This window comes from Mytilus galloprovincialis, chromosome 9 (assembly GCF_965363235.1).
Source record: "Mytilus galloprovincialis chromosome 9, xbMytGall1.hap1.1, whole genome shotgun sequence".
Lineage (NCBI taxonomy): Eukaryota > Metazoa > Mollusca > Bivalvia > Mytilida > Mytilidae > Mytilus > Mytilus galloprovincialis.
In genome coordinates this window covers 34279531-34417517 of record NC_134846.1, presented here as the reverse complement: position 1 = coordinate 34417517, position 137987 = coordinate 34279531, and the positions used below count along the sequence as shown (strand labels likewise).

The window sequence follows — 137987 nt, the reverse complement described above, 5'->3', positions numbered from 1 at the left end:
TGAATATTTCATAACTTTTTTAATATTTTAAGTTGTTCTACTACATTATAAATGTATACAAATAAGATTTGACATAAAATAATTAATATTTGAACAATTCATTGTTTTATTTCTCTACATGTATGTTAAACCCATGTATAAATGGGTCGTCTTTTTTATTAAGTGTCGTAGAAACTACATACATTTTACCTTGACACTGTATAATAGTAAAATACATTAACATCCTTACGGGAAGCTATTTTATTCCGTATTTTCATATTTTGAGTTATAAGATGATGTATACAGTACAAGGAAGATTGATAAATATAAAACTTAAATTTCTCTGTGTTACACACTTCTATAAGATTTTACGCTGATATGAAAAACAATTGACATTTCTACTTTTATGGATAAAATAAAGTGTGAGGCTAGCGACCAACCAGGCAGTAAACCTACGACACGTAAAAGACACATAAAAAGTTCAACAACATGATTTGTATACGCCTGTCAAAAATTTTACGGGAAGTATTATGGTATACAAATGTCCGGCGTCCGTCCGTCCGTCTGTCCGGCGTCCACATGTCTCACCGTAACTTGATAACCGCTTATCCAAATTTCATGAAACTTTACATAGTTGTTTCTTATGATGTTCAAACGATCTGTATATTTTTTGGTGAAAATAAGATTTAAACTTTTTGAGTTGCGGGATATTATAACTAAAACAGGGATGTGTTTTTTTACATGTCGCGCCGTATCTCAAATTATTGCTTAAAACTTTACACAATTCTTAGTTATATTAATCTTATTCGACTTTATACTTTTTGGTGATTATTCAAAATTTTATTTTCGAGTTATTGAGGTTTTTGCTCCTCTTATTGGAGTCATTTGGGACCCTCTTTATGAACATGTCTGGATCCGCCACTGAAACTATAAATACATATCTTTTTATTTTCAGCTACTTTTCGAGTGTGTGAATGCTAATTCTATAAGACAACGACTGACCCGTTTCTTTAACGTTTCACCTGCACATGGACATGCGTAGATCTAAAACATTTACCATACAAACATGACAAACAATAGGAAATAAATGATTAGATCGATTTTGTTTTATGGTATTCAGTTTGAATTTGATATTTTTAGAGTTAATTATGTAAAAATATACTGTTGTCTTATTACTATTAAAGTTCTTATTTCTTAAATAGTTTTAATATAATCAAATTCAAAGCAAATATTGATATTTCAAACTTAAATGCCAGTTAATAAGTACTAATATTTAACGATTTAAGATGGAATCTATTCAAAAATTGATAAGACAGTTTAATAGTATAGCGAATAAACTGTTTGAAATAGATTACAGAATTAAAATACGTGTATTTATTTGACTGGATTAAAAAGTATACATACTATTACATAGAAATACTTCTTTCTTGGTCGATTTGCTTCGCTACCCGTAAGTAAATACATCAAAAATAGTTTCTATACGTGTACTTTGTTTACTAAAGCAACGAACCGATACATTTTTTAAACGAAGCTGTGATTTAAACTAGGGCGTAGTTTCCCGACTGATCAATGGTTTCATGGATTTTTTTCTTTCAGGATAGATCTGACGAATCCAATGATTTAAATCGATAACACCCTTTCCTGATGGAACTTTGGAAGTGTAAAAATACTTATAAAGATGCGACTGTATATGATAAAGCGATATGTTTTCTTCACGTGTCTGATGACGACCATAATTTTAATATCAGTATCTCTACATGGAAACATGGTAACACAGAATAACTCTGGGACAGAAACAGGTTTGTAAAAAAGAAATTTATAAATAATATTTTTTTAATTTTGAAAATAGGTGAAATGTGTAATTGAGCTACATGTATAATGTTGTGATGAGTAAAAAAGTAGTTGTTGAAATCATTTTTCTTTTTGTTACATTGTACTCCCATACTTTTCATGTAGATATAAAAAGATGTGGTATAAGTGTCAATGAGACAACTCTTCATCCAAGTCACTATTTGTAAACTATTATAGATCAAAGAAGGGCATTCAACACGGAGCCTTAGCTCACCCCGAACAAGTTCATGTGTACATGTATTTACACTTTATGGTCTCACTGCTGTTTATAGTGATCGTGGCTGTTTGTGGTGGTTTAGACATATCAAATCAAATCAAATCAAATCAAATCATTTTATTGGTGTAAAATCCAAATATTGGATTGTTACCAAGACAAACATGACAATCATTACAAACATATAATATCTAAATTTAAACAACATTCATATTCTTATAAGACTATATATTCAAATGTTTTGGAGGAGGTGATACCTTTGCAAATTTGAAAGTACAAGTACAAACAATCATATTAATGCAATTGTTATAAAATATATCATTACAAGTACTATAAGAAAATATAAAATAGTCACATAATTTTTTTACAACCACTAGTTTTTCTTATCAGCTAGGCTGTTCCTTAATACATATAAGTCATTAACTCCCTTGACAACAATTTTAGTTACGTCATACTCATTAAAAGTAAACAAAAATACAAATTTTTCCTCATCAGACATTTTGGTGAAATCTGGAACTATATTCTCTACTTCTTGAAAAAGATTTTGCCTACATTTTTCTAAAATTTGACATTTTAAAGTAAAATGATATTCATCTTCTACATCCTTTTTACAGAGAGGACATAATCTTTTTTCCAACGGTAATTTACGGTGTCTACCCTGTTCAATATTTAGATAACTATTACTTATTCTTATTTTTATAAAATTTGATATCATGTATCTATCTAAATCTATTAATAAAAAAATTTCTAATTTGTATTCTTTTTTTAATTTTCTGTATGTTCTTTATTTGTTTCCATTAGGGTTATTTTGGTCGTTAAAAAGACTGTCTTTCCAAAAATCTGTATACCTTTCAGCTAATTTTTTACCTACAGCATTTATAAGGCATTTTTTAGAGAACGTAATTTGATTTTCCCATACATGATTAAACCCTATTTTTGAAAGAGCATTTTTTAATTTGACTGCAAAACCATTATCTAAATTTAAACTACATTTATAGGCATTTGAAGCATAACTATCTTTTTTTGCATTTATCAAATGGCACCAATAGCCAACATATCAGATTTCTCCACTGAAATCTGCCTGTATCATGAATCAGACTGAGGGTAAAGGTGTGTTAACATTTTTGTGGTTTCAGTCTTAGTACAAGGTGGCATACGTCTTCTCTTGATTCATTTGTTTATTAATTTTCACTTTATGATAATCAAACAAATAATAAATTAAAGATAGGAGAAACACTTCGACCTTCGTTGGACGAATGTAAACAGTTTGAGTGTGTAAAACACTCATGACACTTCACAAATTACACTTAAATACCTGAATCGATATGAATATTCTTAATAGACTTTTAAAACTTTAATATTAATATAGTTTTACAATGTGTGTCTATGTAGTGATTTGGCTAAATTTAAATCGAGAGACCGTAAGTATTCAACCGAATACAATCGGCATTTAATGACCCGGATAATGATAGGGTTTGTTGTGAAACTCCATTGACAAATTGAATAAAGGCACAGTTAAATTGTTGTAACGATTTTTGATTTACTCAAACCACACCCTCTTATTCGCACATAATAAAAAATGTTAAATGTGCAGATTTGTAGCCATTTTCAGAAATTCACGGGTAGTTAATGATGATTTTTCACAAACAGTTTGGATACATCACACATGTAGTATAGACTTTATTTGTATTCGATGCATGTTGGCGGCGAAATATATCAAAGGAACATCGACATTCACAAGTCACATCGACATTCATAAGTCGAAGTTAATCTGTCGACATGACAACAACAAAAAAAAATACCCAAATGATTAAATTTCCTCATAAAAAAGCTGCGGAAGCACGAAAATTATAGACTTATAGATATAATGTTCATAGAATATACCAAGATCTCATTCAGAATGCTCTTCCTTTAATGTTCATAAACATTTAAGGTCGTAAAGCGATAAGCAACCAATCAATTATTTATGGTTGACAATAAGAATATTTTCCGTATGAGACTACAAAGGAAGAGCATGTTAACAACTATTATTCACTCAATTACCTTCAAAAATAAGCAGAGTCAAAATCAGAATTCTATAGGATAAAGAAAAATGTCTTTGTTGAAAAGTAACATGCATCTTGTGTGTTGTTAGAAATTGTCAACCAGTCAAAAAAGTTTATGTATAGAATTCAAAACTCATATATCTTCGACATTTAAAGAATTATATCTTGCTTTTGTTTTCATTTTAGGTGACATGTTGATCCAACACACAGATGAAAAGGTAAAATTTATCTTAATATTGATTTATCATTAAAAGTAAAAAATAATGTATTATCCTCCACAGTTGCAGAGTATTGATAAATCATTTGAATTATGCGAAAGTCTTTCTCTCACAGTGACTTGAGGGTATGGATGGGGGTCAGTAACATCAGTATTCTTGAAAAATTTGAGCATTTTTAACCGGATTTTTGTGACAAAAATGTCGGTTATTGATTTGGGGATGTACGGCGGGCGGCAATCAAATGTTGTCCGTGCATTAACTCATGAACCGTTCAACCAAAGCTTTTAAAATTTTAATATGCTGTTACTGACAACTAAATGAAGGTCAAGTTCAATAATGGCGATTTTGACTTTTACCGTTCAGGAGTTATGGTTCTTGAAAGATTGAAAAATGGAGTTTCCAGTCGTGTCCGTGCATTTACGCATGAACTGTTCGACCAAAGCTTCCCAAATTTTAATATGTTGTTACTGATGACAAAATAGAGGTCAAGTTCAATAATGACGATTTTGACTTTTACCGTTCAGGAGTTATGGTTCTTGAAAGATTGAAAAATGGTGTTTCCAGTCGTGTCCGTGCATTTTCTCATGAACCATTCAACCAAAGCTTGTGAAATTTTTATATGTTGTTACTGATGACAAAATATAGGTCAAGTTCAATAATGACGATTTTGACTTTTACCGTTCAAGAGTTATGGTTCTTGAAAGATTGTAAAATGGCATTTCCGTTCACGTTGTTGCATTTACTCATGAACCATTCAATCTAAGCTTTTCAAATTTTAATATGTTGATACTGATGACAAAATGGAGGTCAAATTTGATATTGACGATTTTCACTTTCACCATTCATCAGTAATGGTTCTTGTGATATTGCCAGGACACAAATAAATGTTAATAAATCCGGTTTGCTGTCGTTGTGACAGCCTCTTGTTCTTAAACTTTAACAGTAACACGTGTTCTGTGAAAATCTTATAAATATACAATATTAGGTCAATGTAAGGAAAATATAAACTTTTTTGTATGAGGCTGAGAAACTGGGGAAAGGCGAGGTTCTACCTAGGCCTTCCCCAGTTTTGCGCCGAGTACAAACAAGTTTATATTTTTATGACATTGACCTAGTATTGTTTTTATACTGCAACTTAAATTAATACATTGATAGCTTTTTCCATCCCTTATTAAATGAAACCCTGATTGTGGAGAAAGTGTTCCATGATGAAATTGACATTATAATTATGTTCTGTGAAAATCTTATAAAATGATTTTTCAATGTGTTTTTTTTAATTTTAAACATCGTTTATATCATTCTGTATTTACGTCGTATATTGAATAATTTAACAATCATTCTTTTTTTTTTTTGTGCTAATTTTTTTTGTCAATTAATCTCTATTCCCTAAGCCCTTTCCAGACCCTCTTTGATGCATAAGCTTTTTCGGGGGGGGGGGGGGATTTGTGATCTTAAAACTTGATGACACTTTTTGGTAGTCAATCTTTATTTGTAAACTTTTCTATTATTTGCAATAAATTATCTTCAGAAAAAGATAACCCCATGCGAGTTTTGGTCCTTAGTTCTAAAATGATTTATTTCTTTGATCTTTCAAACTTGTCTCAAGCGTACACAACAAGTAAAGAAAAAACTCGATATGGACACAGAACATACACAGTACGGTATGAAAAGTTTAAGCTATACAACTATAGCTATAGGAAATACACGCTTTGAAAACTGATTTAAATTATACATGACTTTTTTTTTGTGTACTTGACTGACTTCAAAAACGCAACGCTCATTTTGTTGACATTTTTTACCAAATCATGTTTGATCTTCATATTATTCATGAATTCTTACCATACTTCTCCCTCTATACAAAAAAACACCATCTGACTTTCCTGTGGTATTTGAAAATACCGGATTATTGAAGTCGCACGGATTTCTTAAAGCGAAATTTGGAACCCATTAAAAAATAGTTTTTGTCTCCATGAATCAGTTGTGTCAATCCATGTCAACACTTAAAGCAGTTGAAACATGTTGCCTCTCCATATTGCGGTGACTGAGGATTACAAAATTGAATCAGCCCATAATAATATTGCAAACAAGAAAATGTGAACGTGCTGCAACCAGACAAATTGACGTCAGAAACTCGTCTTATTGTCCTTCCGACAACGACACTGATCGACACTATTTTGGAATGACCATCAATGACCAGATCAACATGTAGTGACAATGCAACGCCAATAGAATATGATTACGCAACGTCATTTACGAGACATGTTTGCAAATTTGAAAATGGGAATTAAAAAGGATAATCTAGTGTTGCTTTTCTCAAGTCAGTCAGTATATTAGGGCAGAAGTTTGTGGTAAAGTCTACAGACAAACACTTCTAATACCCCACGGGTTTATGTTGTTTTTGACCCGTCCGTCCGTCTGTCCGTCAGTCCGTCAGTCCTATTCTTGTTATCTCAACTCCTCTGAAACCACACAACAGAATTTCATGAAACTTTGTAGATAATTAGAACATTCTATGTAGACGTGGGGTATGTGAGTGCGCTCACTAAGGTTTTTTAATTTTAAATTGTTTTTAATGTTTATGGGTGGGTGTGTGTGTGTGTGTTTTTTTTTCTTTGTCTCTTAGGGATCGTCTTTGCTTTTGCAGATGTCTTTAAGCTTTTTCCAATAATAAAAAAAAAGACAAGAATTGAAAGCACAATTTCAAATGATCAGTTTTGAATTAAATCTAATAATATAAGTCGATGGAATCAGAACATTCCCCCATACAAATTTTGATTATAAAAATAAAGGAGATTAATATATTTTAATGAAAAATGAGTTGTTGAGTTAATTCCTTTGAGATAGCAATTGAATAACAGAAGAGAAACAAACGAAACATCCACCATACGGTATCATGGCAACCGTTGGACAAGCAGGCACACCGTAAAGTAACTCTATTCATTTCAAAAGTAAACTGAGTTCGAATAAATAAAAAGCGACCAATATCTGAAATGTAAACCAAAGTTCTTCGGAGTGAAAATACAAAACATGAAGAGACAGCAAAAATCAATGACGTAGTTCGTAAACATGTAGCGGTATTGGATTAGTTTTAACAATTTTCACAATTATTTCTTAACAACATTGCGTGATTATTCCCCACTTAATTTGATCATTAATAATTTGATCATTAACGCGATTAATTGGCACTAGAACATAATAACAGGATTTTGAACTTTTGACACTGCATTAATTTGTTATAAGAAACTTCCGTAAATTGACATAATAATTAATTTCAAAATCAATGACAACACATAACAATAATATTTATTGTACAATATAGTATGAGTTATGGGTAACTGGAATTTACCAATATTCAAACCCATTAAGCAGATACGATGAAATAGTAAAAATGGATTTTAACATCGATAAAATACTGTAACCTTTAATTTATACCGAGTTGCAAGTATATACTAAAAAACTGATAGAATTGCAAATCGATCGAGTCCAGCGGCAAACAGTACCTGCGTTTCAGAAGAATTTAAACCATGCTTCGAATGTATGTACTTGTCCGGCATGCTGAGCTGGACTTCTGATGTGCTTAAATTAGTGCACGAGATAACAGTTCACAGTAAGACTGACCTATATATATATATTGTCCTCGTTGATCCTGGACACTTTATTTTGATTTCGAGTCGTTCAGTCATTGCGCTTACTCTTAATGTCGTATGCTTAGCAGTGACACATCAAATATCAATTTTCAAGTCTTCGGTTTGATCCGACAAATGATTGAACCAAAGATCTTATGCACTCGAGATGAGCGCGCTTAAACCAAAACACCTTGGCAGCTTATTATCATAGTTCAGTAACAGATGTATGATCATAAACTGACATGTAACAGTTTTTTTAGAATCAAGAACCGCTACTCAGTACTTAGTATATAATTCCGAATTTCTTTCAAACATAGATGTTTAAATGTAAGAACGAAACTTGTGATAATTTAAACAGACACTTAATCAATCAGTATTGATTAACTGATTACTAGCTTATCAAATGCTGTTTTTATTGTTTTGGATGAATAAATTCAGCACTCAAAACGTATAACAAGTTCTCACTTGTCTCTATTATTAGAGAGTCATCAGTATACACAAAGACCTAAAGCTTCTCACCAACCTATTATTTATCAATGGACAGACATATTTTATAGATAATCAAAGTCATTCCTTGTTTGGAACGTGTAGCAGAGTTTATTAATCTATGGAATCGACTCTTGCGCTAGTAATCACAATGAAAATCTATGTTCCTCGTTCACACGTACATTTAATTCGAATTGAATGCGAATTGAATTCACTAATCGCGTTCACATGTACACTTCTTTTTTAATTCGAATTGATTCGAATTGGCTAATTGGCTAATTCGAACTTACTAATTCGCATTAGAAATACGTTTTTGTTAATACGAATTAAAATCTAACGTCGTTAGAACAGTAAAGCGAATTTGACGCGCATTGCAATTCGAATTAGAATTGACGTTAGGACGTTAAACGTTTCGAATGCGAATTAAACTAATTCGAATTAGTTAATGCGAATCGAATTCGAATTACGTGTGAACTCAGCATTAGTTTCATAACAATTACACAATAAACAAACTGAAAATTCGTAATTACGATGTGAGTCATTAAAATCATGAGAGGAACGAATGTACTAAAGCAGCTGATAATTTTTGGACCATATTTGATAATGACCTGGTACATGGAAGTTAATTTGCATCAGTCAACTGGTTTAAGTTATCATGCATGCTTTGGAATGTACCTTTATAAACTACCATCGAGATTTATAATTTAGCAGGTGCTTTACATATGGTCTCAAAGACATCAAATAAATTCAGCATTATTAGCATTCAACAATCTAAAATGAGATGTAAGGTAACGAAGTCTGCCGAGGAGTGCCGATTTTCTAGACTGATTATAAAAATTTAACCTAACCAGACGGAATTGCGACCTTACTTATGGTATAATAACATATAATTTATAAAGCAAAATTTACAATCATGATGTACCACATTTGAACTAGTTTGTAAATTAAATTATCTGTCTATTCAATACGGAACTATTTATGCCCGATGATATGGGAAACCTTTTAAGTTCTTTATCTGATTCCGACCATCCGCAAAAAGTTTCATAATAATTTAGCATGTCCTTGATATAGAACGTTGAACCATAATTGAAAAGAAATCTTTCAAAAGATTGAATATCATGTTACCTAACTTTTTTTATTCTATTTTTCAGATTATAGAAGATCCTAACTTGAAAGTATTCAACGATAGACGTAATACAATGATAAATGCCTGCAGTAGTAATGAAAGCTATACAGTTAAGAATACCGAAGGCACTCTTAGGAGTCATTTTGTTATAGACAGAAACCATAAATTTATATATTGTGCAATGGAAAAAATAGGTTCGACGTTCTGGAGACGACTTTTTCAGGTAATAAAACATCAAGTAGAAATTTAAGATAAAAATGATATGGATGATAAGGAAAGACGTATATTGCCAACAATATAATGAAAAACGCAACCAACCAGCGACAAGTAGCACAACACGTCATTTAAAAGTTATCAACAATATCAATCTCCCATACAGACAGAGTTATCGTCCTTTCCTATTGAGGAGGAAAGGACGATAACTCTGTCTGTATGGGAGATTGCAACAATATAAAAATGAAGACTATAAATCGCAGCCAGTTTAAAATGTCATGACTATCCGAGTACTCCCATTATATTGAAAGTAAAAAAAAAATCAACAAAAAAACCAAAAAAAAAAACCCAACATTTAGATTTAACAAAAGACAATGCAGCCCTTGGTAAGGTTCTCGACGTATGACAAGTAAATACATATAAGCATTAGGTGAAGATAAATTAGTTTTTAAACATTTCAACCATATCCATTTATAATCCATTATCAGTGGATTAATTAACTCAAAAAAAAAGAAGAGGGGAAAAAAAGTGTACAGGAAAAACGCTTGAAACTATTGTGACAACGATGTTGTTGCTAGAATGTTTGATACCGTGCAACAGGTTCTGTTGCTGAAACTGGCGAAGATACCGAAACGAATGACATTGACCGAAGACTGGTCCCCTGTCTATTGAACATAAATCCACTGGCGGAACTAACTCACAGACTGGTAGAGCGAATACAAACGAAGACTTTCAGTATGGATTTTATTTTTACTTTAATGAATGGATGATGTCAGTTCAAAAGGCTGACTCCGATTGAAGACTTAACTTCAGCTGACACATTATAAAGATAGACAATGTTAACAGGTTGCCAAAGAATTAATATTACATAATAATAAAGTTGACAAATTTTACAAACATAAGAATAACACTTTAAAGTAACAATAGATCGCAATTGAAAAACGGATGAATGTCATTGTTATCATACAAAGTAACATGTCTTGGACAAGAACTGATAAAACAGATATTGAAAAGAATTATCTATGTACGACATTAACGGATTAAAATTATTATGAAATGAAATAGTTGTGTAACATAAATGAACACAATCCCTTGCATAGTTTTTCTCACAGTTTTATATTAAAAAAGTGACACACATGAAATATCTTTAAGAATGCAAATCAAAGCACATTGTCTGTTGACACAGAATGAAATCGTCTGAAAGATTAAACAGTAACTATGAATAATATGAGAAACAAGTCTAAATGTCCGAAATAAGAAATACATAAATTAGTTTTGACTTTTTCCACGTTCACACTATTATGATATCGATATAGCAATAGACTACAAAACTAACCAACCATAGTGTTACGCTGTATATTAAAATGATCACTGAAAGCTACTTGGAGTGCTTTCCCTGCTGTTCAAATTTAGGACCATTGACTGGTTATAAAAAGTCCATCTTGTATACATTAAGCCTTATATGGACGAACACATTTGTGCTAGAATGCTGACTACAACGTACTTTATAATACAGATTAACTTGTTTGTGTTTATATATGTACAAAAGAGGGCCGAAAGATACCAAAAGGACAATCTCATAGATCGAAAATACAATGACAACGCCATGGCTTAAAAATTAAAAGACAAACAGACAAATAGTACACAAGACACAAAATAGAAAACGAAAGACTAAGCAACACGAACCCCACCAAAAACCCTAGGCGACAATTTATTCCAACAGTTATGGTAAAAAGAAAGGTAACGGGATAACTATATGAAAACAATACGATTCACATAGAGTATATGCACATGCACATGTATTCAACCTGATCATTTATTAATAATTTCGTGTATTTACAGATTATTTCTGGTTCTTCAAAGAAAAAGAGTCCATTCGATATTCCTCCAGGTGCAGCCCTGGGAGGGCATCAAGAAACTTTCAAATCATTATCATTTGATGACATTCATTCAGCTCTAGGTTCATCGAAAAAGTTTATAATTGTTAGGGATCCATACGCACGTCTGTATTCGGGATACATGGATAAACTTTTCTCAGCGAATCTTATGTTCTGGGAGAGCATAGGAAAATTTGGAGTGGAAAAATTTCGAGATAAACCTTCAAATATTAGTAAAAAATGTGGACATGATTTGACGTTTACAGAATTCATTAAATATTTCATTCATTCGGAAACTTATAATAAAAGACGAGACGGACATTTTCTGCCAATGTATGACCATTGTCGTCCGTGTGAAATTAAATACGATATCATTGCCAAAATGGAATCCATGTCAAAAGACACATTGAGCGTGCTGAAGATATTAAATATGACAGAACTGCATGATACTCTTGCACAACAATTTACCGAAGATACTCGTGATGATTCTTTCATCGACCAAACAAAAATATTATTTGGCTCTTTTGCCAGAACTAAAAACTGTTTAAGTATTTATGAAAACCAAAAGCGAATGTGGACAAAGTTTAAATCAAGAGGCTTAATAAGTAAATATGCAGAGTTTCCATTTCAAGAAAGTGAAAGTGTAAGTTTAACGAAGGAAAAATATATAAAAGCTTTACAACAAGCTGTTAAAGAATCGAATGACAAGGTAAAATCTAGACAATATCGAAATGATTATTTACAGGATGCATTTATGTCAGTGCCAAAAGACGTTCTAAGGCGGTTACATGCTATTTTACGGACGGATTGTCTGATATTCGGATATGATTGTGATAGTCATCTGTGGGTAAAGAATGCTTTCCATTGATTCTATATCAGTAGTTCTTGAATCATTTCTTTTTAAATAAATTGTTAAAGAGGGTATTTTAAATTTAGAGTGTATTTTTTTTCTTAGAGTTTTGCCAAAAAAGTCTAATGGGCAGTGAACGCATCTTTAGACCTTTATGTATGTTAAGTCCTAAAATGGATTAACAATCAGCAATTGATAACTTACTATTCTGTATGAATTATTGCATACAAGTGCCATATTATTCCATCATCTTAGCGCATATTGGCGAAAGGGAATTGCATGTAGACACTACCGAAATGATTATTTACATGAAGCTTTTATGTCAGTGCCAAAAGACGTTCTTAGCATGCTATTTTACGGACGGATTGTCTGATATTTGGATATGATTGTGATATTCATCTGTGGGTGACAAATGCTCATTTGTTTAAAAAATAAATTGTTAAGGGTATTTTAGATTTATAATTTTTTTCTTACAGTTTTTCACACATAACAACCTTTTAACATGCATTTTGATAAATATCATTGACAATATCTATCTAATTGTTTACATTCACCAAAACTTTGCTTTAGTATGCTTATGCAAGATCTATTGATGTGTTCGGTCAGCTCATATATTTATCGTATTTAAAAACTTACGCTGAATTTTGTTCTCTTAGACGTCAATTTACAAATGCACTTGTTAAAACCTTGCCTCTTTAAATTTAAAAAAAAAACATTTCGAGAAGACATATATACTTAAAACATTATTTAATGTACAAATACTAATAATGCTATGAAGGAATATATACATTAATTGCACATTTATCAATTCAGTCCTTCACGTCAAAAAAGATACATAGATTAAAGGACATATTTCTTTTCATGCTTTGTCAAGTTGCTGTATCATTGACGTAAACAAGCACAAATTCGCCCTTTTTTAAAATTATTATTCATCGGTATCAACAGTATTTTAGACGGTTGACCATATTTTGGTCATTTTAAAAAAATATATCAACATCAAAATTCAATTGTCATCTAATTCAAAAAAGGTTCATGTTTTATCATTGAACCAATTCTGTTGATGTACAACTTAGATTGAAGGTTTTATAAGTCCATTTTCAGATTTCGATTACCTCCCCTTTTCCGCTATATTAAATTGAATTATTCACAGGCTGAAAGGAAGACGTCTTCAAACAAGCTATTCACCCATAGCACATTTTTGATATGTATAACAGTTTTACTCCGTCGTTTCTTGAGAACTTTATAAATATATATAAAGAATATACCAATCACTGGACCTTAATGGATTTAAATCTTGAAACAGCTTAACAATCAGCAATTGGTTGAATTTTTGCTGAAAAGTGCTATATTATTCCATTATCTTAGCGCAAAATATGGAAAGGCAATAGTATGACTGTGATGTCTGTCTGAAAACAATCTAAACAAATCTTACCGAAGATACCAGGATTATAATTTTGTACGCAAAAATCGCGTTTTGTCTACAAAGGACTCAGAAGTTACATTCCTTCAAAAAGTCAAATGGCACAAAGTACGAGGACCAAAAGTTCCAAAAAGAATTACCAAATGTATCTAAGGTAAAAATTTTCCTGAGGGAGAACGATCGTATTGTAGCGAACAATTTATTGTTTTATAATTGGTTAGTTTATAAATATCTCCATATCTATAATAAATCATGTCTACACCATAATGCTGATTACTAGGCTTGTAACGATGCCATCGGGAGTGAACCACCGACCCAGTGGTTGTTAAAAAAAAACACCACCAAACATACCTTACTCTAATTGTAATTTTAGTTTAAACATATTCATTTATAGTGGATTGGGAAACAAGTTTTGCAACTTATATTAATCCCTTTCCACTTTGCGGGTGCGAGTGCTGCCTTGTAGCGGCATTAGCCTACTCTTTTTCGAAATCTACAAGGGTGTCTTTAACGTGCAAGAGATATGGCTCTCTCTTAACACGGGTCAGCCATTTATCGTCCCCTTCCGACGGACTATCATCGTTTCCTCAAGACCATACTCGCAGATGATGTCAAGGGAGAGCCGAAAAGTGAGTTCCTGAAATATACTATAGAGGGAGATGGAATATCCACCAACAGTTACATCCACTCAATGGATATAAAAAACATCAAAGATACAAGGCTTATAAAGTACAATGTTAAAGAGCATTGATGACCACAAGTTTGATATTGCTAGTAATGCTTGCGTTTCTTACTTTGCGACACTTGCTTCACAATAACATGTATAAAAATTGCTATCTATCCTTAATTCAACCTCCTTTATTGTTTGCCAGTTTGCACGTTATGAGTATAGTTTTGTCTAGGATAAAATAATTTTTTATTAGTTGTTCTTGGCTTCAAACACGTTTTTTGTCCCTCTAAGATCCGCAGTATTTATGTCAGTTTTGGTTTTATCTTCTTTTGATGTTCAAGTCCTTCTCAATGATTTTCAATGGTTTGTGCTTCGTGTAATTTTAAAGAATTATACCCTCTTTCAGTTGTTATTCTCCAGATTTCAAATTATTTTAAATTTATTTTAGGATAAATAACATTTTTTCTTGAAGTTACCAATGCGCAACATGCTCTATTGCAGTTTGAAGAAAAACAGGATTTGTTTGTTATACAGTCAAGATGCATACATGTATATGTGTCCACATAAATCACACCATACCGACACAGTCGGGTAAAAGGTACTTTTTGACATTTTTATTCAATTTAACTAATATCTCTAGGAAGATGGCAGTTATGAACATGTTGTTAGTCTGTTAAAATTAGTAAAGATAACACCTTTCTTTAAAAGCATTTAATGTATTCCCCTTAATGCAGATCAAATATCGTTGTAATTACCATTTATAAGGCTCTCAAAATGAAAAAAACTCTACATCATTATTGCAATGTGTCTGTCACATATATTTGCCGATCGGTCTATGAGTATTTTAATAAGATGTGTCAAAAACATAAATAATTTCCGGTGGTTAAATTTCCATAATGGCATAACAATTCACACACAGTCGGGGAACCTTGTATAAGGGGAGTATACATTTCCAAATGAATATCTATCATGATTTCTGAAAGGCACGTACATAGTTAAAACGTGTTCACTGTAAAGGGGAAGCAATCGCTGAGATTTTTTTACAAACTCATCCATGATTTGCGAAAAATCAGAATTGGTACAAGGATGGAGCATATGTCCTTATGCTGGTTTAAGGCTATACGGTTCCAGTCACGATAGCGAGTTGCTACTTTTAAAGAAAGCCATTAAACTTGGGGATCCAATGTTAAAGTTGAAATAATTTCATCGAACGTTTTGCGATCGCCATTATGATGTAATTGACCATTGATAAATATCGTTGTCATATTCCACTTTTCATAGTCAAATTCCGACACTCTATTCCTCAAATGTAATATCAACCAGAACAACTTAATACTGAATGTTTACTTGCTTTGAGAATAGAATAGACAACTTTGTTTTTATGTCAGTTAACTGAACATTTCACACATAAGCTCTGTATAGCTTTTTGCCGACATGAGTAACATGCAAATAGAGCAATAGAGCGGTAATTGCAAACTCTTTTGAACGCAATAGTTCACACTGGTTCTTGTTTCTGCTTTAAAATCTTGCGTTGTCTTAGTAGTTTTCTATTAAACTGTCTTTTTGTCGCTTTTCTTTTTAGCCATGGTATATTTTCCTTCTTTCCTTTGAATGACGGGTTTTTGATTGCTTCCTTAGTATCTAATGACACTTGTTTGGAACACACAATATTAAAGTGAATACAGAAATGGGTTACAATAGTTTTACGCCGTACTTTGACTTATAATGGTTTACTTTTTACAAATTGTGACTTTGATAGAGAGTTGTCTCATTGCCACTCATATCACATCGTCTTATATATACGAACAATAGTTAATACACCAATATAGCGGAATAAAAGCAAAAGATAGAATTGTCAGAAATACTGCATTTATTCAAATCATTGACAACAAATGTAAGATATTAATATACATTTCCATTACACGGTAAAGCAAACCCATTCCAATTTACAACTCAAAATAACAACACTATAAACTGTATGATTGGTTTGTGATTGTTGTTTGTGTTAATAGTTTGCATACATGATAATATTTATGCATAAACTTTATCTAAATTCAAACAAACTTGTTTTGTCTGAGAATGTTGCAAATGTGGGCTTGATTTATGAAAACAATGATGTAAAAATGAAAAAAATATCTTTCCATACAAATGAAAGCCATTAATATGTACGCCTTATCGCTACTGTAGAAACGGAAATGCAGGATTAAAAGTACCGATATTATTGTTATTTTTAATCTAGTTTCATCCAAAATGTCAAATAATTTTTCTTGAGTTCTTTTTCTCTACATCCTAATTAAATAAATACAATTGGACGAGTTGCTAGCAGGTATCTTTTTTTTCAAACAGATAGTCAACAAAATAACTGGAATGTACCGATACCCGTAAAATTGTAAGGAAATGTACCATGTATAAAAATAGAGTTAGACATTTTGATTTCTTAAGACAGTATTGTTTAAATAAAAACTAAAATGCAAAATTATCAAAACTATGCTATCGGAAAGTCAAAGAGGTTAAAAGGGTAGTGCCATTTGTTTTTAATATTCTTTTTCCCACTTATGTCTTTGAATTTTAAATGGAGTGAAGGGATAATCAAAGAGGCTGAAGAGTGAAGGTAAATATTTTCATAAGGTCCAAGAAATTAAGTAAACGAAAAGCAGAAATGCATTAAAATTTTTTTATATAATAAGGTTTTCATTTAAAAAAAAAAACTGTTCTTAAAATTCCTAACAACTTTATTTCGTATTTTTTACATGTAAAATGTAATTTAGGAAAAGTCTACACGTGAGTCAATTCTCGCGTTGCAATTAAAGCCATGACCAGTTATTGGAAATACATATAGTAATAACAATTATCTTCATTACACAATATGATAATGACTGCCAATATCATCCATCATATATTCACTACCAGAAAAAGAACCAAAATCTCTAAAATATAATGATTTTTAGAACTAATCATCTACATACCCGTTTCTATTAAGTCACACTATTCATGGAACTAATATCACAATATTTTATCAGACATAATAAAACAGTTTTGACAGTTATAAATATGGTTACATGTATGCAGAATATACTGTCTGCAATTTTTGTACCCAATTTGTGACCTTATTTCGAAAATGATGAACGCACATTTGATAAATAATGGCACTCTTTTTTACTTTGGCTGCTGTTAAGGCTTGACAGACATTTGATTTTATAAATAATTGTAGTTTTTAATTCACAAAGCAGCTACCCAAGCAAGTAGTATACATCAAATTAAATAATATATATTTATCGTCTTAACCATTAGACAAATACATTTATTTACATTACATTTAATTATCATTATTTATATATATATACAAGTTTTATTGTATATGCTGTTTGGCATTGTGTCACAAGAAGCGGAAATTTGACCGTATAACACCAAATATTAATGACAGAAAACTATCAATAAAACCATTTTAACTTTGGGCCGTAATTGACTTCCTTTTGCACCAACAATGTACTGTGGTTGCGCTCAGAATGTACAATTTAAGGCTACAATTTATCAAATATATTTTGATACAAGTTATACTATTGGCAAAGGTTAGTATCATACCAAAAGGAAATTCTGATTATGATACAAATAATACGTATGTACAGATACACATGAAAATACATGTATATACATGTTTTTTTGTCCCTTGAGATTTAGTTTGACCTATATGACCTATTCAATGTAATTACTTAATAACAGAAACCACAGCTATCAAGCATATTTTATACATTTTACATATCAAATATTCAGATAATATATAAGAATATCTACATAGACAAATATTTGTTTGAAGTTCATTGCATAATTATATATAGGTTATAATGTATATATGGACTCCATCACAGAAAAGCATGACTAGATCAATTAAACAATTTCAATATGTACACATCACAATATAAATTAGATCACACAACCGTTTGTTCCGCTTTGGGACTGACTAGACCTTCATTAATAAAAGGGTTTTTACTTCTATTGTCAATCAGTAAAGACGCCATCTCTGAAGTTTCACTTTGTTCACGTTTTGACAACGTAGAGTCTGAAAATCTAGTGTTTGTATCAATAGGGTTAGTTAATGCTGGCGTAAGATATGAACTTCCACTGTTCCTATTGTCCATAGGTGTAGGTTCGGAATGTACAGGTAAAGGCCGACTACCAAGTATAGAAATCCCTGAAAATAAAACAAATACTATTAAATATAAAAGCATAACTATAGAGAAAAATGCATATAGACCAACATAAAATACATAGAAAACTAAAGACAGGACAATATGAACGCCACCATGAACCTGCGTTGATCTCAGCTTCTCCGGAAGGTTTATTATACCGTGCTCAAGTGGCACCCGACGTATTGCTCAAGGTAAGTACATATTCGATGATAAAATTAGATGATGTTTAAATCGAACAAAATTGGACGGGATTATGCTTTAAACAAATGGAACACATCCTGTAATACCGATATTGCATAACGCACAACCAAGTCAAAATGGCTTTCTGAAAACTTTTGCATTTTTTAATTTTTGTACTTGACGATTTATAATATAAAAACCAACAGAACATATTACATAGAATACAAACATATCTAGACCCGATGAATACGACAGCGATAAAAAAATAGCTCTTAATCATTTCTTAAGCACTGGTACTGTTTAAACTACACGGACGGAGAATTTGGAAATAAAAATAGAATATACTAATAAGTCATAGTTATCTCAAAGTCATTCACTGTGACAAACAACTGTTGCTGACAAGAGCAAACAGTTTTTTTGTGATGTATTAGTCATATAAGTTATAAATGATATGTCTTTGGTGTAATGATAGGGTTCTACTTTCTGAAAAGAGAATAGAGCGAAAATCTTGGTAAAATCTGACCTTAATCAATCAAATTAACGCTGATACAAATGTAAAATACAACTGCTAAATTCAACAAATTAAACACTACTCACCCGATACTGATGGAGCATATCGACTGCCAAAGAGGTCTGATGTATCATCTTCAAAACCACCCGTCAGTTCTAGATACTCCTGTAAAAGTTTTAGAAGCTCTATCAAATGTTTTTTTTATAGTTTATTTACATAGTTAAAGCAGTCTTTTCAAAACTGAGATTGGTATAATATGAGAACTCCCTGAGGGTAACTGATTTCAAGGGTGTACCAGGCTAAAGCTATGCAAGAAAAGTTTGGTATTATATTATTGCATATCGTATATGTAATTAGAGACAATGTCTATAATAAAATTAACGGTACCAATTTTCTTGCACCAGATGCGCATTTCGACAATAAAATTGAGAATGGAAATGGAGAATGTGCCAAAGAGACAACAACCCGACCATAGAGCAGACAACAGCAGAAGGTCACCAACAGATCTTCAATGCAACGAGAAATTCTCGCACCCGGAGGCGTCCTTCAGCTGGCCCCTAAACAAATATATACTGGTTCAGTGATAATGAACACCATACTAAACTCCAAATTGTACACAAGAAACTAAAAGTTAAAATGATACAAAACTAACAAAGGCCAGAGGCTCCTGACTTGGGACAGGCGCAAAAATGCGGCGGGGTTAAACATGTTTGTGAGATCTCAACCCTTTCCCGTTACCTCTAGCCAATGTAGAAAAGTAAACGCATAACAATACACACATTAAAATTCAGTTCAAGAGAAGTCCGAGTCTGATGTCAGAAGATGTAACCAAAGAAAATAAACAAAATGACAATAATACATAAATAACATCAGACTACTAGCAGTTAACTGACATGCCAGCTCCGGACCTCAATTAAACTGATTGAAAAATTATGTCTTCATCATATGAATATCAGGCACAATCCTCCAAGTGAGGGGTTTAGTATCATACCATCATAACATATATGAGAAGAACATAAGCCGTGTCATACCAACAACTGGTTTATTAAGAATAAATGTGTTTAGTTCCGATGCAAAGACCCTATAAGTGAATCAATATTAATGCCAAAATATGCAATCTTTAATGACCTGACAACAGTATCGTAACTATATCCCTTCTTAATAAGTCTATTAAAAGGTTTTGTTAGCTTCTGAGGTGAATACTGACATTTTTGTGCTTTATAAAGAATATTTCCATACATGTCTCTTCAGTGATGCGCGTGGCCAAAAAATTTGAAATCCAAAGCTTATATAAAAGATGAAGAGCTATAATCCAAAAGGTCCAAAAAGTATAGTCAAATCCGTGAAAGGAATCAGAGCTTTGCAGAGGGAGATACATTCCTTAAATTATAATAATTTCTATCAAATTTTAATGACACGAAAAATCCGTATTTTCATGTTTGTGACAGCACAAGTGATATTCTTAATTTTGAATGTCAAAAAATTAAAAAAAAAAAGATAACTAAAGAGAGACAACCGTGAAGAAAACAATAAGATGAAAGGACAAATATCTATTGTTGAAATATAAAAAATAGCAGCATGGTCCAAACAAATATGAGGAATGATCAGATGTGCTCCTCCAATTGATCCGCATTGCTCTGGAATCGTCACATCCGGCGATTTAATGTAACTATCATAACATTTATTTACAGCTCCAGTCGATAAGTTTTTATATAAACAATCCGTTTACTTAGCAAAATTGACAGAAATGCAGTTTTGATTGAATAAAAAAGTAAGACAGTTCATCTTGAAATTCTATTATTATATTATAGTTCAATGGACACATGTATGCGTGCTATAATTTATTTGGTATTGATATTGTATATACTTTATATACATATCTATAATACTAAAATTACGAGGTCCAATTTGTCAGCCGTCATCACGTAAAAACGACGAATCAAAGAATTCAACTTTATATACAACTAATATAGTACAAAGGTGTAGATTAAAAATTACACCACTCCAGGCCCTTTTGTTTTCCACGTAATTAATATTGCCAATAATTAGGAAGTTCCGGGTCGAGTCCGATACCCGATATCAATAGTATAATCACGTTACCTATTACCTTATCTGTTACAGTACGTTCCGCATCTGACAGGCGCACCACCAAACGGTGTATTCAGGATTACTATGCTATATACACGGGTCATAATCACAGGGTTGACACTACTAAATTGTCAAATTGTTACCTATAGTATTTTAATCCGTAAGACTTTCTAAGATAACAATACGAATACTAAAAATCTGGACTAAAAATAAGTTTCAATTTGTTAGCGGGCATGACGTAAAACAGCGATTCAATGAAGAATTCAACTTAATTGATAACTTATATAGGACAATGCTGTTGATTTAAAAATACTCCATTCCAGGACCTTTTGTTTTCCAAATAATTAATTTTACCAATAATTGATAAGTTCCAGTTCGACGGGTTCAAACAGAAAGATTTGAAAGCAGAGAAAATTGTGTATCTTATAATCGGCATGTCTTTATCAGATGACAGTACTAATACTAAAATAAGGCTTGCGCATAGTTATATACTTTAATTCAGTCACGGACCCGCGATATCACGGGTGTGTTCTAGTATTTATTAAATAGTACCGTTCTTTGCTGCAACATTCTATCAAATATATCTGCAAGTTTTGAAAATGTTGGTCTATCCTGTGGGTCTGTTTTCCAACATTTCTGCATCACAGCATATCTATAATCAATACATTTAATTTTTATTACATCTATATTCTTGGACTGCACAATTTGAATTTGAACAGATGTTACATTGGCGCGAACATATGGTTTGACGTTTGCCCGAACTCACCTTAATGTTTACCTCTCACTAAATAGAGTATTGCTGCAGCGTATTTTAATAAACGTAGTAAACTTAACCTGAAGAATAACAAGCAGGATGATTTGTTGTCATTTACGATCGTTAATTTCACGATTGTGCTCATTGTTTTCCCTTAAGCAAAACTTTGCAATCGCGATCAGTTCTTACATTGCATATTAATTTATATATCTACACGGAAAGAGTATCGAAATTCAAGGATGTTTCCCTTAAAATGTCTCTGTAATTGTAAACTCCCTCTTGAATGTCATTCTGACAATGTCATTTCATTTTTTATCATTATTATTTTTTTTCAATTTTATCTTTTCGGAAGTGAAATGTGTTTTGTAGTGCAAACATAGGGGCAATTCGCGCAAATGTAACGCCGACCAAAAGTATGACAAACTCGGACAACTTGTCATTATTTTATACTATTACGTTCATATTCAATATGATAAGTTTATTTATTCATAGTTCGAGATTTTTGTTATTCATACAAATAGGAGCACAATTTTTTTTTCATAAAAATAATAAGTCTTTATTTAACACATCAGTGTGAAAAAATGTTCAAAATATTTTACTCAAGATGGTTTTTCGATTTAAAACATACAAATTACCTTGATGCCATTTCACCTTGTATTTATGTTAGAAACTCAAAACTATTGCGTCGCAAAACATGTTGTTTTGACATGTTTGCAGCTTTATAACTTTACAATTGTCTTTTAAGAATACAAATGAGCAAACTGAACAAATCTAATGAGACATACTTTTTCACCTAAATTGAATTGATGGTGCCATAAAATTGAAAAATTAGCAATTTGATATAGGATTGTTTCTAGTTTATATCTGGGAGTTATTTAAAACACATTACATTATCTTAGAATGGGTCTATTTGTGGAGACGATCACATTTTAGACGACAAAAACGTGTCTCTGCTGATTACAAAGTAATTAGAAAACTAAAATAAAATCTTTTGTTACACAAATGAAGTAAAAGGATTGGTTTTCTTCTAAATGTAATTTCATATTCTAGTTTTATTTGAGAATGTCATGAAAATTAAAAAAAAAAAACAATTGAAATTTACATTTGCTTGATATTCAGAATACTAGCGATTCTATCAGTTTATGTTTGTAACCTGATTGTTATTTTCTAATCGATTTATAAGATTTGAACATGGGTGAACTACTACTGTTTAATTTGACTTACAGCTCATCAGAACAATTTTCAGGTCTGTCCATACGATAGCCTGCCAATAATAGGTTATAAAGACGCTCTGGTGGAACACCTGGATATGGCGGTGCACCTGATATAAAAAACAAAGACCAAGCTGATAAATCATATGTTAAATGTATAATAATTCATATACAGTTTATTGTTAAATTTGGTGAAATGTTCTACAAAATATAATAATTTACGAAGTAGATTTATTTATTTTAAAACTTGAAATCCGATCAAATTTAATCGAAAAGTGATGTGAAAGTGTGCTTTGTTTGATAAGCAATTATAGATTTAATATCGTCAGAAATGCCTAGACAGTTAGTCTCAACATCAAAATGTAAATGTTATACAATGTACCATGGATGTAAACGTGCTTATATGTCAATTTTGTGGACCAATAACTTGATTTGAAGCCTATACGGTTGTTTTTCATTCGTTTAATGCTCTTAATTTTGCAATCTGAAAAGAGATCCGTTCTAAATTTTCCTGGAATTTCAGTTTTTTGTTGTTTAAATTTTCAATGCATCTAGTCTGCCAAGAAAATCTCTTATTTGATTTTATGAAGTATTATCATCGATTTGTTGCTTGAAGTATTATACTTGTTGTACTGTTCATATTTCATTGTAAACTACATGTTATCTTGATACAAATATTCTACGTTTTACACTTACCGAGAGTAACAACTTCCCATAAAACAATACCAAAGGACCATCTTAAAAGATAAATGCAAATATGATTATCACTATGGGTATAGGCTGTAAGCCTGTATATGGCATCAGTTATAATAATGCAGCATTTTGTATTTGTAGGTTGTTGTTTTCTATTCTGTTGATTGTTATTATAGCCTACCTTTTGCGGTGTAAACTCATTTTCATCCATTAAAATGACTGTTGTTTCTGTAAATTATATTGCATTTCACTGAGATATTTCTATTTTATTCCTCTTTAATAAACCTGTCGATCCTTTTCGATTTACGGATTTGATTTAAATTTGATATTTACACTTTTTTTATGCATTTCCTTTGGCTTAAGTTTGTTACCCACCTCTTTTTTTTACTAGTAATCAAATTATGACTATTGAACATCGATATACTACTGTTGCCTTTTTATAGCGACTTGTATATACTTACACATCACTTTGTGTGGTATATATTTGTGCATATAGTGACTCAGGTGCTAACCATTTTACTGGAATTCTTCCCTAAAATAGTTTTAAGAAATAAAATAATTTTTTTTCAAAATATATCACATCTGAGTATACAAATTAAACAAAGCGAATATGATAAACTTCCTTGATTCAATAAAAAAAAACTTAAATTGGAAAAATCATGATTTAAGTATATTTTTTAATCAGTTATATATGAGCATTGGGGTATAACAATATTTTAACTTTTAGTGTTGATTGATTTATGTTTGCTTAACACCTTTTCAGCATAAAAGGCTATATAGCGGCAATTTAAGTGTTGAAAACAGTATTTTATAAACGTTATGTTTACTCTCACTTTCAAGTATTATACAATGTTTATTTTTACAACGTATTTTGTTTTATCAAATGTCTGCAGATATTTATGAAAGTTTGCCACTTCAGTGTGCAAAAGATTTGAACGTGTAAAACTATTATGATTTTTATTTATTCAGTATAACTCATGTTTGATCTAAATATCACACTATTTAAAAATGTTCTAAAAAGAAAAGATAAACTTAAAATATATATACAGCCATATGCATGTACGCTCTAGTGAAACGATAAAAAGTGAATTGTATCTACCTTGCTTTGTTTAAGATATGTATCAGCTTCATAAACATCTCTAGTTAAACCAAAGTCTGATATCTTTAACACTTTGCCTGAACCAACTAGAACATTTCTAGCTGCTAAATCTCTGTGAACAAGCTTCAATAAAAGAATATACATTTAATGTCTAATAGTCTGAAATACTACAAAATTATTGATTCCATACTTAGTATACAATTTTTACTTCTCTAATTAACATAAGTTTGCACTTTTTCCATTTAATACCACCGATAAAATTTAGAATAAAAATGCGGAATGTGTCAAAGTGATAACAACCCGACCAAAGAAAGAGCAGAAAACAGCCGAAGGCCACGGATGGGTCTTCAATACAGCGAGAAAATCCCGCACCCGAGCACCCGGAGGCGTGCTTCAGCTGACCCCTAAACAAATGTACTCGTTCAGTGATAATGACTGTTATACTAAATTCCGACACCAATACTATACATATTCCAAAATATGATAAAATATGAATAAGATTGTACAAGTAAGCCAACTATTCGTTATTGTCTACATTTTCAATATATGAATTACAAACGTGATTGAAAAAGAGGGAGAAAACAGATGAGAATCAATAACAAAATACTTTTAGATATTTTTCTCAAATTGCTCAAAACAAACAAACCAATATTAAAATGACCATAACGTATTTGCCCTCTATTATTGACTTACTTTGATTTCGCTCAGATATTTCATCCCTTTTGCAATCTGCCAACCAAAGGAAAGCAAGTCCCGAATTGTGAGAAGTTCGGGTGGTTCTTTTGGATTTGAAATATGTTTTGATGGTTTATACCGCTGATTAACATAACCGTTTTCTTCAAGTCTAGAATTTCGTAAGTAACTAAGTAGAGATCCGTGTTCACAGTACTCCACTATCAGATATGTTGGACCTGTTTAAAGGAAAAAATAACGATTACAGCTGTTAACTAATGCTAGCAAGTTAAATGTTTGGTTTGGTTGCTTGCTGTGTGTGTTTTAATGGTTGCTAAAGCAAGACTGACATCCGAAATCAATATGAAAAGGCAGAGCTGAACTTTTATACATAGTATTTAAAGTTTATTTAAAATTATTAAATAATCATATTTACCTATATACAGGTTTAACTCCGCCTACTTATATTGCACTTCCATCACTTTTTATTTTACCCTGCGCCGGTTTGCCCTATTATATTTTTAGAGTTTGCGCAAAATCCAATGTTACTAAAGGAAAAACATTCAATCTTGAAATGTTTATACAAATTTACTGAGTTTAAAAAGCTCATCAAAGATGTTTACAATTTTGAAATCTTGATTATAGTCGAGTATCCGATAATTGTATATTGTTATGTAATCATACTTCCGATTTGCTGTGTTTGTATATTGATGGTGCAACGTTGTTATGTAATCATGCTTCCGATTTGCTGTGTTTGTATCCTGTTATTCGTGAATTACTCACCATTTTGAGTGCATGCACCCAGTAATCGTATTACATTAGGATGTTGAACATCTTTCAGTAAATTAAACTCCGACCATAATGCTTGTTGTTCAACCCCAGAGGCACAATCTAAAAATTAAAAAAAAAATATTGATTAGCTTCTATTTTTAAATGCAATAATTCGCCCTCATGGAAAAATAAATATCAATAGGAAATATTTATTATGACATAATATTGAAAATGTGAGAATCCAATTATAGCAGAGTGTTAAATTTAGTGTTGATCTATTAAGAATATATTAAAGAAAGAAATTTGCAAAGAAAGAACACAAACTGAAGATATAAACAGGCAAATAGATTATGATTTATTTTACAAATCCATAAATTTTTATTTTTATTTAAAATAATTTGTTTAAATAAGTAAATGTTTACTTTTGAGCATTTTTACCGCTACTTCAGTATAATTTTGTTTTCCGTCTAAGTTGTAGGCTTTAGCTTTTACAACTTTCCCGAATTCTCCTTCACCAAGAGTTGTGTCTAATTGTAGATGTTCCCTCTCAAATTCCCACTTTGCATCTTCTGGGGACTACAATAGAAAGAAGAAAAAATCTAAGTATTGATATGGAATATACAATTTTGCAGCAATTTAGAAAAAAGGCATTTGGATTAACCAATGTTGCACAAATTAAACCTTTCCTGTTTTTTCAACATTGTATTTATCAAGCCAAGTGTGTGACTCAATCTGGTCACAAATTAGTATTGAAAAAACAATAACTAAAAGTAACATTTCGTATAATTTGGATTCTTAGAAAATGCAAATATATTTTATTTGTCAAGCATTATCTCGACGAAAGGTAATGTTTGCGCCCTTCATATTCCAGTTTATATATGAAAAAAAAAGCTTTTCAGTGAGTTAATTCGTATTGTTATCTTCACTTTAACCTTTTTTATAAACTTGCCACAAATAAAGTAAAACAAAACAGAGAATGTTTCCTATCCTTTAAGGGTTAAAAGGTGTAAAGAAAAAGTCAATAAATTTCAACGTCGTGATCTAGCTATGATCATGGTATTTTTTTTAATTTTACACAGAATCACATCATAATTTAAGACATCTGATTTCATTAAAACCACGGAAAATATCATTAAACAATATCAAATGTAGTTTATGTCATAGAATCAGGTGTTCATTAAAATTTATAAAAAAACTTAGAACAAAAAGAGCAAAAAAAGGCGAATAAAATTCTTAGATAATATATTATGAATATATGACATCTGTGTACAGAGTGACACTTTGTCCTTTGGTTTCAGTAGCACATATTCAACTTAGGGTGTTTGCATCGATCTAAAGCATATATCCAATATATAGAGAATATTATATATCTTTTTTAAATAACACATCCATATCAACTCGAGATACCAATATAAACCCAAGATCTTTGATTAACTGTATTTAGCGAAACTATTTGGATCTTTTGGTTTTCAATGCTTTTCAAAATTGTTCTTTATTTTGCTTTTTACTTTTTCGAGCGTCCCTGATGAGTCTTTTGATAGACGTAACCCGTTTCTGGCGTTTAAAATTTTAGAAACGGTCAATTTATCATGTTCATTTGTGCATGCTTTCAACCAACTTTTAGGAGCTGACATTGACATTTTGATCAAGAAACAAAAAGCGTGTTAAAAATATTACCACGCTGCTATTGTACGACTCTTTGTAATATGGACCATACTGTGGGGAAGAGTGTTGTGTCCTGTAATCCCTATCGTCAAAATAGTCCGACGGTATAACAGACATTGATGCGACACTTCCGACATGTTTGAGTGTTTTATTCCTCTGGCACTTAAATCTTCTTGTTTTCCATACAAGAACAAACAAGCATGCAAGCGCGCTGATGCATCCACATATCGTTGCTATTGTTATTTTACAGTCTATATCACAGATAGTATGATCACTGTTATTAAGTTTGTCTGCAAAAGATTGACAGATTTATGACATTATATGAATTTTATGATAATACATTTATCTAATAAGAAGGAAATATCAGTTATTAAACATAAGAATGGTAAATGAAAGGTAAATAAAGTCGAGTCCGTTCGACAATTATCGCATTTTTTGCGCCTGTCCAAAGCAAGGAGACTCTATCTGTTGTAGTTCTTTTTACTCCTATTTAAGAGCTAGCTGACTGCGGGATTTTCTTACTGCGTTGAAGACCTATTGGTGTCCTTCAGCTGTTATCTGCTCTTTGGTCGGATTGTTGTATCTTTGAAATTATTCCCCATTTCCATTCACAATTTTATTTGTTGTTTTTTTAATTTCTCATAATGTTTAAGAAATATGATGGAACAAGATTTTCAAAACTGGTGATTAACTAATTGATAAACTCGTTTAATGGAATTGAAATCCAACACAGCCAACCGCTTTATCATCCGTTCCTGTATGTATTCATTTTGAATTTTCAAACTTTTACTCATTAGATTAAAAGTTTTAACTGTATATTCTTTTATATTATCATATATAAAATATTTTAAGTTAGGTACGGCAAACTAGATAGAAAAATAATATATATCAGACTGTCGATGCCACCATGAAAATACCTACCATCCAAAACTGGATCAACCCTAACATTTTCTATGGTTTGGTTCCTATCTTTTGTACTACTATTATGTCCGCCAGGTTTGTATATGACCGAAAGTGGTGTAGTTGACTTGAAAGGAGGGGGTTCAAAGCAAGAACATTTCCCGTTATAATCACACCAACAAGGTCCAGTAGCTTGTAAAATACCTCGCCCTGTCAGGGGGTCCTGCTTCACAATTCCAACAGCCTCAGCTATAAAATAAAATTATATATGAATTCAAATAGATTAAAACACTGCAATTTTGCTTTTTTTTTTGTTCATGTTGTTTATAAATCGTCAAGTGTTCGGTCCATATACATCATTGGCTATCCAAAATTCGGCTTTGAGCGTCCTTGATGAAGTTTAATCTAAAAAAGCGCTTCGGACGATTGAAATTTTATAACGTGTTGTTTTCATTTTATAATTGACGTCACAAACATTAGAACTATTGTGTTTTGTTTCCATTTCAATGTAGCTCGTGTAAATGTTTCCAAATATGCTAGTCACGAATTAGAACGATCTTAATCTCCTTATTTGTATAATATAAAAGTCAAATAATTGGTTGTACATAAATCACATGTTTCGAGACTGCAAATCATTTAGTTCAAACGTTGACAATCTTTATTATGTTTAATTATATTCCATACTAAAGAAATCTTTAGAATATACATCAACGATATTATGACAGTTTTCTACTAACTAAAGCTTTCATTATTTAATTGTTTTCCAATATTTCCTTCACTAACAACAGTATTTGATATAATTCAGGTCGAAAACAAACATGGATACTTCATAGCACTTTTCTAATATGTTTGTTGGTCACGTTTGTAATTCATATATTGAAAATATAGACAATAACGAATAGTTGGCTTACTTGTACAATCTTGTGGACACAATAAATGAAAAGCCCTTTCTAAGGGGTCACAGACTTGATCAGGACACGTATGTAAATCTGGAGTACATGTTGAATATTTAGATTCAAGACCACCTCCATCATTTCCTTGACGCCAGACACATTTCCCATTTGGTGCACCAAGGCCACAACCAGTTTCACAATATTGCTTATACATAAAGCGGGAACAAGACTCATCTATAAAAAATCACTTATTATTATATTTGAAACTAATATATTTTAAAACTAAAATGCATGTTAAATGTTTCATGTACAAAGCCAAGAAGCCATGAAGCCAAGAAAAAAAACGGTTTCATTTAATGTTGTTTCCCTTACCTTTCCTTTCGATTCGATTCTTTATTTTTTATGAAATGAGGTGTTGAATATTGTGTGTCATTTCATATTTATAAGCAACGTTGTTTGTCATATTGTGTTTGGCATTGCACTAAATTTCAGATGTTTAAACTCATAAACCTTGGTAATAACTTCAGACATTATTTCAATATCCCCTTGGTTTGTATTTGTGTGTGCTAGTTTCAATTAAGTGCCTTTTTCTTTACATATTTGGATAAATATTTAATTAGAATTTGTCAAATACATGATCAAATTAATGTACAAGTACCTTGACAGCATTTACAGAAAACGTTTATACTCACTACAAGGCTTATCAGTCTTCAAGACATGATATTGTCCTATAACAGAGATAAACAAATCTGTTTGGAAGTTATCCGGATGTGAGATAACAGTGACTTTAACACCAATATCACTCTGTCGTAACGTATCCGCATTAGAAACATAAACTATACCACTTGTTATATCAAAGGCATGTTTTGGTGGATTCATTACATATACAGTCTTATTAATATGTTCAGGAAACTTGTACACCTGCAATGAGCATACATTTTATTAATTGAAAATAAAATTGTTTCGCATAAGTACAACGAATAACATACCACAGTAGTGTGTTTTAGAGTTAAACTGAAGACATGTTTTCCACGACAGAAAATGTCAGATGGTTTTGTATTTAACATTGTCACGACCACAGCGTGTCTTGTGAATTTAACCCCTGGCGAGACCATTAAATCCTTTTTATAACTGTTTTTATTTTTAAATATTCTATTTTATCGATCATCGAGTAGTGTTGTCTATTACTCAGCAAAGGAAAAACATTTTCCTGTATCCTGTGTATGTTTCATTTGAAGTATAAATGATAACTAATTAAATTTAAGAAAAATTCAGAGTAATTGACCGGATAAAATATTTATATATACACAGTTAGATGGTAAAATGAGCTTCCGGGACATTTTCCAATGTTTAATATCACTGAACAACAGACATAACAAATCCGGTTTGAAGAACAAAGTATTTGTAAAAACAAATTCAATCAATCGGATCTGTTCAAGCATATAGAATGGATAATTGTAAAGGAAAGTACCACATAGACCTGCAAATTTCCACCTGCATATTGTCCGTTCATTCCGTTAGTCTTAGATGTCTATTGAGTAGTTGATTCATTGACAAGCATATCGCATCCTTTATGTTAACTCCTGGTTGTATTGGTGTCAGAAAGTTTCTATAGCTTTGACCGACAATATCCTTTTAAATTTACAAAATGAAAAAAGGAATCTTCAAATTACTAAATAAGATTCTTTTAATTCAAAGTAATAAACAAGAAAATTGCGTTTTCAGTTTGTTTTAGATTTATGAGTTTGACTGTCCCTTTGGTATCTTTCGTCCCTCTTTTATAAACAAAGCTAATATAATAACTTTTAAAAAAAATCGTACCTGAGTAAACTGACTTGCACTTCTATTTATTCGCAGCTGAATCATTTTGCTATTATCGTTGACTGCCTTTGTACCTTTCTGCCAACGTAATTCTAAAATTACCTATAAAATAAATGATACATCCTGTATTCAACTTATGTCTTATATCTTAATAAAATATAACTGCAAGGTTACTATGCCTGTGTGTCTCTTGTATTCTTCAGTAAATAACACGCAGCAGTATTAAACCGATGTTCGATAAACGTATGCTATAAACTTATTTTAAATATACAAACTAGGAAGAGGTATTAGCTACCTTCATAAATAACAAACGCGTGAGCTCTGGAAAAAAAATACTGTCGTGAATTGAAACAGATACACTATGTCGGTCAACAAAATTTCTAGTGTTATAGAATTTAGTCGTTCTCCGTCATTACCCTGATGTATGAGTTTTGCTTCATGTACTCACCCATGAAGTCCAAATTATATAATCGTGGATTATTTCTGTGTTCTTGTTGCAGTTTTTCAAGTACATAATATAGTGTGTTCATTTCACTTTTATTTTATTGTCATTTTAAGTTAATCAATTGGAATGTTTTGTTGTCTTTGTTGTTATCTTCCTATTTGATTTGTTATGTTTTGTTTTTGTTTCCTTGTTTTTGTTTTAAATAACGATACATGTTTCAGATGATCGGATTCAGGTTTGTTTTATTTTATTTTTAAATCTACACAAATACAAAATGTCCGTTGTTGTTTACTTTAAAAGTTTGTTCGATTCGTCAATGAATTGTAAATCATATAACTTTGAATCAATGACAAATATCATATACCGGGAATGACGTCAACATCAACATCAATTAAACTCAGCACAACATTTTTACTACTTGTTTTATTTACTTTTTTTTAGCGAACTATTAGCTTTTCCTGGTAGCTCAACTTTCTTTCCGAAAGATAATCGCATATGGAACTTACTCTATCAGATCTTGTCTCATTTGATGACAGCATATATCCTTCATCGATAAAAGCAACATTACACGTGTAATCCTCCGGAAGTGGTACTTTAGGCCTGGTATTATTAATGTTAACGACTGGAATTAAAAGTGGACATTATCAATAAGTCGATGTTAACTACAGAATTACATGTTTAGTATACTAGTTAACACTTTGGTTAATAGATGTTTACGATGCATTTTGCTACGTATATCACACCCAAGACAAATTAATTTGTCAGATATCTCACATTTTCCTTATAGTTAAGATGATTCGGATATAGTAAATCCAGTTTTTATTAGTCTTATTTTTCAGATAATACAGTGGTTATTGTGTTCACAGGTGACAATAAAGCAATGAAAACCTTGGAATAAACAAAATAATTCCAACAAAAAATCATGCATCTAAGACTAAACCTTTTAATATGATTTCATTTGACATGAGTATACGATGCCCTCTCTTTGGGCGTCACCGAAAAGTCTTGAAAACGAAACCCGCTTCAGACGCTATTAAAAAAAACATTCTGGTATCTGCGATGAGCGTATTTGAACTAAACAGCTACGATAGCATCTGAAGTTTAATTATTTATCAAAGGTACCAGGATTATAATTTAATACACAAAACTCATCAGTGACGGCCAACGAAGGCATCGTATACTCATGTCAAATGAAATCATATTAAAAGGTTTAGTTTTAGATCATGATTTTTTTATTAGTTGTTAGTGGCTTTGAACTACATGTAGCTGTCAGATAACTACAAGTACTCTCAGATCTGTTCCTAGTGTCTTTTATTGTCGGGTTGTACATGGACCCGGCCACGTCCACTTGTATTTTTGTCCATCTAATGAGTTAAGCCCTTTTCAACTGAGTTCGTTCTTATGTTGTACTGTTACACCACTGTCCAAGGTTAGGGGAGGGTTGGGATCCCGCTAACATGTTTAACCCCGCCAAATTATTCAAATATGTGCCTCCCAAATCAGGAGCCTGTAATTCAATGGTTGTCGTTTGTTTATGTGTTACATATTTGTTTTTAGTTCATTTTTTTTATATATAAATAAGGCCGTTAGTTTTCTTGTTTGAATTGTTTTACATTGTCATATCGAGGCCTTTTAAAGCTGACTATGCGGTATGGGCTTTGCTCATTGTTGAAGGGCGTACGGTGACCTATAGTTGTTAATGTCTGTGTCATTTTGGTCTGTTGTGGACAGGTGTCTCATTAGCAATCGTACCACATCTTCTTTTTATATCATCAGTGACGCTCAGATAAAATAGTTATAAAGCCAAACAAGTACAAAGATGAAGAGCATTGAGGACCCAAAATTCAAAAAAATGATGCCAAATACGGCTAAGGTAATCTATTACTGCGATGAGAAAATCCCAAGTTTTCGAAAAAAAATCAAAGTTTTGTAAAAGGAAATTATAAAAGTGATCATATAATTGATATTCATATAAACACCGAAGTGCTTAAAACTTTACTTCGGCTGTCTGTCAGATCGTATTGACCTACGATTTCAACATTAAATTGTTAAGCATAACATGGGCATCCTATTTCCAAGTACGACATTGTCTTACATTATGGTTAATATTGCATTCCTATACTATTTCAATTTAAGTTTCACCTTTTATTTATTCAGGTAACGTTTTTGTTTATTCTGACATCTAGTTAAAGAAAAATGCATTAATTATTAGATACTGTAAATTCAGAACTTATTGCGTGCATTTATCATTGCGATTTTATCTTCAACTCTGTATTTTTTGGCTTCATAACTATTTTGATATGAGCGTCACTGATGAGTCTTATGTAGACGAAACGCGCGTCTGGCGTACTAAATTATAATCCTGGTACTTTTGATAACTATTATCATTTTAGACTAAAATGCTATTTTTTTTTTTTTTTTTTTAACGATAACAAATATTTTATTCAATCATTTCCTGCTATATAAATACTATATCTCACAAACATGTTTAACCCCGCCGCATTTTTGCGCCTGTCCCAAGTCAGGAGCCTCTGGCCTTTGTTAGTCTTGTATTATTTTAATTTTAGTTTCTTGTGTACAATTTGGAAATTAGTATGGCGTTCATTATCACTGAACTAGTATATATTTGTTTAGGGGCCAGCTGAAGGACGCCTCCGGGTGCGGGAATTTCTCGCTACATTGAAGACCTGTTGGTGACCTTCTGCTGTTGTTTTTTATTTGGTCGGGTTGTTGTCTCTTTGACACATTCCCCATTTCCATTCTCAATTTTACTAAGTAGCCCTAAAATGCTATTTTAATTTTTGCGATATCGCAAAAAACCTTGTTTAATTCATGTCGAAAAATTCAAAATACGAGTTTAAATTATTGTGATTATAACCCTGTCGCATTTTTTGCAATAATAAAAAACATCGCAATAATTTGTGAATTTACAGTACTCGTTGACCTCTTTATCATTATGCAAACTATTATTGAAATCACAGATACACTTACTTAATCTACAAATTGTTACGTTTGGTACCCGGAAACCAAGTGGTGATATAGCGTGACATATGCCCAGAGAGTCTCCAAATACTTGTACAGAAAACTTTGAACAGTCAAAATCATCTTTATCTGTCACGATAACTTCAATTCTCTGTAAAAGCAAAGTTGAGAAAAATCATATATATACATGTAGCGGAGCTTGCAGATATTTAATGATAGTCATATAAATGCTTTTTTTTTATTTCTCATAGGAATAAAGCTTTTGTTTGGAGTTAATCTAATATGAAAGTAGAAGAGCACAGCTGGTTCTCATGGGAGTGCCGAATATTAGAAAAAAAACTTAGCTCCCAAAGCACAACAAATATGTTCTCAATCAAGAAATCTAGCGTCACGATAAAGTCAGTTTCAGTTTATCTTTTGTTTTAATCAGAGTGTCTATTTCGATAGAATAATGTATTCCTTCCTAAAACAAGATATTAGGGCATTTTACTATTTTAGGCCAATATTTAATTCCTTCATCAAGCATTTACACACAAGACCTATTGTTTGTTGATCTACCTGCGAGGACAACATCACAATTGGCATGGAGGCAGGACAGGATTTAAAGATTAATTAGGTTATTGAGTGCATTGTACATACATGTGTATATGAAAATGAAAAATTTAAAGTCTAAAAAAATTCAATGTAGATCTAAAAGTACATATAGTCCTCTATAAAAAGATAATGAAGATGCAAGTTTATTGTAACGACCTATAAAACTTGATGGGGTTAATTTTGATTGTATATAACATTCACCTACGTCATACCATCGGAAGTTGCATCATATATCACAGCACGCCTCTCAATGTTCATGCTGTTGCTCAGATGTAAACTTAATCAATTATGAAATTATAACTATCTTCATACATTTTTTTGTTGAAAAAATCAATGTCATTATGAAATGGAAGACAATTTTACTGCTTTCACACCATGAGCAAATGTTTTCCCGCATTATTTTTAATCGTTACATCCGGTTGTTGTTATATCATGTGTTGACACATAATAAAAATTGTAAATTATAGGATATTCGATAATGTGAGATTAAATGTACTTTTTCAACTGGAATGATTTTACGTTCAATTGGTGGATAATAACTTGACTATTTGATAGCTATTTCATTAAGCAGACATTTACTAGGTTTAATATACCCGTTAACATTTCTAGATTATAGGAAAAAAACCTCAGCGCCTTTTTATTGAAATTTTGGGAATCTTTACTTGAATACACAAACAACTGGCATCTTTCCTAACTTGATAAACATACTAGCGTTTAATTTCTTTTAATAATTTCCTCTTTGCTTCAGAATATGTTAATGTGAGCATTATTTTTCTTAAGAAAGTAAATTTGGATTGTTTAACTCTATATCATATGTCGGTGTCCTTCATAGCTGACTTTACGGAATGGGTTTTGCTCATTGCTGAAGAACATGCAGTTACATTTGGTGGGTTCATGTAGTTGTCTTATTGTCAATCATACAAGATCTCTTTATTTCACTAAATAGGTTATTCTAATTAGAATAGAAATATTTAAGCATTGTGCAATTAATTGTTTGGAGTATAGACATAAAATGCAGATTGGCAACTCAGTTAAATTGTCTGCATTATCAAATCAAATATCACACGGTTCACTCAAACATTTTCAAACTAGTACTTATTCACGTTCTGACATATTCATTTTGTTTTAATTGTGTTACCCTTTACAATTAGAACAATAGACTGGCATTTGAGAATTTAGTTAAGTCACAATAGACTGGCATTTTAGAATTTGGTTAAGTCACAATAGACTGATATTAGAGAAATGGGTTGAGAATATTTCTGAAAATAATTCAAAACGTTTCGTAAAATTACCTGATAAAATAAATTGCTGATGAACAAGGAATTGAAAACTAACATCAAAATATTCAAGAAATCAACAAAATCACAAAGACTGGAATGATGTTTGACTTTTTATACTTATGTTTTCATTTTGAAAGTACAATAATGATGCCATGAAATTTTAAGGGATTTCTGGAAAGGGTATGGGAAAGATTTTAACATTGTATTTAAATCAAGATTTCAATGAAATCTAAATAATCAAGTGATATCTTAACTGCAGGAAACATAAAAATAATTGTTCATATTTAATGAGAGTAACCATTATTGTTAATATTATAAGATTATACTCATTTGAAAATATCAATTTTATTTTTATCACACAGTTAATGTCCAACAAAACATTTGTATTTTTGTCGTCCGATGATCTCGCAACAAGCGATTAGTGTGCTTAATAAGCTTTGTCTTTACAATGTGTTTCAAAAGATGTTTTTAATTTCAAGATCATAGAGTTTGAATGCACGCTGAAAGGCATTTTTCTCAATTTTAAACATTTGTTTTAAAATAGCATCCTGGGGAAATTGAGAGGATTTGTAGTCGACATTAAAGGCAGCTCTGTGACATGTCAAACCCTTAGACAATAATCCTTGAATCTTATCGTGTGGTGAAAAGTACAAATACCTGCACTAATCTGTAATTGTAGTTTCAATGGTATTTTGAAACTCAATATAATTTAATGATATGTCGATATTAAGAAGTATACCTTTTTGTCGTTTGTCACAAGAACTGATTTGATTTGATTTGATCCGTCTTGAAAAAGTGGCGGACTGTCATTCTGATCTTGAACTATAACATTTAAGTTGGCAGTATAGTTTCTACTTGTCTTTCCTTGTGTCAGCTGACATATTACTTTTAAGTTCCAGTTAATTTTTAATTCAAAGTCTAATGGTGACAAAACAGAAAATTCTGAGGTTGTTGAATTAATCCCAAAAAACTTTAAAATCTGTTGATCTTCTGAAATGACAGAAAAATAAAACGTTACATAAATAACACACACTGTAGATCAAGATTACATGATTATCATAAAGATGAAAGTATTTATACATCTTTTCTAGAACAAAACAAAACAACAAAACCAAAACAAAACATAATCTAACGAAGTTATATGACACGATATATGATTTTATATTCTATCCTGTAAGAGAATTTGGACGACAGTTACAAAGTAAATTAAAAAAGCAATGTTTGACACTCCATGTGTCATCACTGTTATAAGCTGTTTGTATATTGTATAAACTTGAGTTGCTACTTGTGACACAAAATGTTACTGTAACTTTGTAACTTTTTTTTACATATATACAAAACACGCAATACATAGTTACGAGCATGTGTATGCAGGGTGAGAGTCTACTGCTACATGTAAATATGTCAGAGTCGCTTTATTATCACTATATGTAGGTGTGTATACAGTACGACGTTTATTGAACACGCACATTGCAGCTTATAACTGAACATAATCTAGACTGATTAGTTTCTGAAACAATAATTTTACCGTCAAAGCAATCTTTCTCTGGGAGTGAGTCAACTGTAATATGTTAACAGTAAACACAAGGGACACTCTTGCACGATATTACTTATAGTGAAGTTAATGCTGTCATCTGTCATAAAGATGAGTCCTTAATAACCTGACAATAATGAACTAATGAAGCTATGGCATAACAACTCGCGCTATTGGAAACATATTTTATGAGCTACCGCGAGACATTCGATATACAATATGCATGTAAATATATGAATACATTATTAAAATGATGTTGAAAGAAGTAATCTGTTTCCCTTAAGTAAATAAATATGGCGAATACTTTTTTGGTTTCCAGAGCATAAAAATTACATAACGTGGAAACTTAATTGTTTTATTATATAAGGATGTCTGCAGTCTCTGGTGAATAATGTTATTTATAAAAAAGAAAATGTTGTACGATTGACAACTCTCCAGGTTTACCAACGTAATAACAGCAAAGTTTTAGAATTAAATTTGATTGAAGATAGCTGTAACATCAAAATAGCTGGTGCTTCCTTGCATAAATTAAGGAAGAGGTTAGAAATACAACCACATAATCAACAGCTCAACATATAGATGTATCTCGGTCAACATGCAGACATCTATGATCCACATGTAGACATCTATGATCAACATGCAGACACCTATGATCCACATGTAGACATCTAGAGTTCAACGATCACTCTACGTTTGTCAATAATAGTCAGCAACTGATTTCGCAAAAAAACCTTATTTACATTTCAGTATAGCTTTGAATCGATTTATTTATGTCTTACGACTTTTTGTCAAAAGAACGACTTTTCATCACATAAATACCAAACGCTACTACTGAACAATAACGACGAGGGGGTTTATGAACGGTCATGAATTCCCATGCTTGCTTTCATATTTATCTATAAACCACAATTACATACCTTGTCATAGGTACCAAATATATCTTTCGAATATATGCGTCCGGCGTAAATATAAAAAATTCAATCCTGGTATCTATGATGAGTTTATTTATATGTGTACATATTCATTGATAACATATTAAGTATCTTCGAATATGCTTTCAATTGCCTCTTTTAAGAATGTCATATTGAGGCAATTTTAATGGATATCTATAAAAAAAAACATTTTAACTGGCTACTTTGACAATACTTCCGTGTCATTATTTTGTGTAAAGTACAAACAGAATAATATACTAAACTTTTTAAAATGTTTAAGTATGGTTAGGTGCTCGAATAACAATTGTGTTTAATCAAGTAGTTCTTGACATTTTAGTATTCCTATCGATGTTTCAAACCTTTGTCTTTCTGGTTCTTATAAGAATAAAAACTATATTATATTTTGAAATTAAATTCAGAGTAAGCATTTATCAGACCTAAATATCAAACAGAAATCGTTTCTTTCACATAATCACATAATGTTAAATGCGTAAATATGTATGTAGACTGTAACACAATAAAAACATGATCTGCTTATTACAACTTACACAGAACTTGCAATATCACCAGCAAAACGTCCCCTCGGATCAACAGTCTCTAAACATACTCTATTTAGATATAGGAAGATGTGGTGTGAGTGCCAATGAGACAACTCTCCATCCAAATAACAATTTAAAAAAAAGTAAACCATTTGAAAGCTTTTTACAATCAACAAAACAGAATCTAGTTTAGCTCATACAATCAATGTTCTTTCACTAACATCTTTTTGGCCTTTCTCACTTTTGTAGAATCCAGTGTCACTGATGAGTCCTTTGTAGACGAAACGCACGTATGTCGTATATACAAAATTTTAATCCTGGTATCTTTGATGAGTTAATTTCCATATGTTGCTTTGACGAAAAAAAGTCATCTTATAGACATTCATTTTTTTACATAAATAAGGCCGTTAGTTTTCTCGTTTGAATTGTTTTACATTGTCTTATCGGAGCATTTTATAGCTGACTATGCGGTATGGGCTTTGCTCATTGTTGAAGGCCGTACGGTGACCTATAGTTGTTAATGTCTGTGTCATTTTGGTCTTTTGTGGATAGTTGTCTCATTGGAAATCATACCACATCTTCTTTTTTATATTTAGGTCAATTGTCTATCAGCCTATTGTATATGAATGAATTTTGGAATCCAGAACACAAATTCTTGGACAGCTAAAACATTTCTGATATTGTAAAAAAAAGCTTTTACGGCAAAAAGAGTCATCTGTTAAGCATTAAGGGCAATATAATAGTCTATCAATAAACTTTATACGCACGAATTTTTCAATCAACAAACACAAAAATGTAGTTAAGCCGAAACATTTCTTATAATGTAAAAAGTAAGCGTTAGCTAAAAACATTCAACTGATAAAAATTAAGGTCAATAGTATATCAAATATATTGTCTGTTTGTTCTTTTCATTTTTAGCCATGGCGTTGTCAGTTTATTTTCGATTTATGAGTTTGACTGTCCCTCTGGTATCTTTCGTCCCTCTTTTTCAATTATCAAAACAGAATCTAGTATGCATTTTTTTTTACTCAGAATAACATTTCTAATATTGTTAAAAAAAATAAGCCTTGACGGAAAATAGAGTAAGCTTATAAGCAGAAATGACAATAGTCTATTAGAATACTTTATATGAATGAACGTGTCAATCAACAAAACAAAATCTTGTTTAGCTCATACATTTCTTTAGTTGCTTTGACGGGAAAAAAATCATCTTACAAGCATGAAGGTCAATAGTCAATCTACATATTGTATATGAATGAATTTTTCAATCAACAAAACGAATGTAATTAAGTAATCTATCAGAAAGGACATCTTAAATTAGGTTACTAACTAGCTATGTTATCACTTTTAGAACTTCATAACCATCCTTAATTTAACAAAGAACCCAACACTAATCTTGTTTAACGTGAACAGACGTTATATAAACAAAGCCTTATCCGTTTCTAATAATATTCAGTTAATAATCTAATTTTAGTTTCTCATTACTTTGAACATATAAGATTTCGTTGACTGAGAATGGGTGATTTGTTGGTTAACCTTTTTATTTCATATTATGTAAAAACAAAATTAAAGCAAATTCAGTGTTAAGGACATATTTATGTGAAATGATCATTAGCATGGTTTTTGATCAAATCTGAAAGTAAGAGAAGCCAAATTAGTATAATACCCAAAGATATTGATCGGAGACGAAAGGAGAATGCACAGAATAACCGAAATCGTCTAATGCCACTTTTGTCTGAATTGTAGTACATATATGTTATCTAGAACAACCGATATCATTCTGACCATATAAAAAACCACGAAACCACTATTGGACCATTTTTAAAAACACTACACAGAATTCTAAAGTCTGAGCAAAACAAACCCATTCAAATTCGTTGATGAACATAGATGCTCTGAAAAATCAACAGTTCTTTCGTTGATTATTTATCAATCTTAATCCGTATCAAATAACATTCAATATTTCCTAAAGGGCATGCAGCCAACTGATAACTTGTTTTGTCACTTGAAGATGTCAGTTCCTATACATAACTGATTCTATTTTAATTGACAGACAATCTCTTCAAAATCATTTACCATCAACAAAGGTTTAACAAACTCTATTCATAAATGCTCCGGCACTTCATCTCTTTTTCTTAAATTATAGAAGTTCCCTGATTAAAGCTCATGTCGCATTGCAGTATTTAACTTATAGTGAATAATACAAACGATTGACCTCAAGAGTGAAAGTTTATTGTTTCATGAAAGAACAAAACAACTATCTTATAAAGGCAATCCACAAAAGTAGTCAACAAATCAAAAAAGAATTTCAAAATGGTTTCTATGAATGATACTTACATCGAACATCAACCTGCCTCAAAAGAATTAAAAAAAAAAACTTAAGTGCATAATACAACATTAAATAACCTCAAAATACTCAAATAAAAAAACGTAAAATAACAAAACTACCCAATTTTGAGTAAAATTCTAAACGGAAAGTGTCTTAACAAATCAAAAGCTCAAACACATCAAACGAATGGATAACAACTGACATATTCCTGACATGGTACATGCATTTTCTCATGTTTAAATTATAGATTTAACATGGTTTAATTGTTATCTAAACCTTTCACTTGTATAACAGTTGCATAAAATTCCATTTTATTGACAACTGTGTGTGAACAAAACAAACAGACATAATACCGGTGAAAATTTAGATTTTTTTGTTCTTGTTCAACGCTTAATGACAAACATCTCCTGAATATCCAGAACGAAGAAAATTTTATTAATCTATTCTGTAGGTCAATCTGTATAGTTGGCGGATACAACACCATAGAAAAAAATGATTAATTTGATATGGACAGACATTTTGCCTTTCATCATGTTCTCAACTACTTTGAATTCGAGCGCCACTGTTGAGTCTTTTGTAGACGAAACGAGCGTCTGGCGTAAATACAAAATTTAATCCTGGTATCTATGATGAGTTTATTTACAAGGAACTTTCCGTTTTCAATTTCCTTGGAGTTTTGTATTTTTGTTATTTTTACTTTTTATATTAAGATAAAAAGTACTCCTCGTTAATCTGTTACAGTTTTTTTTAACACACAGAGAGGTCGACACTATCATTTTACGATACACAGGATTTACATGTATTGTCGTCATTTACAATTGACGTTGCAGTATGTTAAACTTTATAAATTTTGAACGACCGAACTGACGTACCTAATTCATCTAGGTTATACTGCCTAATGTGAAAATATGATTTTGATTTTTGGTGATTTAACGCCACTTTTAAGCAGTGCTGTTGGACTATTTCGTGAAGGTCAGATTTTATTGGTGGAGGAAACCGGAGTGCTGGAAGAAAACCACCGACCTTCGATAGGAAAACTGACAATCCTAGTCAATTATGTTTGGAGTTGAGTGCAGCCACACGAGCGGGGTTGGAACTGACAACCTCAGTGTTGACTGGCTAGTGATAACAGTAGTAGTACTACTTAGACCACTCGGCCACCGCGGCCCATTGTGAAAGTATGACCAAACGTGCTCATCCAATGAAAATGATTATAAAATTTCAAACGCGTGGTTTATATTGAATGTTAAAATGTTGTCGAACAGTAATCTATCTGTTTACATTCAGAATTATTAAAAAAATGTATCTGAAATGTGTTTTGTTACAATGTGTCTCGCACAACGCTTACACTGCTTATCCATTTAAAATGCAAATAACAAATAGTGATACAAAAATGAAGAATGGAAAATAGGCGTAATGACAATTTCATCCTACTGTTTTACTTCTACTATAAACACTCCTGTGAATATATTAAATTGATACGGCTCGTTACATCAGTAAATCAATTAACAAAATGCACTTTTGTACTTTCAAAATGGTATATAAAGTAAAATGATTTCAATGAAATTATAAAAACATATTGTAAAATGTAAAACAGGAGTTAATTTCACGCTATATTGATAAAATGTGTAGAAAAGGTACAGAAAGGTAAAACTACTAAGTCAGTATATGTACAGTCGGTAGTGTGATTTTATTTCATTCGAGGATCTTGTCAACTCTCTCTTATGATGTGATTAAAACAATCACATTTTACAAGTTAATTTTAATGCTATAGTTAAGCAAGGTGCAGGCATGCCACTTACTGATTTTAAACGTTTCATATACATGTTCTTCAGAATATATATCATACTTCTAGTCTCTAGACTTTGTTTGTAATAGCTAATAATAAACTCATTATAGATACCAGGATTGAATTTTCATATATACGCCAGACGCGCGTTTCGTCTACAAAAACTCATCAGTGACGCTCGAATAAAAAAATGTTAAAAAGGCCAAAAAAAAAAGTACGAAGTTGAAGAGCATGTAACAGGTTAATTATAGACAAAATAAACAAAAAATAAGATCTGCTTGGTATCACCTTATCTTTGGCAGAAGTGAAACGCCAAATATATCCAAAAAACATATGCTGTTATAGGTAACCGTATTGGCTGGAAAGTACAAGTATTGGACTTGATAAAACCCGGTTAACTCAGGTTTGCCTACACCGGTATGAATAAAGGCAATAGTGTTGACTGCTGTTCAACCGTCATTAATTGACTTAACTGAAAAAATCCAGATCCTGGTCACAAACCAAAACCGAGGGCAACACATCATTTATCAGAGAAAAAGAACGGAACAACAGAAACACTTAACAGCTTAAAAATCAAACAAACGCAAACATACATATAAACGAACTATTTTAAAACCATTCCTGACATGGTAAAGGACCTTAGCTATCCACTAATAGAATTGCATATTTGTTACTTTCTCACTATACCCAGCTATCAAAATGTGTTATCTTGTTAAATATCGTAATAGCCTTTTGTGTATAAAATTCCTTTTAGTCTAGTCCTGTTAATCAAAGCAACTAGTAGTTTTGATTGTAAAGACTTTATTGACAACGACATCTGAAATGAATGTGAATTAGATAATTAAGTTGCAGTTATGAATTATTCAAATAAAACAGACCGCAATTCTAAATTATAGTGATAAACAGACTACAATAATCACATCAACAAGGTCGAGTTTATTTATTATTAGTTTCTCCACGTAATAATTTGACGAACAAAGCGAAGAACTGGATTGTTCAAACGTTGTTGTTTTCCAAATGACACCATAAGTTAAGCATTTTCTTTGGCACTGTTAAGTGCAAAATATTTACATTAAAGTCTTTTCAATTTCAGTAAATTAGAGGCAACAGTGTTTAACTAATTGCATATCTCAAATAAAAAGAAAAAAATGAGGGTAAAAAAAACCGAGAAAGCTGCATAAACTCCAACAGGGGCGAAACTCTGTCGGTTTATAGATAAAGCGTCACCTACTATCTATGCATCACCTTCTAAAAGGGATCCACACGAAATATGATAGCCGAGTGGTCAAAGTAGTTCATCTAAAATATTTACAGCAATCACTAGCCTGTTAACACTTAAGTTGTGAGTTCGAAATAACGCATGTGGCAAGTGCGTTCAATCTGATTTTTATTGACGTGTAGTGCCAGGTTTCCTGCGTTAGGTCTCTTCCTTTATTCCGGTTGCCTCAATCAATAACAAGGGATATCACGAAGACTGCTAAAAGTAGCGTTAAAAACTAACACATAATCAATCATCGAATCAACATACTATCAAATTGTTACAAATAAGGAATAGAACACAATTTGTAAAATCACAGACCTTACCACTATTCCAGTATCTTATTATAGTTCGTCATAACTTATTGGTCAAATTAGAGTAATAAAATTGAGAATGGAAATGGGGAATGTGCCAAAGAGACAACAACCCGACCATAGAAAAAAACAACACCAGAAGGTCACCAACAGGTCTTCAATGTAGCGAGAAATTCCCGCACCCGGAGGCGTCCTTCAGCTGGCCCCTAAACAAATATATACTAGTTCAGTGATAATGAACGCCATACTAATTTCCAAATTGTACACAAGAAACTAAAATTAAAATAATACAAGACTAACAAAGGCCAGAGGCTCCTGACTTGGGATAGGTGCAAAAATGCGGCGGGGTTAAACATGTTTGTGAGATCTCAACCCTCCCCCTATACCTCTAGCCAATGTAGAAAAGTAAACGCATAACAATACGCACATTAAAATTCAGTTCAAGAGAAGTCCGAGTCTGATGTCAGAAGATGTAATACCTAGTGAGTAGACGAGCAAAACGTCTTCTGCTAAGCAAGCACCTCCTCTCATGTGAGTAATATCCCACAACCGTAAACAATGTCACTATGTGAGACCGATTGAGTGAATATGTAGGATCGATGCAAAATTAAAATGTATCTAATTGGACAACAAACCGAGATTTTCTTTGTAATCATGCTGGAGTTTTAATGCTAATCATTGTATACATTTGTACGTGAAATTGTTAATCTGTTTTAGGTGAAATGATTTGAAAACTTGATTAAATATATTACATATAGTACATATATTTGTATGTATATTCTTTCAACAGAAAAACGTACTGAAAGTTTAAAAAAGTTAATATGCAACAAGTGCAGATTAACTGCTACTCAGTTTTGCCTTAAGTTTAAGTATAATTTGTTCTTCAGTTGTGATATGTCTGCCCTCAGACATATATATCAATAAATCGAATGTAATCAATTTGAAGAGGATTATTTGTATCCATCTGTTTATCAAATTGCTTTTCAATCTTTCATTTTTTTAAATCCCTATAATACCTTCACATGCATTTCCAGTGCATAAAGGTATTAGAATAAGTAATCTATGTGACATAATAGGTTTTGAGATGCTATGCACTTACGGGGGTCTGAATGGGGATTCAGCATTTTTGCATTCTTTCATTTGGTTGGCAATTTTTCCCTTTTTTAATTGTTTTCTTATTGTCTCTTTTCGTAATATTAAGTAACAATCATTCTCTCTTTTTTACAGGTTGGTGGTATTTTCTTTTATTCTTTATCTTGAGACCCTTTATTTCATATTTTGCTCAATTCATACCAACACATTTATATTGACTGAACATAATAATAAAATGACCATGATCTGATTAGTATTTTGTCAGCTTCGAACAGTTTGAAAGAGATTTCCTGCAAAAAAACGGATAAATGGTTTTTCAAAATATTGTTTACTGTTATGCAATGAAATATAATTACAGTTTTCAGGAAAGACGCCTATATTTTTTCATAATGCGCTCAAAAAAACATTGACAGGTTTACAGTATTTCTCTCAACACTTTATTGTATCGAATATGGTTTTCTGAATAACATCGAAAAAGAACTATTAACGGAACAACATAATACAAGTTTGAAAGTAAAAGTACGCACATTAATTACAAATACAGAAAACAGTGATCAAATACACAATATATCTTGTGAACGATACATATAATGATCTACTATTGTTTGATATTACTGATTCAAGGAAAATGCCCTCGGGTACAAGGAAAAATAAGAAATTTATATTTCTTAACAGCCGACAAAACAGTGGACATATATTTATATCGTAAATAGACAACACAAAAAAAAACATCATTAAAAATTGAAATGTAGTTCTTATTTAACAATAATTAGTTTTCGGATTGGAAATGTCGTTCTGGACTCCCAGGAGACACATTTGATTTGGTTGGATAAGTAACATATATACACATACTAAGATACGGCCTAAATCTTTTGAACTCCGTTGCTTTTTCTTGTGAAAAAGATCAAATGTAAAGTTTATCGTGTATCAATATCCTAAACTTCGATTTATCTAAATCTCTTTTAACATGTAACAAAAATTCTTCCAGTTTGCATGATAAGTAACCAGTAAAACGAATTATATACTTCTTTGTTAACACACATGCAATGACTGATCTTAAAATACTGAATTCATTGGATCATATTTAAAAGTTCGTTCATTACGTTAAAAGTATAGTAAACGTGGTTCGATATAAGTAACGGAAATTAATTCCTATCGATAATTCAAATATATGTATCATAAAGAGCAAGGACAAAAACTGTTGATATGGTCAGTATCATATAATTGTATATATTCTAAAATATAAGGTAGTTATTGCAAACGAAATAAACACTATACAGTGTGAACTGCCTAATCCGACACCTGAGTATTCTAACATCCTGCTTTAACCGACACATTTTTCCAGTCCCAAAATATGACTATCCTTGCATAAAAACCTGAGTATTCCGACAACCTGCTTCATCAAACATATTTCTGGTCCCCAAGATAATACAGGTTACATTGTATGTGTTTTGTGAATTCGTGCAGCCGCCACACCTTTTGTAGAGTTTAGACATGAACATTTAAAAGAAAGACTTGTATTGCTTTGATAAACAAATTCCGTAATAAATGTATCTTGCTTAAAAAAACATGAAGCAAACCATAATGATCAATCAATGATGGATATGCAAAATCACAAATCAGTTCTATATTAGAAATGCTAGTGTTTTGCATTTTATTTTAAGAACTTTCACGTATGCTGCCATAAACGATAATAATAGTTTTCATAAGATATGTTTGATTACAGATTTTTTTTCAAGTTCTAGTTAGATGCGCATTCATCCACTTCTTTGTCGATTGTTTCCCTTTCGTGACTATGATCCGGTTGCTCTGTCATTAATATAAAATCTGAGATTTGATATTTTCTAAGAAAAGGGTAAAGGGAATGTAAAATTATGATTTGATATAATCATAAGAAATAGATATGGTTTCAGTAGCCATTAATATTCTAAAATCAAAGCATGTTTAAATACAAAGATAGAGCTAAGTACGCTTATCAATCGAATTTCTATCGTGTTTCAAATATTACGTAATTTACAGACTTTTTAAATATTCTAATTAATAAAAGATTTATTTGTATGCCGGAACTCAAGTGTCGGAAATCCGTAAATCAATTCAAATGCACATACTCTATAATTTAATATGTCATAGGGTACAATTTTCCATAGAAAGTCTTATACGCATATTTTGAAAGGTATTCATAGGTAATAACCTATCACAAAAACGTAAATTAGATAGATATTTTGAACGTACAAATTTCGATACTGTCCGAACCAAACCACTTTTTACCAGTCGAATGATACCACTGGTGACAACAATCAAATAATATCGATACCGACCGAATGATGGTAATTTAAACGAAAGTTAATTGGCTTGTGTATTTAACGCCGATTTCGTCACTGTTTGCTACATTGTGGTGGCACGCTTTAATTTGTATAGGAAGTCGGAGTGAACCACTGACCAGCGCCCGCGATCGCAAGGGAATATTGGCAAACCTCGGGGATGACAATATAAAAAGCACGTTTATACAATCCCGCCACCAAGGCTCCTTTTGAAGAATGAAAACAATTACCTCATATTATAAGCCTCTGTGACGTTACCTTGAGCAATCAGAACATTCACGTATCCTGGCCTATTAATTTTGAAATTTTCGAAAAACTAAGGATAACCCCAGGAATAGATTACCTTAGTCGTATTTGGCACATCTTTTTGGAATTTTGGGTCCTCAACGCTCTCCAACTTTGTACTTGTTTGGCTTTATAACTTTTTTGATCTGAGCGTCACTGATGAATCTTATGAGACGAAACGCGCGTCTTGCGTATTGAATTATAATCCTGATAACCTATTGAATATTTAAGACTGGCAACTACATTAAATTGTCTTAATATCTTGTGAAAAATCATAGACCGGCTCTAATTAGTTATTAAATTTATACTTCACAAAAATACATATACATTTACGAGGGCAACAGGATCATATCGTTTATTTCAAGATTTCGTTATTTTCAGCGTGTTTATAAATAAAGATTTAAGTTTTAAAAACGATTCGGTTACTTGTTTTGTCAGAAGTGAAACTGGCATATCATCTTAAAAGCCAGTTTCTACCTCTGACGAGTTTTTTAAAGTTCTTTTAAAAATGTTCCCAAATTTCGAACTTAAAATGTGCTAACAAGTAATACAATTATTAACGCACAACAAATATAAATAAAGGCAATAAGGCCGTTAGTTTTCTCGTTTGAATTGTTTTACATTGTCTTATCGGGGCCTTTTATAGCTGACTATGCGGTATGGGCTTTGCTCATTGTTGAAGGTCGTACAGTGACCTATAGTTGTTAATGTCTATGTCATTTTGGTCTTTTGTGGATAGTTGTCTCATTGGCAATCATACCACATCTTCTTTTTTATAAATAGTAGTATACCACTGTTCAATAGTCAAAAATCAGCATTGAACACAACAGTAGTATACCGCTGTTCAAAAGACATAAATCGATTGAGAAAAAACAAATCCGGATTACAAACTAAAACCGAGGGAACACGTCAACTATAAGAAAAAACATTGCAACAACAGAAACACTGACGCAACAACAACAAAAAAAAACAACAGAAAACGCATCTTCATTCTTTATATCATTACCACAGAATTGTATATAAACAAATACACCATCATAACGTTTACTGATGACATTAAAAGGATTTACTAACTTAATACCAATTAAATTAACTCCAGTATGCGTGACAATGTTATGATGCCATCATATATATTTACCACGCAATTAGGCTGAATTACCCAAAAGCCGAATATATGGTTCCATTATAGCTTGTCATTTGTAAAATCAAATTAATCATGTTAATGATAAAGAATTAAAAACTCATTTAATTAATAAATAATAACTTTAAAATTCCATTAATATATAAAATAATCAAATGACTTTTTTTTTTATTTAAAGCAAAATAAGGGATAAACAATAAAAGATAAAATTTGATACTGAAATAAATAACCTTTATTGATTCCTACTTGGAAAGAGGATATATTACCATATTTTCAAAAAGGGTTTGTGGGGAAATGTCGTCATTTTTTTTTTTAAACTTTCTTTAAAGCTTGTAATATGTTTGCAATTGTGTAGAGCTAATGTTAAATCTGTTTATTTTTTGTTTGTTTCATTTCATCACAAATATTAAGTTTGGCCAATTCCAGTATAAATAATGCGATCCTCGCTTCACGTTACTTGAAGCGGATCGATAATGCACCGCGATAGTCAAATTACCTTGAACGCGACGGTTCCCTATCCATCTTACCCGCAAATGTGTACCTCAAATTTACTTAATTAAGTATCAAATCACATATCTCATGTCTATTTTAATCAGACTCTTGCTAGTGTAAGTGAGGGGGAAAGATAACCTGTGCGAAAAAGACCCACCAATCCATTTATCATATTTCGTCTATCAAAGGTGTGAGTATTGTTAGTTAAAGAAGATGAAGTAACAATTGCCTTAAAAACGAACAGGCATTCATATAAGTTCTTAGTGTCGGTGTTATTAGTTTTATTGCCATACAAAAACTACAATCAAAATCAGAAGTCGCTTTAGCATAAGCTCCTAATTTCTTTTAATCTCGACATGTTGTTGATTGGTTCACTAAACGACCAAATATCTGATGCTCATTTCACAACATCCATTTCTCAAAAGATAAATGATGAAATAATACATTGGAACTTATACATTTTCTAAGTAAAATTGCAATATTATGAGTGTGAAATCTGATTCTTCGTGATAATCCTTATCATTTAAGAACAAGACAATACAATGGGAGAAATGTAAAATTTTTCAGTATCATATATCTAGTAAAAGAAGGAACGACACACCAATCAAATAAAAGAAGAGAAACAAATCAACTGTGCGATAAATTCATCATCGATACCAGGAATACAATTTAATATTTACGCCAGACGCGCATTTCGTCTACAAAAGACTCATCAGTGACGCTCGAATCTAAAATGTTATAAAAGGCCAAATAAAGTACGAAGTTGAAGAGCATTTAGGACCAAAAATTCCTAAACGTTTTGCCAAATACAGCTAAGGTTATCTATTCCTGAGGTAGAAAAGCCTTAGTTTTTTTTCAAAAATTCAAAGTTTTGTTAACAGTTAGTTAATAATTATGAACATATCCATGATAACCCAAGTCAACACAGAAGTGCTGACTACTGGGCTGGTGATACCCTTTGGGAAATAAATCTCACATGCAAAACCAGGTTTATAGCATAATCTCCGACAAAGTCAGTAGTTCTATAATATCGAGTGATGTGTCATAATTAAAGACGAAGGAAATTGTAAAAAAAGGATCCAATAAATGATTATTTGTGAAACGTTATTTTGTAACGGTTAAGTTTTGATCTGAGCGTCACTGATGAGTCTTATGTAGACGAAACGCGCGTCTGGCGTATTAAATTATAATCCTGGTACCTTTTATAACTATTATCTACGTCATAATTAATCTTTCGACGAGAACGCTTATACCTACATTGCTCATATTTTTTTAACAACTCTCAATGCTATATAAAACGGAAAGTTGAACATGGGAAATTTTTAACAGTAAAACTTGATGTAATAATATTCTTTTTTTTGTGTCGCAATTTTGTCCATGTTTTCATCAACACATGATCAATTTATGGTTTAATGACATTTGATTTGCATTGAATTTTGGGCATTAGACTACTACTGCTTCAAGATGCATCGTGCTTTTCCGGTGCATTTCACTAAATTTAATAATCTATAAATTGATATAAGGTGTAATTGGGATGTTTCAGATGAATGTTTTCCTCACACATTGCATGCCTCAAATCATTGATATGTGACATGTTCCCTTAGGACACATTAATGTTTCATAGATAGCCGCGAGATTCAGAGCATGTATTTGTGACAGCTAAACTGTTATCTACAACTTTTGGAAATTCATAAGAAATTAAAATCATATCGTCCCGAGATATCAATTGCAACTGCATGTATTGACTTGCACTTAATCATCTACTAGCATTAAGTAATATTTTATTGCTGTTTCGTTTCCTGTATCAAGGCCTCCAATCCAAATTACATCGTCCATTATGATTAAGCAATAAATGCTAAATAACAAATTTAACATTTTCATAAGCTGCATACTTACTGTTTACTAAAATGTACTCTCTTGTGAATCCGTTATTTATTCCTGAATATACAGATAACTTTCCTAATACGGACTTCAAAACGTTTTCTGTAATCGTAAAATTCATAAGAGTTCCATCAAAGCACAAAAGGTTCTTTTGATCTGAAGACACTGAAGAAGGGTCACAGTTAGTAATCACATCAGCAAGAGCAGTTGTTTCCTTTTTAAGTCCATCTTCTGTGCATGTTGCTTTGACTATTAAATCATTAATCCCTAAAACAAAGATAAGGTCATTTTTTACAATTGAAGAACAAATGTTCAAAATTAATCATTCAACAGTCTAAATCAAATAGGTAAACAGTCTTAATTCTTTATTATTTTTGTAATCTGACAGTATTTGACAAATTGATATTTTCTCATAAAATGCATTGAAGCTGTAGCATATTCTTTTCTAAGCTGAGTAATTTTTGATAAGCTCAATTTTCCCAGCAACTTAGCATGTTGTTATAAAGTGAAACAAAATAATGAAACGTTTGAATTGTGCGTGGAATACATGGATGTACTAAGTACAATTTTTAGGTTTTTGTTATAATAAGTACGACATATTATATCATATGCTGTATGACATAAAGATCTGCGAATAACGTTCCAAGCCTTCAAAATGGTGACTTACTGTCTCGTTACTGCACATTAGTTGTAAATAGTATCCTTGTCAACCTCACTACAAGCATTTACACGGCCGACACTCGGCTAACCGAGAGATTGGTCGGTTAATCTATATTGAGTATGCGGCTATATGGGCGATTGGTCTGTTAATCGGGTTGGTTATACGTCTGTTAAGAGTAAAACGCTTAATTTAATGTTAAAATCTATTAAATATACAGAATTTTGGCATGTTATAAGAACCAAATCAAAAAAAGAAAAGTGTCTGACAAAACGATATCTATCATAGAACATTTTGCACTTGTAAAAACATTTCTTAGTCTGCGCAGTTTTCAGTAAAACTAAAAGGCGTCGCGCAAGTATGTATTATTTATGCTTAAATACGCATAGCAATTTTTTTAATAAAAGGCGAAACAAACAAATTTAGATATCATTTAAAGGACAAAAAATAGTACTGTGGTTCTAAAAAATAAATTGACATTAGTAAATATTTCATAATTGTAAAATAACGTGAATAATACCACGTTTTAGTGAAAATTATGGGAATAAAGTCTGTTAATGGGTTGGACAATTGAAATTGTGTCAGTTAAGAGTTATTTAGCCACGACAATAATTTTGCTACCTTTATATTTTCCCCTTGAAAAATTTAAGAATGAGATGTTCCTGAGTAAACAAAAATGACAATACGGTGCCACAGTATACTAGAAAGAGTATTTTTATTTTGACTTTCTTTGCATTTTATTGAAGGGTGTGTCACTTCAATATAGCGTGATATGGATTGGCCTCTGGAATATGCATGAATGTTTTATTGACGTTTTCAATCAGCCTCAATTTTTGTGTCTGTTCGAAGTAGCACGTTCTCAATTCCGACTGAAAGTGTCTTTCTAATACAACACAGGGTACACATAACGTGTTCTCGTTCACATATGAACATGATATTTGTCACTGGACGTTAAACCCTGATTCGTCAGCATCATCCAATTGGTTCTTTTCTTCTATTACTTAATCATATGTTGTTTACAAATCACTCTAAAGAAGTAAACGGAAGGAGCGAATGCGGCTACATTTGGTTATTTTAAGTTTCAATTCATTTTATGCCGTTTAGTTCCTTTCTACATAAGTGCAGAGGAGAACTACAGTTGTCTATGGTGGCCGGTGAAGTCCAGTTCGCGTTTTTCGCGATTTCGCCTTTCATATTCTACAGGGCGAAAACGCGAAATCGCGAAAAGGCGAAATCGCGAAGTCGAAAACGAGAAATCGCGAAGTCGAAAACGCGAAAACGCGAAGTCGAAAACGAGAAATCGGTTTCGCGTTTTCGCGTTTTCGACTTCGAACTTATCATATAATATGTAAGGCGAAAACGCTAAAGGGCTAAAACGCAAAATGGCATTAACTTGCCACCATAGTTGTCCGCATGTAAACTTCTAGAATTTGTTACCAATATAAGTACATCGCAATCCGTTACTGTTTCAACAGCCATCGGTGTTTCATGTGTGTATTCTTAAACAAGTATTATTTTTCTCTCGTTTTTAGCAATGCATCACTCTCTACTGTCCTTATATATTATTCTATATTCTGCGTTTCCATCCAGATTCTCGTGTATACCATGAGGGTCCGGATTGGGGGAATTGTTTATTTCCGTATTCTTTAAATTGTTATGTCATTTTTTTCTACGTTTTATTTATCTTACTCATTATTCTTTCTTTATTTTTCATATTTTGTCATCCCAATATATTTTACTTACTGATGTTTAGTTACATTACGACGTTTATCTCTGATTTATATACTGGTTACCAATGTAGATGACAAATTTGTGTCATTTATGACAATTAAACAGAATCAACATGATATATGCGATCATTCTTGGATGAAATTAATATTACTTTAATATTACACTTTTTGAAACCATTTTATCAATTTTCAATTTCATGTATTGTTTCCGTATAATTTATGTTATGTTTCATTGCTCATGTGTTGTTTTCGTTTATTTTAGCCGTTCGTCTTGAGCCTACTCATTTGATCCGATAACACCCCATATAGCAATAAAATTATACTTTTATTGCCATTCATAACTCTTAACAGACCAATTAACAGACCGGGTTTTATACATCCGACCCATTAACAGACCAGGTTTTAAATAAAGATTGATTTATGTCACCAAAATACAGATTTTCGTGTAGATTTTTCACACAATGATATCAATATGGTTAACAAACATAATGCCTTTCTTTTTTCGATGTTCAAAATATTGAATGCAAGTAAATTTAACCAATGTGTCATTTTGTGTACATTTTATGTGTGTAAAATGTGTACAAATTCATTGATGAGTAACCCGCCTTTTCATTTTATAGATCGTACATCGAAGCTAGAAAAATAATAATTACACCACTGAATTCAGTACATTGAATTGTTTTGTTAGACATGAATACTTTTTGTGATGAAAATATATTTAGAAAGTTATACAATGAAACATGCTGAACTTTCAATGATTTTCTCGATAACACCTGATTAACAGACTTTAGCCAACCCGATTAACAGACCAACCGCCGATATAGCCGCATACTCAATATAGATTAACCGACCAATCTCTCGGTAATCCGAGTGTCGGCCGTGATTTAAAAGAGATTTTTTGTTTCTTGTCGCCAGAAACTTTATCATCTACCATGTCCACTGTTTATATCAAAATAATGAAGTGATACGGCTACATTTTGTATATGTATTTAACCAAAAACAACAATATCAAAGCTATATAAAAATAGCCAAAAAAAATGGATATAAAAGGTAAATCAAGCAATTAATAATACAAAAAAAAATAGAATTAAATAAACTCATCATAGATACCAGGACTAAATTTAGTTTCGTCCACAAAAGACTCATCAGTGACGCTCGAATCCAAAAAAGTTTAAAAGCCAAATAAAGTACGAAGTTAAGAGCATTGAGGACCAAAATTCCTAAAGCTAAGGTAATCTATGCCTGAGGCAGAAAAGCCTTAGTTTTTCAAAAATTCAAACATATGTAAACAGTAAATTTATAAATACTTATCTAAAGTGCTTCGAATTATATGGTGGACGTATATGTGGCATAAAGTTTTTATTGCTATATGTGTGTTTTCATCTTTTGCTTCCGGTATGTCATTGATAACTTTTTTCTTTTTTTATAGGAATGCATAAACATAATTACCTTGTTTGGCATTAAATGTAGTCACCAAACCATTAGAATTTATGGTGAAAGCATTTCGGGAAACAGTATATTTCAGAGATCCTGGAACACACAGGGAACTGTCTACTAGAACTTGATTGGACACGGAATTACAAAACTTGTATCTGTATTGCTTAAAGTACAAACACTGAGCACCTGCAAATAAACAAGAATAGATACAAATGTGTAACAAGCATCTGTCTGAATTACATGTATGACAAGTATTGAATTCTAATTTACTTCCCGCATTGTAAAACCAGAGCGCAGATATTTCTATGTCAAAAAGAAATCAAGTTCGTGAAGAGGAAGAGGGATTTTGTAGTTGTGTACATTAATGATTCGAAATTTGTGATTAAATAATATGAAATAAATTTAATGGATGTGTACTGTAATTTTATAAAATCGCAAAAATTCAAGATTGTAAATATGTCAAGAAAAATATTTCCCCATCATAACTTGTAAATATTTTTTTTCTTACTTGTGTTAAATTAACTCTCTATGAGCTTTATTTTTAAAATAAATTGTGCGTATTTGCTTTTTAGCATGTATATAAAAATAAATTTGTCACGATTCTACTTTTAAAAAAGTAGTAAGTGTCTTGACAATTTTTTCCTCAGTCTAGGCTACGATTAAGCTTCATCTAAACCTAGTAAGAAGTAAGAACATAATTACAAAAAGTTAACTCGATACTTGTATTTAGATATTAAGTTCAATTTATAAAGCACTTAATTTCGCTAGATCTTAATAATCCAGACAATTAAAGAACAAATAATTTGATCTTTAGGTCAAAAGTCTTTAATAGATAAAAGATGATGTGGTTTGAGTGCCAACATGAATGTAATCATAGCTTTTGTAATGACTCTTGATAGCACATATAAAACCATCAAAGGCATCCAAATCATCATCTGATGAAATATTTATTGTCCTAAACACATTAAAAGATCAATGAATGTTCATCACTAATGATGTACATAGAACGTCTTCTTTCCGAGATGAAGGGAAAAGTATCCTTGAATAACAGTAATTAGCATTGTTTTACTGTATGAAGTTTCATTTCAAAGGATTTAAAAAAAATGATAAAGTTTCTTTAGTATCAGTGAAATGTACAATACAAAAACAAAACTGTTGGTCATACAAAAATAATTAAAAAGGATAAATAGTAGGCGAGTAAAATAAACAACATTAAATTTATCTAAAGGTACAAATAAGGTGGCACTATCAACATGGATTTCATAATGCAGAAACATTGTCCATGATGGGTTTTTTTTTTTTTGCGATTGAGACATTTTGGCCGTTGCTGAGTGTAAATGATATGCATACATATAACAACAGACATGTAAACATGCAACATGAGACACTCATTCGACGCTCCTTGTCTTGCCTTTGGTTTTTTGTGGATTTTGTTTAGAGGGCGGGAAGGGGGTCATGCGTTATTCTCAATTGTGTATTATAATGCTTGAATGTGTTTCATTGGTAGAGTTAGAACTGACCATAATATTTGAATAAAGTCAATTCAAATATTTCGTCCTATACTTTTGGCGGTTGTGTGAAAATAAGATATTGTCATTCGAGGTTCGCTTTTGGTGCAGAAAATTTTCTAACCCTCCTACCCGACAAAACGAATTTTTCTTAAGCTTTTTTTTTTATTAATGTGAATGGTGATGTGTGCAAGAAAAGAATCTCTAATCTGTATATATGCTTACATAATGAAAATAGTATTTTTTGTAGATTGATTCATTTGAGTTTGTTACCTGCAACGGCCTAGGTAGATAGTAACAGATGAACTTTATTTTACATTTTTCTTAAATAAAATTAAAACTTAGCTGCACACTGTCAGACGAGCTCATCATATACAAAGGTGTAAATATATATAGGAAGATGTGGTGTGAGTGCCAATGAGACAACTCTCCATCTAAATAACAATTTATAAAAGTAAACCGTTATAGGTCAATGTACGGCCGTAGAGTTTATTTTGTAAATAATTTATGAATTAGAACATAGTTTGTCTTCTTGATCCTTCTATGATATTTACACATCGGTAAATTACAGTAACATTAGTTTGATTCTACTTAATTGATATAAAATTTATTTTAAAAAAAACACTTAAATGTATTGTGTAATAATACAAAGCATATATTTGTTAAATAATTCATGTTTCCGGTAAAAAAAAATACAAAAATAAAGTAAAACAGTCCATACATTAATACTTATATGAAACATGAATGAAAATCAATTGAATCGCGATAACTAACTTGCAGAGTGAGCATTTTTAAAAGCAGGTAACTAGGTTAATAAAATATTTAATGGAAGCATAAAACATTAGATTCAATCATGAAGTATCTATATAGATCTACCATAACAATGCGTGCATAGACAGCATTATTGCGTCTTTACAACCTGTTGCAGGTTCGTCACGAAGAAAATAGTAGGTTTCTTACACTTTTAATGCATTATTGGAACGTTACCGTACGAACTGAAATCAATGTTTGATTCATGATTGTATATTTCCAAACCACGTGATCATTCTAATTGATCAACAAACCTTTGCAAGGCCAAAGGTATCGTCTGTTGCATTTAGTATTTTTTTTAGCTGACATTAATTAATAGGTAATAAAAGTCAAGTAAACATAAATATCTTTCACTAAACTTTATGCGTCAGAAGCGCTGTCAAATATTTACGTTCATAAAAAACGATCAAATTTGGAAAGTCAAGAATGTATAATTTTACTTATTTCTGCTATTTCTACAGTTCACCTTCCTATAAATGTCACTTTAATTTCATAAATAAAGGCAACAGTTGTATACCGCTGTTCAAAAGTCATAAATCGATTGAGAGAAAACAAATCCGGGTTATTAACTAAAACTGAGAGGAACACATCAACTATAAGAGGAAAACAACGAAACAGCTAAACACTAAAGTGAAAAAAACAACGATAATGCAACTAGTTCTTAAAATTGAGAATGGAAATGGGTCATGTGCCAATGAGACAACAACCCGACCATAGAGCAGACAACAGCAGAAGGTTACCAACAGGTCTTCAATGCAACGAGAAATTCTCGCACCCGGAGGCGTCCTTCAGCTGGCCCCTAAACAAATATATACTGGTTCAGTGATAATGAACACCATACTAAACTCCAAATTGTACACAAGAAACTAAAAGTTAAAATGATACAAGACTAACAAAGGCCAGAGTCTCCTGACTTGGGACAGGCGCAAAAATGCGATGAGTTAAACATGTTTGTGAGATCTCAACCCTCCCCCTATACCTCTAGCCAATGCAGAAAAGTAAACGCATAACAATACGCACATTAAAATTCAGTTCAAGAGAAGTCCGAGTCTGATGTCAGAAGAAGTAACCAAAGAAAATAAACAAAATGACAATAATACATAAATAACATCAGACTACTAGTAGTTAACTGACATGCCAGATCCGGACCTCAATTAAACTGATTGAAAAATTATGTCTTCATCATATGAATATCAGGCACAACCCTCCCCGTGAGGGGTTTAGTATATACCATCATAACATATATGAGAAGCACATAACCCGTGTCATGCCAACAACTAGTTTATTAATGTTTTGTTAAGATGGTAACTTCTATATTATAGTTTTAGCAATAATAACACTATCAAAGTTTTTCTTGTACACGTTTTCATATTCAAAGTATTCGATGGATTTTTGTAGAAATAACCTTCAAAGAAAACTTTGAACACATTGACGGACTTCGTCGGAATAGAATCTCATCCTATATTTTTTGAAACTTGGATAGAGCTCGAAAATAATGATCTAATCACGCCGTAGTTTTTTCTTTGATCAAGTTTTAGATGGAAAACTTTGATAGTTGCAAGAGATGACTTGGACTAAGTTTACTTGATCAAAGAAATATTTGGACCATTTTAAACTAAGTTACAACGGTGGCGCATTATTTTTTAATTATTGGAAAAGTGTAACCCCACCAATTTTAATGATTCCACAGTCATATGAATTCACCCTTAGCAATAGGGATATGTTCAGCTCTTTTTCCCCTGATGTACATGGTATAATTTCAACAACTGAAAAGTGTTCCTATATCAGGGCGAAACCCAGTTGAAATAAAACAAAAGAATCGAAGCTGTTTGTGAGAGAAAGCGATAAATGCTTATTGTAATGTTTACTATAGTAACAAAAAAATAAAAAAGTTAATAGAATGAAATAAAATGACAATTTTTCTTCTCATTTACGAAATGTTTTATATTAAACACACCATTTCCATAAGTTTTCACTTTATCTATTACATAGTTAAGCAGAACAATTAGATATCAAGTCGCAACATGGGTATCTATCAAGTTGGATGTAGAAAATGCATAACCCCCGCAAAAAAATACCACGGACGGAGAACACATCAATCTATGAGTTCAGTAGTTTTCGTTTCTGCCCTTTCATTATACGACTCAAGAAAAAAATCCAAAAAATGGGTAACAATTGTATCGAAAAGAGAAAAAGCGAGTGCACCTTTTTATGTTAGGGCGTGTTTGAGTTGAATATATTGTCATGAAAACGTACAAAGCAAGAATTTGTGATACATGATCTCGCTTCAGATTTTTTATATATCAAAGCTACAGGTCGACTTTATAACATAAAAAAAATCACAGTATTAAAAGATGAAATATATGTGTCAAGTGAAATACCTATCTAATGAATCATAAAAACAGAGTAGGTGTGTTCGAATAGCTATTTTTTTTACTAAAAGTACTTGACGACAGTCTTTCAAGTTGGATGATGAAAATGCATATCTTCGAAAGAAAAAAAAAATTGTGTGTGATAACTAAGGTTGATAGTCTTCAACCACTAAAACAAATCTAGTCTGCCGTTCCACAAAATACTTAATTCGAATTTTCTAATGTTTATGAATTTTCGAAAATTCCACCTGACAACCGATCAGACAATAGTTTTAAGTTGAATCAACGCAGGCAAGATCATTAACTAGTGGATACATTTGTCTTTTAAAATATAAATAAATATAAATAAATATAAGGATTGTAATGGTGCTATGTGGAATAATTTTTCGATTTTCAAAGAGCAAAATTGGCATCGCGTCTTCCCTACAATGGCATCCATTTCTACGATTGTGAAAATGAACTGGCGTAATGGGGAGATAATTTTGACGAAATATCTGACTAATATCATCTAAAGAAAAAGGTTCAATGATGAAAGAGACAACATCGACATTCGGATCATTCAATATATATCAAAAGCTATAGTTTCCATGGAGGTAAAATTTCACAAGGAGTATATGCGAACCAAATATTGTGTAATAAATGTTATGATATCTGTAATTGTATAAGTAGGAAAGGAAAACTGCGATTCAAGCAATCATATTTCTTAGAACGAAATGATCATGTATGTGATGAATTCAATGTTATATATTATTCCTTTGTAACTGATAAGATAAATCATGTACTTTCATTTCTGGAGAGGACTGAAGAACTAATTTGAGAGAAATTGAGACAAACTATCCAATATCTTTCCTTACAATTAATAAATTTTAAAGGAATATGAACAGCATCAGAAGTTTATAATTATATGTATACTTTTGAAATGTAGCACTTGTCACAATAATTGCATGATACATGTATTATTTTAAATGTAATAGTGTAATAACCATAATTGTTTTCCTCTATAACTACTGTCAGCATTGATAACATCACAAAACATCAAAGATAACGTCAGCAAAACGTAAAAACATAAAAAAAAAAAAAAAAGGATAAAAGACCGACAAAAGCGTCCTCAAATAAAGCTTTTACACCGCATTTGTTCAGCCGCTGTTTTTTGGTGGGGTTCGTGTTGCTTAGTATTTAATTCTTTATGTTTTGTTATATGGACTTAACATAAAGTAATTTAATAAAATAGAACAATGTGTTAAAATATTGAATATTCATTATGTGGTTGGAGCTAATAACTCTTTGATAGGTTCTGTGATGGTTTCAAACCAAATTGTTGTTTTCCTTCAAATTTGAAACATAAATGACGGAAGCAAATGATTCATCGATCGTCCAATATCTAGTACATGTATTTCAATGAATCGAAATCTATTGTAAATAAATCTCAAATGCTCAATCTTTCTCGGTTTGCTTTCAAAAATCTCAGTTATAATTATCATGATAACTTAACTGTCGCACCATTTAAATTATAACAATGAAAGACATTCTGATAACCTAAACACTAGTCTAGTTCATTTTTGAATTTCCATGTGATAATATTTGCGTTTGTCCCCTTAAGGGATCAGATGTTTTATTGGATGCTTTTTTCTATACGGAATTAGATTGACATGTTCCATGCGATGTCTCTATTTTTACCAGATGTTCCTGACAACCATGCAATAATGTAATTGAAATTTATCGGAAATAATATGTTGTAAGTTGCTGTACAACGGCATATAGAAAGTGACAAGGGTAAATTAACAGATAATTTAATGCCGATTTAGACCAATTCATAAAACAGGTTTATTGATCTTAAGGGGATACATGAACATAACCATTGATTGAATTGTGTCTAGTTCAGCCACCTACAAAAGGAATTCCGCAAAAGATATAAGACAGAATGGGTGAAAAATCACAGTTATATGTATGTCAGACAAGTTATATGTCAAAAAAACCAATTACAAAATCGTTGTGGTATGTATTTTTGAGACAACTAAACATGACCTGTTCAGAGAACAACTATTGATTTTATATTAAGCGATGACGTAATGATAGAATGAAAGGGGTGGAGTATAGTCTTGCTCCACTTCCAACTCTTAGATGATTTTGCAACTCTTGTCCCTTTGTCAATCCTATGTCCCTGGTCTGTATATTAACATCAAGTTTTTATTTATTTAGATATTTCAGGGTTTGCGAAATGTAAAAAGAGTACCTTAGAAATACGTACATCCTTTGAAGGTCTCTTAATTTGGACTCTTTTGTAATGTCTGAGGAGTTCAAGAACAAGAATCACAATTTCTCATTTGAATTTTAGCCAGCCACATAACAAAACGATAGTGATGTTCTTGCATAAAAATAGTTTAATTGAATTTATCAATTATATATTGGCGTATTTTTTTTCCATTCCACCTATATACATGTGTACTGGGTATGTCTAAATAGGTTGAAGGTTTAAATGGAAAGTTTGACCTTGTTTATATACAATAAAAAGGTAATATAGACAAGTCTGTAAACTAGGTCGAATGTCTTTTTTTTCAATTACAATGAAACACTGTTCATTTACAAATAAATAATTGTTTAACCTAGTCCCAAATCGATATTTGTTTTTTAACTAGCATATTTAAAACACCCATTAAACTAGAAATTCAAAAAGCATTCACTATAACACAACATCCATAGGGATTCTTACACTTGACAATGCAACAGACGCAATTATTCAATTAAACCATTTCATCCCTTTAAATTGAGTCTAATTACGCCTCAATCAGTTCAATTAGGTGGACTTAAAAAATATATATAAGTTTGAAATTAAGGAATGCGTGATATGTAGTTTCTGTTCCCAAGTCGCGCGTTTCGTTTACAATAGATTAATAAGTGATTGATGCTTGAAAATTAAATGTTTTAGTGATATTAACTTTTGCATGACATTGTTTAATTAGTTCGATGTTTCGCTGAATGTTAGACTATGACATGTCTGAAATTTAATTTGAAGTTTGAATTGAAGCTTTTTGAAATAGAATGACTCGGTTAAATACAAAAATAAGCTAATATAGATATGTCTGCATGCAAACTTGTGCGAAACTCTGATGTAAAGTACATTTAAACAAGAATCTAATGAGTAGCGAAACGATTTTCTGATCTAATTTTACAGTTCGATACTACAGTACATGTTAAGTACGGGTCTTTCTTGAGCGTTCTTTTTTTGTGATATATTGCTGGTAATGTGTATGATGCGTAAACACAAATACCAGGGATAGTGGGGACAAATGCACTATGATAGCAAAAAGGGAACGTTAATCCTAATGTATCTGTTGCTCTGCTTATACATGTAAGCAACCTATATATGATATTGAAATAGTTTTCTTATTAGCTCATAAAATGGAAAAATTGTACGTTTCCAATAAAAATACTAAATGTGGATAATTTCCCGTTCTGTAATTGAAGCTAGTGCCCTATATTCAATGTATTCCGATGCTGAAAGAATGGACCGTTAAAAAAAGAGAGTAGCAAGACGCAATATGGCTTTTATTGGTGTACTCATCACACTGGTTCTGGTGAATTGTTATTGAAATTTGCATATAACGATCAAATTTTAGGTCTATTTAGCTATAATATCACTTTTCAATTTTCATTTTTCTCCTTATTATTTCCCCTTCGCTTTTGTAAAATGTACATGTCAATTTTGCGTAACTGATTTAGACTGACTTTATCTGATTCTAGTGGTTCATGGGTAGAAAAGAATTCTAGTGGTACATGGGTAGAAAAGAAAAAAAACTTTGTTATTCTTTCAATCTCTCCCTCGCTCTTTCGTGTTGTGTTGTGTTAATACGCATATACATATATTAGACATGTTCAGTGATCAAAAGTAATACAAAGATAACGCTTTAAGTAAAAATCCATTATTACTTTTTAAGTTGATTATTTTATATTAGATATAAGTGCACATGCACTATACAACATAAAAGCAAAACAAAAACAAAAAAAACAAAAACAAAAACAAAAGCAGAAACAAAAACAAAAACAAAAACGGAAGAAAAGTTTTAGGCCATTAGCAATTTCTTAATTTCTTGAAAGCCATAGAAGTTTAACTATATAAAATTATATAATCATGTGGTTATTAACTAAATGCACTATAGGAAGCAACATTGTCTTCGTGCTTTCAGAGAGTTGTTGGAAATTGCGGTTTGGTGTAAAATAAGTAACAAGATATTTGAAACGACAAGTTCGACGGTTGTTGCTAAAAATTGCATTTCAAAATTAAATTTAGAACGTTCATTTCAGCAGATAGAATGCAAAATACTTTGTTCACAGATATGAAGATAACTTTATTTGGAATTTTTATAGCATGCAATAAGGGCGTTGCCCAGGAAAAGACAATTTTCGATGATCTGATATAAAAAAGCACAATTTTCTAGGTTGTCGCATGTGAAGCAAATAGTTATCATAGGTACCAGGATTATAATTCAGATCCTGGTACCTATGAAAGACTGTGTTCCCTTCCGGAGCATCTGGGACCCTCCTGGTTATTTTGGTGAGGTTTGTGTTGCTCGGTCTTTATTTTTCTTATTGTATTATCATGTGTTATAATGTCTAATTGTTGTCGGTTTTTTTTCCATTTCGCAATGGTAAGTGCATTGTCGGTTGGTTTTCAACTTATGAGTTGGAATATTCCTTTTGGTATATATTACCTCCTTTTTTGGTATATTTTGAAACATTTTTAGAAACTTTATAATCAAAAATCTGTGCGTTTTCAAATGACTTCAGTCGACAGGTTCAACGTAAAACCTTTCCGAGGTGAGAGACACATACAGAGTCGATATTTCTGTTTACTTCAACCCTGTCACTGTCTTAGCTAGACTAGAAATAACACTGAATGTACCAACAACTCTGTATAAGCGTAATATATTCAGAAAAAAAGAAAATAAACAAGGCCACGTTATCAATGCAAGGTATGTTTACTTCTTATGTCAAATGTCTACTGAAGCCAATGGAATTATACAGAAAATATTCCAAAAATGCATGTAATACATTTGTAAATGTACAGGAATGTGAAATTATCGTAAGTATGAAGTAGAAGTACGACCTATCATATAATTCTACACATTTCTTTTCGGAGTCGATATAACTTTTTACTTCTTACTTTCTACCCCCGTTCTTTCATTTTCCTGTCTCAGATAGATTTGAATTAAGACTGTATGTATGAACAATTCTGTCAACATTTAGTACGCTCAGACGGAAGAAAAACAATGCCACGTTATTAATTCAAAGTGTGTTTACTTCTTAGGTCAAATGACTAATGGAGCAAATGGAATTATACAGCAAATATTCCAAAAATGCATGTAATAACTGTACAGGAATGTGAAATTATCTTATGTATGAAGTAGAAGTACAACCTGTCATATATACACATTTGTTCGGAGTCGATATTACTTTTTACTTCACCCCTTCCCTCTTTCACCCCATTTTCAAGTTTGATTTAAATGAAGACTTGTATGTATGAACACTTCTGTCAACATTCAGTACGCTCAGATGGAAGAAAATAAACAATGCCTTGTTATTACACTACTAAAGTCAATTGACTGCCGAAGCAAATGAAATTATACAGCAAAATATTCCAAGAATGCATGTAATAAATGTACAGGAATGTGAAATTATCGTAAGTATGAAGTATAAGTACAACCTGTCATATTGTAGAATATAAATCCCTTTCAGTGCTGTTAAATACTTTTCATTTAGTATGAAATGAACTAGTGGAATGCCAATCAATATCATCACATCAATATGAATTATTCTTTACTTTTTTTATCAACACTATTTCTGTCTGCTGAATCAACAACTTACATAGAAATGGAACGGATACAGGTTTTTTCCTTTCTAATTATCCTAGATTTAACTTTTTTTATTGATCATTGGCCAAAGACAAAGCAGTTTATTGCAGGCATCTTGTTGTACTAGTATTTAAAAAGATTAAAAAAAAATAATTACAAAGAGGACCGTATATATGGTTTTCAGTTGTTAAATGATAAATCTACGTTATTTGGAGTTTAATTTGTTTAGTTTTCGCATTGGTACATGTAATCGTGACATGATATCTTCTTGTATTTAGATCAGATGTTATCAAGAAGAGAGTGGTAATTTTGAAATTTAAGATTTGTCAATTACATGTAGACTGTAGTCTTATTCCTGCTTATAATATCTCTTTTTTCGAGCGGTTAACTGTATAACGAATATATCAATCGAATGATAAGTATTACAGTTGTATTTTACTGTTTTTAAAAAAGTATAAAGCAAACAAAAAGTACACATTATTTTTCAAAAAGATTAAAAGACAATAGTAAAGAGGTGGCGACCGTTCATATAAAAATAAGATGTGGTATGATTGCCAATGAGACAACTCTCCACAAGAGACCAACAAAAAAGAAAAATAAAACAAACTCAAAAAGTAAAATCACAAAAATACTGAACTCCGAGGAAATTCAAAACGCAAAGTCCCTAATCAAATGGCAAAATCAAAAGCTCAAACATATCAAACGAATGGATAACAAGTGTCATATATAACGAATGCATCTTAAACGAATTCAATTCTTATAGAACCAGGTACCGATCGAGTATCTGTATCGGAGATAAAAGTCTGTAAACGCTGCTAAATCAATATTATATTTCAAATATCCGAGAGCGCTCTTCAGATAATATGGATGTTTACTGTTGGAGGAGCGACTAAGGGCAACCACCTATCCAAAAATCAACCAATCGATAAATACTGTTGCTGATCGTGACATTTCCTACTACATTTAGCTACGACACGCGTGACATATGAGATCCATTTAAGGCCTTGAATTGCTACGCCTTCGACACAAATGGTCCCACACAGAATTTACTATATTTTGTCAATTATTAAAATTTCCGTCCGGTTTTATGATATGTGGTTGACCACAATATATTACTTTCATATCTAGATAGATATGTGAACGGATCGGTTTCAGAAATTCAATGTCCGCCCTAGTAAATTACAATGCACTGTTTCGCCGTCCTCCTACTTGTAATTGTAAACATATCGATTTTAAAAAATCCATATTTCTGGCTATATTTAAACATAATTAATGTTTAAAGTCCAGCTGCAAGTATTACAAAGAATCTGCCATTGAACTTAGAGATTCTACATATTTGTTTATGCGTTATTTAATACATATTGTCCTATAATATTTAGTTAATCTATTATAAATGGCAAGGGATTTTACCTTGAACTTTTATACTATAGCAAATCCATTGTATTACATTTTAGTAATCTAACTTTTTTACAATTAGAGAAACAGCTGCAGTTCGTTGAACTTTGGCTTTAAGTAGTAGTTACGTTAAATGTTAAAGTTTATTTCATGTCAATGAAAGAATTTTTTATTGGAAATAAGACGTCTGAATGATGTTTTCTACATATTACGAAATTTAATTTGATTTCATTGCTTTTTAAAAACACATTAGAAAATATTTGACTCTAATGAGTAATACTCTTGTCAGATGTTCATGTCTTCGTTTGAGACCACAAGTGCCTGAGATAATAACATGTCACGAAGACTTGATGTCTATATGCACCTTCCCATTCACAAAACTAATCTAATTTTGACTTACTAGAATGACATGTTCTATAAAATCAGAAGCAGCGCAGTGTTATGGTAATTGTTTTTGTGCTTCGTATCGATATACTGAGTTAAACTATTTGCAGCTGATTTTACAGATTTTCTCACAGTTTCAGTATAGGGCAGGGAGCTACATTGTAAGAGCTGACAAACATATCGATATCCCTCACATTCTTTATGTGCCTGCCCCATGTGACGAATCAGTAATGCAGGGGGTTGAGTCAGGGCCGTAACTAGCCCCTTTTAATACTGAGGCAAAATATATCCGCCGAGCGTAGCGAGGCGAAAAATTTTTGGCGAGGGGTCTGGGGGCCGCTTAAAGTTTTAGGGAAATTCAAAACATTAAAAGACCGATATGTAGGATAAAGCAAAAATCGTAATTCTCATAATCATTAATACTGGATCTGTCTGTCTGTCTGTTCTTGTCTTGTATTGTGCTGACTTGAGAGATTTTTTATGACTAGATTTAATAAAAATATAGTGACAGTCATTAGTGCAGTAATATACGTTAAATACCAGTACTGCTCAAGTCGACACTAGGGACCATATCATGACCTTGTTTTACGGTATTTATGATTCTTTCATTATTGAAGACCCTCCAGCAACTATCAAGATGAAGAACAGGAATAAAAACTTTGACCATTGATCATTTGTATTTTTTCTATACATTGACATTGTGTGCGATTAGCTGATAGCGATATGTTCTGTTAAAGGGTCTGAACACGACTTAATGCAAATTTAACCCTTGAATGTAAAAGGTCATATGGCAAAGACATTGATGTTTTTTTCAACAAATGATTTGATACCGGGAAATTGGTGGTCTTACTTTAATTTAAACCATGTCAGCTATCTAGTTTTATCCACAGGCGCTTGGGTATATGATACAGTTATATTTTTTTTTTTATTTTTTTGTTGATTAAGATATTCAATTTTCTATATTTATAATACATATCTATCACTTCTGAGCATATCTCACCTACAGAAAATACCTAATTTTGCAATCCATATTAAGAAAAATTGGGTATGGTTTTATATACAAGAAAGGCAGTTTCGTATTCTTTGATATCAAGTTCAATTCTCCATGCAGAAACGACCACTTTTTTCTGTGTTCAGTAGCATCGCATATTTTCGTTGGACATGCAACATTACACAGTGTGACACGTTTACAAATGAAAATCAACACTCAGACTAGTCATTAAGTAGGACAATAAATGAACAAAAGACAAACCCGGGACACAAAAGTACAAACAAAAGACCATCAAATCTGGAAATCAAAAGTAAAATAGAAACATGGATTACGAAAAATATGTAGGGGCGACATCAGAGAGTGAAGAGAACTTGCTTCTTGCAAGACACTTTCAGTGAAAACAATTTGATATGAAGACAACCATATGAAGACAACTTTTTGTTTTATATTTTATTTTTTTTTTAAATTTAAAACATGAGGCATTTGCCTCATTTGCCTCAATGTAGTTACGGCCCTGGGTTGAGTTGAGGTACAAATTTGAATTAAAGTATGCTGGAAGAACCAGTTGGTTGAGCGCGTTACCTGTGTTTCTGTTCTTTTCAGAACTCTACGACTCATGTTTATGTTAACATGGTAAATCCTTGATAGTTTTTGTTCAATTTATTTTGTTACAGGCTTTATATACTAAACACGATTCCGAGCTTGACATAATAAAGACACCTGTCCATTAATGAAAACTGTTCGTTGTCCTCTAGATGTCTTTTGATTGTTTTAATGTTGCGTTGCTGTATTATTGGTGCAAACCAACATCTTCTTTTATTGCTATTTATAATTTTATTTTACATGCAGAGGTTCATTGTACTAATTAATGGTTTAAATAACGATTCGTTAATGAATCTGTTCTCATATACAAATAAAACTAAAATAATGTGGTATGAATGCCAATGAGATATCTTTCCACCAGAGTTCAAATGAAGTGAATGTAAGCAATAACATCCCTATTTTGCAGATAAATAAAGCTGTGATTTCAAATTCTAATAATTACATGATGCAAGTGTTAGCTTGTAACACAGGTTGTAAACACTTTCAGTCAGAAATACTTCAATTTTATACATATAAACATACTGGAAAATGTCATTTGCATTGATGTCGAGTGTCCCTGATTTCCAATTGAGACATCAAATGCACCAAAGAAATTGTTAAATGGACCATGGAGTAAACAACAATCAACGCATGCGCTGCCTAAAGCTGCTACTGAGACTTCAATAGTTATCAATAACGTTTGATCAAAACACAAAATCAGCTAAGGTATTATGACTGAAATGTCTCAAGTCTTTTCTTATGGAAATACACAAAAACGTTTCTAGAAATATTCAGTTATACAGGATGGTCGTGGATAATATTTACAACGGCTATTTTTGAAAACAAGGCTATATGTGTACGTGAATATTTTTTCATACAGCTTAAATCTATTCTCTTTTTTTGTTAAACTATATTTCTTTCTCATTTGTTGTTGTTGTTTTTCCTATTTATATCCTTGTCATTTTAGTCAAATGCTGTATGAGTATTGCCGGATCTTTTCTTATAATCTTACAAATTATCGAAGTGACAGAACTGTAATGGAATTTCATGCTCTTCCCAAGAGGTTAAGTGTCGCAAAACATATTCAAACATATCATATCTCATAGAAAATTTGGTAGTTGCATGGAAAGTGTTATCCTATCCAGTACTATAGACAATACACATAACATGTCATTATATATAAGAAAATAACCATCACTGGAAGTTAACCAATCAAATTGTTCACCTTTTTTTTTTATCTGTGTACAAGCTTTAGTAACTATGTAACATAAGGATTTTAAAATATTCTATAGAAACACGAAATAAAGTATTAATAGTGCTTTGAAACACCCAAGATATATGTTTATGACCCAGACATTTTTACTGCAATGAATTGTAGGATTAATTTCCTACAACTGTCAAATTTAAGCGAATATTATTTTCGACCCCTTTTCATATACTACCGGATGTGACGTACTGTAATTTGGTGGTATTACACCTACTGATGACTAATTGTTATCTATTTTCGAAGTATTGATAACATAGATCTCTCCGTATGCTACTTTCATGGGATACGATATACGATTTACCACTTAAAACATATACTTCCTGTTCGCATGCTTCGTTTCCTGAATATTAATCGTTATACATTATTCATTGAGTTGTGTACATACAAAATGTACTCGAACTACTCCTCAAAATTTTCTAATTGTAAATATTAGCTGTTTATTCTAGCTTGTAAAACTTAATGTGTAAATTCTCACTTATATGTATATACAATTAGTAAAACAAATATCAATTATATTCTAATTTGAAAATCTATTTAATTATATATGTTAATATTATACGATCGAAAAGCCAATATCTAATAGGTCACTTTCGGATTATTTAAAATCGGAAAAATACGTAAAATGGAGAAATCAATTATTATAGAAAAAAATGGCGCTTTTGGTCCTTTATTTTCGTGATTCTCAAGTTTTATTGACATGTATCGTTAATAATCATAACACAATAGCATTGAGCCAAACCCTAACTGTCATGTTCACTGTTGCTACATTTTATATGCGGGTATATCGGCGGGTTTCAAATATCATTTTAGATAAGGCTGCTACTCATATTCAGTTTTCGTTAAAAGCCGTTTCCAAGTGTGAATTTTAGTTAAAATATATCTACCCCACAGATAAATATCGTATCTGAAGTCTAGTTGGTTTATGGATATTTCAAATATTGCGCACGCGTGGGGTGGGTAGTTATTCTTAGCAAACATGATAAAATAATTAAGAAGCCATATCGATTTGGAATCATATTTCAGGTGTTTTATGTTTGTGGTGACATTTCAAAAGAAACGTTATCAGGACTTATTTGATAGTTTTGTAATAATTACCGATTTCTGTTAAATGTCAGACGAATCATAAGTATGTTAAGGGTAAACATCAGGGTTCTTCTTGTACATGCATTAAAGTAATGTCAAAACTCACGGCTTCATGTTAGACAGATATAAATTTCGCTGAGGGCAGCATTATATTTTGAGATATAATGATGTAGAAATACTATTAATATTGTACCATTTATGGCATTCGATGTTTTAATTGGAAAATAATATTCCCGTATATCAACATTTTCTAGATAAATATAAAATAATTCGTTATCACTAAAACAATTCAGAAACATAAATGTCTAGCAACTCAATAATATAAACATTGCTATCTAAAGCAGAAAAGCCGTCGACATCATCCACAGACTGGAAACAGCAGATTGTAATACAGTAAAATGGCGACTAAACCACGTGGCTAAACAATACGGGCGCTTGATTAAGCCAAACATTAAAATTAGTAGAAAAACAAACTGATGCAAATCATTTAAATTGGATGAAATAATAAAAGGAATGCGTTTAGAAATTGTTGGTATCAATCGTTGATACTATAATCATACTGTTTGGAAATGGTTTCAATTATTCCAATGTTTAACTTTTTTGGAAATGGTTTCAATTATTCCGAGATGTAACCTTGTATAGAAATGGTTTCAATTATTCCAAGTTTTACCCTTGTTTAGAAATGATTTCATTATTCCAAGTTTTAACCTTGTTTAGACATGGCTTCAATTATTTTATATTTTAATGTTGTATTGATATGGTTTCAATAATTCCCTGTTTTAACCTTTATTAGAAAAGGTTTCAATCATTCCAGGTTTTAACCTTGTTTAGAAATGGCTTCAATTATTCCATGTTTAAATCTTGTTTAGAAATGGTTTCAATTATTCCAGGTTTGAATCTTGTTTAGAAATGGTTTCAATTATTCCATGTTTAAATCTTGTTTAGAAATGGTTTCAATTATTCCATGTTTAAATCTTGTTTAGGTATGGTTTCATTTATTCCATGTTTAAATCTTGTTTAGAAATGGTTTCAATTATTCCATGTTTAAATCTGGTTTAGAAATGGTTTCAATTATTCCATGTTTAAATCTGGTTTAGAAATGGTTTCAATTATTCCATGTTTAAATCTTGTTTAGAAATGGTTTCAATTATTCCATGTTTAAATCTTGTTTAGAAATGGTTTCAATTATTCCAAGTTTTAACCTTGTTTAGAAATGGTTTCAATTATTCCATGTTTAAATCTTGTTTAGAAATGGTTTCAATTATTCCAAGTTTTAACCTTGTTTAGAAATGGTTTCAATTATTCCATGTTTAAATCTTGTTTAGAAATGGTTTTGATTATTCCAGGTTTTATCCTTGTTTAGAAATGGTTTCAATTATTCCATGTTTAAATCTGGTTTAGAAATGGTTTCCATTATTCCATGTTTAAATCTGGTTTAGAAATGGTTTCAATTATTCCATGTTTAAATCTTGTTTAGAAATGGTTTCAATTATTCCAAGTTTAAATTATTTTTAGAAATGGTTTCAATTATTCCAAGTTTTAACCTGTTTAGAAATGGTTTCAATTATTCCATGTTTAAATCTTGTTTAGAAATGGTTTTGATTATTCCAGGTTTTATCCTTGTTTAAAATGGTTTTGATTATTCCAGGTTTTATCCTTGTTTAGAAATGGTTTCAATTATTCCATGTTTAAATCTTGTTTAGAAATGGTTTCAATTATTCCAAGTTTTAACCTTGTTTAGAAATGGTTTCAATTATTCCATGTTTAAATCTTGTGTAGAAATGGTTTCAATTATTCCAAGTTTTAACCTTGTTTAGAAATGGTTTCAATTATTCCATGTTTAAATCTTGTTTAGTAATGTTAACAATTATTCCATGTTTAAATCTTGTTTAGAAATGGTTTCAATTATTCCAAGTTTTAACCTTGTTTAGTAATGTTAACAATTATTCCATGTTTAAATCTTGTTTAGAAATGGTTTCAATTATTCCAAGTTTTAACCTTGTTTAGAAATGGTTTCAATTATTCCATGTTTAAATCTTGTTTAGAAATGGTTTTAATTATTCCAAGTTTTAACCTTGATTAGAAATGGTTTCAGATATTCCAAGATTTAATCTTGTTTCGGTATGGTTTCAATTATTCCATGTTTTATCCTTGTTATATAGTTTCAATTATTCCATGTTTTAACCTTGTTATATATAGTTTCAATTATTTCAAGTTTTAACCTTTTTTTGAAGGAAAAGGTTTCAATCATTTAAACCTTGGTCTCTTTATAAGAGTGTGTCAGAAGTACAAAGTTAAAGACTATAGAAATATAAAAATGTCAACAATTTAAATAATTTTTGAATCAGACCACAGTTTTGTAGATATCGACATAATCAGCCTAACACCAGAATCGACTATAAATTTCTTAGCATTCACATATGGTACTGCATTTTGCGTCAAGATCTCTTATCTGTACAAATAAAAGAAAATGGACAGGTGGAGATAAAAACAATTAGCAGACGGAAACAGCAATCTAATTCACGAAACATGCTGGAAAAATATGGGTTCATTATTTGTGGAGAACCAATTTTTCTTCATTTTTTTGGTTAATTGCAAACCAAGAAATTAAGAATTCTATAAAGAATAAACATAACACTTGAGTTTTAGTTGTGAAAACAGAAAATAAAATTGAGAATGGGAATGTGGAATGTGTCAAAAAGACAGCAACACGATCAACGAGCAGAAAACAACAGAAGGCTACAAATAGGTCTTCAATACAGCGAGAAATTCCCGGCCAAGAGCGAGATTCAGTTGGCCTCTAAACAAAGATGTGTAGTAGTTCAGTGATAATGGACGTAATACTCAACTCCGTAATATATAAATGAACAAAATTGAAAATTATACAAGACTGAAAAAGGTCAGAGGCTCCTGGCTTGGGACAGCCTATTTGTATTGTTTATCAATGACAAAAAATCATCCAAGCATAGGGTTAAAGCAATTGATCAACAAACTTTTAGAGAACATTATTAGTTACATAGTGTGCTAGTGACCTAATACGGTATATATGGGGTCAGTAAATTCCATATGGGGTGAGAGCGAACGAATTTATCTTACCGACTATCTTAACGTGTAAAATTTAGACTAGTGACCTATCAAAATAAGCAATAACATGATTAAGAAACTACTTCCATTGATCCTACAAAAACAGATGCCAACAATGACAACTTGTTAGATTTAAATGTGTTTAAGAATTTATTTCAATCTTAATCATCAATTTCTTTGTCTGTTGAAACCTTAGATTTTTTCTCAGTACTGTTTTGTTTTTTTAAAGGGACGTAACACCACTACTAACCGTGTATGAAATAAGCCCCGCCTCCCTACTACCTTATATGGAATATAAAGGGACGTAACTCCACTACTAACCGTGTATTGAATAAGCCCCGCCTCCCTACAAACCTAATATTAAATATACACGGTTTCCACGAGGACGGTTTTAACCAATCACATTCCTAGAAATATATAGGAGGTAAGATAAATCTTAATATCATCAGCATCATAAAGCGTTCTCGTCATGCTAGTTTGTCTTTCGCAAACACATTGTTTTATGTTGAGCATTACATTTGCAATTAAATCAGATCTAGATAGGATTTATTTGCATGGCTACATGTACATGCAATTTTGAGAATAAAAAGCAGCATCAAAATAGCAAAACATTAACAGGGACGATATATTTTTTTTTTTGTCATTGAATCAACTCAATTTTAAAAAACACCATTCTCCTTCATGTATATCTTTTTCTGAGAAAAAGTTAGTCTGGTCATGAAAATTAGGAAACATTAGATTAAGTTTTTACTGATGGCCAATACATTCTGCCCTCAGAACCTTTTAATTCATTATCTTGTCAGTTTTAACGAAGGCAGTTAATTATTGTCCATCAAAAAAGAGCAAATAAATACGTTACGTATCAGACAGGCAGACTGGGATAATTTCAACAACATTTGAAGGTCGTTAGTATCAGAACTTATTCAAGTTCATAAGTATCAGAACTTATTCAAGGTCATAAGTATCGGGACGTATTCAAGGTCATCACATTCAATGACTATTTTTTTAATAAAATTAAAACAAGGGTCTTGTAATAGTCTAGAAGAAATATTAAAAAAAAAATTCATAACACGCTTTAGAAGTTCTAGTAACCTTATAAGAACTAAATCAACCATTTCTAATGTTACGACTGGCTGTAATTTATACATTTCAAAAGATTGCGATTCAGTCATGCGGGCATTGAAAATAAGAGTATGATTCTGATTGAAATTAATTCGTATGATAAGTATCCTAGATTACAACCTTCACCAGGCAATCTTGATACGGAAAAATTGTGAATCCACGTGTTAAAAAACTTTAGGATGGATCTAAACCACGAAAACACGAACAGAAATATCAAAACTATGCCAGACATCACTGGAAGAGTTACAAACATACAATACTGCATTACATCTGTATATCCTTTAAAGTACACTGTTTAAGCCACTCCATGAAGTTCATAGAAACCATGTATCTCAATATTATATTAAAAAATTATAAAATATACAGGTATTTTATCTATAATATATGAAAACTAGTAAAAAAAAAGTCCCATGTACCAGCGATGTCTAGATTTATGCATAGTTTACTCATAAGAGGTCCTAATGTCCAAATTACTGATATTTTCCGATGTAGATTTTCCGAAACATATCAATATTTTACCACCTCATTCTTTTTTTATTTTCTCTTTTTTAGCCTATTTTCTCCATTTTCTCTCTTTTTTTTTTTCCTTTATTATTTTGCCAATCATTAAACTCTGCTCTGCTAAACCCATCCAGACCCCCCCCACCAATAGTAGAGTCTCAATGGTACTGTTGCTCTATCCCTTTCTATTCAAATGTTTGAACATGGCTATTGGGACAATATCAGCCAATCAAATTGCGAGAAATTACTCTAAATCAGGATAATTGAATTTGCATTGACGCTCATTTGAATGTAAATAATCTACTTGAAATAGACAAACATGCTAATATATAGATACAGTTTCCTTATAAGCATCTTCTATGTCTGTTCTGCTGTAATATACGTCAAACAGCAGGCATATTTATGTCTGAATTTCCTCCAATTCTAAAGAGTACATTGGCATACAAATTTAGTAGTTGCCTTATGTACCAATTATTGTCTTCGAGTAGACCTCGTTAGTTTTAAGCCAATTTTCACTCATTGACAATTTTCATGTTTTGAGGAATAAAATTGGATTAAAGTATATGAAACAGTTTGGAAAAAAATAGAAACGGAAAAAGGACAAGTATCTTACATATATATAAAAAAAAAAAGAATGTAGGACGTAATAAACGAGAATAAAGTCTAGTCTTGTGAATGTCACAGCTTTTAACGAGTTATTTAATATCGCAATTAAGAAAATGATGAGCTAGCACTTTATTCTGACAATTTTAATTCTGAAAATGAATCTCGCAATATCATTTAATGAAAAAAAAAAAAATAGAATTTTAAAAGAATCGCAGTTACATATTCAAAACGCATTTAGTTATTTCTGTGTCCATTTTTATCTTTCGATAAATTATTTGGCCATCCATACTTTTTTACGAAGCATGATGATCTTTTGGGGTTTTGGGTTTGTTACGTTTGGTTTGATTTCTTTTAATCGTATACTCAATATCCCTATATTGATCTCTATTTTCTCAAACCTACAAACCCCCTATTGTGACCTCTTACGCACCGTTTCTTTCCTTTTCTTGATGTGTGTGATCTTCGAGAGCATATGGTATTATAATGTTAAATTCTCACTACCGTTAAATATGAAATATGTAAGGTATTTACTTAATTCTTGTGTTTACGAGTAAATATCAATAATTTAATAAAGCATACAGTATTCAATTAAATAAAATGACAATACTTTGTTAAACTAACACTGCTTAATGCTTAATCGATGAAATATCTTCCCGTAAGGTTATAAAAATGAATAATATACCATTGTATATTGACTGTATTGAGCTTTTCATCTTTTCTTTTTCCACTTAATGATTTCTTTCATTAAAACCGTAGAAAATTGGTGTATAAGTGTCATGAAACATATTAAAGATTTTATTAAATACCTGTTGCGAAAAAATATAATATTACCTTTTTCGATAAACTTGATCGTGAAGAAACCACAAAGAATAAGAATAAGCCCCATTTGTTATAAATTTGAATAGGTTATTTCAACCTAACAAAATGAACCCTTTTGAAAATTTGATATTCATTATTCGTTTTAAGTATCAAAAATAACGATTGTACTTATTGCTCAACTGTATCCATAAGAGGGGGAAATTTTATAAAGACAAATATGATTTACTTTTAATCTATTCATGCATGTGGTCGTAAATTTTACTCAACTGTAAGCAATATTATTTGAATTACACTAAAAATTATCAAAACATTAATGCTCAACAAAACTGAAAAGGGGTTATGAAGTATAAAAGAATATTTGGTGTAATTAAAAGTACAATAATGTGTACTAGTAAAAGGACTTTAGTTTATATGCTATATGTAATGCTGTAATTAAACTGGATAGAGTGGGATATTCCAGGAGAACAAATCCAACCCGAATAATTTAGTCCCTCGCCATGATAGATTCTCCGACTTCCGAGATTAATGAAGACGTAGATCAGCGAAATATATCGATTGGAATATTCGGGTACCAGACCCAATTATGTTTCAAATCCATAAATCAAGAAAGAATTTAACAATTAAATTCCTATGACAATTGAATCAAATATAGTTGTGATTATAGTTCAGATTCAGCAAACACTGTCATTGTTTTAATTTAACTTTATTTTAACTCTTCCTGTGATAAAAGACGCTCTCTTATTGTCCATTTCAATAATTGAGCTTGTCTGATGAAGTCTAGTACTAAAAGAGAAAATAAGACGTCTATAGTTTCATTCAATAAATTTGTGAAGTACAATAATTATAGTATATCTAAAAGGTGGTACCCAACACCTGCACTAAAATTAATTTGGCTCGTTTAATTTTCATAAAATTTAGACAAAGTATTTACTTTGACCCTTTGACAAAAATATAAAAAAATCAAAAAAATTGAACCAACCAATTAATCAGAAAAATTACACTGGTTATATAGCAGTTTAACAAACACTTATTTTGATCATTGAAAAGCTTAACATTCCCTTAACAACACAACGTAATTAAAACGTTCAGCTGATTTTACAGAGTTATCTCCCTGAAGTATTAGGTACCACCTTAACAGTATGTGATTTGTTTATTTTCTTTTTCCTTTTGTCTTTCCTTTGTGTCATGGTGTTGTCTATCGTTCCCTTTATAATCTATTTTACGTAGCCTCTTGATATTTTCTTAACGTTTCTTTAACCCAGTTATTTTTAAACCATGTAGACAAATGTACTCAGTTTTAACTTATGCTGAGTTTAACTATGTAAAGCAGCCTCATGCGCATTGTCATTTACACAATATTATGTTCAGAAGGCTTGCACATACTAAGATAAATACAATGTATATCGGTTAATATATACATGTACATGTTTTTATATTGTATTTGGTGTTACGCCTGTTACAAATTATATGTATTTAGATATGAAATTAGTTTTCCTGCACTGTTCATGACGTTGATATATATATATACATGTATATGCTTAACATACTCGGAAGTACAGCTATATATACAAGAGTACATAAATAGTTGTCATTTCCTATAAAGTTGATTTCATATGCAGAAAAAAAAAGTATTTTTAAGGTTATCAGATAACATAATGTCTTTTTCTTTCTTTCAAAATAGTTTTGGAAGTATTTAATCAAACCCCAAGCCTTTTTGTTTGAAGTACCACCTACAACTCCGATTTACGGTTATCATAAAACAATCTTATGAATAATAATTTGAAAACAGCTATAAATATAGATTGATTTAACTTCATAAGGATTAGCCCACCTGTTGTTCTTAAAGAGGATAAAAACACCTTTTATTTTGCTGTGTTAGAATATAACAAACAAAATAATAACTATTGATCGCTCATATCCAACTTCTTAGAACTTACGAAAATATTTATGTTATTTGGGTTTTCCAACTGTTGCTACAAATACGACATGAACGCATTTATTATTTTTTTGTTGTGATCTATGGAAAGTTTTTGGAAAATTTGACCAATTTAACGAAATTTACAACAATTCTGAAATATTCCGATCTTTTTATATTAATATATGAATTACCAAAAATCTCATTGCCATAGCAAGACATTTTTGGTAAGACTTTAACAGTAAAAATTGATGTGTTTTATTCTAAAACAACCCTCAAAGACAGACGTAATTGCAAATCATGACAGTAAAAAAAGGGGGGGGGACGACGTCAACAAGGCAAACTTATAAGTGGGAATTATAAAAAGTCTACGTATTGGGAGTATTATTACTATTTAAAGAGTTACAATAGCTAGAATTTTTAAATTGGAATTGTAAAAGGGGGGGGGGGGGTCAATATACCATGGCTAAAAAGGGGGGCAAAATACCATAGCAAAGTAAAATTTTCAAAACTTTTCTTTTCAAGCTTGTAAAGTACATACAAACTACTTATAGCAGTATTTTTACTACATGTATGTAAAGGAGCTAGAATTTTTAGATTGGAGGTGCAAGAGGGGAGGGGGGTCAAAATACTATGGCAAAGTTAAATTTACTTACTCTTTACCTGATTACATGTACATGTTTTGGCTAAGCTTCAGGAAAATCGGTGACTATGCGTATCAACCCCTAACCCCTCCCCCACTATATAAAATGGTTGGTGGTTACAGTAAGTTGCTCTTAACTATATATGTAGCTCCCTTAATTTACATTCAGATATGATCTGGAAAAGATCAGTTATACCGCAGAAGAGCGCTAAGCCTTCCCTACTACAAATGAAAAAAATACAACACTTTATAAATTTCGTGCGTCCGAAGTAAATTACCTTTATTAGAAACGATGTTGTGTCGTTGTTCTCCTCTTATATTTAATGCGTTTCCCTCAGTTTTAGTTTGTTACCCCGATTTTGTTTTTTTGTCCATAGATTTACGAGTTTTGAACAGCGGCATACTACTGTTGGCTTTATTTCAAACCTAACCAAATTACAAAGCTTTTCGTGTGGTAAGTCACACGTCTGTATCACTTGAAACAGCCAAGATTATTAAAAATGATAGTGTCCTTTTCAATAATATATCTGGTATTTTAACAATCATGAAATCAAAGTCTAGTATTATAGATGAAACTGAATTCTAAGAAAAAAAATAGCGTGGGAGGTTTATTGCATGATAATTATTCATTGAAAAATTGATTGAAAAATGTAAGAAGCAAATTTGATAGGACAACTTAAGAATTAAGTTAAAAAAAGAGTATCCAACTGTTTTAAAGATATTATTGAGTGTCTGGTGTTATATGTCGGCTTGTGTCTAGAAATCAATCTATAAAACATGCCACAACCTGCTATTATCTCATATCCACATGGAAATCATGTTTTTAAATATCTTGGTCCGATGCACTTTTCTTTTTCAAATGATTGTTTTTATCATGAAACATGCAGGTGTAAATTTCAGTAAAATCAATACGTTTGCAGATAATAGAAACATAATATCAATGATGTGAAAGATGCTGACATGACACTTTTAAGTATAATGTTTAAGAAAGAGAGATTAGTTCTGAAATTACAACTGTCTAAAGAACTGTCGTCTCGTCTTGAAAAAATAAATAGCCATCCATTTTGCGTAATTTGTTCATTTTTATCCTTGAGCAAAACAATTAATACTATGCGTCTTGTCCGTCTGTAAAGTATGGCTGTGTAGTGTCCGTCGGGTTTGCAAAGCCATACAAAAGCACAATACAAATCGTTAAGACAGTGCGCCAAAGGAAAAGGTATTTTGATGTTATCTTAAAGATTGTTACAAAAGTATAATGAGAGGCACGTATAACTAAATTTGTATTTGATAAAGTTCGAAAATGAAAAGAAAAAAAGAGGTGGGAACACCGCAGCTAAAAGGATGGAAGAAGGAAGAGTACACGTATTATTTTTGAGGTTCATAGCCTATCTCTTCTTAAATTGTTACTTAGTAATTTGGGCAGATTTCGTGTTCTGAAAAGTTAGAAATTCGAACACAGAATGGGAAACAATAAATCAATGTAGGGGATTAATCTAGATGTACAGGACCCAGCTACAAAGAAAAACAGGACTTTTTTTCATTACTATTATTACATTTGTACTATGTACTATTTTTACTTTTTGTAGTACATGTACATACATGACTTAGTTGAAGTAAATAGTCACATTCAGAGCTGTGAATGGATAGCAGAATGGCAGTAGCGATGTTATGAAAGTTGTAAATAAAGCTAATATGTCGTTACAGTCATATCTGGAATTTTTCATAATTATCGCATGTTTCATCATTTTTTTTTTTTTTTGGCGTGAGTGACTGTGAAGTTTGAGATATGAAAAATGATAGAGAGGCAGAAGTATTTGGTTTAATTTTTTTTAACTGACAAGCTAAAAATATGAAATGAAGTAATATTTACTATTGTTAAAATTTACAGGTCTCTAATGATTATCAATCAATTTATTGATATAACTGCATTACTGGCTATTTTCTTGTACATTGTGTATTATCCATTTGGGACAACGAATAAAAGTATCAAATGCATATGAGTAGTGAAGAACATGTTAATGGTAGAATTAATGAAACCATACGGACCTTAGGGGGAAATCAAGATGCCAGTGCAGACTTTCGGATTTTATTTTTTTGTATTGTGGCGTACAAGTCATGCTTAGTAGATACGGATTCGTAAACCAATGGATGCTGGCATGTACGTTTGAAATGTTCAGTTTCCCATGCTTTAGTCACATTACTTCAAACAATTGTTTAAAACACATTTTTGTCTGATATTGCAGTGATTTGAGTATTTTCAATATCAACTTTGTATTGTATGCTATAAGTATAAAAGCATTATAATTATTTATAATCTTTGAGATTGTAAATGAACAAAACACATGCACTTTTTTTGTTGGAAATGTTCTTTTGTATAGGAGATTAATACATGTATATATTTATAGGTGGTGTAAGTGCCAATGAGACAACTCTCCATACAAATAACAATATATAAAAGTAAACCATTGTAGGTAAATGTACGGCCTTCAACACGGAGCCTTGGCTCATGGTTGTTTGTAATTTGTAGTGATTTTGTGAGAGTTGTGTCCCTTTGTTAAATAATGTAATTTTGTTTTTTAATGAAATATTTCTTTTCCTGAATGAACATCGTGTGTGTGTTTCTTTCAAGCAAATTATAGATAAAAGTCATCTATATGCCCCCAATTTTCGTAGTAACGATGGTAACCAACATTTTTTATAGAACTAGGGATTTTACGACACTCGACATAGAGACGTCATACATGTATACATGTAACCATCACTTTTGGTTGCAGGTATTATATACTGTTATATTGAGACTACACAGTAACAGAAAAAGGAAGTTTGGGCGCTCAAAACATTGACCAAACCATAGCACAACGGGTTGTCGTTGATCTTTAATTTAAGTGGAAACAATCAGGCCGTTTGTTTTCACTTCGAGTTGGTTTTGTAATATATACTTTGCTAGTAAGTTGTTGAATGTCGTACGGTTATTGGTAGTTGTTATAACCTTGATCTTTGGTCTTTATTTGTAGCCACATTGACATGCAATCATACCACATCTTTATATACTTTTATAATGCATGTTTAAAACAATCTCATTTAAGCAATTTTCCTACTGTTTCGTTATATTTCGAATTATATAGTATCTTCCCACTTCGGTTTACCAACAATAAAAACTTATTTATCCTAACGAGTCAGCCCACACTTTATTGGTATTCATTATATATGGCATGGCACAACAGTCGCAGGGGGCCATTGTTATTTGAGTAATGGCAGATATTGCGTGAGGCAGAACATATCTATTGTTTTAATATCAGAGTGATAAAAACACTGTACGATAAAATGCAAGCTACATAAAGGTCACGAAGAACGTTTATTGTTTTGTTAACACTGATGATTCCTGCTTATGTAAAATAGTTAGATATATATATCGGTGAAGTTCAACTATCTATTCAATGCGTGTATCGAAGAATTAATACTATTCTAATGTGCAAACGCAACATTCGTTTTTTTCGTCAAAAACAACAGCAACACACACTTGCAAGTAAAATTAAGCATACTTTTCTATACTAAATTGTTAGTGATCAAGTGAGGATTTGACATGTGTACTAAGTTTCAAGTTGATTGGACTTCAACTTCATCAAAAACTACCTTGACTAAAAACTTTAACCTGAAGCAGGACGAACGGATGGACGGACGAACGGACGGACGAACGAATGATTTTCGAAATGTCAAAAAGATAGTTGTAAGAAGAGTAGTTGTAGGAGTGCCTATGAGATAACTCTTCATCGAAGTCACAATTTGTAAAAAGTAAACCATAAAAGGTCAGCAGTCTTCAACACGGAGCCTTGGCTCACGCCTAACAGCAAGCTACATGCATAAAGGGCCCCAAAAATGACTAGTGTAAAATCATTCAAACAGAAAACCAACAGTCTAAATAAATAAAAAAAAAAAAACCAAACACTTATGAACCACATCAACAAACGACAACCACTGAATATCAGGAACCTGAATTAGGACAGATGCAAACAAATGCAGCGAGTTTTAACGTTTTAATAGGCGCCAAACTTTACCCAACCCAATGCATGCTACATAGAATTAATAAATTGCTCTTTGGATGTGCAAAAGCAACAGTCCGCTCTTTTCGTCAAAAATAACAACTCAAAACTTGCAAGAAAAGTTGATTGTAAGTTATTAAAGTAAATCGTTGGTACTCAAGTAAGGACTATCATCGTAAGATTTGATTTTCGAAATGACAAATAAAGTCCTCTATCGCATGCACAGAACAAAGGTGTTTATAACACAAAGTACCAGAAAATATTTGATTTTTGAATTCCTCAGAAACTTAACTTCCTACTTCGTAAGTAATTTTCCCTAACGTTAAGCATTTTTGTTTTACACCTATCCTTAAGTTAATCTGGCGTTTTTAGTTCAATTTTTCTGTCAAAACATGAAAATATTAAGCTAAATAAAAGATGTATATCTATATATGTTTTTTTTTATGAACACATTTTTTTAAGGTTTTAGGTCATTGCATTTTACTATAGCAGTAAGCACTAATAAAATGATCACTAACATGCATCCTATATTTCCCGCGGGAAACTGTGCAAAAAAACTGTTTAGGAATGTTTACGTAGTAAATATAACCCCATTTTCCTGTGGGAAACTATGCGTAGGCAAAATATATGTTTGGAAACGTACACGTTATTAAAATCCGAAACAGGGATGAAGTCCTCCTTGCTACGATTCGTTGATACTTCAATCGGCAAACCTCCGGTGATTCCGCTTCTCTTCATCTAGATGGAGATACGGAATTGGCGGAGTTGTGACGATTGGTTTATACTTTTAAAAAAAGCGTGGAAAAGTATCCACTGTTTCGGAGTTTTACACTCTTCAATGATAACACTTTTTAAATTGGCACACCTTTGCACTTCAAAACAATAACAAGTTGTCGTCTGTTGAAAGTTTCAACAATCACTACATGATATTAGGTTCCAGTTCTAATTTAGACAAAAAAATATTTTACAACCAAACAGTAATAATTTTGGGTATTAACTTTTAAGGGAGGTCATGATTGTATATTAAACTTGCAAAAACAAAAATTCTCTAGTTATAGGACAAAAAAGAGAATATTACATATAATATTAACCATAAACGAAGTCGATTAAAAAAGTATATTGTTTTTTATAAGTAAACATATTATACATTTTGTAATATTCGCACATTTCGATTTTTTCTTTGTATGGTATTTGCTGTTTTCACCTTCGTAATGAGTGTTTTATAGCATGCATACAATTTGTAATTGTATGTTTACCAAATAGATCTCAACAAGATCTATTAAATTAAAAAAATATATATATATATTCTTTGTCTGTTATACAGAAAAGAAAATTAATTACATCATAGTAATTAAGAAACCAATTATAAAATAGTTTGTATTGAACTCAATCTTTGTTGTGCGCATGTACTGAAATCGACATCGTACATCTTTATGTATTTACTGTCACAATCTGAGCTACTACAGTTGTTTGTCTTTAATGTTACTGATTACGGTTATTTCATATATACATGCGATTGCCAATTTGGATGTCCAAAATGCACTTAAAAATATGACTTTAAAATGATACTCCAGGGAACTGTTACGTCGTTTTATAGACAGTGGTAAGTTTTATTTCGAAAAGTAAAAACCTCTAACAATGATGGAGAGCTAGTACAATTGAAAAAGGCGGCAATTATAATTATATGTAGATTTTTGGACGTTTTTTATGTGCGTTGCAGTGAAAGCAAACACCTTCAGAACTTGTTAGATTATTTCATACTTTTGTTATTTATAGAAGTCAATTATATTTCTGCTTGATCTGCAACGAATTTATCGTTTCCTCATTTGTTTGAAGTCTGACTCGGCATATATTTATTGGAAGGCTGTCAACTACTCTACAGAAATATTTACGTGTTCGTTTCCGTCATCGACTTTTATGAAATGTCAAGGGAATTTTTTCCATTTACTTGTATTGTTAATGACAAATCGGTCTTCAGATAATAAACGAATATATGTCTTTCTAAAAGTTTTGTCAACTTTCATCATCTTGTTACTAAGAATAAACCTTAATATAGATTTCAAAAGAGATATAAAAGAACAATAGCGTTCGTTAAGTTACATGTACTATATTTAGGGTATATTGGATAAATCACGCTACGTAAAGGCATATCTGCAATTATCTTCATCCGTTCTTAGATTCCTATATACAACGCATTTGTTTTGTTATTACGATTTTTACATTCTATCTTTTGACATGTTAAACTAATTTCGTTTTTCTGTTTGTTTAGCATGGTAAAATATTCCATTCTCTCCAGATTTAATTGACCTATTCCCACTACAAATAAATACAATATTAGAATCGAATCTCTACGAATAAAAGTCTGAATGGTTTTATCTTGATTTATTCATTCATGCTGAGACACACGTTCAATCTACAGAATTGTCTGTTAAGTTTGTCTCATCTGCGAAAATGTCACAAAAACAAAAACAAAAAAGTAATTAAAAAAGAATAAGATGTGGTATGATTGCCAATGAGACAACTCTCAACCAGAGACCAAATGACGTAGAATTAAATCAACTATAGGTCAAGACAAGGTCTTCAGCAATGTTTTGTTTGACAAATACCAAAAAGCCTAGAAAGTCATTAAAAGGACAAGTTTAAAATAATTCAAACTATAAAAAACTATCAGTCTGATTGTTTATCACAGCAATCGACGAAAAACAAATATGCACACAGCAACAAACGACAACCAATGAATTAAAGGCTCTTGACTAGGGACATGCTTCTATTACACAATGTTAACAGGTGCAAACGTGTCTGAGGGCTGGGACAATCGTATTATAGTACAAGTTAAGAGCTAACTATAAAAACAAGTCAAAAGGGCTAAACCATAAGAACAATACAACGTACAAAACTTAAAATCAATTCTGTTCTGTCTGTGTTTACAGCTAATTTCCTAATGTTTGTAAAGTAAAACTTTGGCTGGCTTGCATGCTTTGTTTGTATAAACGTTAGCTCAATCGTCGTAATAAGAATTGACATCTTCAAAAAATATAGATAGGCAGTTTAACCTGTATATATCATATTTGAATTTGATTGAATATTGTCAAAATTACAATTGTACAGTATACAAAGAAAACAAACAATCTAACCAAAGTCTTACTCTACATGCAATAGTAAATTAGCTCTAAGTACATATGCTTTATTGATGCGGTTTATATATTGGAATACTGTAAAGACATCTGTATATTATAATAGACGGTTGGATACCGTATGGTGACCTCTAAATGATTAGTATTAGATCTATTTTATATCGGTGAGTGTTTGTCAATCCTTTTATTGGTATGTCAATTCTGTGTTATGAAATAAGGATAATTTATGGGGTACAAGTATGATTGCCAATGTGACAACTATCTATCTATTTCCAACTGAAGCGGGTGTAAGCAAGTATACAAGCTATAGGTTTCCGTACGGCCTCCAACAATGAGCAAACCAATGCAGTATAGTAAGCTACAAAAGGTCTCAATATGACAAAATGAAAAACAGTTCTCTCTATTCTAATCATTACTTTGGATTGTAAATGTACGAGGGCTTTATGCCATTATAATCGTTTAGGACATATTTAATAAAAAAATTTCAGTAAACTGAGTTTGTTAGAAATCCCCCTTTCAATCCTTTTAACTTCTAAATTTATTTTGTTTCTTTGGTGCAGTTTCAGATTTTCGATTTTTGTATAATTTGAAATGTATGTTGTCGTTCCTGAGTACTCTTAGAGATAAACTAGAGATACACAACGGTTTAAGCAGTAATTGGAGATAAACTGAATTTACTTACGCGTGTACAACTAACTTAGTCTTTTATTTCTACGATCATTGCAAAAATTGGCAAGCTAATCTCGTTTTACCGATAAAATTAAAAGGACTGTCTTTAATTTACACGCTTAAGGTCGAGCAATATCTTGGGCACTCTGATTTATCCGTACAGAAAATTATACCCTCATATTTCACGAATGCAGATGAACAAAAAAAAAACAATACAATAAAATTGAGAAAGGAAATGGGGAATGTGTCAAAGCGACAACAACCCGACCATAGAGCAGACAACAGCCGAACGCATATTTTTCCTCAGTGTTCATCAGCATTACTGCCATATTTTACGAAATGACGTTAAGCTCCAACAAACAAACAAATACATAGAATATATAATAGCTTCATTTTTTTCTGAGTGCGTATAAGTATCACCTTGGGACTTAAAACTATGTGTTACAGTTGATTGAAGAATGGTATACAGAAGAACTTTCATCGACTGTCTTATTGTTGAACAAAATCATCACTGGTGTCAACGTGATGATCGTAACTGCAATTACGATTATCCCAATATGGCGGACGCAAATTCAGGTAAATTTTATATGGCTAATTTCTCCACTTTAACAGCTTACTTTCAGGCCTTGAAGTCATAAAACTTTCGAGTCAGTTTTGTTTACTCATACTCCAAAATCAACCAATCAAAATGCTTGATTACATGTTTTGCGCATGATTTTTGTGCTTTAATTCAACCCCAGATTTATATCATGTCAAGAAACATCTATATAAACATGGTCCGCCATATTGGAATGATCGTAATTGCAGTTACGATCATCACGTTGACACCAGTGATCATGCAAAAGTAGCTGACTCTTATATTCCTGTTTTTTATTAGTTTGAGACACTCTTAGGGTGAAGTGTTATTTTTCAAACGTAGTTCTTAATGAAGTTTGAGATTCTATCCGTTATTGCCTTGTTAAAAATGGAGAGTTATTCCAAAAAGTAGTTGACTTTTATGTTCGTTTTTTTTATTAGTTTGAGACACTCTTAAGGTCAAGTGTTATTTTTCAAACGTAGTTCTAAATGAAGTCAGAGATTCTATTCGTAATTGCCTTTTTAAAAATGGAGAGTTATCAGTCCAAAACCTTTTGACTTCTATACCGAAGCCAATTAGCTGGAATTGCTGATAACATTAAAACTATATTAATTACGTCAAGAAAGTTGTATATTAAAACTAGTGATAAAAAGATTTGTGAAAATATATTATGAATTTCAAATTTAAGACCGAATACATGGCTATAAACATCCTAGGTCCTTCTTTTTTCTATCTTATAATACTTTGTATGATTTTTTTATTTGTCGACAGGTTTATTTACTTATTACCGACTGGAGTCATTCAATTTATTTATTTGTTCTTTCTAATATTAGTCAGATGATTAATCGATTGTTGGTTAACGTACAGTGGAAAATATTCCATGTATGTTCAGGATGTCAGAAGAGTAAGAAGAAACCTTATTAATGAGTAAAAAGTTTGAACAAAGTGGCGTGGCAGTATGCTTTACTTAATACACACATTGTGATACCAAATTGAATCCATTAGGTCAAAGTTTCAAGTCAATTTCACATTTTAAGGTACAAATGTTGTGATAAATTTTATATGTACCACTAATTGCTACGACGCGGAAATGTATTTCATGAAATTGTAGCAAAATATGTGAAATACATGTACTCTTATTAAATAAAAGAAGGCTGTCAAGCAATTAAAACAAATCAAACGTTAATAAACAACACAAGTGTACAACCTACATAAATGAAAGTTAGAGGCCTCGATAGCCAAGTGGTCTAAGTAGTTAATCTTTATATACTGTATCACTAGCCTGTCAACACCGATGTTGTGAGTTCGAAACCCCGCATGTGGAAAGTGCGTTGGACTTAATTGACTGAGAATACCAGTTATTCGGCGGACCGTCGGTGATTCTCGGTGGATTTCCTCAGTCGATAAAAACTGACCGCGACGATATAGCCGATAATACTGAAAGCTGCGCCAAACACTAAACATCCAATCAATCAAAAATTGAAAGTTGTCCATAAGCAAGATTTTGCTAGCATTTTAGTATCAACTTCAAACAACCGAGATGGTTTGTTGGTATTGAAAACAGAAACATGTTTTACTTTTGTGCTGATTATCTTCTTTTCAATTACTTTTTTTAGTAGGTCAATATCATTCAAATGGAATATTTTGAATTTATTGGTTGGTTATCTTTGTTTATCTTGCAATCGACCTTTCTCTAAAACAAAAACAGAGTGGCAGATGGCATGGAGCGATAAAAGTAAAATATACGTTTACAGTTTGCTGGTATCCCGCTTCTGTCATGATCGAACGTAATATGCTCAAATTACTGTTTACATCATAGTTCAATTTGGAATTGCGGTTGGCTATACAGTCGTGCTGATTCGGGGGAAAATACATATTTTAACTCAATGAAACACTGCAGGATTAAAATTATATTCAAACAGAGTAGACAACTACATTGTATAAACGGCTTCGAGCTTTTCTTCTGTTTTTCAGTACAAATACATTTCATATCTTCCTAGAAACCACCCACCAGTGACACTCGAGTAAACTAAAAAAAGTGTTCTTGTCGTGAAAGACTATATAATTTGAACGTTATGTCATTTTAAAACTCAGTTTTTTGAAAAAAAACTTAGGCTTTTCTACCTCAGGAAAAGATTACCTTAGCTGTATTTGGCAAAACTTTTAGGAATTTTCGAACCTCAATGCTTTTCAATTTCGTACTCTATTTAGCCTTTTAAACATTTTTTGATTCGAGCGTCACTGATGAGTCTTTTGTAGACGGAACGCGCGTCTGACGTAAATATAAAACTTTAATCCTAGTATCTATGAGTGTATTTAGAAGATGTTACCATGAAACTCATGTGGACTTTGAACTAGAAAGTACTTATTTACAACACATATCTGTGTGTGCCGGTGATTGACAGCACTTTTAGCTACCACGGCAATACCATTGTGGACATTTTTTGTCGTTAAAAAGGAAGCCATAGTACCTTGAAAGATCCACGATCTTGAACAAGAAGACTGGCTATCTTTGTTAATTAAAATCGTAGTCGAACACAACTCGAAACGAACGGGGTTCCAACTCTAAAACCCAGAGTTGACAAACCTAAAGAGATAACTGTATACATTATGAACTACAATTCATAAGACCTGTCGGTCATCAAGGCCTTAAAAATCAAAACGTGAATTAAAAACATTGGTATTCCAATGGACTTCAAACGTCAATAAATTCCCGGAATTGTGTGTGTGTGGCGTATGACAAAGCTACTATTTAAAAACTATATGTGTTGTTACATGAATTTAAGACGAGTAGCTAATATCAAGTTTGCATTGCGTGTTCAATTTTATAGATAATATTTCCAATATCCTCCAAAACAATTTATTTATTCAGAATTCCACATGCAAAGTCTTTCAGGTGTGATGATTTGAATGCAATTAATGAAACTCAGTGAATCATAGGACGTTTCAGTGCAATGCCATACATTAAAGAAGTAAAAACATAAAACAATCCATCGATTTTGTCATTTTGTCGACAATTTTTCAAATTAAGAAAAATGAGCAAAGACTTACCTTGAAATAGGACTAGTAAACACAAAATATAGTATCTCATAATGTATATCCTTATCCAAGTTCACAAATCATTTCTAAGAGTTAAAAGTAACAATTTTACAATTCATTTTTCAGTGTATAAAGTATTAGTACATTTTTCCGTGTTTCATAGCGCAACACCTGTCAATACGACAAAAGTCAACAATAAAATATTTTTCCAATTGAAAACCAATTCCTAGAGTTTTACTTCATTATTGATATTTGTTAAAAATCCTCGTGTGGTCGGAGCAGTATATAAAGCCTGTAGCAAATGAAAGCAAATATTTCAATATGTTCATATAATATAACGCTAACCGGACCCCAAATATCGTTAAGTGTAAATTACCAATAATTCAATAAAGATCTCGTTGTTGGTTAGTCAAAAGCGTATTTAAACGTTTCTTTATCATTTACATGCACTTGAATATATTTTTCTCCACACCTACGAACCGACTTAATTATTGGATTATCGGCCTATCAGTTTCAGCAATAATGACAGGTACTATATTGTTCATATTTGAAATTAACATTCAGTCAATATTTTAACTGATTGAAATCGAATCATGGCTACGGTCTGATGCGTTATGTATCTTTCAGGAGTGCGTGGAGCGGGTATCGTGTAGTGTTTACAACAAAACTCCATTTTATGACTTTGAATTCAGATTAAGCTGTAGTTACAGCCGTAAGAATGTACTCGGAATATTATTGAATATGTTTTACAGGACTACAGCTGGATAGATTCCTTGCAGAGCAAAGATGAAAGAGCGATAAGTTAATCAGTTCTCAATAAATAAATGAACCATAGAACAGTGGTGGGTGTCACAATAATTATATATAATGAATAGAATGAAATCACATTTCTAGGTACATGCAATATTTGTTTTCAATTTCCTTATCGATATTAATATCAGAATACAAAATAAATCGTCCCGTAATTCACACGTTTAAGGGCATTATTTTCTTTTTATTCAGGGGAAACTACATTTCAAATCAATGGTAAAGGTAAATTAATTACCTGAGTGAAATTGACAACTTCGATGCATTTGTCAATAAAATTTGATAAATGTATCGATCGTTGCTATTTTCTGTTTTGAATGACACGATTTAAAGAAAGAGGATTGCGACGACTTTTTATGGAAATATCATTAGTATTAATATATTCAACAGCTTGCAAAACTTCTGTTGCGGTTGAGCCAATTCCACAAAATCATGACACATATTTATGTGATTTTCTTCGTCATATTTACTGACTATGAATAAGTGAAATCGGTGAGAATAATATTTTTAAAATAGTATTGTTGTAAATAGTTAGCAAAGGTACCAGGATTATAATTTAGTACGCCAGACGCGCGTTTCGTCTACATCAGACTCACCAGTGACACTCATATCAAAATATTTGTAAAGCCAAACAAGAACAAAGTTGTGAAGCTCTTCTTTAATTTCCTGAGAATCACAATATTTTCGCCTTATCATTGCGAAGGTGATCACTTTGAATAGATAAAATCTAAATTGAGAAATCGGTTTTATTTGTTTAATATGATTGATGATATTAAGACTTTGTTTAAAATAAGGAATATTTTTCACTTAGAATGGATGTAAAGTCTGTGAACTATGTCAATAAAAAAGTAAAATAACACAAAATACCGAACTCAGAGGAAAATTCAAAATTCAAAACGGGAAGTCCATAATTCTGAATTATTCTAATACCTGCTTTCATCCGGAACCGATTCGAATATGACCTTTTCATCCGTTGTTTTAAGCCTTTTTACCTGAGGTGAAACCACTCAGCCTAGCCTCTTTTATTTATTAAATTTCCGTAAATATTCTCTGTAAAAGTAAGGAAATGCGGTATGATTGAATAGGATACAACTATCCACAAAAGTTCGAATGAAGTGGGTGGAAGTAATTATACTAGGTACCTGTACGGCCTTCAATAATGAGAGAAAAAAAATATAATCTGCTATAAAAGGCCCCGACATGAAAAATGTTTGTCATTCTATTCAATTGAGAAAACTAACGGGTTTATACAAAAACTAATATGACATAAATTAACCACCGACCACCACTGAATTAGTCTCCCGACTTGGGGCATGCACTTAAAGAATGTGTGCAGAGTTAAACATGTTTGTGAGCGTTCAATCATCTTTCTAACCTGGGGAAATGCCGTAATCGAACAATATAGTGGCGTAAAAATTCAACATTAGAACAAACTATAAAAATCAGTTGAAAAAAGGCTGAACTCATCAGATCGATACAAAGCAAAAAACATCTAACAAAAACACAGACTGGACTTGGCCAAGTATTTATCAATCTCTCATCCATAATATCACACGAAGTACAGATGGAAGAGTACTCGCAGTTACTGAAAATTAGTTCAAAGCCAATACCAAAAACAAATAATGTATGTAGAGTTAAAATATCAATCATGTATATTAATATATACTCGATACGCTTTTAACTGCCCCCTTGAATCAACCCAACCTCGTAGTGTCAGTTAATCCAAGCGATATAATATAGATGTGTCCTATGTGGCACAATCGATCAATTCGTGAAAGCTTAATCATTTAATGTTGTATTTGTAGTTATTTTATCTACAATGGTACTGCAGTTCAACTAAATATTCAAACATACATATAATTTCAAAATAACTTTTTAATAGTTTATGGGTAACTCTGGTCAAGTACTAGTCTTTATACACATGTAATCTAAAGAAAAATTCAAATAAAAAACTTAACTATGAATTTGATTTTAGAAATTTAAGAATCCTTATATGTCCACGTTATGTGTGTTGAATACTTCCGCGCAACGAAGAAAAATTACATAAAGATTTCCTGAAGCCTCACCGATATATTTAGTTGATATCGTTCATAGAGTGCGCTTCCTATCAGAATATTCTTAATCGCTTATTATAAGTCCATAATTGACCAATGGTTCTCAACAGCAAAATTGAAACTACCTCTACGAAAAGTTTTTGGTTGACAACATGACTTGGTAGACCGGTACTTGCATGTATGAGACATTTCTTTGTCAACGCTACTTTTTACTCGATTATGACTATCACCAATTGCACTTACATGTATCTCCGGGAATTTACTGGACACGAAGAACCTACATGTATGTATAAAAAATTGATTATCTTTTTCAAATATTACGGGATATCATGATTTAATAGAGGAGGATTCGAGTTTCCCTGTGGTATCTATTTGTTTTATTTCTTTGATATTGTGTTCGTCTCTATTAAAATAGATTGATGCAATAACCCTAGTATCTTTGCACTAACATGTTCTCTAGGGAGAATTCGAACAAATAACATTTTAATTCTCTAATTTTAGCTTGCAAATTACATGCTATCATATAGTTCAATACTGGGATTCCTATAACAAATTGTATTATTTGACTTAGTTTTTACAGTAATAATGAAGTTGGTCAATAAAATCTGTCTAAGCAAATTTTTTTATCTAGTTTTTTTTTTGACAATTTACAGAGTTAACAAACCCTTTATTGCTATTAGATTCTCTTTATGAATTGTTTCATTACATATCCAATAACCCTGGTGTCTTTGCACTTAAATATAGAACTTGAGGGAAAATCCGAATAAATAACATCTTTAAACTCTAATTTTAGCTTGCAAATTATATACCATCATCAAGTTTAAAACTGGTTTCTTAAAACAAATTGCATTATTGGAGTTACGTTTTTACATTCATTATGATATGAGTCAATAAAATCTGTCTATGCAGTAGTATATGTGACAATTTACTAAGAGTTAACAAACACCTTTATTGCCATTGGATTCTTTTGCTGAATAGTTTGGATCCTTCGTGATAGTTCAGCAATATGTTAAAAAAGTACGTTCACTATAAAATGGTCAATAAAATGTGTCTAAGCAAGTTTGTTTCCTTCTTGAAGTTTATTAACTTTTCTTATGTAAAGCAATATGTAAATTGTGATAATGCCCATTTTTAAGTTAACTTAAAGGTTAAAAAAAAGAATAAAAAAGTATTATTTATTTTACATATATGTCTGCATCATGAAAGAACAAATTGTAAAATATTTCAACTATAATATGTGCCATGATATTACACATATCACACGTAATGATAACATGTGTAAATAATGTTATATCAAAGAAACTCATCATAGATACCAGGATTGAAATTTTATATTAACGCCAGACGCGCGTTTCGTCTACAAAAGACTCATCAGTGCCGCTCGAATAAAACAAATGTTAAAATGAAAAAATAAAGTACGAAATTTATGTCCTCTTCTTTTCGATATTGAGGATCACCAATTGCTACTTGTCTCTGGGTATTTACTTGGTAAGAACAATACTATGTGTTGAACCTGTGTAGCAGGATTTAGTTACCTTTTCAGAACACTATGCTACGAGAGGAGGATTCGTGTTGCTTCATCTCTATTTTCTTATTTTTCTTATTTTTTGTGGACTGCCTATCTCTTTAGACTAAATTGTTGTCTGTTGCATACATAAATTTGATTTTCCATGCAGTATCTTTTTTTTTATGTCTTTAAACCAATTTGTAATTGTGTTTGTCTTTATAAATACACATATATCCAATAACCTTAGTGTCTTTGCACTTAAATGTAGAACTCGAGGGAGAATTCGAACAAATAACATTTTAATACTCTAATTTTAGCTTGCAAATTACACATCAGCGCAGAGTTTGATACTCGTTTTCCAAACACAAATTATATTATTAAACTTAGTTTTACGTTAATTATGAAGTGGGTCAATACAATGTTTAAGCAGTAATATTTAAGACAATTCGCCGTTTCAGAATCTAATGCATCGTGGGTAATATTTTCAAAAGTGTTCACCAAAACGTCGTGATTGGTTAAAAATGTCATAAACAATGGAAATTCAACCAATGACGTGACGTTATTTTCATTTTGGGGTACGAACAATGAAATTACCCATGATTCTTTAGATTCTGAAACGGCCAATTGAAGAGATAACAAACCCTTTATTGCTATTGATATAAAAAAGAAGATGTGGTATGATTGCCAATGAGACAACTATCCACAAAAGACCAAAATGACACAGAAATTAACAACTATAGGTCACCGTACGGCCTTCAACAATGAGCAAAGCCCATATCGCATAGTTAGCTATCAAAGGCCCCGATAAGACAATGTAAAACAATTTAAACGAGAAAACTAACGGCCTTATTTATGTAAAAAAAATGAACGAAAAACAAATATGTTACACATAAACAAACGACAACCACTGAATTTACAGGCTCCTGACTTGGGACAGGCACATACATAAATAATGTGGCGGGGTCAAACATGTTAGCGGGATCCCTCCCCTAACCTGGGACAGTGGTATAACAGTACAACATTAGAAAATCAACTATAAAAATCAGTTGAAAAAGGCTTAACTAATCAGATAGACAAAAATACAAGTGGATTGAATTCTCTTGTTAAAACTAGTTTCCAGTAGTTTATAGGACAATTTACAGAGTTAACAAACCCTTGCTTGCTTTAAGATTCTCTTTATTAATAGTTTCATATATATATATATCAAATAACCCTGTTTTCGTTGTACTTAAATAAAGAACTGGAGGTAAAATCCGAACAAACATCGTAATAATACTCTAATTTAAGCTTGCAAATTATATACAATCTTATAGTTTAATACTGGTTTTCCTACATTGCATTCTTGGAGTTAAGTTTTAGGTTCATTATGAAATTGTTCAATTATTCGACGGGTGCCGTATACGTTGCAGGAAATGCTTACCCTTCCGGAGCACCTGATGTCACTCCCGGTTTTTAGTAGAGTGCGTGTTGTTTCTTATTTCTTATTTATAACCGTTGATGTAAATGTCCTTTCGTTTTTTGAGTCTTTGTTTACTCCTTGTTTTTGATTGTTATTGCCTTCAATAAAATGTGTCTAAACAAATTTGTTATGACAATTTACTAAGAGTTAATAAACCCTTTACTGATTTTAGATTCTCGTTATTAATAGTTTGTATCCTTCGTGAAGTTTATCAACTATTCTGAAAGTTTAGCAACATGTAAAAATGTGATGTCCCTATTTTCAAGGTAAAGTGTGAAAACAAATTAATATTTAGTTTGCACAGTAGTCTTCAATAATTTATTTTAGATGTAACGTGTCTTCTGATTGGCTGACATTATTTTGTTATGAGCCTATAGACATAATTTAGTCATGTGACCGTGACGTCATCAACGTTTTTTCATGGTTTTTTACGGTTTAAAATGGAATTTAGAATTATATTATAAGAAATGACTGTAATATTTTTTCTGTCTATTCGAAATAACATGAAAAATGTGGTGCACACTGTTTACCCGCTACGCGCGTTATTCAGTGTGCACCAAATTTTTTATGTTATTTCTTCATAGACAAAAAAATATTACAGTCGTTCCTTAAATGTGCAAGAGCAAATTGTAAAATATTTCATCTACATGTATAATATGCTCCTTTGTAAAAAAAAAAAAAAAAACCCACAGATAACGTGTAAGAATAACATTTGTAAAACACTTTGTATTGTTGATTTAATTACTGAAGCTAAACACTTATCCTGCATGCTCAAACTCAAATGTTTGTAGTGTAATGATATATAAGACCGGAACCCGTTTAGAATTATATGACCGGAAGAGACCTTATAAAACAGAGAACGTCATCTAAGGTCACCTTCTCATGAGGAAGTTGGAACCTTATGTCTTAATATTTTTTTAATTCATCATCGGATGATTTAAAAAAAAAATATTTAAGGAATAAAATTGAGAATGGAAATGGGGAATGTGCCAAAGAGACAACAACCCGACCATAGAAAAAACAACAGCAGAAGGTCACCAACAGGTCTTCAATGTAGCGAGAAATTCCCGCACCCGGAGGCGTCCTTCAGCTGGCCCCTAAACAGATATATACTAGTTCAGTGATAATGAACGCCATACTAATTTCCAAATTGTACACAAGAAACTAAAATTAAAATAATACAAGACTAACAAAGGCCAGAGGCTCCTGACTTGGGACAGGCGCAAAAATGCGGCGGGGTTAAACATGTTTGTGAGATCTCAACCCTCCCCCTATACCTCTAGCCAATGTAGAAAAGTAAACGCATAACAATACGCACATTAAAATTCAGTCCAAGAGAAGTCCGAGTCTGATGTCAGAAGATGTAACCAAAGAAAATAAACAAAATGACAATAATACATAAATAACAACAGACTACTAGCAGTTAACTGACATGCCAGCTCCAGACTTCAATTAAACTGACTGAAAGATTATGATTTCATCATATGAACATCAGGCACAATCCTTCCCGTTAGGGGTTTAGTATCATACCATCATAACATATATGAGAAGAACATAACCCGTGTATGACTGTAATATTTTTTCTGTCTATGAAGATATAACATAAAAAATTTGATGCACACTGAATAACGCGCGTAGCGGGTTATTTAACAGTGTGCACCACATTTTGTATGTTATTTCGAATAGACAGAAAAAATATTACAGTCATTTCTTATAATTTAATTCTAAATTCCATTTTAAACCGTAAAAAACCTTGAAAAAACATTGATGACGTCACGGTCACATGACTAAATTATGTCTATGGTCTGATAACAAAATAACGTCAGCCAATCAGAAGACGCGTTACATCCAAAATTGAATTATTTTCAGATAGTTGTTATCACTTCATTTGATGTGTTTGAGCTGTTGATTTTGCCTTTAGATAACCGCCGTTTCCTCGGAATTCGGTATTTTTTGTTATTTTACTTATCATTAAGAATCATGTCAGTACCATGTGGATAAACAATTCACCAACAGTGATATCAATTCATTGTTAGTAAATTAACTGTCGCCAATGGGAAAATTATATGAACCAAAGTAAATATGTACAATGTAACAACATTTTAGCAGCACCTTTATGTTTAATATATATCTACCAAATGATACAAAATTCCAGAACTTTAAGTTCTATCACAATTTCTCGAGTAGAGGGTTCCTGCTAACACGAAAGGTATTGAACCAAAAGTTTTAAGTGGTGAATTGAAACTTTACGGACGCCACCAAGAGTTGGCTTTCCGTTATGAATATCTGTTTCACGGATGACGACACATCTATTCCAATTGTTGTAATCACAATCCCGTCCTTTTTTCCCTTGAATCTTACCTACCAAATAAGACTTATCACCGGGTTTGTACTTACATGAGCTACACGAAGGGTACCAAATGTGAAGCAGGATATGTTTATTCTTCTGGAGCATCTGAGATCAACTCTTGTTTTTTGTAAAAAATGAATTCGTAATGCTCTTGGTTTAGTTTTAAATGCTATTACGTTTTTTTTGTGGTATGTTGCGTGAAAGAGATATTTACGAACCGGTATTCTGTGACGCATAATCACTTGATATATTTTACCAACATATGTAATAGCAGAGATACGATGGGTTTTCAATGTAGAGCAGGACCTGCTTACCCTTCTAAAGCACTTGAATTCACCATTTGAGTCTTGGTACGATTCTATGTTAAGTTTTGCGCAATATTGTTTATATTTGCGTCGATTATTTAGTTTCACTTATACCTGTGTTTTGGTCATCTATCATAGATATCATGCATATAAAGCTAAGTTTATTTTTCTTACTGACGTTATCTTGTTCCTATAGTAATTTCACTGGTCGTAATTAATTCAAATGTAGTTAGGAAATGTGAGTTGTTTTCACACAATTTTATGTATCCCAATTTATTTTCATACTCCTGCTCGTGTCATAATTTCTTGTGCCGTTTACACACTTCCTATTTAACTCAAAAAAAAAAAAATCTTTTTGTTTTTCTGCTTTTAGTCAGTACAAGTAAGTAATTACTTTTGTCAGGAAAAGAAAAATCAGTCATACCACTTACAAATAAATTGAATGCCTACTAGTCTTACGAAATGTTTATATATAACGAAAACATTTTTGCAGTCATCAAAAGGTCAATCGTCCTTTAGTATATTAAATTACATCTGCTCAATAGATTAACTTATTGAATAGTAAACAACAATTCCTAAGGGATATAGTACACTGTTTTTATTTTTGTTTTATTCTAAACTGATACCGTTTTCGTGTGCTTATATGACTACTGATATCAGTTTCCGAGGGTACATGTGGCATATACCAAACTCGTTCTTAAGTACTAGAATGATTTAAATAAAAAGTTGAACATAATCAATTTTGACTGTTTTACTTAAGTCATTGAAGGTATAAATAAATAGTCATTAATAAAATCAAAAGAAATCGAAAATCCAACATACTATCTTTAACGATAGCACGGGTTAATAAAATAACAAATTCTAAATCTCTCGAACTTAAAAGTGGTTTGACTTAAATTAAAGGAGATAACCAGAGGTTAGATTATGTTCAGGTTTTATCCGCCATTTTCTACATAAGAAATACATGTACCAAGTCAGGAATATGACAGTTAATATCAATTTTGATGTGTTTGAGCTTTTGATTTTTCCATTTGTTAAGGGACTTTCTGTTTTGAATACACCAGACGAGCCCTCAAAGTAACGGGAATAGATTTTCCCAAGTTCACGGAATATGGGATAATAAAAGAAATGCATTCAAGCTAGAATAATTTATTCTACGTGAAAAAGATTACACACCAAGTTACAAATTGTAGCAATCAAACTTACAAGACATAGCATAAATTATATGTACGGTTAGAACAGTATTTTTGACCTAAATAAAGCGAATGCAATGATCAAACAGATTACGGACAGAAGATTCCGTCTTATTCCAACTGCCTTACCGTTATGTTTGTCATTTCAGTTCAATTTCCTCTGAGTTCAGTATTTTGTTGATTTTACTTTCTAGAAAGATATCACAAAACACAGTAACTGACGAAAAATCCAACTTTGGACAGGAACGTGAACTTGTGGTGAGGAAAAATTAATTTATTTAAACCTAACTGTCTAACCTGAATATCTACCAATAGCAACAAAAGGTACATAAAAGAGCAAAGAATAAGAAGCAGTACAGGAAAACTACATAGCATTACAACCAAACGGTACAATAGAAAACACACATACAAGTACAAACAAAACAATAATACCTCAACACGTAGTAACTGAAAGAAAACAGTCAAGATAACCCAGGTGCTGAGGTGCAGTTATTCTGTTACATACAATCTATAGATTACCGTAGAAATCTACTCTGAAGTACAATCTTCAAGTCTTCATTGAAGTATGGAACGATATGCATACCTACATGTATATCCTGCTGAGTTTACTTTCAATACTGGATGCATTCTTAGAAATGGCATTATTAAGTTATGTGTTACTTATACCTAATTTTGGCCTTTCACACCGATGAATGTATTTTTTCTGGTCAATTTTCAATGTAACCTTTTAACTGTTTTAGATTTTGGGCTGATTCCTCAAAACAATAAGTACATACTAACAAACCCATCTTAGATACTCGGGTTGAAATTGTGCACGACAGACCTGACGCCCTTATTAAAATGTTCAAAATGCCAAATAAAGTACGAGGTTTTAAAGTCTACCAGCAGTTTTGGGTGAGATTCCTGTTGCTTAGTCTTCAGTTTTCTATGTTGTGTCGTGTGAACTTATGTTTGTCTGTTTGTCTTCTTCTTTTTTATCTATGGCGTTGTCAGTTTATTTTCGATCTATGAGTTTGAATGTCCCTCTTATCTTTCGCCCCTCTTTTGAGGAATGTAGAAGGCCCAACATTTAAAAACCCCAACATTTTCATGTTCTTGTCTGATATCACAGATTATTTTATACCGTTAATCTACTTAATATATTATTATAAATTGTTTTTTATTGGTGTAGTTGTGATGCAGACTAATGCGAAAGGTAATTTTCGATATGTTAAAAATCTCGAAAAACAGATAGGTAGATTATGGTTGACAGAAAAAAACTAGCTAACAAATTTCCCCTAAAAAATTTAATTCCTTGAAGTCTAATACAATGTTTCTGTAAAAAAAACAATATTTTTGGGTCGTCAAACCGTCAATCGTTGTTTAATACATTAGATTAACTTTTATAAATGCAATAAAACTGAGTAAATAAATACGTCAGCAGTATATAGTACACTTGATATTAATGCTTTATTTTCGAATAAAATCTTTTTCAAGTGTATATTTAACTACAACAGTCAATTCTCTAGTGTATATGTAGCATTTATCCAACATATTGTACATATATATTTGAATGATTTATATCAGTATATAATACATGTTTTATAGTTATTTGATGAGTTGCATCTAACATTGGCAAAAATTCAGATAATCAATTTTGGTTTTGCTACGATGGTCAGCTTAATAATGTTTTGATATGTAAAAACACAAAATTGCTTTAACTATAAACTAGACCATTATTTTAAAACTAAATTTGTGTTCTAATCCCAATGAAAGTTATTCCAGAAACTCATATTCTACGCACTGAAATCGGTATTATAATTTATACGTATATTTAAAATTTTATAATTTTTCAACTTTACAAATTAGTACTGAAATTGGAAAGAAGAATTATAATGAATTACAAATACATGTAACCCAGAGTCAAAAAGACTAAAAATGGACAGAAACAGAAGAAAAAAATATTAACCCTTATACATTTTTCTGAACGCTTGTGCTCCTTAAAGTTCCCTGCTCCTAAAGGTTCGTGTAGCTGATTATATTTCCGATGAGAAGTTGCATTGTTTGATGTCATGAACGAAAATACTGATATGTTTCCCTCGGTTTTAGTTTTATTACCCGGATTTGTTTTTGCTCAATCGATGAATGACTTTTGAACAGCGGTAAACTACTGTTGCCTTTATTTTTTTAACAAATCATAGAATAAACCTAAAATTTAAAATTCATGAAAAAATATTTTCACATATGGTATCCTGTAAAAATAGGCAAATGTGTGACGTCAGTTAGTGAAGAAAGAAGTCTGAATAACGTCATAATATAACGTCAGTATATAACAAAGAAAAAAATCTGAGCTACATGTTCAGCTGCTTTAACATTTACGTTAATTATGGACTAGAAATTGTAAATAACACTTCAAGCCATGGTACCTTTTTGTACCCTTAATCTAATTGATAACATTAAAAAATTCCAATTTGTAATAAGAGGGCACACTTTCAAGGGTTAGTTTAGTTGTTAGTTACAAGAGCATATATATAGAACTTTAGATAAAGTATACAAGATACAGTCAAGTCTGTCTCATATTTTGACTTACGTCTAGAAATTTAAAATGCAGGTTCGTCGTGGAAAAAAAAGATAACTTAAGCTTCCCAATTGCACACTTTCCATTTCTATGTAGCAACATTCCAGCAGCGCTATATATATCACAGACGATACAATATTCCAGTGGTGTGTTTTCTATCATGATATCTGTTGCCTTTTTCTTAGCATTGACTTGATTGTTTCATCTCATGACGTTAACCTGTTTTTTTTTTTTTAATTTCTGTAAAGATAAAGTTAATAGCGATTCATATATAAATTTTATCTTTTATCATTTCCAATTTAAAAATTTGGTGCATTCGCAATGATATTTTTATTTCTTTTACCAAGATAACACAACACAACAAACATTCTACAAAATCGAAATGCACAAATGATAATTAGTTTACATAATTGTTTTATGTCAATTGATAGAAAGTTGTCTGATTGGCATTTAGTGATCCATACCTTATCTTCTTATTTTTATAATGAAAATAAATATGAACATTGATAGCATAAATTGTTCTATATGATTAGGATGTTCTCATCACAAGCAGAAAACCCTAGCCGTATTTGGCACAACCTTTTTCACATTTTGATCCTCAGAGCTGTACAACTTTGTACCCCCTTTTTTTGACTTTCGAACTTTTATATCTGGGCGTCACTGGTAAGTCTTATGTGGTCGAGGCGCGTTTTTGACGTATTGAATTTGAAACCTGATGCCTTTTGTTATCTATTATTCATGTGTTTCTTTGCCTAATACGTTCTCTTATTTATTTGTATTGTAGTCCTGTATTATTATGTTGTCATTTGAATGTTATATTTAACAATGCCACAAAGTGCGAGGTTTGGCATGCCACAAAACCAGGTTCAACCCACCATTTTTTTCTTTACAAATGTCCATTGTTATATCATAGTTCGTTTCTGTGTCTGTAACATTTTTACGTTGTGTCTCCGTTGTGTCGTTTGTTTTCTCCTATATTTGATGGTGAATTCACATTACTATAAGACGTGTTACGGTACTTTTCTATCCCAAATTCATGTATTTGGTTTTGATGTTATATTGGTTATTCTCATCGGATTTTGTCTAATGCTTAGTCCGTTGCTGTGTGTGTTACATTTAAATGTTGTGTCGTTGTTCTCCTCTAATATTTAATGCGTTTCCCTCAGTTTTAGTTTGTTACCCCGTTTTTGTTTTTTGTCCATAGATTTATGAGTTTTGAACAGCGGTATACTACTGTTGCCTTTATATATACCCCAAAACATATATACCCAGGATTGACTTATCCATATGAATTAGTTTCAAAGTTTATCAACGAAACAATTATACATTTTAAAATTATACCGAAACAACGGTTTCAACCCTCTCAGGCAAAGTTGGCTTTATATGGATTTGGTTATGTATATTTTAGGTCTTTCTGGTTTATAGCTCTTCAACGTTGTAAGTCCTTATACATCCTAGGATTTCAAATATTCGGCCTTGAGCGTTCTTAATAAAGGTAAATCCAGAAAAGTGCTTCGGACGCATACAATTTATATCGTGTTGTTTTTCATTTTTTTTTAGAGAATTGATGGAGGCTTATTCTACATCTATTAGAACCGAAAAACTGACTAGCAAGCATATCTGGTTAATTAGTATCATAAATAATTCATTGATGTTGTTACACTTTAGAAAGTCTTGTTAAATCTTATTTTCCTGTGCAAATTGACCGTTTATGTTTCATAGAAAACATGTTGTTGTTCGTGTTTCAAGGCTAGTAAAATTGATAACCAAAATTACCAGATTACTTTCAGATAAATAATTTTAGATTTTTATAATATTATTTGTTTCATATTACCTAAAGGTTTAAGATTTGTTATTAATCAGCCAGCAGCACATCAACACATTTTAACCAAAAGTACACATCGATACGGCACCATAAAGAATTTCCCATAGCACATAAATGTGCAATAATTATTGAAGCAGTAACTAAATTCAACAAAATCTGTCCCAAATTAGGCTTAATCATCATAATTCGTAAACTTCAATGTTGAATAAGAGAATCAATTTTAAAAGTGAAATTACTAAGAGAAATATGATCAAACTCAATGTAAGGGACCAGTGTATTTTTCAATTACCTATATTTTCATCAAAAATGTATAGTAAAATTTTATGGAGAAAACATTTAAAAAAAACATACTCCATGTTTTTTAAAACACCTTAAAAATACAATAAATAAAGGCAACAGTAGTATACCGCTGTCCAAAACTCATAAATCCATGGACAAATAACAAAATAGGGGTAACAAACTAAAACTGAGGGAAAGCATTAAATATAAGAGAACAACGACACATCTTTAAAATGTAACACACACACACACACACACACAGACACGGACTAAGGATTAGACAAATTCCTTTGAGTAAAAACAACAATGAAGTAACAAAACAAACAAAAGATATATATAAGAAAATAAACAAACAATTAATCAAATCAATGAATAAATTGATGTTTTTGTTATCAGGTTTTATTTTTCACAGCCTATAAATTGTCTTCTAATTAGACAGTATATTTTCCTAGACGGTCAGACCTTAACTTATTTAAAGGATATTTCAAGATCCAATTCCAACATGAATTCTGTGTAATTTTCGTCTTTGTTTATATATTTTGTCCTAAACGATTGACGATTGATAAAGATGATGAAAAACAAAGATTGATTTAAAAGTTACTTTCTAGACAAAATAGTTCTATAAATTAATCAACACAATTTTAGTTTTGTCTGATATTTAATACGTAGACAATCGCCTAGGTCTACTGATCGAGAACGTGGTAACTGTTTTATAATATGGTTTGTTTGTATACTTACTGTTCGAATTTCTGATAGTTGATATATTCATTCCATTGCATATAGGCTGTAAATAAGGATCGTTTCTCGGTCGCGTACTCGTCATTATCTAGGTTATTTGGAATAAGTAAAACATGTCTTTATATATTGAACCTTATTCGCTACTTTTTCGAAAGTTACCAACCTGTACAATGTCACCGTGGTGTCTTATTAGCAAATATGCCCAAACGATTATATTGAAACCAATTTTTGATTCATCTTTAAATCAAGGGTATATAAAATGGAATGACTAGCAAACAGTGATACGTTTGATTATTTGATATTGATCATGTGGAGATGTTTTATAGCTAGAGTGTAGTACTCAACATACATGTATTTACATCTATTCGCTTACCAACATGTAAAGGCAGCGATACTGGCAGAAAAAAATCAAGTTTAGAATTTTAAGTTATATTCTTTTTTTTTCGTGTACACAATCATGTAAATTTACTGGTAACGTTCCCAAGTTATGTCTCTGTGAGATGGAACACAGAGAGCATAACTGGAAACCAGTATGTAAACAAAATTAATTTTCTATGAATATTCAAGATCTCCCCAAAAGAGGCGTGTTTTGAGAAACAGCTGTATTTACATAGTGCAACCTATACAAACATTTATTCAAATATAAAACTCTCTAAATTCAGTTTTTCTCACATTAATACTCATTTATCAGAATTATAGCCTTAAAGAAAGCACTGTGTATACTCTAACTTTTTCTTTACTGTACATTTCATACCCCCTCCCCTGTTTTAATTTTCTTTAAAGAATTTGAAAAGAAGACTTTAATTATTGCCAGCTTACCCTATTTGCATAATTTCTGATAAAAAATGCCTTGAACCTGTTTAAAACTGTTTTGATAACACATTGAAAGCATATCAGAATACTATAAATATAATGTTTAGCAGTCAATCATTACAACATTCAAGATTATGTAAAGTGTCCAATCCAGCCTCTGTCTCCAGTTCACATCTTACTGTATGCCTATTTGTCAATTAAATAAAGACAACAGTAGTATACCGCTGTTCAAAACTCATAAATCTATGGACAAAACACAAAATCGGGGATAACAAACTAAAACTGAGGGAAACGCATTAAATATTAGAGAACAACGACACAACATTAAAATGTAACACACAGAAAAAAATACACATTTTCTGCCTTAGAATCCTTGTCACAACAGTATCATCTGTAACCATATATCTCTCATAATTTAGCTAATATATATACTAGAAGTGTTCCAACAAAGCCATATTTGCAATAGTTGTATGTATGCAGATACCAGTCTGAGATATAAATTCACTTTAAAATGTTATAGAGATGACTGCTAACATCTGATTTTTGCATAACTTCCAAGCATAGTTATTGTTTTCTATTTCAAGAACTTTAAAATCATAAAATTATAGCATTTACTACTTAAATTATTTGTTTTATGACCCAGGGGGTAGGCAATTTTCTGTTTTTTTCCCCTGGCGCCTCAAATTTCCTAAATCATTCTGCTGTTACTAGCAATTTGGAATATTTAGTATACATTCAGGATAGAACACACTATTGTAAGTTTTGTTGAGATATTTTTGTTTTTCTAGCTTGTATTTATTATGCCGTGGTGATAAAAAAAAAACAGATTTGGGTGTTGCAGCTTACTTTTGGGTTATCGAAAGGACACAAACACCCCATAAATAATATTCAGGAAGGATCTATAAGTTTCAATGACTGCGAAGAGTAAATATAAGCACTTCCGAACAATTTAACTTACAAATATGCATATATTATAAATTATTTTTGTATCCAGGACTTTAAGTAAACTATGCACACTGTTAACTGTGAACTTATGCTGAGTCATCATATTTAAGGCCCAGGATTCTATCAATCTTCATTAAATATTTATAAAACTTCCTATTTGAGTTAATTTCTGTAAAATCTGTGAAATAAAGCAATTTGGTTAAACTCTGACTGTTCCCCTTTTTCACCCTATATAGCTTGCAATTCTGTAAAAATATTTACAATGCAATTTCCCATAGGAACTCCTTTTACGGCTAAAACTGTACCACTTTTACTATATGAAGTTTCGAAAAAAAAATCTTATCCTAGAATTAAAAGTTCATATGCACCACAATGTTTTTCAAAGGTCAAAATATAGTGCTGTGCGGCATATTTTCAACGTTTTCTATGCCCTGAAATTCTCAGATTTTAAACTAACACTAATTTTCTTAACTACCCCTACCTCAAATGAAAGGTTACCACAGATTTCAATGTAAAAAATATGCACATGTGAATTTACTGGTAACATTCCCAAGTTATGTCTCTGTGAGATGGAACACAGAGAGCATAACTGGGAACCAGTATGTAAACAAAATTAATTTTCTATGAATATTCAAGATCTCCCCCAAAAAAGCGTGTTTTGAGAAACAGCTGTATTTACATAGTGCAACCAATTTTGAATTTCTTAACTAATTAGCTTTTTGCTTGAGGAAGTATCAATGATTTTGTGTGATCTCAGCGTGATCTTTCTCAACGTAAAAATCCGCTGGTCGCAATACGCATCGGTCCGTCATTGTATACTATATATTTAATTTACATGTTAAACGCTTTCTTATCTCAATTACCATACTTCTTTACTGATTGTTTACTTAGGTAACAATTGGTAAACTTCGGCTTCAAAATACGACAGTTAGATAGCTGCTATATTTTCATTTTGTTTCAAAACAGACCAAGAGAAACATTTATTGGACCAAACCGTAATTGTGCATGTTGTGATAATATTGTTGTTTTTATTAAGATCTCATCACTGACATTTTTGTATTTTCGACTTTTTATCCTTCTGGAATATCATAAGCTATAAAGCCGTTTACTATTCATCAAAAATTAAAACGCCATGACATTTATGGTAACCTCTGGAATAGTAAAATTATTAAATTGTTTTGTAAAACCAATACTTAAACAAATCATGTTGCGTCTTAGTTATACTTTCTCCCTTAGGTATTAATATTTTAAGACATTTTAAGAATTGGATAAGATTTGGAGGTTATAATATCGTATATTGAACCGTAGATCTTTTTTGTGAGAACTTCTTAACGTTGAGAGAAAACCTGATCAATTAATCCAAATTCCTTGTATTTTCTAAGAGTAATTTCTATCTTTCAATCTCATAATATTTTCCATAACGTGTATGCTTCCAGATGTGGTTAGTGACGTATCCTGCTATTATGATAATGAAGAAAAACAATATAGACTTTATTTTAACAAGTATCAAAGTATTCAAATATTTTTCATATTCTCATTTTAGTCATCTAACTAAATAGGTAAAACAATTTCCCCAGTAATAACATGTGCCCGTCCCAAGTCAGGAGCCTGTAATTCAGTGGTTGTCGTTTGTTTATGTGTTACATATCTGTTTTTCTTTCATTTTTTTTACAAATAAGGCCGTTAGTTTTCTCGTTTGAATTGTTTTCCATTGTCATATCAGGGCCATTTATAGCTGACTATACGGTATGGGCTTTGCTCGTTGTTGAAGGCCGTACGGTGACCTATAGTTATTAATTTCTGTGTCATTTTGGTCTCTTGTGGATAGTTGTCTCATTGGCGATCATACCACATCTTCTTTTTTATATCTATCGTTTTAGCGCGAAGAATCAATGAGTAAGAAAAAAAGAAATAACTGTTTCTGCAAGATGTAAACCTTTCTATTAGTTATACCAAAGCGAAAATAGTAAGCTTGAAAGATTTTAAACGACTTTTAATGAATTGAATATTGAGGACATAATTTTCTTAGACAAAGTCAGATTCTTTCATATTTGGTCTTGTTGTTTAGGAAACTGATGCCACTTATATATTCTTCAATATTTATTTGTTGATGATGTGATATTTTTTTGTAACTGACGTTAAAATATCAGAAACCAGTTACAATAAGAAAACAATGAGGACATATTTCATCATTGGTTTCCTCTCAGTCAGCAAATAGTCTAGCCATTAGTTTATTTAAAAGATTTGTCTAAATAAGTTTCAGGATATGACACATGATACTGAAACGGTAATTACCTTAACAAATGGCAAAATAAAAAGTACAAACACATCACACTAACGGGAAACAACTGTCATATTCCTGACGTTGTACTTCTATTTCCTTATGTTAAGAAATGGTGGATTGAATCTGTTATTATTTTATAGCTAGCTTAACCTCTTACTTGTATGACAGTTGCATATACTTCTATTGATATCAATGTATGAGCAAAACAAACAGACACAATAGGTTTAAATGTAAAACGATTTGGGAACAGTGGTAAACATTGTGTTCATTCTTTATGTTTGCTTTTCTTATGCATGAATTTCCATTCTCAAACTAATCTATCAACAAAGCTACCAAAACGATATTAAAGTATATTAATATTTTTGGTATTTTTTTAGACATTGGTTGTCTAAATACATATAGTATATGAAAATAAAAATAATAAGGAATGACCATAACGCTATAACTTTATGTAACGGTAGGTCACCGAAATTCAAATCTAATAAATCGGCTGAGAAAAAAAAATTGAGGTTACAAAAAACTTATGGAATAGCATGTACTCTAAAAGGACCAAGTGCCTATTGTTATGCATTCATTCAAAGTGTTTAAATTAGGAATAATACACAATTGGCAAAAAGTACAGTTATAAGATAATTATTGTGTCTAAATATATAAGACAGCAAACAAACTAAAAGATAACAAAACACAAAATAATCCACAGCTTTTGAATGCAGGCTCAATCTACTTTACCTGATGATATGTTATCTTACGCCTCGGATACACCTTACCGGATAGCTCGAACAGACGCCTAACGGATAACTTTTTTTCAATCCGTTCATGTCTATTAGAGGTCCGTTCTTATCCGTTAGACGTCCGTCCATATCCGTTGCATGTCCGTTAAGCGTACGTTTTATCCGTCGACGTTCGTTCTGTCCGGTGGAAAATTTTGAGCATGTTCAAAACTTTGAACGGACGTCCAACGGATAAAATGTCCGTTGAATGTCCGTTAGGCGTGCGTTTTGTACGGTACTCGTCCGTTTCGTTTCCGTTTTTTATCCGTTACGTGTCCGTTATACATCCGTTGGAGGTCTGGAAGATAAATTCACCAAAGGACTTCTACCGGACAGTTAACGGATAAAACGGATGTTAAACGGACGAGAAACGGACTTCTACCGGACGTATAACGGATAAAACGGATGATGAACGGATCTGAAACGGATAAATGCCAATTGAAAATTTCGCGTCAGAAATGCCAATTATTGGTATGTCAGATTTCTTAAGGTTCATGAATTCTTATTATTCATAATCGATCTTAGAGTATATGCACGTCTTCACAGTCAAGCAGTTCTTATTCAGGTCAGACACTGCCCTTCGGCGGAATTTTGAAGAACAAACCAAAACTAGTTACACAGAAACATTTTGAATATTTATGCGATTTACATTATTGTCGCCTTTGATTTTTTCCGTATATCTTGTTCATCCGTTTTATCCGGTACGCTTCCGTTAGGTGTCCGTTTTATGCGGTACTCATCCGTTAGATGTACGTTCGACATCCGTTCTGTCCGATACGTGTCCGTTTCTCGTACGTTGCATATCCGGTGTGTGTCCGTTATGCATCCGTTACACGTCCGTTTTATTCGGTTAGTACATCAACGGACCTCCACCGGATAACAATTTTGTTAACGGACAACTTTTATTTTCATCCGTTAGGCGTGCTATCCGGTTAGGTGTGACCGAGGCTTTACCCTTTGATATGACAATTATTTACCATTTTGATGTTTGGGGCTTTGATTTTGCCATTTGATAAGGAACTTTGCGTTTTAGATTTTCCGTGAAGTTCGGCATGTTTGTTATTTTATGTTAACTCCATCAGAGAGATTTAGAGATCAACGATTTTTAGCTTTATAAACACTATTAATATCGAAAGATAAACGCAAAACACAACTTTGATTCAATTCCTACAGGTTGATTCTTACTTTCATATAAATCTCTAAATTTATGATACAATTTTGTTATCAAGTTTGCACCAATTTCACGTCAGCCCAACAATGTTAGATCTGTAAATTTGCTTTCGCAATTCTGTTCTTCTTCCCTTGCAAACGTAACAGCATCAACCAGTACAGGTAAATCAACAAAAGAAAAGAAAAGTCTAAACCGTTTATGATTATTTTTCCGAGTAAATGTATTTCAATGAAACATTCTAACAATAAGGTCTAGTAAGTGCAGTTATCATTCAATTTTACTTAGTAAGATTGAATTCAGTAAATAGATTCGTTTTAGCTGTAAGTTCAATGCAATAAATTTTAATAAAATGTGGCAATAGTTTTATTATATGCAAGGGAAGTATTCACTAAGTGTGTTTGAAGCCTCACATATCGATCATATGGTTTTTTTGTTTAAATCACGTCGGATAAAGCTGAAGGAAAATCGTAATATTTAATGTGACTTCAATATCCAAAAAATAAGAAAGCTTAAAAGAGTTATCATTCAAATATAGAATAACACAAATTACCTACAGAAGCAGTTGTTGTATCACTAGCACTTATGGAATTGTGTTATCGAAAATATTCTGAAATTTTGTTTCTACTTTATTTTATTATTATTTGACGTTATTGTATGTATGTATTAGGACGCAGTACATATCATGACGCACTATGATACTGATACATCAATAAGATAAGTTATAAGATCGAAAGTCAATACCAAAACAAACATGACATTTTGTTCACCATTAGCACAGGCTTCAATGCTCCTCTATTTCACATAACGACTTATTTAAGGAAGCTGGCTTGTCATGTTTTGTATTTTTTGACAGATTTGCGGAATCCTCTGGTTTTATCCATTTGAATGCCTGGAAAAAATTTGCCCGGTGACCCCCATTTTTCCTTTTATAAATCTTTTACATGTATAATGATAAGCAATCTGTAAAACTCTTATAAAATTTTAATTACTTTTTAACAGTTTTTGAGAACTTAAACTTGTCAATGATAAAGCTATGAAAAGTCAAGAGAGAATATTTTTCCGCCAAAATGTCAATGGCATATATCTCGAAAACAAGCACGGCGACCTCTATATATTTTTTTTTTGTTCTTTGGATTCCTTTAATAACCCCCTATCTATATAAACTAGTGTTTTTAAAAGTTAATTACTTTGACACTGAGAAGCCAACTCCCTTAATGAAATTTTGTAAAACATTTCGTTATTATAAGTTGCCAAGAACTGTAATTTAATATTATCATCGATATTAACAAAGTATTATATAATTATTTAATTAACTTACAAATGAAATCGGATAAGAATGTTGATTTGTAAACTAATAAAAATAAAATGCTCATATCAAATTTCAAATGTCTCCATGAACTTGTGGAAATTGGTTTATGTTTTCAAGCTTATTGTGAAGACTCTGCTGAACATGACATCAACAGAAATATAAAAGTGTCGTTTCTATTTAAATGTTCTAGGGAAATACCTTCAAAAAACAATATTTGCGGTCTTTTGCAATGTTATAACAGTCTTTATAACAAAACACATGTTCAATGTTCCTATTCGGATACAGTATGGTAATTTATTCATAGCGTTATTAAAGTTTAAGAATGATAAGCACAAAGAATATGTAACGTAATTGTTATCCACCCCTTTTTAATTTTACCTTTACAATTAATCAAATTTCAATTTGGTAGAAAATAGTATAAATTATGTCTAAATTAAAGTTCAAAATAAGAAAGGCAAAACAATCTTAAAACGTTGATGCTGTTATAGTACTATTATCTTTATTGTGTGTTCGAGTCCAAAGAACTCATCCAACAGCAATTTGTTTCATGTATTTATACAAATTCAAAACTTTTGACTTTTATAAAGTATACAGGAGCTAAAGCTTGAAGTTTTCTGTGTATTTAAGCAACACAAATAATTATAATTCATATTTATTTGTTTTACACAACCTATGTTCGGTCTCATACTTCTTATATCAATCCAATTTATCTATATATTTGATCAACAATAATTAAAATAACACTTAATAATTACATCAGATGTATGTTTCATTATTATACATTATTCTGATTGGCTACACTGCAGTCTCGCGTTATTCCTTAACCAACTTCATTACACAATAGAACTTATCATTCACGATGACACGCACTACACGAAAAGGCAGATTTACAACAATTTGGACAGTCAAGTAAATGTTTGACAAATGTAACTACTTTTCTGCAAGAAATATTTGCGGACCTGCTAATGTATATGTAAATGTATTATTCCTTTGACATTATTTAGGAGGTAGTCAAAGATATGCTAAATATAATTATTTTATTTCCATAGCTTTATTCATTCTCCAAAGATATGTAAAGATAGGCCATAGATTTACATGCACTTTCCAAGATAGGAGATATATGCAAAGTTTAAAATATGCATAACTGATTTACAGTGGTGTGGGCAGTTTTGAGAGACCGCGGTTTATAAAACATTTACAACCAATGTAAATGCTGACAAATGTTTGTGTTATATTTGCAAACGTTTGTCGATATCGTTCATGTATGTAAAGAAATGTATTTTATTTACTAATACTTTCCAGTATTATAGTTATTTTGATAAATATTGATATTTGCAACACATCTTTACAGACGTATGCAAAGCTTTGAGAGACCGCGGTTTATAAAACATTTACAACCAATGTAAATGCTGTCAAATGTTTGTGTTATATTTGCAAACGTTTGTCGATATCGTTCATGAATGTGAAGAAATGTATTTTATTTACTAATACTTTCCAGTATTATAGTTATTTTGATAAATATTGATATTTGCAACACATCTTTACAGACGTATGCAAAGTTTTGAGAGACCGCGGTTTATAAAACATTTACAACCAATGAAAATTCTGACAAATGTTTGTGTAATATTTGCAAACGTTTGTCGATATCGTGCATGTATGTAAAGAAATGAATTGTATTTACTAATACTTTCCATTATTATAGTTATTTTGATAAATATTGATATTTGCAACATATCTTTACAGACGTATGCAAAGTTTTGAGAGACCGCGGTTTATACAACATTTACAACGAATGAAAATGCTGACAAATGTTTGTGTAATATTTGCAAACGTTTGTCGATATCGTGCGTGTATGTAAAGAAATGAATTTTATTTACTAATACTTTCCATTATTATAGTTATTTTGATAAATATTGATATTTGCAACACATCTTTACAGACGTATGCAAAGTTTTGAGAGACCGCGGTTTATAAAACATTTACAACCAATGTAAATGCTGTCAAATGTGTGTGTAATATTTGCAAACGTTTGTCGATATCGTTCATGTATGTAAAGAAATGTATTTTATCAACTCCCAAAAAAAATAGAAAGGGTCTTATATATTATAAGACTTTTTGGAGCAAATTTTACGTATTGATGGTTTCAGAGACAGTGAAAATATTGAATTGATTAAGCAGATATTGTTCTTCCCGAATTCAATCCAGAACTTTTTGAAGTTATGATATTACAAGTGGCAGGGTGCTTTTTCAATGTCAGACCGATGATATTTTTTTCTATTTGAATGGTTAAGAAAATCTTCAAAGCTATTCTCCAGAACCAAGGAAATTATTTCTAACTTTAATGAGAATTTTTTAAGATCTTGCTGGTATAAAAAACACAAATGCTTAAAAAAAAAAAGTATTTATCTTTTCTTACAGCAGGGTTTTCAATTCGATATGCTTGTTTGTATCAGAACGGAAACTTTAACTTATACGACGTTTGTAACAGTAAATTGATACTTTTTTTTTATTTGTGTAAACGTCCAGCTGCAAATGCTACACCAATCTCAGTTGTAGGGAAAAATGCACTAATATAATAACACTGTACTAAATTGTAAGCAGCATTACTTTTTGTACTTCAAAATACGAAAAAAAAACGATGTAATTCAATGACATCATAATTATTTGAATGAACTCTAAACCAGAATAAATAATCTAATGATCATATCGATCAAATCGGTACGTTTTCTCAACTCAAGCTATAAAGTACTTATATTGGTGTGGACTTGGAAAAAGTTAGTTTAGTTTCTGCTTATTTGTGATCTTTTTTCATTTAAATCAAGAGAATAATTGAATAATTATTTTATTTAATATAACTTAAGCCAAGGCGTGTGTTTTCAATGTAAAAAATAAATGCATGATCGTATGATTTGAAAATACACGAGTATGCACGTACATGTACATGTATTTTATCAGAATGGTTATGATAACAATTGAAAATGCCTAATAATACAATAAAGAAATAGAATCAAGTATCCCTCAATAGGTGGTAAATATGTCACTTGTGTGTAAATTAATGGGTTTTCTCGACTGTGAAATGGTCCATCTTTTAGCACTACAGGGTTCCTTAAAAGGAAAACCGTATATGTTAATTACCAAAATTGATCTTATAACGCTAATTGGGTATAATAAAATCCAGACGTTCTAAAGAGATTAATAATATAAACATGTACAAATCATGCCAATTATACGCAAGCCAAGCATATGGCAGATAAAGACATCGGGGTTATTTCTATAATTTAACATGCAGTTTGTATTCATGAAAATGAGTTAAATACTTCGAAAAAGGCAAATAATTTAAAAGTTTACATGCTAGAAAATTAAAGAAGAAATAAGAACAGTAGCATTCAATTTGTATCTTAATTCTGTTGAGGATAAACACCATTTCATATTTAAAAGTAGAATGTACACGTTTACAAGCTTATTAACTAGAAATATGTTGAAATTATATACAGTAAAAGTATTTTAAAACAATTATCTTTTGTATATAAAAACATGCATTCTCGTTTCCCCGCTTCTGATATATAGCAGATTTCATAAATTTGATGCAAAGCAAATGATTTAACCTTTAAATTGGATATAATCTCTGTTTTTCGTGTTTCAACAAGAATAAAAATGACCAACATGAATGGAAAAAAAATACATCAATTTCCATAATCTTCCTTCTACTATATTAATCTGATTATACATGTATATATGAAAATATTTATTCAATTCAGAATAGTAATAGAAAATCGTTGTCCTTTTTGTTTTCCAATCTTGACTTTATCCCATTTAAAGATATAATGATCTCAAGAAATATTCCCATGCAGTACATGTATTTGTTCCAATCGAAGGCTTCAAAGTTTTAAAACATTTTCTTATCAAGATTAATAACATTAAATTATTTTAAATTTAAAAAATGTTGTTGCAGAATGGTGTAAATATTAATCGCCGATATCGAAATCTAACTCCATTTTGTCATAAGTAACAACATATTAAAATTTGAAATCCTTTGGATGAAAAGTTCGAAGATTATCGAACGGAAACGATTGGAACAGCCCGCCCGCTCGTCTGCAGTACAACAATAAACCAATAACGGGACTGGAAATCCGTTAAAAAAAACAGCAAGTCATAAATAAATGTAAAATACACCCGGTTTACTGTCATCCTCATATATATGTCGTATACTTGTTTTAAAACTGGTGTTTGTCTTTGAGTCTCTTTTTGTTTTTACTCAATGTGATCAGAAGTGTGTCGGCACTGATATAAGAAGACCGGACGGAAGGACGGACACCCTGTATTTCTATGTTCCCATCGACGCGTCGCGTGGGAGACAAAAATACAACGACATCTTAAAATCATTTTCAATTTAGATTCATATTAATTTGCACTTTGGTCTTCGGGGATGTGTGTGTTTTTGGTGTTTTGAGATAGACATGATGAACAGGCCTGGAACAGCTGGTTAAAAACGCACCTTTTCACAAAGTGGGGAGACAAAACGACCCACAAACGATTAGCAAAGTTGCCGTTTTGTGGGTGGCATCTTTGTCACAAAGGCGTCAGAAAAAGTCCGAGAGTATTCACAATCTCTTATAAGGAGTTTTCTTAAAAGTATACAAGTGATGTAAATCAAAAGGGTTACTATTGCTTTATTTACATAAATAGAAATGTGGAATATACACAGCAACTGGCAAATTAACAACAATCAAAACCAAAGACATATAGATAACACGTGACTAATGCAGGATGGACAACAACATAGAGAATGGAAGTATATTTTACTGCTAATCTGTTACAGTATAGTTTTAGTAAAGATTCGTTGGTCTCTTGAATATGAAAGATAAAAAGTACATTTGTATTTAGTATTGCAAGTATGAAATCTGTCAAATTATAAAATCACATGTTCACAACAATAGTCAGATTTAAGCTATAACAGCAACAAAGTTCAATCTCCTAGAACGTATTTGTTTGTCTTGATTAAAATCAAACCATTATGACATAAGGAGATGTGATATGATTGCTAATTACACAACTTTCCATCAAAGACTAAATGACGTACATATATATCTAAGATCTCCCAATTAACATCCCACTAATACTATGAACTGCTTATACAAAAAGATATTTTGTCACCAAATGATTTATTATAATTTATAAAATAGAACATCATTATGTATGTTAAATAAACTGTGTACCCTTGGCTAAAACTGGGATCATATTGTCTTACCAGTGTCCTTTCGACAGTTCGTCCCGCACTTGGTATACTAGTATACTATTAGGTTTATTCGGATGATTTCGTAGGATTATGTACAGTTTTTAAGCTTTAACTTTTAAACAATGTACTTAATTAGATTCGCATCTTGTCATTTTTTTCTCTTTTCGACAGATTGCTAAAGTTTGGCCTTTTGAAATGTATTGCGCCGGTTTATTTTTTAACCTATATTGAGGGTGCACATACATATAATAGTATAGTCTCAGGTTCATTTTTCTTTAATGACTTTTCACAGACGACAGAATGTTGAACTTGGTGTTTTTGAGTAAACTTTTGCATTCAGTTTGCAAGGTTTGTCCGACTAACTACGCACACAACCCACACGTTTACATCATACAGAGTATCCTGTATCTTGTATTATATCAGGATGTTGATTTTCTTTTTAATTTTCACAACTAACAGAGTGTTTAACCTTTCTTGACTGCTGCACTAAATGTGTGTGTCAGACACAACAATTCAAATTGCACTGTATCGTCCAGTAAATGCATGAAATGTTTGCCACCGGACTTTGAGCAACCATCTATCAATCAATTCAAATTGTACCTCAATATCAATGTTTACCAAATTACGTTATTCCAAAACGTCACAAGTTTTCTGCCAAATTCTAAGCGTATCGGTCAACTTTGAAGCAATGTATATAAAAAAACAAGGACGATGACATATGTGTTACTATATATATATAAAATTGAGAATGGAAATGGAGAATGTGTCAAAGAGACAACAACCCGACCAAATAAAAAACAACAGCAGAGGGTCACCAACAGGTCTTCAATGTAGCGAGAAATTCCAGCACCCGGAGGCGTCCCTCAGCTGGCCCCTAAACAAATATATACTAGTCCAGTGATAATGAACGCCATACTAATTTCCAAATTGTACACAAGAATCTAAAATTAAAATAATACAAGACTAACAAAGGCCAGAGGCTCCTGACTTGGGACAGGCGCAAAAATGCGGCGGGGTTAAACATGTTTGTGAGATCTCAACCCTCCCCCTATACCTCTAACCAATGTAGAAAAGTAAACGCATAACAATACGCACATTAAAATTCAGTTCAAGAGAAGTCCGAGTCTGATGTCAGAAGATGTAACCAAAGAAATTAAACAAAATGACAATAATACATAAATAACAACAGACTACTAGCAGTTAACTGACATGCCAGCTCCAGACTTCAATTAAACTGACTGAAAGATTATGATTTCATCATATGAACATCAAGCACAATCCTTCCCGTTAGGGGTTTAGTATCATACCATCATAACATATATATGAGAAGAACATAACCCGTGTCATGCCAACAACTGTTTTTGAATAAATGCGTTTAGTTCTGATGCAAAGACCCTGTAAGTGAATCAACCGAATAAGACTATTTACAGGATTTGTTATAACATCTTCATGCCTTATATATCATGTACTGTAGTACGCCGCTAGATTAAAACTGACGAGGAAAGGTAACACACGGCCAGCGAAAGCTCTTTTTTTGAGAGCCCAGGTGGTCGTGTGGTCTAGCGGGACGGCTGCAGTGCAGGCGATTTGGTGTCACGATATCACAGTAGCATGGGTTCGAATCCCGGCGAGGGAAGAACCAAAAATTTGCGAAAGCAAATTTACAGATCTAACATTGTTGGCTTGATGTTTAGACGAGTTGTATATATATATATATATATATATATGTTTAGACGAGTTGTATATATATATATATATATATATATATATATAAGGGAATGTGGTTTGATCGACAACTCCGTACAAGAGACCAAGGGACAATGAAAGGCCTGAGTTGGTCCGGTAAGGGCCGATTTTGGCCTCAAATTTCAGATTCATCGAACGAAAGATCAGTTTGACCACGTTTTAAACACTTAAGTGTCTATTTTATTTAAATCAATTAGTTTAAGTGAAAGATTTTAACTGACTTAGTCATAAAAAAAACGCACCGATTCAAGCTGAAATACGAAAAATCTACCAAATATGCTGAAAAATTTCATTTTCAGATGGTTTTTTTTATCTCAAAAATGAAAGTGGCCGCATCCGTGTTCATCCTCAACCTTTATATATGTTATGTATTATCATAAAATACAACTTCCATTTCAATATTAAGGATGAACACGAATGCGGCCACTTTCGTTTTACACGAAAACCGTCTAAAATTTAACTAAAATGCTAGAATTGTGAAGTTCTCAGTAAATTATTATGACTTAATGGTGCTAGTACCCGATATATGTGCATTGTATTGTCAAAAACAGCCCATTTTTATGTAGCAGAAGCATTTTACTGACCAATAAATAACTAAAAGTTTACATTTTAACAATTTTGTAAAACTGTAATATTTATGGGCCAAAAAAGGGTCTTACTGGACCTACTCCTTTACATCAATAGGTCAATGAACTGCCTTCATCAATGAGCAAAGAATATACCGCATAAAGTCAGCTATAAAAAGCCCCGAAATGACATAAAATTTATGTAAAACAATTCAAACGAGAAAACTTACGAACTAATTTATGTCCAAAATAATGAACGAAAATCAAATATGTTACATAACAACCAACTGAATTTTAGGCTACTTGACTCGGGACATGAACATACAGAATGTGTCGAGGTTAAACACGTTTATAGGAGGCAATCCTTCCCTAACCTGGGGCATAAACTGGATCCCTGTTGTGTTCACTTATCGCTTAACTAACGCTGCGAAGCTTAAGATGGAATGGCGGACCAGTTTAACATGGGACAGCGTTGTAATTTAACAACATAAGAATAAACAAGAAATCAGTTAAAAAGGCTTAACTCATCAGATGGATACAAATAGAATACATCTAACAAAAACAGAGTGGACATGAAAAGGAACTTATACATGTACATCCGAACAACCAAAATACTTTAAGTACAGATCTTCGACTACTCGCAGTTACTGACAATTGGTTGAAAGCTAATAACAACTAATACTAAAAGCATGCATCTTAGATGCATGGATTCAGTATACAATCCTGGATATTACGTTAGTTTTTAGTCTTTCTCCTCCGTATATAAGAACAAAGCCATCTATTGAAAAATTAAAAAAAAACTCTTGGTATGGATCAATAGTATTTTAAGGGAAAACATGTCAGGCATGGAAAAGCATATTCCTGAAAATATTCAACATTTAAACTACACTGTGGTCTGATTATTAAGGGATACTATACTGCATTGTGGAAACAACAGCTAGCTAGATATACATAAAGATGGTAAACTACAAACTTATGTAACATTCTAGTGCAACTTCGGTTTTGAAAATTATTTGTCAATAATGCGACATTTTGAGCAAAGGAACTTGTATTACTAGATTAAGAATATCTGCTCACAAATTGCAAATTGAATCTGGTAGATACCAGGGTACTCTTCGACAAAACCGAATTTGTCTCAGGTGCACCTCAGGTGAGGTTGAGGATGAAGTTCATTTTTTATTTAAATGTGACACGCATTTATTAAAAAGAGAGAAATTGATGCAAAATATATTTAAATCATGTCCAAACTTTCAAAATTTAAATATTAATAACAAATTAATTTGGATAATGAATAATGAGGATCCCAATGTACTATTTGCATTTCATAAATATATAGAAGATACTAAGAATTGAAGGACAACATAATCTGCAATAACTAATCTCAATATAACTCTTTAATATGAATTTGGATACCCTGTTAAGCCTGCACAGATCATAAGAAGAATTTCAAATTCTCTGGCACCGTCCCTTGATGATCCTTGCTGACTGGACCCAGAATCTATAACACTAAAAATATGTATTTAAAATATATTTTAGAAAATTTAGGACTTTGACTCATCTGCATTAAGTACAAGTAGGGACTTCCCTTTAAGCACCGACGCTTTGTGCTTTCCGCAGATAAGTCATATTAAATATCCTTTGTGAGATAATACGTCTTGTTATTTGCAGTATACCTCATAGTTAAATGCGCAAGTGCTTAAATTGTGTTTTTTTTTAATTTTCTTTATATTTTCTCCCCACAAACTACTCATGCCTCTTGTTTGTCTTTTCAAAGTGAAAATACACTTACCGGGTGCACTTGAGTCACTGATGTCAACAATAATAATAATAATACATTGCTACTTTTATTCTATTATTTTTATCATATCTTTTATTGTCAGTGTTCTGCATATGTTATTGTTTATAATATTATTGTCGGTATGCTATATGCCCTCCTGGTAAATAAAAATATTCTATTGCATTCTATTCTATATTATAAGTATATACAACAAATGAAAATTGACCAATGTGGACCTTATTTTCGCAATTCCATATATTGCTTTATATACATGTAGTTTACAACAATAGACTTTGTTAGTCGTGTATTATTTTTATTATAGTTTCTTTTGTACAATTTGGAAATTAGTATGGCGTTCTCTATCACTGAACTAGTATATACATGTATTTTTAGGGGCCAACTGAAGGACGCCTCCGGGTGCGGAAATTTCTCGCAACATTGAAGACCTGTTGGTGACCTTCTGCTGTTGGTTTTTCTGTGGTCAGGTTGTTGTCTCTTTGACACATTTCCCATTTCCATTCTCAATTTTGAATATCTTTTTCATTCCGATGTAACTCGATTAAAAGTAAAAGTGTGTTAAAAAATTTAGAAATCGGGAGAAATGCCATTCGGTATCGTGTTTCTTGATATTAGTACACAGTTTTGCAAAGCTTTGATTCCTTTCAAGGATTTTGCTATACTTTTTGGACCTTTTGGATTATAGCTCTTCATCTTTAACATAAGCTTTGGATTTCAAATATTTTGGCCACGAGCATCACTGAAAAGACATGTATTGTCGAAATGCGCATCTGGTGCAAGAAAATTGGTACCGTTAATTTTATTTGGAATACGAAGAAAAATTGCCCACTTGCAGGGGAACACGAAACTGCATTGAAAATGAAAAAAATAAAGAATAGAAAGAGAAAAAGATAGACTAACAGTTTAAGAATAAAGAATAGTGGGCCTCTAGAATATATAGAATAGAGAATAACATGCAAAATTTGTATAGAATACAGAAAACTATGGCGTAAATAATATTAAGAATTAAAGAACACCCACCTCCCTCCTTTTCTAGACCCTCTTTTATCATATATATATATATTACTTTTGATCCTTCTCGGAACGCTCGGTTATTTTTTTAATTTGATCTATTTGAATCGTCTTTGAATTCTCATAGCATATGATGTGTGTCAACATTTTTTTTTTTACTGAAAAATTGTAATAGTGGTCAGGGGCATCCCAATATTTATCTTAGTTGTTGAAAATAGCAACTGCAGTTTTTCGAGCGCATAACTTGTCATAACAAACTAGACTCTAATAAGTTGATGCATCACAGGAAAGCAGTATTTTACAGCCCCCCCCCCCCCCAAAAAAAAAAAAAAACGAACAAAGAAAAACATCCCCCACACACACAAAATTACAATAAAAAAAACCGCTATTGCTAGTACAAATGTATCTGGACAATGACATGCGATCCCCAATGCTAGTTAATACGGGTCCAGTACTAGTCCATAACTTGTGTGCATTGTTAAATAAGGCCGTTAGTTTTCTCTTTTGAATTGTTTTACATTGTCTTATCGGGGCCTTTTATAGCTGAGGCTATGCGGTATGGGCTTTGCTCATTGTTGAAGGTCGTACGGTGACCTACAGTTGTTAGTGTTTGTGTCATTTTGGTCTTTTGTGGATAGTTGTCTCATTGGCAATCATACCACATCTTCTTTTTTATATTTAAATTGAAGTCCAACCTAAATAGGTATTACAACATCGTTAACGGAGAAGTTGTATGTAAAAAAAGATGTTGTATGATAGCCAATGGGACGAATACTTTTTATCCACCAGGTACCAAAGCATGATGCGAGTTAAAGATTGTAATATCAGAAATTTGCACCTGTCCTAAGTCAGGAATCTGATGTACAGTAGTTGTCGTTTGTTTATGTAATATATACGTGTTTCTCGTTTCTCGTCTTTTTATATAGATTAGACCGTTGGTTTTCCCGTTTGAATGGTTTTACACTAGTAATTTTTGGGCCCTTTATAGCTTGTTGTTCGGTGTGAGCCAAGGCTCCGTGTTGAAGGCCGTACTTTAACCTATAATGGTTTACTTTTTAAATTGTTATTTGGATGGAGAGTTGTCTCATTGGCACTCACACCACATCTTCCCATATCTACTTGATATATTCATAGACACAGAGGCTTGTCACTTTTTTGTTTATCTTTTTATTGGAAAATATTCTTTAATATTTCGACTTATTTAGAGTTTTAAACATTTATTAATGCGATTTGAATATAACGATAGTTCGTGTACTTTGCCCCTCTTTCCTTTTTCCCGCCTGTATGGAAAGCAAGTACAATGATACATGTTTCCGACTCCACTGATAAAGTACAAATGATACATGTAGTTATTTTACGACTTTGCGTAAAATATTTTTAAGAAAGAAGTGCAAGATATTCCATTGTTCAAACACGAATCATATAACTGTCATTTCCTCTAAAACTATAAGTCTAGAATTCGTCTTGTTGTACAGGGTACAATTGCCTTTTATCTTTTAAAGAAATGTTTTCCATGGTTTTTTTTATAAGATAGGTCTGTGTACCTTCTGTTTGAGTAAGTTACATGTACTTGTATTGTGACTGTCATTTGCTTTTTTGTGTTGTGTGTATAGTATATGTTGTGTAGACCAGTAAGTTTTTGAGATGCTGATCCAAGACTAAAAAATGTTTTTATAACTTTTCTTTTTGTTTGAAATTTGCCAGAGAGAGTCAAAAGATTGAAGAGTAATTGTATAATATGTATTTGTCGTTTAAAAATCTTCTTGAATTATGTTAAAACAAAATGACTTTGTCACATCAATTCTTGTTATTTCAATTAAAAAAATGTGCAAAGTATATGTTAAATGTAATTATTGCCAAAAAAATAAAAAATAAAAAAAATAAAAACTTATTTGATCATGAGAGACAAAATACAATTCCTGTCAAAGTACATATGAAAGCTGTAAAATTTTAGGATAGAATAGGCGATAAATGAGATATCGAATGACGGATAGTTCGATAACTTATTTTAGTTTTGCGTATTTAAAAACAACACAATCAAATTACAACTGGAGCATTGTTTTCGGACAATGTATAATGTTATAAATCATACAGATATGATAATTGTTTGTGCCTTATATTGATGGATATTGATACTAGCGGTGATCTTTTATTTATCTTTTCGGACCAGATCTTTCTGTAAAAGGTGATAATTGTCACATTTCACTGCTGATAAACCCCGTTGATCGGAGGAAGGGCGACATCTCGTCGATGGAATGATATTATCTATCGACTTTGTTTGATTTCATTGGTAAATTGTGTGTCAATTATGACACGTGACTCGCTGGTTCTTTGTTTGTAATGTTTAACGTTCATCCTCACACACAATACTGTTTTTGCAGAGAGAGCTTCATGTAGCACACGGAGTTCAACATCTCGTGACTGGACTTAACGGATAAGGAAAACAAATATTACAAAAGTGAAATATTCGTAAATAGATTTAACGTTTGAGTGGTTGTGCAAACTAGCCGATTCTTAAAAAACATTCTCTCAATGTGTGTTGTGTCAAATTGTGTTATGAAGGAATATTTCTATTTCAGAAACTTGGACTTTTTATAAAAACTTGATAAATCGATCGATAACCTTCCGAATGGTACCGATTTAAATTTGATACTGAGGCCGTATATCTAGTATTGTTAAGGCTTAATATGTATATAGTATATATACTCTGCAGTAACATATATAGTACAAATTGTAGTATCATATGTCTCTTTAAAAAAAATATATAAGTTTTATAAACATAGTGAATTATGACTCGTCCAATTCCAGAAGTTTCAAAGCGATACTCGAAGGAAACGATCGTTTTATGCGAATGAACCATCCTAATTAACTTACCGAGTTACAAGATTTTGATGGTTAAGAAATTTACGCAGTACATCAAACAGAGCTCGAGAAGAGATCAAGAACCGATCATGTAGATCCGACTTTTTTTTTTATTATTATTAAAACGAAATTATTAAAATACATGTATAATAAATGATATTACCAATATGCCAAAACCAATCCCAAATCAGTAGATAGATTTGTCATATCATAGCTTGACCAGTAAAGCTATGGCAATATTTGTCAATGAAATCTGCATCTTTCAAATATATCAGCAAATTAAAAGCAAATATATCTATTTACCATACATTTCTAGCTGTCTGAAATATCTTTCTTTATCATTTCTTTGCATATGTATTCAAAGTAACATGTGCCCAATATATTTACACATACATTTCTAGCTGTCTGAAATATCTTTCTTCATCATTTATTTGCATATGTATTCAAAGTTTTATATGCCCAATATATTTACACATGTCATTGATATTATCATTTGACCACATTTCTCAGTTCAACAAATTGTCTGCAAATCTATGTATTTACCATACATTTCGGAATATGTTCAAAGGCTTTTGATATGTTATGATTTGACATACATTTCAGTTGACAATAAAGACTAACAAAATTATTTCTTTACAATACATTTGACAGGTCTCTGCAGATTAAAGAAACTGATGCTTTACACCCCTCTATAAAGCTCTCGTTTTGAATTGGTTTACATACCAGGAAAATGTAAATGCACCTTACACTTTATAACCCCATTAAAATCATTTGAATGATGATACTTTGCTACCTGGACAAAGAAACACATTCGCGGATAAATTTACATCATAGAAAAATACATGACAAAGATTTCCATTTGCAGAGGTATACAAATACATAGGTTTGAAAAAGTTTTGCGACGGTCATAAATATATATAAATTCTAAACTTCAAAATGGTTTGATTAGGTGTTTATATATTTTATAAACCGCGGTCTCTCATAACCGCCCATAGGAGGGTATAGTACAAGAAATACTGATATTTACTGCATGTAAAGACAAGATAAACTAAATGCAGCGGTTTGTAAATATATGTAAATGTCGGTCTCTGAAAACATTTACATAACATTTGCGTACCTCTTCAAATCCGGGATTTCGTGTAGTGACGAGGTCCTTCAATAAAGTGCAAAGGTAATTAAATAGAAACTTGATAAGAATCGTGTTTTCATGATCCTAGCTAAAAAAATATAATTATAAGTATTTAATGATTCTTTTTGTAACTTCATAGGGTTGTAAAAGCGTTCGAAGCACTTCTCTATAAGAGAAATTATGAGATTTTACCACAGGCTTCAATGCTCATTCATTTTACGTAGCGACTCATTAAATAAAATGTTATTAATCATTTCGTTATTATAAATTGCTTAGAACTGTAACTTAATTTTACCATCGATATAAACAAATTATTATAGTCTCAATCAACTTATAAATGAATCGGATGAGAATGTTAAATTGTAAACAAATAAAATGCTCGTATCGAATGTCAACTGTCTCTATGAACTTGTGGATATTAGTTTTTATTTTCAACGAGCTTATCGTGAAGACCCTGCAGAATATTTCTGTTTGAACTTTCTAGGGAACTTCCTTCAAAAAAAATTATTTGCAGTCTTTTGGTATAACATTTTGAGTCTGAAGGAAACTTGAGCCATTCTGTATTGTTTCAATTCGATATTCTCCGTCTACAAATATCTTTAATTCCTCTATATTAGATTATTGTCATATAATCCATATAACGACCCAAATATCATTATTAAACTTCTCGATTTCTTTCTGTTTTACACTTTCTTTTTTCTAAGGATGTCAATGATATGACAGTCTTTAACACAAAATAACATTACAGTATTACTGTTCATGTATATGTTTTCTGCTCTTTGGTGGGGATGTTATTTATTTAACATATTCCTTATTTCCATACTCAATTTTATTATATAGTATGGTAATTTCATAGTGTTATTTAAATTTTAAAATATTCAAGCACAGTAAAAATGTAACGTAATTGTTTTCCATCCCCTCTTTTATCTTGATCTTTACAATTCTTCTTATTTCAATTTGGTAGAATGTTTTTTAATTATATCTAAATAAAAGTTCTAAAAGACAAAATAATCTAAAAACGTTGATGCTGTTATATAACTATTATCTTTATTTTGATTTCAAGTGCAAGTGCATTTATTTCTACAAGTTCAAAACTTTTGGCTTTTTAAAAAGTAACAGAGCTTAGGTTTGAAACTTTCTATGTATTTAAGCAACAAACATTACAATTTATTATTTTATCTGTATTACACAAACTATGTTGGGCGCATACCTTTGATATCAATCAAATTTATCTATCTATTTGATAACAAAAATAATAAAAAAATCAATTTATAAATTGTATGCGTTCAAAGAACTTCCCTATTAGAGAAGTCATGAGATCGAAAGTCAATACTTAACCAACATGACATTTTGTTTATTACTAGCACAGCCTTCAATGCACCTTCATTTCACATAGCGACGTATTTGAAAAAAATGTATTAAACTTTTCGTTATCATAAGGTGCTTAGAATTTTAACTAAATTTTACCATCGATATGAACAAATTAGTATGAATTTAATTAACTTAAGTTATAAAATGCATTTGATTAAAATATTGAATCTGTAAACAAATGAAATGTTCATATCGAATGCAAGGTTTTTCCTTGACTCGTGGAAATTGGCTTCTGCTTTTAAGGTTTATCTTGAAGATCTAGTATCACTATAACAGTTACAATAAACAGAAATATAAAACTGTCATTTTTTATTTATTTTTTTTTCTGAGGATTTCACGGGAATTTTATTCAAAATTACATATTGCAGTCTTCTGTTAATATCGTTGAAGTCTGATATCATTGTGTACCATTCCTGATTGTGTCAGCTTTATATTTCCGCTTATTATATCTTTTTATTTATTACATTACTTACATAAGCAATATAACGACTCATTTATAATTGTGAAACTTCTCTTTTCAGAATAGTTTAATCTATCTTATTATCTAAGGATTGTCAATGGTATCACTTATCTTTATAAAAAAGTTAAATCACAATAATATCAAATTTCGCAGGAAATTCAAAACAGCAAGTCCCTAATCAAATGGCAAAATCAAAAGCTCAAAGACATCAAACGAAAGGATAACTACTGCCTTATTCTGACTTGGTGCAGGCATTTTCCTATGTAGAAAATTGTAGATAACTGTTGTAAATTCATCAAGTTATTCTATTAATTTACTTTATACGAAAATGTTGCCCTTTCAGAAAGATAGGAAATCATTACTTTGTGTTCTTTTTTTAACTCATATTTGTTCGTGTTGTTGAGCCTTTGGTTTCCTTTACTGTGTATTTTCGTTTGTGTTATGTCGTTTTTCGTCTCTCTTTTTTGCAATCTTTACGATTGATCAAGCTGAAATACCATCGGTCAGTCTTGTTGCATTCTGCGTGATTAACCGATATAAAAGAAACTACATACTGATATCGTGATTCAATTCGGGGACTTAAATATAAGTATTACCCTATGATATTAATATGAGATCATTTTGAGTGTTTTGAAATTGTTACTATTTATATGTAATAGAGTAACTTATAGTGTTATTTATGTTCAAGGGTGTAGCAAGCACATGTAACGTAATTTCTTTTCATCACATTTTTCATTTTGAACTTTACATTCAATCATATTTCAATTTGTTAAATTATAGTATAAACTATTTAATAATCAAAAATAAAAGGCAAACAAATTCGGAATCATTGATGGTGTAGTAGTACTCTTTTCTTGATTTACTTTCACCAGGAATGAACGATCATAGCTAAATATTTGACCTTTTTTAATATTGAATGACCTTAGTAAATTAGTGAAAGCAATGATTATCAAATAGAGCTGTTATTATTGAAATTCTGTTTTATAAGAAGATCTAGTAATCGGAGTATTTAATAGTTTAGTAATAGAAAAATAGACAAACTTTGTAAATTAAACATTTTTTAGAAAATATATTTTTCAATTATATATCGTACCATTTAGGACATTTGAAACATTGTGAAATAAGTATGCAAATATAACTATTAATTTCATGGGTATATAGCTATTTGGTGGATTTAGATTGTTCAGAAACTCTTAAACCTAAAAATTTGAAAACCAAGAATGTATACGACCAAAGCACATGAAGAGTTTTACCCCCTAAATAGACTTAAAGATAGTAATTCTATTTACGGTCAATTTTGCCTTAGTGTGTTCGAACCTTAGTTTCTTCACAATTTTAAATTCATCAACATCGAAGTTCCGAAGATTTTTGCTATACACATATAACAGTACAGATCCTCTGACTGCTGAGTCGGTAAACTTACAGGAACTAGTAGTCCACCAGCATTGCAAAGACTCGGTGGTAGTGAGTATGTAAAAGAAACTTTATTTATGTCGTGCTTACTTAGTTTGTGATACTACCAAGAACTACGATATTGGTATTTCTCTGTAACATAATGATATATTTTAGAACATTATATGTGTTTGTAAAGTGTTACTATTTGGATGTAGTAGAGTAATTTCGAAATGTGGTATTTTACTTGAAATGTGTCAAAGCACATATTAAATTTAAAGTATTTTTATCTTGACTTTCACAATAAATTAAATTCACTGTGGAAGAAAATAGTATATATTTCTTTAAATGTCAAACTTAAGAAAATAAAAAGCAAACCAATTTAGAAAAGTTGATGCTATTATAGTACTATTATCTTTATTGAGATTTCAAATGGCATAAGTTGATAGAAAAGTTTGTTTTTATCTATTTTTCCTAGTTCAAAATTGTTGACTTTTTAGAAAGGTATATGAGAACGTTAATGAAGCATTCTGTGTATTTTCGACAATGAAAGTGAAATTTTAGTTTTTTATTTGTATAACTACAAACATTTTCTCATTCTGATGTCAACACAATTTAATCTATGTAATCAAAAAAATAAAACAAATATAAATTGTATTCGTCCGAAGCACATTTCTTGATTTATCTTCATCAGATTTCTCAGAACAAATACATTTAAAAGCCAAGTATGTATTGGTCATACCCAATTGAGAGCATACGTCCCCAATCTGACAATGCAACAATAAAATACTGAAAGCCGTTTAGGAGATACGTTAGCCTAGAAATTCACAGAAGATGGAGATATATGTTTTGGCTACTGACCTTATTCGGTTATTTCTTATCTCAATCAACTAACTATATATTGTATCTTATTATTCCCTTACTTTTTAATATTTTTTTTTGGTCTTTAATAATGAATTGAAGTAAAATCACAGAAATACCGAATACGAAGGAAAATTAAAAAATGAAAGCCATAATCAAATGCCAAAATCAAAATCTCAAATACATCAAATGCTTTTTTAATAAGTGAGTCAGAAGAAATTATACAACAACACTATGCAGATCAGTTGAATTTATAAGTTTTTTTGTTCAATTGCATCTGACCAAGATACACTTCTCATGTGCACTTACTAACATATGTTAAAACTAAATGTTTTGTTTTCCTTTTATTATTCTGTCGCCACAGAATAATCTGATGCCTACTCATTAAGACCGAAAAGAAGAAGCATTGTTAAATAAACATATAAAAACGATTCTGCTACCGGTGATTTTTAATAATTTCATTGATATTAAATAGAATCTTCTGTCACCACATATCTGACTGCGTTTTAAATGATATACAATGGTTTTTCCAATGATTAACTATGAAAAAGAAAATCAGCAATGATCATGTTTATATGTCTAACTGTTTATATCCGATCATATACGACTGTATTCTTCTATAGAGAGCGTTCCAGTGAAACCTCATCCCTTGTAATGATGCATTATTTTGGATAGAAATTGAGTGAGGACAAATGATCAAGTATTATTTCAGATGTAAAATAAAATTTAGCCTTGGGGTACTGTATTCTCTGTTGTGGTTTTTTTCTTTCGAGTCCGTGTTTTATACATAAAGTAAAGAATAAAATCACAAAAATACTCAAATTCAAAAAGAAAAGTCAATAATCAAATGGCAAAATAAAAATCTCATTCACATCAAACGAATGGATAACAACTGTCATGTTCCTTACTTGGTACAAGCAATTTTTATGTTAAAAAATGGTGGATTAAACCTCTGGTTTTAAAGCTAGTTAAACCTGTAACTCTGTTCTCTGTGTGTTTTACAACAAAATTTCAGACGTTTTATACACATTTTTTAAATGATATTCATCTAAGGCCGTGTTCACACCAAACGCCGTGTACAGTAAACATGTTTACATTTGGTTTAATGTAATGTACACTAATTTCTCATTAAATGTGTTCACATCTATACTCCTTGTTTAGATACCTGTACATAAAGTTTGTTCACACTTGTAAACTATATGTCATTTAAATGTTCATTACGAAGAACCGAATTCAAATTTTCTAACAACTTGTCTAGCATTTAGGGAACGACCATTTGACTTAAAAAAGGCGGGGTGGATTTTTCCACAGTTTGATTAAAAAATAAATCGGGTCATACAGAGGATTAGAATGAACAAATATTCTGAATCCAAAGTTTCCCCATACATAATAGTGTTAAATATTGAATTGGTACGATCGAAAAAAAAACTAAATATAAACTTTCGCGCGAGAAAAAATTCTGACTCAGAACCCCCCCTTTTTTTAAGTAAAGTGGTTGCTCCTTTAAGATAGTCATTTTGGATGATTTCCAGTAGTTTAAAGATGTCTCGATTACGCATAAAAAAATTAGGCTGCATCAGCGTGCTAACAGACGAAGAAAAAGAATTGCGATGTTAAGGATCACTACATTTCTATCTTTTCTGTTTGTTTCAAATGATATTTTTTCTCCAAAGAGTATTTGGCAAAGGGGGAGGGAGGGTAATGTTTTTTTTAATTATTTCTTATTGTACTTTAACGGCGCTGAGATACTACACAAACAAAAAATTAACCTCACCCTTTTTCAGAAATGCATTTATTAGTGAATCGTTGTTTGAGTAAAAATCAGTGGCAAATATTTCTGTCAGTGTATACGTCCAGTTGATTCGGAAAGACCTTTTCAAATGAATTATGTGTTCGGCAATGATGATGGATGAGTCTTGATAAGGGGTTAATAAGGCTATGTAAAGTGTATTTATAGCAAATAAATATATCAAGTTTAGACAAATATTTCTGTAAAGAACTTTATTAATCAGTGTTATAAGTAACAACTTTATATAAAAATCGTTGCTTTTTTAAATATACATGGGAAAATTAAGGTTCTGAATGCCTAGTTTTGTGTACACTTAACCTACACAAGGCCTACATCAACTATCGACTGCATGTAGACAAAATATGATTTAAACTACGTGCAAACATTGAGTTTTATCAATGGGAACGTAATTATGTTTAGTTTATGTGTGAGTTACACTAACACAACACCGAGTTTAGGTCAATGTGAACAAGGCCTAAATTGTTTTTTCTCTGAAATATTCATGACAACGTTAATAGACAAACAGTTAGATTCTGTGGATAGTGTTACATACCATCAAAACTGTACTTGAAGAATTTCTCAGAATACATAATAGAGATAAATGAAGTCATTAAAATTAGCAGTTACATTTTTCTCTAGACAAACATATAACAAATCACGTTAGTGTAATGTAGTTTGAGACGTTTCTTTGTAACAATTATGCTACATTTTAAGTGAGACAATATCCTTAATCAAATCTGGTGTGGTATTTTGGTTAAACATATCTTATTTATTTAAAAAATAGACTCATCGATACTATCATTTACATGACAACTTTAAATTCGTTTTAGAAAAGTTCTTGTAGTCTAGTGCCAACATCAGAATTTATTGCCTCCTTGTTCTTGAACAACCTGATACAGAAAAAGCATAATACGGTTGCTGGTTCACACCTTTAATCCTGGTTTACACGTTCATTAAGTTATGAATATTTCGTTGAATATCGACGTTAAGACAGAACTATATCTTAATGTTTCCAATTAAGAACTGTGTCTGGATTGTCGAATGATGGTTTTACCAAAGAATCACTGCAGAAAAATTGACATTAATAAAGCTTGGTATGTCTTATTTTTACATACGGCGGTTTGTTGTATAGAGGTGCATTTCAATAAAACATCAACCTTTTTAATGTTGTATTATTTGTAATAGACATTGATTGGGGACAAATTATCAGGTATAATTTACATTGAATTAGTCAGTTTAGTCATGGGTAGATATAAGAAGATCTGGCCTTGGGGTCATAAAACTTTCGAGTCAGTTTTTTTGTACTCATACTCTAAAATCAACCAATCAAAATGTTTGAATTCATGATTCGAGCATTATTTTTTGGCTCCATGCACTGATCAAAGTTTTATGACTTAAACTCATGGTATGCGTGCCAATGAAACAACTCTCCATTTGTAAAACGAAAACCATAAAAAATGCGCCCTTTAATAAGAAACGTTGGCTCACAAATCAGCAATGATCATGTTTATATGTCTAACTGTTTATATCCGATCATATACGACTGTATTCTTCTATAGAGAGCATTCCAGTGAAACCTCATCCCTTGTAATGATGCATTATTTTGGATAGAAATTGAGTAAGGACAAATGATCAAGTATTATTTCAGATGTAGAATAAAATTTAGCCTTGGGGTACTTTATTCTCTGTTGTGGTTTTTTTCTTTCGAGTCCGTGTTTTATACATAAAGTAAAGAATAAAATCACAAAAATACTCAAATTCAAAAAGAAAAGTCAATAATCAAATGGCAAAATAAAAATCTCATTCACATCAAACGAATGGATAACAACTGTCATGTTCCTTACTTGGTACAAGCAATTTTTATGTTAAAAAATGGTGGATTAAACCTCTGGTTTTAAAGCTAGTTAAACCTGTAACTCTGTTCTCTGTGTGTTTTACAACAAAATTTCAGACGTTTTAT

At 31.5% G+C, this 137987-nt stretch overlaps 2 protein-coding genes across 5 annotated transcripts in view; one reads left to right on the top strand and one right to left on the bottom strand.

Moving 5' to 3' along the window:
- The window catches only part of LOC143044872 (carbohydrate sulfotransferase 11-like), a 13079-nt gene extending 513 nt beyond the window's left edge, over positions 1–12566 (top strand). For 2 of the 4 annotated variants that reach the window (XM_076217091.1, XM_076217092.1), the window contains exons 2-5: positions 1576–1778; positions 4276–4307; positions 9571–9768; positions 11601–12566. In XM_076217091.1, coding sequence (XP_076073206.1) covers positions 1658–1778; positions 4276–4307; positions 9571–9768; positions 11601–12503 — 1254 coding nt within the window. In that variant the 5' untranslated portion in view covers positions 1576–1657 and the 3' untranslated portion in view covers positions 12504–12566. Of the gene's footprint in view, positions 1–1332; positions 1430–1474; positions 1779–4275; positions 4308–9570; positions 9769–11600 lie in introns of those variants that run through there. The other 2 variants (XM_076217093.1, XM_076217089.1) reach the window with 2 other exon arrangements.
- A 3861-nt stretch (positions 12567–16427) lies between these two features.
- On the bottom strand, positions 16428–93944 carry LOC143044871 (proto-oncogene tyrosine-protein kinase receptor Ret-like). The gene is made up of 21 exons (XM_076217088.1): positions 93456–93944; positions 57066–57239; positions 53244–53495; positions 38061–38311; positions 35457–35598; positions 32972–33087; positions 32021–32122; positions 30892–31120; positions 30218–30433; positions 29328–29555; positions 28419–28696; positions 27164–27317; positions 26754–26861; positions 25992–26209; positions 25299–25421; positions 24661–24731; positions 24203–24243; positions 23520–23616; positions 22094–22193; positions 19540–19618; positions 16428–18764 (listed from the first exon to the last, which is right to left on the bottom strand). Exons 1-21 carry the CDS (start codon positions 93493–93495, stop codon positions 18502–18504), a joined length of 3282 nt encoding a protein of 1093 aa, XP_076073203.1. The 5' UTR covers positions 93496–93944; the 3' UTR covers positions 16428–18501.
- Positions 93945–137987: the final 44043 nt, after the last annotated feature.

Bases quoted from the DNA above. Each gene is read 5' to 3' on its own strand.
- LOC143044871 (XM_076217088.1), bottom strand. From the start codon at position 93,495: ATGAGATACTATATTTTGTGTTTACTAGTCCTATTTCAAG. The intron at 29,556-30,217 runs GTAAGCCAACTA...TTTATTTTATAG, and splicing joins GTGTCCACAAGATTGTACAA to CTGAGGCTGTTGGAATTGTG. The intron at 23,617-24,202 runs GTAAGTGTAAAA...TTTTTATATCAG, and splicing joins ATGGGAAGTTGTTACTCTCG to GTGCACCGCCATATCCAGGT.